The sequence below is a fragment of the Schistocerca americana genome, chromosome 7 (assembly GCF_021461395.2).
Source record: "Schistocerca americana isolate TAMUIC-IGC-003095 chromosome 7, iqSchAmer2.1, whole genome shotgun sequence".
NCBI lineage: Eukaryota > Metazoa > Arthropoda > Insecta > Orthoptera > Acrididae > Schistocerca > Schistocerca americana.
Window position 1 is genome coordinate 51,834,700 of NC_060125.1, and position 144,179 is coordinate 51,978,878.

The window sequence follows — 144,179 nt, forward strand, 5'->3', positions numbered from 1 at the left end:
CGAGCGAGAAAGATTGGATTAACTTTTTAGTGCATTCCAGGTACATAGGATGGATTATCTTCATCCTCTGCAAACTCCTCCTCCAGCTTCCTCTTGATCCTCCTCCTGTTTACTCTTGCTTGTATTTCTAGACTCTTTACAGCCCTGTCTGCAGCCCGAAGGCGTTCCTTGTCTAAAGCAAGCATCGCTCGTTGTTGTGTTTGTAGATTTTGCTACCATTTTCTTCAGTTGCAGTTACTGCAACACTGTTCCAAAAGGTGGTCATGTATGAACACTTATCACATTTCAGTTGTATTTCACTAGCAAGTCCTACGTGCTTTATTATGGAGAGTTCCAGACCAACTTCACTACAATGAATACATCTTACACAGTTTGAAAAAATTCCTTTGAGAACCGACATATCAAATATTTCATTCACATCCGATTCGCCCATAAAACATTCATAGTTTTCACTCATTGAACCAAGATTCTTCTGTGAAGTATTTTCTTTCCCACTTTGACTGCTATGGGCAGGTGTACTTGAGAGGTTAGGTTCACTCACTTGGTTATCGTCTTTATTGTTTACAGTAATAACACATACCTTTGGCTTTCCAACATTTCTCCTTTTCTTAAAAGCCTTCAGAGGATTTCTAATAACTTTACTTTTACTCATTATTACACTTCAACAAAACAGAGACTCAAGAAACAGAATTAATTACGAATATTTTCGAGATAACGACAGAGTAAATAAACATGAAACAATCGACAATCACACCAGCGATATATATTGAACCATCACAGGTTAGCCACAACACATACTTTATCTCACATCACTAAAATGTACCTGATGAACACGGACGTTAATAATAACACCATTTGACAGCAGTTTAACAGCGCCACAGTGGGTCACGCCGATGTAGAACACATTTCAAAAAAAAAATTTAAAAATAGTTGTAGTCTTGGGAATTGAATAAATTATATATCTATTAAAAGGCAATAGTCTGCAGGTTCAGAAAACGCAAAAAAGTAAAAATTGAACTTTTCATGATTTTGAGCCTTTCCGGAGCCCCTTAAGATTAGAAGCACAAGATCGAAAGTGATAAAATTAGTGATTTCGTTTGTTAATAAACAGTTGGAAAACGTACGAGGGTTGCAAATTAAATAGTGGCAACTATTTATTCACAATTGATACAAAAGAGTTACAAGTTAGCTCCTGTTACTCTCCTTCAAAATAGTCACCAGCGTTGTGTAGAACCCGTTGCCAGCGATTTGGAAGGCATAGTATACCGTTAGCAAAGCCTGTTCTGTTGATGGTGCGAATGGTGAGGTCTGCTGCCTTCGAATCTCTGGAACAGTTCTGAAGCGAATGCCACCGTCAATGCGCAGTATCAGTATTCGTTCTTGGAGCATCACCTGCGACCAGCTTTGCGAGAGAAGCGGCGACACTTTCCGCACAACCCACTCATCACGTTGCACGACAATGCGCGGGAGCAAGCTGTGGCTGCTCTGTTCGGTCGATGGGACTGAGATGTATGTACCATCCACCATACTCCCCTGACGTAAATCCTTGTGACTTTGATTTGAGTCCGAAGATGAAGGAAGGCACTAGACTGGCTCTGCTAACGGTGTACGACGCCTTCCACATCGGTGGCAACGGGTTCTACAAAACGCTGGTGACTACTTTGAAGGACGGTAACAGGCGCAAACATGTAACTCTTTTGTATCGGTCGTGAATAAATAGTTGCCACTATTTAAGTTCCAACCCTAGTATTAGTCACAGCAGTCACCATTACGACATTAGTTCCTAATTTGTAGAAAGTCTGAGTACTTACCACGTGCCCATATCACGCAGTATAGAGCAAGCGCAAGGACAGTATATCTTCTCGGCAAATTTACAAGGACGAACAGTGTGGTGCAGTGTAACACAACGCAATTGCGTAAGGTGATTTATTTCTTATTTTAATACAGTGAAAAGCTGTCATTGCAAAAATCATTTTAGAACACAAATGGAAAGAAGAAATTAGTGAAGGAATGGGGTTGACATAAAAGTTTCTGCTGATCAAGAAGTAACTCACTAATTTAAAAAGGAACAATAAAGAAAATAGTTTTCAATTACTTGTATTAACTTTCAGAGGGTCATGGTAACTTTTATGTAATGAATAACTGTACGTCTGATAACCTTAGGGCAGCGTCTGTATTTTGTAGTTTCTGAACAGTTCGATGCAATGTTCCCTGGGACATGAATACATAGCCCAATGAACAGACACTACTGGCAATTGACAGCCATATGGGTACTGGGACAATGGAAGTTTGGGGTGGTCCCGGAGGCGGGGTTGGATTGCCAATGGACGTTGTGCGTCTCGGACTTCTGATTTTTGTTCCTGCCGCGGAGCTTCGCGTGCATGCAGTTGTTTGTTTCCTGTAAGTGAGTGCTTACACTTTCGATCTACAGTGAGACAATTTACTAAACTATGCGAAAAAACGTAAGTTAGTTACAAACTATAACGTGCACACACTTTATTCAACATTTAAACGTCTCTGCAGATATTCAGATCTAGGTTACGACATGTTAGATTTGCCTGCCATCATTAGCGATGACTCGGAAGTCGAAAAGTGGCGTCAAATGAAAAGGTTTTGCAATACGTCGGCCGGATTCCCCCCGATTTGGGCCTCCCGGTCATCAACGCCATACGATCATTTCATTTTATTTAATTAGCGATGAACTGGCGCAGACAAATAGCGAAATTTTACATGACCCGCTGAAGTGTTGCAACACTGATGCTGTCGATATCCTGAATGGCTGTATTCAGCTCAGCAATGGTTTTGGTGTTATTGCTGTACACCTTGTCTTTAATATAGACCCACAAAAAGGGGTGGCATGTGTTCAGATCCCGACAATATGGCGCCAATCGGGACCCATGCCAGTGGCCTCTAGGTACCCCAGAGCCGGAATGCGGTCCCCAAAGTGCACCTCCAGGTCATCACTCTCCTGCTTTGATGGGCACGAGCTCTGTCTTGCGTGAACCTCATCTTGTTGAAATCAGGGTCACTTTGGATAATGGGGATGAAATCACCTTCCAAAACCTTCGCGTGCCGTTCGATAGTCACCGTGCCATAAAGGAAAATGGCACCGATTACTCCGTGGCTGGACACTGCACACCACACAGTCACCCGTTGAGGGTGAAGAGATTTGTCGATCGTGAAGTGCGGATTCTCAGTCCTCCAAGTACGCCAGGTTTGCTTATTGATGAACCCATTAAAATAAAAGTGGGCTTCGTCGCCAACTCAAACTATGTTCATATCAAAGTCCTGTTCATCAATACTGTTGGCGAAACACAACCGCTGTTCCATGGCTCTGTGGCTTAATGGCTGATGTGTTGTATGGGAAGAACAGCAGATCTTCAACAACAATATGTCGCAGTATCTCCCGGCTGATCCCCACATATTGTGCAGCTCGCCTCATCGATATCCTGGGACTGGTTTGAAACACAGTGCATTTTCTCTCGACGTTTTCAGGCGTTTTCACCTTTTTTGGAAGACCGATGTTGCCAAAACTGTCATTACGAATACTAACAGTTCTTTCAAACTTGTGAATCAAATACTTGATTGTTAGGACACTTGGACCGGTTGTCTTCACCTTGAACTCGCTCGCAAACTTCCTTTGAGCCGCAGAGGGGCTCTCACTGCTCGCACAGGGTTGGTCTTCACCAGCGCTATACGCTCAGGCACGCTGTACCGCGACATTTTCACGTGAAAATGGCCGACTACTACAAGGCGCGTGTTCACGCTCATACTAATTCCAATCATGCTCTGCGGCCAGCCGTGCAGTGTGAACGTCCTAGCGCTAACTGTTCAGAAGTTGTGACGATTTTAGTTCATGTAGTTCCACAACTGTCATCCTGTAGAAGGGCTTATCTGTAGCCACAGTCTACCATCAAGATCAGCTTTAATAATGAACCTGCTTGACCGAAGGCATATGAAGTAGAAAGAATTATAAGAGAAAACATTAAGATTGGACCACAAGATATGACTGTAAATCGGACGGAGTGGCCGAGTGGTTCTAGGCACTTCAGTCTGGAAACGCGCGACCGCTACGGCTGCAGGTTAGAATCCTGCCTCGGGCATGGATGTGTGCGATGTCCTTAGGTTAGTTAGGTTTAAATAGTTCTAAGTTCTAGGGGACTGATGACCTCAGATGTTAGGTCCCATAGTGCTCAGAGCCATTTTATGACTGTAATCCACTTCCCTATAACAATCAGTGTGATCTACGTCAAACGTATCAGTGACACGGTGTGTGACAAGTTTATCCACGATAACAGCAGGCCAGGCAGAGTAAACATGGCGCTGAGCTGCAGCGGCATATTGCTTGTACGATTTGTTTGGAGTGGGGCAACAGTGATGCAAGGAGCTGCAGCATTGCTTTAAGTTATTGCGATGTATGAGGCAAGGCAGTAGGCCAGAGCCGGGAGTGGCGATGTGTAAGTGGTTGACGTATGGGAATTTCCGCTGCCAATGTTTCAGTCTCCCTCTGACACAATGTCAGGAGCGAGAAGAAAAAGCAGTATAAAGAGTCAGGCACTTTTAGCTTGAGGGGCGTGTGCCCCGTCAGTCGAGAGTCGGTTCAGGTCTGTGCTGGTCTACACTTATAGGGGTCAGTGTGGCAGTTATGTAAATATTCTGTGTAAGCCTTTACTGTACTTTGTTTCTATGTACTTGTTCGGGCTGTATTCCACCACTGGGCGACAACACCGAAGCGGGACGGATCAGCAGCCGGGTACTTGAGACTGCACGGTCTGCTTGAAGGAGGGCAGTGACAGTGGTCTGCAGGGGGTCCACGATGGGTTACGTTCGCTTCCCACCTGGCGTGCTGGGGTTGAGGCGAGGTGTACGCTGCGGGAGGCGTGGCAGCCTCGCACCAGCGCCAGGGACGGCGGCGGGTGTTGCCATCTGGCAAGCACCACTAGCGGTCTTGTCCTGGGAGCAGCAGTGGCCAAGGGCCACGGGAGACCAGTACAACCACCTTCGTCTCACGGTCAGACAGAGCAGGCGAAACAGGGACTGTAGCAGTCTCCGGAATCGCGGTCAGTTATGCGACGCAAGACGCGACGCATTGGCGGGCGGCGACCAGATAGAGCACGGCCGGCTTCCAGCTGAGCGGCCTTGATGACGGCAGCAGCGGTGTCGGCATAACAGGGAGATGCTGAGACGGTCCGACTTGCGGAACAGCGCGTGGGCGGCACGCCGCCATTACGCTTCTGTAAACTAGCTGAATAAAGGAATACTTCTGAATACGTCTGTATAACTCTGCACTGCCCCTGGGCGCTATTGAACTTGCTTGGCCTCCTGACGAGAAACGGTGGGGTAGGCCCAGGCTTCAGCTCTGCCAACTGGAGTCCCAGGTTTGATCATCGACTGGCCGAAAAAAAAACAAAAAACAAACAACATTCTGACGGCCATATCAAAGCGGTAGCCACCGATCAGTGTGGCTTCGATTAAGAACTATTCAGTTTGCCATATGAGGTTCTAGCTGACATCTTGGTTACCACACTACAACCTTGTGGTACGATTCTCAGTCACATAGCATAAAAATGGAAGAACTTAATGATGTAGCCGGTACTTAATGGGGTGCAACAAATACAGATCGAGCTATCAAAACATGTGGCATCTTATCTCACAATTGGAGGCTGCAGAGCGATATTTATGATGGTCAGACGAAAATTTGCTCATCTTGTGGTCAGGGAGGTCTTGTCGAGTCAACATGTCTCCAGTGGAGAATTACACAAGCACCGACAGGTGAAGCTGGAGCAACACTTATGGCAACGTCTCTCCCTCTCAAATTTGCAAATGCGTTCCGGAAAGATGCTCCACTGAACCACTGAACAGTCCCGTCAAAGAGCCAATGACGGCGGATGATGACATGGCCATGGTGACAGCGGCGACACTCCCCCGCTGAGCAGAAGTGACCGATACCAACACTACAGACACCGGAAGAGAAAATTTGTCATCGACAGTCGAATGGTGCCAGTAGCTGTCTTCGTCTCAAACTGCATTGGCGACAGAGACACACGACCACTTTCGGATGCAGAAATGGACACGCATAAGCAACTATACGCGAAAAGGCACAACAAACGACGCCTCACTCCGTCGAACGACTGTTAAATACGTACACAGGACGACGACTTACACAGGGTACGCAGACTTCACGTCCAGAACACCACCGTCTCGACAGAAGCATACGTAAAGCGCGAGCTGAAAATCTCGACAACGCAAAGCTACCAGCAGTCCGTTGCCAATCTGAAGCAGCAGAAGAGACGACACAGAGAAATGGGGCTGGAAAAACTCGGCCGACGGATTGGGCTAATGATTGTGAACGGGATCCCATGATCGTAACAACAGACAGCACGACGGGGAAGGCACCCTTCTGAAGTCACACTTACAACCAACGACGGCGCACAGGACGCAGACACGTAACGTGCCAGCACATCAGTCGGCGTAAGCTCTCATGGCCGGTACACATGTGACGGAACCATGACAAGCATATCCATGAGCGTTAAAGGTGGTACACATTCTTCCGATAGATCAAAACCAATATTCATCGCTGCCAGGTGCACCTAATCTGAAGGCACAAGCATATCGTTCTCATTTCGCACTATCGGTGCCATGTCATCTGCACATGATTTGCACTTAACTGTCCATCCTCGCGAAGTCAGTCCTGTGAAGTGGTGACGAAGGCCGTAGAGTAACGGATCGAGGGTCAGTGCATTTAATATTGTAGATAAGGGACATCGTTGTCTGACCTACTTCGCTGCGGTAACAGATTCCTCCGTCCGTCCGTTGACGAGCACTTTGGAGAAAGCGTTGCGCTAGGACTTGTGCAAGATAGGTATGGCTCATTCTATCAGAGTCTTGATCAAAAGCTATCGACGCTAGTGCGGCACGTGTTTTCTAGATCGATCAGATCACGGTCTTTTACTAAGCGCCGTCTGAATTTTGTTATCTCGCCGAGTGACATGTGACATAGCGAGATCACTTGGCGCAATGACTTTCGAAGGTGCTGCTAATAATGTGGTGAATATTTGAATATTTTAAAATCGCAGTTAAGAAGCGTCAGTGGCCGCTAGTCCCGTATCTGTGTGCCACCAGAGGGTTTGTATATTGCGATAATCAGCCATTCAGAAAAACCGGCGGTAAGAGCCTCCAGGAAACATTAATTCGCAGCAGATAGCAGTCAATCGGGGTATCATTATACAGCTAAAGCTACTACAACATTCCAAATGGAGCTCATCTGGTCCCAGAGATTTATTCACTTTCCCCTACCAATGGCCTCAGTCACTTCCTATCCTGTGACCTCCATCAGTTGTGCATCCGCCTCTGGATCAATGGCGTAACCTCGGTAATGGCCGCCATATCGATATCAATATCAATACCATACGGTCGCAAATTAAGATGTCTTCACTCAAAGTTATGGTGCGAACGGAGGACACCGACATCGTTCTGCTACAAGAAATATATGTCGAGGAATTTCCCGTCATCCACGGCTACGAATCCTATGTATCACCAGTCTCCGAAACTGGCGGCAGCAATGTAATATTTCTCAGACAAGGCATCACGGCTGAGGATGTACCGTACGTATCGTCGGCGCGGGGATTAGCAATGACAGTGCCTGGTGTACGATTCACCATCTACGCTGCGTTCGGTACAGATAGGAGACGAGTGCGTTCCCGCTTCTTCACAGAGGAAATTGGCCCGCTCCGCTCTTCCAACGTCGACACGACCGTTTCAGCCAAGACTGCAGTTTCAGATGTGTACTTGCAACGGAAGATCAATTTCCTCTTCATACCCCGAGGCCAGAATATGCATTTGGTGGATACCTGGGAGCATGTACATGGCCTACGTTCTGGATACACGCCTGCTAGTCGTCTCGACCGAATGTATGTTACACGCATTCTTGATACTGTCGTCCTCGAAGGAAAACTGTGGCCTACACCGACCATACGGGATTAAAATTTACGGTCTCCCTCCGGCGGCAGCAGGTGTGGCGTAGCTGTGGTCCGTGGAAAATGAATGCTGCCCACCTGAGCTTGTCGAAAAGCCACTGAAGATGTTTTCAGATATTTCTAACGACTCCTTCGGCCGCATCTCACATCCCTATGTTGGTGGATGTATTGTGCCAAGCCGGCGCCACGGCGTACAATGATAACGTATGATCGTGAGCAGGCTCTGTGGCGACGTCAGACTATGAAATTATATTTCGCGGTGCTACAGCAATGCATCGTTCAAGTGCCTTCTCCGGACCGCAAACGACGGTACGTTCAGCTAAGGCCAAAATTATATCCATCATGCGACGCCGCCTCGAAGTTACAGTAGTCAGGATACACGCACTACACCGCGTTGCAGCACCACCCATCCATCGACGTAGCACATCATCAACGAAAGCAAAAGACGACCAATAGCTCCGGTACATTCCATAAACACGGGTAATGGCAGACACCTAACAGTGCCGCAGTGGTTAGCACATTGGACTCGCATTCGGGAGGACGACGGTTCAATCCCGCGTCCGGCCATCCTGATTTAGGTATTCCGTGATTTCCCTAAATCGCTCCAGGTAAATGCCGGGATGGTTCCTTTGAAAGGGGACGGCCGACTTCCTTTCACGTCCTTCCCTAATCCGATGAGACCGATGACCTCGCTGTTTGGTCTCTTCCCCCAGACAACCAAACCTAACAGTGCAACAGAAATAGGCAATGCCTTTGTAGATCATTACGCTGAACGTGACGCCGCAATGGATACCGATATGGCGGCCATTACCGAGGTTACACACACGAATTTCAACGCCATTGAACCAGAGGCGGATGCACAACTGATGGAGGTCACAGGATAGGAAGTGACTGAGGCCATTGGTAGGGGAGAGGTGAATAAATCTCTGGGACCAGAGCTCCATTTGGAATGTTATAGTAGCTTTAGCTGTATAATGATATCCCGATTGACTGCTATCTGCTGCGAATTAATGTCTCCTGGAGGCTCTTGCCGCCGGTTTTTCTGGATGGCTGATTATCACAATATACAAACCCTCTGGTGGCACACAGATACGGGACTACCGGCCACTGACGCTTCTTGACTGCGATTTTAAAATACACTCCTGGAAATTGAAATAAGAACACCGTGAATTCATTGTCCCAGGAAGGGGAAATTTTATTGACACATTCCTGGGGTCAGATACATCACATGATCACACTGACAGAACCACAGGCACATAGACACAGGCAACAGAGCATGCACAATGTCGGCACTAGTACAGTGTATATCCACCTTTCGCAGCAATGCAGGCTGCTATTCTCCCACGGAGACGATCGTAGAGATGCTGGATGTAGTCCTGTGGAACGGCTTGCCATGCCATTTCCACCTGGCGCCTCAGTTGGACCAGCGTTCGTGCTGGACGTGCAGACCGCGTGAGACGACGCTTCATCCAGTCCCAAACATGCTCAATGGGGGACAGATCCGGAGATCTTGCTGGCCAGGGTAGTTGACTTACACCTTCTAGAGCACGTTGGGTGGCACGGGATACATGCGGACGTGCATTGTCCTGTTGGAACAGCAAGTTCCCTTGCCGGTCTAGGAATGGTAGAACGATGGGTTCGATGACGGTTTGGATGTACCGTGCACTATTCAGTGTCCCCTCGACGATCACCAGTGGTGTACGGCCAGTGTAGGAGATCGCTCCCCACACCATGATGCCGGGTGTTGGCCCTGTGTGCCTCGGTCGTATGCAGTCCTGATTGTGGCGCTCACCTGCACGGCGCCAAACACGCATACGACCATCATTGGCACCAAGGCAGAAGCGACTCTCATCGCTGAAGACGACACGTCTCCATTCGTCCCTCCATTCACGCCTGTCGCGACACCACTGGAGGCGGGCTGCACGATGTTGGGGCGTGAGCGGAAGACGGCCTAACGGTGTGCGGGACCGTAGCCCAGCTTCATGGAGACGGTTGCGAATGGTCCTCGCCGATACCCCAGGAGCAACAGTGTCCCTAATTTGCTGGGAAGTGGCGGTGCGGTCCCCTACGGCACTGCGTAGGATCCTACGGTCTTGGCGTGCATCCGTGCGTCGCTGCGGTCCGGTCCCAGGTCGACGGGCACGTGCACCTTCCGCCGACCACTGGCGACAACATCGATGTACTGTGGAGACCTCAGGCGCCACGTGTTGAGCAATTCGGCGGTACGTCCACCCGGCCTCCCGCATGCCCACTATACGCCCTCGCTCAAAGTCCGTCAACTGCACATACTGTTCACGTCCACGCTGTCGCGGCATGCTACCAGTGTTAAAGACTGCGATGGAGCTCCGTATGCCACGGCAAACTGGCTGACACTGACGGCGGCGGTGCACAAATGCTGCGTAGCTAGCGCCATTCGACGGCCAACACCGCGGTTCCTGGTGTGTCCGCTGTGCCGTGCGTGTGATCATTGCTTGTACAGCCCTCTCGCAGTGTCCGGAGCAAGTATGGTGGGTCTGACACACCGGTGTCAATGTGTTCTTTTTTCCATTTCCAGGAGTGTATTCTCCACATTATTAGCAGCACCTTCGAAAGTCATTGCGCCAAGTGATCTCGCTATGTCACATGTCACTCGGCGAGATAACAAAATTCAGACGGCGCTTAGTAAAAGACCGTGATCTGATCGATCCAGAAAACACGTGCCGCACTAGCGTCGATAGCTTTTGATCAAGACTCTGATAGAGTGAGCCATACCTATCTTGCACAAGTCCTAGCGGCACGCCTTCTCCAAAGTGCTCGTCAACAGACGGACGGCGGAATCTGTTACCGCAGCGAAGTAGGTCAGACAACGATGTCCCATATCTACAATATTAAATGCACTGACCCTCGATCCGTTACTCTGCGGCCTTCGTCACCACTTCACAGGACTGACTTCGCGAGGATGGACAGTATAGTGCAAATCATGTGCAGATGACATGGTACCGATAGTGCGAAGTGAAAACGACATGCTCGTGCCTTCATATTAGGTGCACGTGGCAGCGATGAATATTGGTTTTGTTTTATCAGAGGAATGTGTAGCACCTTTAACGCTCATGGATACCTTGAAATGTCTAGGGATTGTTTTAACCGACGACATATCACACAGCAGCGTATAGCTGTAAGAGACTATTACAATCAGCCCGGATAGACGTCAAAGGGCATGCCACATGGGCATTAGACATGATTCAGAGAGGCACATACTTAAACACCTACCTAACGTCACGAGTTCTTCACTCTGCCCAAATACTCCAAATGACGGTGGTAATAACACGACCCATACAGGCGGCTTTCGGTTCCTTCGTGAATCAAGTCTACTGTTTAAAGTAAGATACGACTCCCTTATCCTCCTTCTCGGTGAGGGTGGGTTGGGTCTTGCCGGTGTACACGATCGAGCGGCGGCGCTGTGTATCAGCACTCTGTTAAAACTGTGGAGACGACGTCATGCGTATCTGACAGGAATCTTAATACAAGGACTAGCACCAGCTTATTATGGCGTACAGCCACGTTCGGATGGCTCCGCCGGAAATCAGACCTGAAACGGTACGTGACATCTATCGGATACTAACGACTGGGCGACTTAGCAATCCGACTAAATGGTGGCATGTAGTATGGCTGTCGATACCACATATACAGAGGTACGTGCAATGTGGCAGCTAACAGTTAACGGTACATTTGCCACCCTATCCAGACTCCATGTGGTTCATACGACAGATTCACCATTATGCCCCCAGTGTCAAACTCTTGAATAAAGATTGATAGTCGTCTCATATACGGCCTTCACCAGAAGCGTGGCGTTTGGTGACAAAGTAATCACATACTTACTTCGAATGGGACAAGGCAGTATTGGACCGGGGTGTATTCCTCCCGAACGGGACTCGGACGTGCTATTCATCAGCTAAAACGAATGTGGTAACTTGACTTCGAGGCCAGACTGTGCACTGTTTCTTCAGGGATGGCCCGCAGAATGTGACAGACTTTGGGCGTTATTACAGTGACGACATCTGAAGATAGTGAGCAATCCGAAATACCAGCAGCATTTCTCTAACTTCCTATGGAGCGCGTTTCATGACCCCCGCATAGCTGTAACGTGCGGGATAGAACGGTACGATGGGAGAATGAATGGAAGATAAAAATACCACACACATACGACAAGACGTATCTGGATGAAACAGCAGCGCGGATATTGGAAATCAAATTCTCCAGTACACTGCGTGTTTCCTTCTTTATGTTATGCGAGAATTGTGTTACGTTTATGTAGCTTTCAAAGGACACGGAGATGTTGTTGTATGACAATGGAGTAATTGTTACTGAAATTCAACTTTACTTAACTGTTATATGTGTAACAGTATTTGATTTAATATGTAAGAAATTTTCATTAAAGTTCCAAGCATAAATGGAGAAGCATTTTTTAATATAATTTTATTGTGTTTAACTTTTCAAAGTATAATAATTTATTACAATGTTATTTTTATGTTAGTCTGGTTTATTATTATCACTGTTAAGCTTCACATAAAATATTTTTAATCTCATTCTGTAAACTGCAACACGAAGACAGTTTTGTTGTTCTCTTTAGCTCCTGTTTAAATGTTGCTGGAATTCTCTGTAGAAGGAAAACGAATTTTCCTGCAAATGAATAGAAGCTCTGTGTCTTGCTGAAGTAAAAGCATTTGAAATATGTTTTCCCTTGAAATGACATGTGAACACGTAAAGAAAATGAGGTTCTACGTCAATTAAATGAATAAAGTGGATACTTCGATTCACCCCCTACCCTCCCCAAGAAAAAAAGCAGGGGAAAATCGGTGGGTCATTGGCCTGTCTCCTGGTCATCTTTCCTTTCTTTTTCAGTTTATATTTTTTCTGCGTTGAAAATATATAAAAAAGGCGGTTAAGTCTACTACTGAAAATCCGGTTTCGACTCCTAGTGCGGCATAATTTTTCAAATGTTAGTAGTAAATCGTGTAGCCGTTGTACAACCGTATTCGCAGGTTGCAAATGAATTTCACATTACCTCCAGATTAGTTACGTTGTCATGGCCAAACGCAAATGTAGTGACGACACAGCCTGCACGGCCCTTGTCGTATACGCAGCTTTGCGCAGTGTCACCGTTCTTGCTCAGCTTGCCTCAATACTTTACGCAGTTAGATTTGGCTGCAAGGGATCATCATTTTTCTGTCGTGAGTAACAGTAACCTAATCAACTCCTTACTCCGTCGCCACTAACACTCTCGCGAATAGCCGGCCGGGTTGGCCGAGCGGTTCTAGGTGCTACATTGTGGAGCCGCGCGACCGCTACGATCGCAGGTTCGAATCCGGCCTCGGGCATGGATGTGTGTGATGTCCTTAGGTTAGTTAGGTTTAAGTAGTTCTAAGTTCTAGGGGCCTGATGACGTCATAAGTTAAATCCAATAGTGCTCAGGGCCATTTGAACCATTTTTTGTTGCGAATACCTTCCAAGCTATCCACCTCTTTGAACTGATTTGTACACTGTAACCGATCAGTGTGACTGCACACCACATAACTGACTGTAACTGCCAGAACCTCACTTATTTCACATTCTCGAACCTATATCATCTTGCATAATATCACCGTAGCTTGCTCAGCATATACAATCCTGCTGCGCCCAGCACCTATCATAATAAGAGCTAGATCATGTTCCATGAAACCAAAAATGGCAGTGCTAACCTAGTAGTTCCATCATCTGCTAGCCACTTATACCCCAACTCCGCACCCCTTCGCACTTTATCGCTGCGTCCATTTACTGAAATATGAACACCGAGCGCCAGACAATCACCTCAAGTAGACCACAGAAGCTTCAACATCGCAACCCTCAATAGTATAACATCCCTTCCACAAGCCCGCTCTGCCCAACTGCTTACACAAAACTGAACATCGGGCCCCTGACAGACCACTTAACAGCGAACGTCGCCTGCTAGAAACTCTACTTCTTCAGGTGCTGATATCAGAAATGTCAGCTTTAATGAATGATTTGTATACATTAGTACTCTTGAATTTTTTTCATGTTATTACAATTTCAAATCTGTGTAGCCCACGATTGTCCGCTTCGGAGGAAGAAAGAGATGTTAGGAGTAAAATCTTTGTCGAGTATTTAAATATTCTCTGAATTTAGAAGTCATCAACGAAGTTAAACTATTCTGTTACGAGAGAGAAACAATTCGCTGTATGCTGTGAAATTGAAAGAGAACGTGTACTTTCATAATTGCAATTGTTAACTCATAACACTCAATACGGTTAACCAGAAGTGGAAGAGCCAAATATCATCGCGGAATTGCGGATTTAGTCTGCATTAATTATGGTAAAACTAATATGTTGCTAAACTTACTTGGTGAAAAAATTTTATAGCAAATTTTGGTAATAGTTGCTGGTAGAATACTAGCCTATTGGTAATTCTTTAGTTTTACAATAACACATAATTTTCGAGATGCGGCAAGAAATCAGGTTCCTCGTAACGTTGACATTTGTAGATAGCAATATTTCAGTCAGAGAATTTGTATTTTTTCACTTCCTCATAACACTATTACTCCAGACACAATTTCAGTAAGTGAATATCATCCATCTGCAAAACTGAGAATCCTGTTGGGTTCGGTTAAGGATGACCTTGGAGTGAGGAAATGTGTGTACCAAATTGCTTGTCAGTGTGGGGCAGCGCAGCGTATACAGGTCAGACATGCCGGACAGTACAAGAACACTGCGATGAGCACCAGCGTCATACACGCCTTCGTCAACCGGAAAAGTCGGCAACTGCGGAACACTGCCTGAATAGAAGACATCGTATGATTTATGAAAAGACGCAAGTTTTATCCCCGGCACCATCTTTCTGGGACTGCGCCATTTTACGAAGCAAAACATATCCGTACAGCCGATAATCTCATCAACAAGGATACGGGATTTCAACGGAGCACAGCCTGGAACCCTGCATTGGCTGCTATTAAGTCACGACGCGAAAATCCAGAATCTTCGATAACAGGCTCGTCATAACACTGGCCTAGTGCGGCCGTTGGTGAGTAACGCAGCGTACAGCGCTCACGAGCGGCAGAGCAGCTCTGCGATTTTCGGCAGAGGGAGTTTGAATATGGCAAATCACTGCGCATGCGCGATTTCCGCGGCTGCGCATTCTTCGCGCGTGTGTTCTAAAAACGGGGCGTCGGTGTGCGGATACCGTCAGTCGTGCCTAGCCACGAGCAAGGCTGAACCACATGAAGATGTCGGACGGTTGTTTCGCGGAAATATTGTGGAATTGGCACAACGTGATCCGGTGGCAAAACCGTGAAGACTATTTACAAGTGAATATCCATTTAGGTGCCCTTGAAGTTAGTAATTTAACGAATATGTGCACAAAAAACTAAAGCTCTCACTACAGAGTTCATAATATTTGATAATTACAAAGGGCTTCTAGCACAAAAGGTAAACAGCCAATATCTACCGCAGATAGTTTCTTTTAATGAAATTACTGAAATTTTCGTTGTTCGTACTACAGCAAATTACAGTTGTTTCCCTGTTGCTAACAACGACAAGAAAAACGACCAAAATTACATAACAGACCACTGCACAATGCCTAGCACCGGCCAGCCATACTGCGTTTCACGTTGCCTCTCAGTGACAGTAGATATTACACGCAGTATGTCCGAGGAGTGGCAGACTAAAACACCTTTTCAAGTAATGAATGATGTCGAATACGCGACCACTGCTAAACCTCCAGCTTCTCCTGCTTATTAGCTTGTTTGTCCGTCTCTGGAACGAAATACATCACTGATTCTGCATATCAGAGGTCCGACAGTTTGTTGGTAGGTTTGCGGAGATATATGGTATCAGATGTCTACGCACAGGTCAAGTAATTCGCGTAAATGACGAGCCACTGATTTGTGTACGTAGTGATGGCACCCGATGGCGACCCAGATGGGTTTCATAGTGCTGTGGCGTTCTCCACCAGACATCACGGCGCCTAGAGTATCGGCAACCAAACTGACAGCGTGCAGCCGCGGGTTGCCCACTTCGCGGGCACACCGAAGGACTACGCAACCGACAGGCAATATTCATGAACGGCCACAACAACAACAACACAGCAAAGACACCAGCGGCCCACATAAACATAATGTAGAGGTCGCTGCAGATCCCGGAACTATTTTCACACGTCAAACCACGTGATGGAAAATAGTTCCGAGGTACTCAGCCGCCGGTGCGCTATAAAGGCCGGCGCTCGGCCGCATATCGGCTTCTATCTCACCGTCTATGGCCGTCCTATCGCCCTCACTCCCACCCTTAAGTACCTTGGCGTCACCCTCGACCGTCGCCTCTCCTGGACTCCCCATCTCCAGACGATCCAAGCCAAGGCACGTTCCCGACTCCGTCTCCTCAAGCTCCTTTCCGGCCGCACGTGGGGTCTGGACCCCTCCACAATCCTCCACACCTATAAATCCCTCATCCGCCCTATCCTTTGTTACGCCCATCCAGCCTGGATCTCCGCCCCCCCTACCTTCTATAAATCCCTCCAAATCCTTGAACGCCATGCTCTCCGCCTCGCCTATCGCATCCGTCTCCCCTCCCCCACGCGGATCCTGTATGATCTCATCCCCTTCCCCCGCCTCCTCCTTTTCCTTGAAAGGATACAGATCCTGTACACCTCCCGTAAACTCGATCCTCCTCACCCGCTCGTCTCCCCAATCCTCTCCCATCCCCGCCCGCTGCCGCGCCTGTATTCCCACGTCCCGCCCGGTCTCCATCTCTCCACCCTCCTTACTCTCTCCCAAGGTGGCTTCCGCCAGCTCCCCCTCCCTGATGATGTCCTCTTCCCCTCCATCTACCCCTCCTATCAACTTTGACCCTGCCCCACCACCCACTTCCGGTGTCCTTTCCTTTAGGCACCCTCCCTCCCTCCCTTCTCTTCCCTTCCCTCCCCTTCTCTTTCCTTTTCCCCCGTCCCCTCCCTCCACCACTCTTCCCCCCGGGCTTCCCCTCCCCCTTCCTCCCTCCCCCCCTTTCTCCCCTGCCCGTGGCATCTCTGCTCTCCCCTCTCCCTCTCCCACTCCCCTTCCTCCTCCTCCTCTCTTGGCAGGTCCCCGGACTCGCACACGCATAGTGAACATTCGCGCGCCGGAGATCATCGCCATCAGTGTCTAGTGTGTGCCGTCGTGTTTAGTGTTCAGTGTTCACCGTCACACTCCCTCGTTCACCAGTGCCATCGTCATCTTCAGTGTTTGTGCGTCGTCTCATCAGTTAGCAGTGTGGATTATCGACGAGTGTGAACGGCTCCGTGTTTGTCTCTATGTGTCTCCTGTTTTATTGCCCACATTCTGTAACTTATGTGTCTTCTCCTGTTTTTTCTGCTTGTATATTCTATGGCTGAAGAACAGCGTAGTGTGCTGCTGACAGCCTGCCTGTTGTCCAGGCTTTAAAATAGCAATAAAGTAAAAAAAAAAAAAAAAAAAAAGGATATCGGCAGTTAATCCACCGCCAGCAGATGTGGATAGCTGCCGCCCCGGCAACTGGGCTTGGATCTTCTCGCTGATCTCTGGATTAGGTTTGGTATGTTGGAGAAGTCTCTGGCGGAGACCAGTAGGAAATCATATCAGTTGTGTTCTATATTACTATCGTATGTAGTTGTGATTCGAAGACAGATCACTGTTTTGTCTTGGTGTTATACTTGGAGAATTTGTTTTGGTTAATGGAACATTTCAATAAATTGTTTTCGGACTTTGATAGTTAGTTTCTTCTGCTTACGCAGACATATCACATAAGATTTTAATCTGGCGAATTTAGTGTCTGAGACATCAACCTGAGTCCACTATAACGCTCCTCCAACCACTGTTACGCGGTTCTGGCTCCGAGACGTGGATAACTACACTACTGAAAAGTGACATCAGGTGTCAGGATGTCTTCGATTACTACCACAGCTCACATGCAAGCGAAAGGGGATATCTCGCATGGAATAATACTGCTCCCACGATCCTGAATCATTGGCGCTCCACGTTTTGAGCGGCCGTTCATCTCGATGGCGGCATTTGAGGAAACGACCAGCGACCTGGTGTAGCAAAAATGCCTTTCAGCCGACGAGCCGACGCATTTCCGTTGATCGACGGTCGAATCCCGATGGCCCCATGCCCACTGCAGTCGTAATTGACGATGTCGTTGGACCAATATATGAAAACGTAGGGGTAGCCTCCTGCGGAGCTCCATGTTCAACACTGTACGATGGACGTAGTGCTCTGAAACACTTGTGCGTACACTATCATTGTCCTCTTTTAGCGTAGAGCTGCCACAGATCGCCATCTGTCCTACTTTACAGAGCGCATGAGCTTCAGAACCGCACATTCTCTGAAGAGTCGTGCACGTCCAACCATTTAGCGCCTAGGGTAGTTTCAATCCTCCTACCTCTTCTACAATAGCTCGTGAACATTCGACCAGCTTCGTCGTTTTCGATATACTCGTTCGCAGGCTCTGCCTATTAATAATCTGCCCTAAGTTGCTTATCTCAATGGAGTTATCCATATCCAGACCATATCTTCCCTGGGGTGATCGCTCATTAGTGTCTGTTCCGCTTACATGCTTTTGTTACCGCGTCAAACAACGTCGCGGTGGGCAGTGATCATAATGTTTTGGCTGTTCAGTGTATATCGGAGAATGAAGTTAATGAGTATCTCCAAAATCCGGGAGAGGCTCGTAGATCGAGACATTAGTCATTTCTAATAATATCGAAGGAGTATTAAACTCTAAAGAAGAGCTGCTACAAAGCTCTGCCACACCAATAAATGTGACCTACTGCACGCACAAGAAACTCATAGGTACTGTAAACAGCACAGTCGAAAGGTCACAGGAATGAAACTAATCGCAGAAAGACCTCATGCCCACTATAGTAGCGCCACTTTTGCCAAACGGTACCTGTGAATCTCTCACTTTCAATTACAAAGCACAATGACATTGAAATCATCACGGTCGAAACTGGTGACCAGGTAGTTTCATCCATCATCAAACCTCCAGTCGAGGACTGCTTTAAATCATCCTCCTCCTTGAAAATCTTCTGGGTTATTAGGCCGCGTCATGTTTCTTCTAAAATGATCGACGTTTCGACCCCTCTACTGGGAGCTTCCTCAGGATCTTCTGGTGTCTACTGCTATTAGTGACAACGGCCACGAAAGCCTGCAGACTTACATCCTCCTCCATACCGTGTTTACAACAGCCGCAGCACTGCCAAGCGATACCCTGAAGACGACGTACGCGGACAGACCGCTCTAGAATGGGCAGAACATCATCAGCCGCCACAGCGAACTATCCCCATCTTTCTAGTGTGACAGATGGCAAAGTGATTACAATCCTGACCTTATTTTTGTTAGTGAGAACCTATCCCAACAAACCGTCAGTTCAATATGCTTACCAAATCCACATTCACAACACCAGCCAATAAGGGTCAGTTCAAATGGTTCAAATGGCTCTGAGCACTATGGGACTCAACTGCTGAGGTCATTAGTCCCCTAGAACTTAGAACTAGTTAAACCTAACTAACCTAAGGACATCACAAACATCCATGCCCGAGGCAGGATTCGAACCTGCGACCGTAGCGGTCTTGCGGTTCCAGGCTGCAGCGCCTTTAACCGCACGGCCACTTCGGCCGGCCTAAGGGTCAGTTAATATCAGCTGTCCGACCACAGGTTCTGTTCCCGTGAGGCTATTCCTAGAGGCTGCAGAATGTGTCCTTATAGGGACTTACTCCAGCAACATCAATTCTCTTGAACTAACAGAAGAACTGTTTCGAAAATCATTTAGTGCAGAAACCAGCGCTAGTGGTCAACGTCTCATTTCCTCTGTTTCCGAGTCAAAACGTACCCAGTATATTAGGTTAAGAGAGGAGGTAAATTTGGGAAGAAACATCTACAAGCCATGGGGGTTACTAAAACCCCTCACTAATTATGCAATCCCCAGCAACATACCTGCAAACCAAAGGGCAAATAAGTTTATGGCAAGCGGCAAACAAAGCGAAACTTTAGACAAATCAAAGGGAAAAACAGAAACATTTTATGAGCATACCAAAAACACTCTGCAAGATCATTCATGATGATTGATCTTAATAGAGCACCAACGAATGCAAAAATTGCAAAGCATCTGTATTGAACAACTCAAAGGTTTTGGCGCCAAAGGCAAACAATGGCTCTTAGATTTACTAAACAACTGCATGAAGAACTATGACATTCCCAACTGTGGAGAAATGCCAGAGTATTTGTAGTTTTAAAGCCTGGTAAAACTTCAAAAGATATAAAAAGCTATAGACCAATCTCCTTGTTATCTTATCTATAAAAAATACTCGAATGAACGACACTGAACAGACTGCCAAAAATTATAGAACCAGTACTCATACCGGAACGAGCAGATTTCCGACTACGGAAAGGTTGCACCTTCAAGTGTTACACCTAACGCAGTGGCCATAACAATAAAATTAATTACCGGTGTAGTTTGCGTCGGTCTGACAGAAACATAGGAACAGCTTACCATTCCATATTGCTAATGAAGCTCTATGAAATAACAATGATCATAAACTAGCTTGGATATTAGAATGCCTACTACAGAAGCAAATTTTTTTTTTGTTGAGATAGAAGGCCACAGAGGTAGATGAAAGAAGCAGGAAAATGGCCTCCCATAAGGAAGCATCCTAGCTCCCGTCCTCTTTAACATTTACAACAACGACCAACCGTGCCTAGCAGGAACAAACAGTGTCATCTATGCGGACGACCGTAAAATAACAGCACAAGGGACAAGTTTCCAACATGTTGAAAGGAAGACCTCAATAACTACTACCATTATACCAGTTGAAACGGAGTTGATAAACACTTTAGCATGCGGCTTCAACTTAAAAGAACAGCTAAGTATGAAGAAATTCCAGGTCACCTGAGAAAATACTCAACGCAGCATAGCAGTCAAATATTTAGAAGTCACCCTTAATGGAACACTAACTTACAGAACACACTGCTTGAAAGACGAAAGAAAGGCACCAGCAAGAAATATCATCCTCTCTAAACTAACTGGTACAACTCGCGGGACACATCCTTGTGTTCGGAGAACATCAGCCGTTGCCCTCTGTTGTTCTGCAGCAGAATTTGCCTGTTCTTTCTGATGCAGCCCCATTCATGCCAGACAGGCTGAGATTGCCCGAGACGAGACTTCCAGTATCACCAGAGGCTTCCTGAGACAAACTCGATTCCGAAAGGTCTTCCGTCTAGCGGGTATCCCAACCCCAGACATACGCCATGAATATATCACCTGACTAAAAATTAAAAAAAAGCAATAAATGTGGAGACCCATTCTCTATATGCGTACTCCACTGCAACTACCCGACTCAAATCAAGACGACGTTTCCTCCCTGCCACAGAAACCTTCACTGAACAACCTCCAGCTTCAGACTACATTCCTGGCACTATCGAGATCATAACGTCATAGAATGGTGTGACAACATACTTTCAGAAAGCTTGCCGACATGGAAAATGTCATACGGGCTACAATATGAAGCCGGCATTTGTAAGAACAACCTGAAGAAGTGGGGATTTTCTTGTGACTCCACCCTGCGCAAATGCAGAGAAGAGCAAACCACCGGTCATCTCCTCAGCTGCAAGCTGTGTCGAGCTACATGCTTCCTAAAAGAACTGATGGAAGCTGCCGTGAATGGCTAAATATAGGCCACATAGCAATCAAAATGGGTGTCATTATGTAACATGTGTTTGTAGAAAGCTGGTAATGCTTATGGTACCAGACTTGTTTTGATTATATGATGTTTGTTCTCTGACACGATTAAATAAAATAAAATCCAAAGAGGCATTGACGAGGCACTGCCAAGAGGAGTTCTTTGGGTTGGGTAAAAGCATGACATTCCTTGGATTGCAACAGCTGATAGGACGACTTGCGCAAGGATTCGTTCTGTTGCGCTGTGGTGAGGCTCCAGTTAGTCGTTGTCGCGCGAGGGTGAGATAGCTAAATGCCACTGGCTTAACTACCGTATTGCGAATGTAATTGCTTTAGTTTAGAATGAATGTTCTCCAAAGTCGCGTTTAGGTACGGCAAATGCCTCGACATTAGTTGGCTTTCCGATATGAAACAGAGAGTAGTTACTTTTTGATACCGGATGACTTGTGTGTCTATTGGAACAGAATATCCGTATATACTGTAACACCACGAGGTAAAACTTCCACCAAGACCGCTAAATGGCGCGACCTTTCATGTGCAGCGACACAGGTGTGAAAACAAAGTATGAGTCGAGTGAAAAACAATATGTAATAAATCAGGTGACAGATTTGGCATCCTTAGATGACGAACAACCCCCTGGTGTGTTAGTACTTTACGTATCTGTTATATTAAATATATCGAAGTAGTTAAGAATTCATTCGCGAATTAAGCCATTAAAGAAATTTGAGAGGAAAGAAGCTTTAGTATAGTAATTTCTGATGTATGGAGAAATAGAAATCTGGAATCAAATTTCAGCTGCAGTCATTTTGAGGGAACTTGATTTTTTACTGGGGAGGTGGTGACAGTTAAAAACTATTTAAGTCTAGAAGGAGAGTCTTCTTGATTGTGAGATGCGTAGCAATTCAGAAAAGCGTGACATTCTGATGTCTGAGCCTGCTTCAGGCTAGGGAGCCTATGGAGCCGAAAGGAAGTGCCCAACTTCTGTTTCCCAACAGGCAAGTACTAGCCGCTTATCTGCCCATCAGGTTGGCATCAGCGCTAGTCTGTGAAGTCATGGCTCTGGTAAACTTTTAACAGCCGTTGCCCGCGCCCCATTCTCTGAGATCTCACTGGAAAGACCAGCAGTGCATTCTCGCCTGCCACCGTATATTGCTACAAGCATTCCCTGTCGCGCTTTAGTTCAGCTGAGAGTTCATTACTTTGTACAGAGCTTAGTAACATCATCCGACCTCGATCGCCATTTCGTTCGCTTGGTGATCGCAAATATTTCGTGATACTACTGCAGAGCAGCGACGCTAACCGACCGGAGAGATCCGTCCTAGTCCTCCTCCCTTTTTGTGGCCTACATTTGAGTCTCGTGGTTCAGCTTTCTCTCTCCGAAGTGTCGGTCTGAGTGAGTATCAGTGTGTGTGTGTGTGTGTGTGTGTGTGTGTAGCTGTAGACCAATACTTGCTTTCTATACTGTTTTATGTTTGTTCAAAATCACCGAAGGCTTTCCGTCCTCAGCTAAACAGCAATCTGTCCTATTCCAGTTTCAGAATAAATATGTATTTTTAGTACTTCTTCATCGTTTTCTTCTTAGTATTGCGAATCACTGACACCTTTCCCCGGTATCCAAACAAATCACTGGCTCCCTGCAAGTAGGGATTTAGTCGAAGTCGTCCACGATCTGATACTGGGTTGGAAATAAACCTGAAATTCCGGTGTCCTGTTAATGCTTACCTGGACAAGGTCTTTTCACTTACATCGCCTGGGTTTACAAGGACTGTAGCAGACAGGTTATGCATTGCAGTGCAACATTATAGTCATCGATGATTGTGTTAGATTGCAAAATACTTTCTCTTTCAGTAGCATGTCAGTTCGATTCGTTCATATCATAACATTTTACATACTATAATGTAATTTACCACATTTGTAGTCAGCGTAAATTTCGATTTTGGTTGAAGAGGTAATCAGTGCGTCGGCACGTGCTAATATACTATAAAAAGAGTTATTTTCTACGACAGTACGTTATTATGAAATATGGCGCCCATGATTCCGTTTCTGTTGAGATCATTGTCATTCCTTTTGCAATTATACTCAATGTCTGCAACACAACACACGATTGTTGCATTCCCTATTCGGTTGCACTGACACTTCTAAATACCCGATAGAGCTGAAAAAATCACGAGTATGATTCTATATTACGTGATTTTTTAACATTTCTCGGTAAGTAATTGAGTACAATTACTACATTAGCCAAGGAAAGCTCTCTGGTGTTCAGAGGTCAGGATTTTTGCATTTAAGTGAGATTCAGTGTAGTTTCAGAGTATGAAAGTGCCACAAACAAGTGCATTGCAGGTAAGATTGTATATAAAGCGAGTTCCGTTACGCTGAACTACACAATCTTTGCACTCACATAGTTCCACTTATTTGTTTTGAAAAACTAAACAGCTATTTCTTTCTGAGACAAATCTCTCTGTGTTCCCACAAATAACTTATGGTCATACAGGTTTTTAGCCAGCGTTCACTGGATAAACGTATGTATTAATAGCAATTGGTTAACTCTCTTTTTGACTGAATAGTTTATAAAAGAAAGAACACAGTTAGCTTTCAGAATAAGCGACCCTCGTGTTTGTAATAATAAATATATGTGTTTAGTGTCTCTTAAGATCATGTGTTCATATCATGCACTTTTACACAACAGGAGACAAGCGTCTCTTGGATATGAGCCATGAAGAACCCACTTACAACTTGCAGGAATTTTCTGCCTCCCTCATTAAGAAACCCAGTGTCTTCTGAGAAATCAAAATTGTGACACTAGGAATGCCTAATATTGCAGGTGAACGTCGTGTTATAATATTCCTTCTTCGAAAATAAGTCAACAGTTACGCAGTGAAAATGAATTCAGGATAGAACGTCCCTTCGCATCATATATTCTGTAGATAAAGTGTCACCAGTGAAAATTTGGAGATCAGTGTCTAAGGTCACTATTCTACCGCGTATGGCAACAATGAATCTTACACATTAGTAATCCTCATCTCGCCCCCCGCCCCCCAAACGATTCTTTAATGAATCGAAGTTCCGTATACGAAAAACCTTCAAATATCTCATAACTTTACAGATGATTTAATTTAAAGATGTAAAACCTTTGAAACGTCCCCTTAGAAAAATTATAAATGAGTGTGCTTAAACTGACACACAGTATTTTTAGCGCAACGCAATCTGACTTTCAATAATCCCTACAAAAGAATGGCCCTGACTAACAACTACCTATACCTTTCATGAATCACTTACCTCACAAAAATCTTCATTACTCGAACTACTGCAATACAGCGAGCGCCACTGCTGCCAGCTAAATAAAAGATTCTAACTACTGAAGGCACTAACTACTGATAGACATATTAAGCAAATGAAAGATTTTGATAGGGAACAAGCAATGTATCTACCTTAATAGTGTTCAAAAGTCATAATATATATATCAGTTCATGACATCCAGTCTTACAAATTTATTGTCTCTGATGGACACACGTCTAGATCATCCGCTCTCAAAACTCCATCTCACTCCCCACATTCACCACTGCTGGCGGCTCACCTCCAACTGCGCAACGCTATGCGCTGTTAACAGCCAACTGGCCAACACTACAATAGCAAATTCCAACAATGCAAACCAGCCACAGACTGCACACAGCAAAGTCGGTGATTTTCATACAGAGCGCTACGTGACGTTACCAACATAAAAACCTAAACAGCCTACTCACACCTTCAAAAATGACGTACAGAGTTCCTTGGGGGACTTTAAATGCGCTCATTATCAAACTTACTATAGGTAATTTGCGAACGATTTTAAGAAAAGCTAGTTTATCACTCATCTTGATATATACGCTGTCATATAGCCTGAACTGTGTCCCGTTGAATAACACGATCTCGTGGTGTACGTGAATATTGGCTCCAAAATGTGTTGCGAGTAGAGTTAGTAGGAACCAAGTAATAAATTCGAACACCATGTCTGAATCTGATATTTTACTGCAAGAAAAGCAAACATATAATAACTGATAAGCTTTTCTCATGTCCTTAGCATCGGGGAATGACAGCGAGAATGAGTTTCAAAAAGGTTGGAAAGTACGTGTTAAGTTTGTTGGAAGTCTCTAAGTACTCCCATTCTCAAATAATGGATGACTATAGGCTTGAAACTGTATCATTTGTCATTTTAGATCTTTAACGTAAGTTTATAATCCTTAATGATTAGGTTATGATAACATTTTAAATTTTTAAATTATGTCATTAATTAAATGAAGCACTGAAAATCAAATTTTTGTTGACCGCTGGAGAGGCTGTCAGAGATTGATAATGAGTGACCCTTTTCTGTGTTTACTGATATATGGGAGGCGTTGAAAAGAAAATGTACGAAACAAAAATGTGGGTATAACTGAAGCCTTTACTCAAAAGTAATTTGTCAGACGTGTGAGCACAGCTATCGCAATGTTTCACGAGACTAAGGATTCCCGGTTCCCAAAATTCCTGTGGCTGTGAAACGAGCCAGTTCTCCACAGTGCCATCCAGTTCGTCGTCCGAGTTGAAGCGCTTCCCTTTGTTGTTCTATCGGACCACCACGAGGAACTTCCAGCGTGACATGTTCGGTCAGTGTAGCGGATGCTCCAGCGTCTCCCGCTTGGACTTGGTCACTACCCTTTGTGTGACCCACGAGACGTTATCGTGGAGCATAATCACCCCTTCCGTCGGCATCCCAGGCCGTTTGCTCTTGATGGACTTGTGTAGGCTACAGAGAAGCACAGAGTACGCATTATTGTTAGTGGTCTTTCCGTGCTCGAGGAATTAGATGAATATAGGACTTCGGACGTTGAGAACGAGGGTGAGCATCCCATGCCTGCTGAGGGCACAGTTTCAAATGTAGAGGGATATGACGACACATGCTTGCGTTGCACACTGTCCACTTTGTATCTAACTCCAAGTGATGGTACCGGCTCTCGTCACCGCGGCGATCCGCTACTGGAAAGAGGGCTCAAAAATGGCTCTGAGCACTATGGGACTTAACATCTATGGTCATCAGTCCCCTAGAACTTAGAACTACTTAAACCTAACTAACCTAAGGACAGCACACAACACCCAGCCATCACGAGGCAGAGAAAATCCCTGACCCCGCCGGGAATCGAACCCGGGAACCCGGGCGTGGGAAGCGAGAACGCTACCGCACGACCACGAGATGCGGGCTGGAAAGAGGGGTCTTGATGATACCAGAACAGAAGTTGGAATCTTAGCCCCAGTCTTAGTTCCTTTTGCGGTCGCTGAGCTTCTTTGAAACCCAACCTGCTGTGGACAACTATCCATCCTGCTCCAACACTAGCCCCCACTATCACCACCAAGTGGTTCAAATGGCTCTGAGAACTATGGGACTTAATATCTGAGGTCATTAGTCCCCTAAAGCTTAGAACTACTTAAACCTACCTAACCTAAGGACATCACACACATCCATGCCCGAGGCAGGATTCGAACCTGCGAACGTAGCAGAAGCGCGGTTCCGGACTGAAGCGGCTAGAACAGCTCGGCCACTGTGGCCGGCTATCACCGCCAACATTTACCTTTGTGACACAACGATTACTTCTTACCAAGCTGTTCATCTTGTCGGTAAGTTGGACACTGATTACAGTGTTTCCCTGGCCTGTTTCGGATCACCACTCAAACACTCCCTTCAGGAAAGTGGGCACTCCACTTTCTCACTGATTCGCTGGACACATGACATGGTTCGCCCATTTACGCTGCTTCTCACTTGCGTCAAGTGCCCACGCATCTACACTACCATGCGTCCTAGACGTCTCATTACATCCTCAAGCCGTATATGCGAATTTCATCCAGCATGGTTGTTACGTCATTTCGTACCTTTCGATTTCAACATTCCTTATAAATAGCGACGTGTAGTTACAGAACTACTTTGATAAGCTGATGTCATAGGCAACGTTGAAAACAACAGTAAAAAGTGCAGTGTACAGAGCTGTAGCTAGTCCGACAGATATTATTTCAATTTTTCACGTTTTTGGCGAAGTAGTCTACATCTACATCCATACTTCGCAAGCCATCTGACGGTGTGTGGCGGAGGGAACTTTGAGTACCTCTGTCGGTTCTCCCTTCTATTCCAGTCTCGTATTGTTCGTGCAAAGAAAGATTGTCGGTATGCCTCTGTGTAGGCTCTAATCTCTCTGATTTTATTCTCATGGTCTCTTCGCGAGATATACGTAGGAGGGAGCAATATACTGCTTGACTCCTCGGTGAAGGTACGTTCTCGAAACTTCAACAAAAGCCCGTACCGAGCTACTGAGCGTCTCTCTTGCAGAGTCTTTTACTGGAGTTTATCTACCATCACCGTAACGCTTTCGTGATTATTAAATGATCCTGTAACGAAGCGAGCTGCTCTCCGTTGGATCTTCTCTATCTCTTCTGTTAACCATATCTGGTACGGATGCCACACCGCTGAGCAGTATTCAAGCAGTGGGCGAACAAGTGTACTGTAACCTACTTCCTTTGTTTTCGGATTGCATTTCGTTAGGATTCTTCCAACGAGTCTCAGTCTGGTATCTGCTTTACCGACGATTAATTTTATATGGTCATTCCGTTTTAAATCATTCCTGATGCCTACGCCCAGATAATTTATGGAATTAACTGCTTCCAGTTGCTGAGCTGCTATATTGTAGCTAAATGATAAAGGATCTTTCTTTCTATGTATTCGCAGCACAAATCACTTGCCTACATTGAGATTCAATTGCCATTCCCTGCACCATGCCTCAATTCGTTGCAGCTCCTCATGCATTTCAGTACAATTTTCCATTGTTACAACCTCTCGATATACTACAGCATCATCCACAAAAAGGCTCAGTGAACTTCCGATGTTATCCACAAGGTCATTTATGTATATTTTGAATAGCAACGGTCCTACGACACTGCTCTGCGGCACACCTGAAAGCATTCTTACTTCGGAAGACTTCCGTCCATTGAGAATGACATGCTGCATTCAGTTATCTAGGAACTCTTCAGTCCAATCACACAGTTGGTCTGATAGTCCATATGCTCTTACTTTGCTCAATAAACGACTGAGGGGAACTGTATAGAACGCCTTGCGGAAGTTAAGAAACACGGCATCTACCTGGGAACCTGTGTCTATGGCCCTCTGATTCTCGTGGACGAGTAGCGCGAGATGGGTTTCACACGATCGTCTTTTTCGAAAACCATGCTGATTCCTACAGAGTAGATTTCTAGTCTCCAGAAAAGTCATTACACTCGAACGTACAGGGTTATTACAAATGATTGAGTTTTTGTATGTGTGTGCAAAGAATTGTGAAAATATCTCAAACAATAAAGTTCTTGTAGAGCTGTGAAATCGCTTCAAAGTTTTTTTAGGCATTCACAAATGTTCGATGTGTGCCCCTTTAGTGATTCGGCAGACATCAAGCCGATAATCAAGTTCCTCCCACACTCGGCGCAGCATGTCCCCATCAATGAGTTCGAAAGCATCGTTGATGCGAGCTCGCAGTTCTGGCACGTTTATTGGTAGAGGAGGTTTAAACACTGAATCTTTCACATAACCCCACAGAAAGAAATCGCATGGGGTTAAGTCAGGAGAGCGTGGAGGCCATGACATGAATTGCTGATCATGATCTCCACCACGACCGATCTATCGGTTTTCCAATCTCCTGTTTAAGAAATGCCGAACATTATGATGGAAGTGCGGTGGAGCACCATTCTGTTGAAAGATGAAGTCGGCGCTGTCAGTCTCCAGTTGTGGCATGAGTCAATTTTCCAGCATGTCCAGATACACGTGTCCTGTAACGTTTTTTTTCGCAGAAGAAAAAGGGGCCGTAAACTTTAAACCGTGAGATTGCACAAAACACGTTAACTTTTGGTGAATTGCGAATTTGCTGCACGAATGCGTGAGGATTCTCTACCGCCCAGATTCGCACATTGTGTCTGTTCACTTCACCATTAAGAAAAAATGTTGCTTCATCACTGAAAAAAGTTTTGCACTGAACGCATCCTCTTCCATGAGCTGTTGCAACCGCGCCGAAGATTCAAAGCGTTTGACTTTGTCATCGGGTGTCAGGGCTTGTAGCAACTGTAAACGGTAAGGCTTCTGCTTTAGCTTTTTCCGTAAGATTTTCCAAACCGTCGGCTGTGGTACGTTTAGCTCCCTGCCTGCTTTATTCGTCGACTTCCGCGGGCTACGCGTGAAACTTGCCCGCACGCGTTCAACCGTTTCTTAGCTGACTGCAGGCCGACCCGTTGATTTCCCCTTACAGAGGGATCTAGAAGCTTTATACTGCGCATACCATCGCCGAATGGAGTTTTTCTACGTATCTGTAGTGTGTCGTGACCATATGTCAATGAATGGAGCTACAGTGAATTTATGAAATCGCTTCAATCATTTGTAATAGCCCTGTATACGTGTTCCAAAATTCTACAACTGATCGACGTTAGAGATATACGTCTATAGTTCTGCACATCCCATGTTTCCTGTGCATTTCTCCGGGCACGAATGGGGCTAGTATTTTTTTCTGTAGTTTTAGATCGTGTGGTAGGTTTATAGGAAAACGCAATGCGAATTCTCCGATTAGGAGTTACACGAGATTACACCAGGTGTGGCATTTGGCCCTAAATTTTTGATGAGCATCGCTTTGTCACCGACGTTGGTGTGTGGAGAGGGCATGTGGGGTCGACTGGAGAGAGAACGGAACAATACTGGCTTGTGAAGGTGCAGTAGGCGAGGGGGAGTGTGAAGCAGAAGTTGTGCGTTAGGCTGGGAAGGGTGGGGGTGACCACTGCGGCCGGTCGCTCGCATTGTCGCCGAAACTCTTGCGCGCGCCGCCGGACGCGGCATGAATGACGAGTAGCTGGTGGCCGGAGGCGCAGAGGCCATCCCGGGCGACTCGGCGTGGCGTGGTGTGGTCTGCGCGCAGCCTGCTTTGTGTCGGGGATTTAATGTGTAGCGCGGGGGCCGCCACCGGGCGCTGGCGAAAGCTTTCTGCCACCCTTCTGCTGTACGTGCTTTTTGTGACCTGCTTAGCATGAATCACTCAGATGTTTCGGGAATATAAAATCTCCAAAAGAAGCTTATTTCAATAGCGAAACGCTGCACAGTCAGAGAACTAACACTACGCGAGAGAAAAAAAAGAATTCGACGGCTGGTGATATTATTTATACTTGAGTTGGATAAAAATGTGTGGCAATGTAGTTATTATTCATGCAAGACTTTATCCGCAGAAGCTCACCGTATTATATATCCTTAATACAATACCCTCCGTCTCGATCACCTTCCCCCACAACCGCAACGGATCCATCTTTACCCACATCTCTCAATGACCGCCCTATGGCACGGATGGTGTCTTTCGTTGGTTGTGTAGCGCATGCCACGAAGAGATTCCTTCATTTTGACCCACAGGTATCGGGTAATACGGTGGATGTTCCAATACAGCCCACGCCCACGTATGCAGGATCTGCTGCATGGGGTTCGCCGTGTAGCATCGCGCGTTGTTATGAAGGATGATGGGATGCAATGCCAGAAAAAAAAAAAAAAAATGTTGTGAGCTCCGACCACGTGGCACTTCAGTCTTAACAATGAACGTCGTTCGTGTTTCCTAAACATGTTTCTGAGGTGCTTCAGCTGACCTCCTGCACTTTCAGACATTTCGCACTGAAACGGACTTCAATACAGCCTTTGCCGCTGTCTCCACTACTTCGGCTGACCTTTTGCTAGCACCCACAGAAAGCAGACATGCCACGTGACAGACATCATTCACTTTACGTCAGTATTGCCACTATTTTTTATCCAGCCCACACACTGATCAGCAAGAACATTATAACCATCGACCTGCTATCGATATAAACCCGTCCAGGCGATAGTAGCAGCGTCACCTGGCGAGGAATGACTGTTAGACTCACGCACAGTGCATGTAGTACCAGTGAGCATGCTGTCCGTATAGAATGGGGAAAGCGCCCAATCTATGTGAGTTCGGTCGAGTGCAGATTGTGGTGGCCCGGAGGCTCGGCACGAGCATTTCGGGAACTGCACGACTTGTCGGGTGTTCGAGGAGTGTTGTGGCGAGTTTCTTCAACACGTGGCGAAACCACGTCCAGACGTCATGGGATTCGGCGGTCACCCCTCATTAAGGGTGACGGACGTCGTAGTCTGAGCAGAGTGGTCAAACAGGACAGGCGGCGAACAGTGACATACCTGACGTGAGACTTTAATGCTGAGCAGAGTACAAGTGTGTCTGAACACACAGAGCATCAAACACTCCTAACAATAGTCCTCCGCAGCCGACGACCCATGCACGTGCCAATGTTAACACCACGTCAACGGCATCTGAGACTGAAATGGGCAAGTGATCATCGGCACTGGACGTTTGTGCAGTGGCAGAGCGTTGCATGGTGTGATGAATCCCGATAACTTCTTCATCACACCCATGGGAGGGTGCGAATTCTTCTTCTTCTTCCAGGGGAACATCTCCTTGTGCTCTGGGAAGGATTCATGTGGGCATCAGTGGGTGCAGTGGAGCTCGTGCGAGGCACCACGACGGCAAACGAGTGTCGTACACTGGTTGCAGACCACGTACATTCCCTCATGACGGTCATGTTTCCCGACGGCAGTGCCATTTTTCAACCACATAACGCACCATATCGCAAAGCCAGGACTGTAACTGAGTGGCTCGAGGAACACAGTAACGAGTTCCAATTGTTGTGCTGGCCTCCAAACTAGCCAGACCTGAACCCGACCAAACAGATACGGGATGTGACTGAACTCTGCGTCAGAGCTCATCGCCACCCTCCCTGGAATCTACGGGAATTAGGCTAATTGTGTGTGCGGATGTGGCGTCAGCTCCCTCCACAGACCTACCAAGGATTCATTGCTTCCATTCCACGACGCGTCGCCTCTGTTATCGGCCCCAAAGGTGGACGTACCGGCTATTAGGTAGGTATTCATAATGTACTCCCTGATCAGTATGCTTTGCAGAATGAGTAACAAAAAGTCACTGAATGAATCAGGCTCTCGCGGCCACTTTTTGAAGTTTGGAAATTGCTACGTTTTCTTCACTTGGCAGTAATATTTGTTTAGTATATCCACTATCGCACTTTCGGTTTTAGGGCCATTACCAAGTACACGTGAAACATATTACGCATAAATACATATACGGGATTTTTCACGGTTCCTAGAGAGACTTAGCAGAGAGAATTTTGCTAAGGAACCCATGTACGGAAATGTACAGTTTGATGATCTGGTCACTTTGAGATCTCACGCTTCTCCTTACGTATACAAACTGAGAAGAGTGCGCCGTAGTAAGTCCCTGTGTAATTGTAATTGCGTGATTGCGACAAGACACGCTATTTTCGTCCAACTGCCACTGTTACTAGGTACTGGTACGGTGCGTCCGCAGCTAGGGGTGCTCGACGGACCTAGCGACGTCCGACGTCACGTGGAAGGCGATCCGACGATGAGTGTTCGAAACACTGCTGTACCACAACTCCTGTAGAGCTCTTTGTCCCGCTGTCTATGTACCGTATAACGGGATATTTCAAAGTGAGCCGAACGGTCCAAGGCGCTGCAGTCATGGACAGTGCGGCTGGTCCCGGCGGAAGTTCGAGTTCTCCCTCGGGCTTGGGTGTGTGTGTGTTTGTCAAAAAAATGGCTCTGAGCACTATGCGACTTAACTTCTAAGGTCATCAGTCGCCTAGAACTTAGATCTAATTAAACCTAACTAACCTAAGGACATCACACACATCCATGCCCGAGGCAGGATTCGAACCTGCGACCGTTGCGGCCGCTCGGCTCCAGACTGTAGCGCCCAGAACCGCACGGCCACTCCGGCCGGCTGTGTTTGTCCTTAGGATAATTTAGGTTAAGTAGTGTGTAAGCTTAGGGACTGATGACCTTAGCAATTAAGTCCCACAAGTTTTCACACACATATGAACATTTTTTTTTGTAAAGGGATCAAATGTATAAATTAATTTTACATCCAAACGGCTCATTTCCGGACATGGGTTCCTTATCAAAACATTATCTGCTAAGACACCTCTACAAACCCAAACAGCCTTTAACAGGAATTCTGAAACATGCTGTGTACTTGTCGTCGAAATTTAAGTATGTACATCATAAGCATAATTATAATCAAGTACCGAAAATGTTGTGTTTAGAAACTTTCGGGTGACTGGGCTAAACAAAAATTTAAGAAAACTATTCGTGTTGTCTGTTAGCTTTCGTCCTAAGACCTACAAATACAGCATTATACTGTGCTAATGTAGGAGGACATACTCTGTTATGTTGTTTTTAAGATTAACACGGCAACGGTGGCATGGGATTGACAAAAGCGGGTAAAATATGGGACAAACCTTTATCCATGTGTGTGATAGTAATTTGATTTATGTCTGTGACTTAGGTCTGATTTATCCACACAGTGAAGTTCTTAACCAACGACGCAGAGGGGTGTTATTAAGATTAACGTGTGTATCTGTGTGTGACATCGTAGCTCTCAAACGACAGGTCTGATTTTAATGCAATTTTTTTGTTTAAAAGCTGGTTCAATCGCGATGGTTCCTAGCTATGTGCCATGAAAGTCAACTGTTTAAGTTTCATCAGTTAAATTAAGTAAAAATTTTCTTCCGACAGCTGTGATTCCTGAGAAACTCTAAGCAATACATAAGAGCTACATCAAGTTACGTAGCACCAGATTAGAGCTTATGGTAAGACTAGTTCTAAAGTAGTTAACGAATACTTCGATACCACCAAAAATTTAACAGATTGTATATTACCCGACCCAGAATGTGTAATGGACAAAAACAACAAAGTATGATTTTACTTAATTTCTATCACCAATATCAACTGTACGGTTGACTTATATACAGAATCGACATCATTAACATTATTTCAGAACGTTTAACTGTAGTTACCAGAAATTTATAGTTAGTTACAAAACCTGATGTCGTGAAATAACACAGTGCCGTAAATTTCAATCAAATTTATAACTTAATTCTCGTGAATGTCTTATTACATTGCTATAGAGGTGTTAGGAGCAATATCTACGTTGCAATTAAAACAGTAATTAACTAGGAAAATTCCTAAATTTCAGCTTACCTAAAAACAGACTTTTGGAACATTTATCAGTCATCTGATATATTAAACGTGACTTGTGCAATTAATGTTTCATGTCAATAACGAAACAATAATTAGATCAGTTGTAACTAACTTTTTCATTACGGTTCTCGACCATTCTGAATTAAACATGATTGATTTTCAGTCATTTTGATACTACGAACTTACCATGCAGAACTTTAACCTCAAATCCCGTTTTGGCAATTTTTGCTGTCCCACAATTAACGTCAGGAATAAAACCCAGTGTGAAATAATGATGCAGTTTATGATTTTACGATAGGTATCGTTATTATAACTTCATAAACAAATTTCCACACAAAAAACAAAAGAGCAATATTTATAAATCTGTTCGGACTGAATCATCATTTAGTGTTTTCAAAACCTTATTAACAATTTGTTGTAAATCATTAACTCTTCATTATCAATCAGCGAATTTAATTGTACTTGACAATACGCCAAAGAACATACGTGGTTAAGATAGTGTTTATATTGAGCTGTGCAAAGCACTTAAAGTCAGTTGCAGTTTGGGCAATGTAATTACCCAAAGAGTGTAGCAGTTGCCGTTTTCTCAGTCATGTTGGTAGAAAACAGTTTATGTGCGAACATCTTAGTAAACACTTACGGAAAATACGTCTGCTGTGAAAAGGATTCGTCAGTGTTTTGGAAAACTTATTTTAACATCCATGTTTTCATCATGCCCGAAATCCAGTCAGATCTACAATATACATCCCGTAATGGTCTTCATCGGTGGAAGAGATTCGACAGTTGAAAGCTATCTATTCCACTGCAAAAACTACATGATTCTCATACTACGATGAATCTGTCATTATGAGGCGTATTTTAGTCAGAACTGCAGTTGGAGTAATATTAGAAGGCCAAAAAGATATAAATAAAAGAACGAGAGAGCATAGGTACATCTAAGTAAATAACACCAATAGATTTAAAAGTGATAAGAGTATGAGATTAGAATACAAACAATCTTCCTAGGCAACGTACGTAAATATCAGAATAACAATATCAAATTGTTGAGTCTAAGTCTCAATTAATTTACTGCGAAATCTTCGTAATATAGGCGCAACCATCAAAGACGCCTGCCTCCACGCGACTGCTTGTTCGGGTCGCAGCACTCGGTTCAGCTCACGCCCCGCTCCACATTCCGCCCACCTCGCGACTCGCGTACGCGGTTTAATGAAGCGTTAAGTCAGTACGCTATCATTTGACCACATCACGACATGGGCCACCTAATTATGTAAAATTATGATAAAATAAATGATGATGATTAGGTCCCATATTCCGAGGAGCGTATGGAACGATGCGGGAGACCCGCAATGCCGACTAGGCAAGGTCGTAGCGGAGGTGGTTTGCCATTGCCTTCCTCCGACCGTAATGGGGATGAATGATGAAGACAACACGACAACACCCAGTTATCTCGAGGCAGGGAAAATCCCTGACCCCGTCGGCAATCGAAACCGGGACCCCGTGCACTGGAAGTGAGAACGCTACCGCAAGACCACGAGCTGCAGACTATTAAATAAATAGAGAACTCTAGTCTTTAACAATGTTAAGGTAATTAAAGACGTATTGGTTTTCACATCATATACACTGAAGAGCCAAAGAAACTGATACACCAGCCTATTATCGTGTAGAGCCCACGCGAGCACGCAGAAGTGCCGGAACTCGACGTGACATGGACTCGACTAATGTGTGAAGTACTGCTGGAGGGAACTCACACCATGAATGCTGCAGGGCTGTGCATAAATCCGTACCAGCACGAGGAGGTGGAGATCTCTTCTGAACAGAACGTTGCAAGGCATGCCAGATATGCTCAATAATGTTCATGTCTGAGGAGTCTGGTGGCCACTGCAAGAGTTTACACTCAGAAGGGTGACCCTGAAGCCACTCTGCAGCAATTCTGCACTTGTGGGGTGTCGCATTGTCCTGCTGGAATTCACAGTGGACATGAATGGATGCAGATCATCAGACAGGATGTTTATGTGTGCGTCACCTGTCAGAGTCGTATCTAGACGGATCAGGGGTCCGATATTACTCCCACACGATTACAGAGCCTCGACCAGCTTGAGCAGTCCCCTGCCGACATACAGGGTACATGGATTCATGAGGTTGTCTCCATACCCGTACACGTCCATCCGCTCGATACAATTTGAAATGAGACTCGTCTGACCAGGCAACATGTTTCCTGTCATCAACAGTCCAATGACGGTGTTGACGGGCCCGAGAGAGGTGTAATGCTTTGTGTCGTGGAATCATCAACGGTCACGAGTGGGACTCCGGCTTCGAAAGCCCGTATCGATGATGTTTATTTGAATGGTTCGCACGCTGACACTTGTTAACGGCCCAGCATTCAAATCTGCAGCAATTTGCGGAAGGGTTACACGTCTTTCACGTTGAAAAAATGGTTCAAATGGCTCTGAGCGCAATGGGACAACAGCTCAGGTCATCAGTTCCCTAGAACGTAGAACTACTTAAACCTAACTAACCTAAGGACATCACACATATGCATGCCCGAGGCAGGATTCGAACCTGCGAGCGTAGCGGTCGCGCAGTTCCAGACTAGAACCGCTGGGCCACTCCGGCGTGATTTCATGTTGAACGACTCTCTTCAGTCGTCGTTGGCCCCGTTCTTGCAGGATCTTTTCCCAGCAGCAGCGATGTTGGAAATGTGATATTCACAGTCCACTCGTGAAATGATCGCAGGGGAAAATCCCCAATCCATCGCTACATCTGGGATGCTGCGTCCCATCGCTCGCGCGCTGATTATAACATCACGTTCAAGCTCTCCTAAATCTTGATAACCTGCTATTGTAGCGGCAATAACCTATCTAACAACTACGCCAGACACTCGTTGTATATAAGCGTCGCCGACCGCAGCGCCGTATTCTGCCTGGTTACATATCTCTGTATTTGAATACTCATGCTCATACCAGTTTCTTTGGTGCTACAGTGTATAATAACTAATAATAAATTCACTAGCTACCGAGAGATGTGGATGCGGGACGCGAGTGACTGCAAGAGATGATTCCGAACAGAAGAGGTTGACAGCCAGCAATAAAGAAAGTATGATGTTCTAAAAAGGAAACGTGCTGTTAACGCCTTTTTTTTTAAATTTCGTAGCGGTCCTCCGATGCATTGACGATTAGTTCAGAATATTAGTACTTACATTAAACTTAAAGGGCAATACATACTAATTTTTTGTTTCGTTTTTTGGATTTTTTTGTGTAGGTGTTTCTTTACACTTTAAATTTAAGTTTTACGTGCTGTAGATCCGTCCATTTCCTGACGTTCTAGACTTGTTAAAATCTTAGTAGTATATATGCTTCATCGTTCCAACCTTCGTTAAGCTTGGTTGAGGAACTACTGTGTAGGGCGCCCACGGCATACGGCATTAGAGAAGTGCGGTACAAGACAGGCAGCCGCCTCGCTGGAGTGTGCAGTCTTAGGAAGGTATTTCTGGGGACTCAGCCATTCAGCACGGTCCTCGCTCCCCTCCTGTCGCTTCCCATTCGCTCCGAGACAGGCCAACTTGACTGAGGCAAGGCTCACAGATCTTCCCTCATCTCCCTCGGGGCTGTGCTAGTGACGTCAGCTGGCGCAGATGTGGTATCTGCGCGATAAGAGATGCGCAATAGGTTAGTTGAGAGTCGTATACGCTCTGCTGTCAGTGAAACCGAGACCAGAAATTCAACCGATCCCTCTAGCAGCAAAGGCAGCTGCATGTTAGACGGAGGAAGAGATTCAGTGTTTAACGTCCAGTCAACATCGAGGCCATTAGAGAGCGAGCACTAGCTCGGTTTAGGGAAAGGGAGAAGTAAAGGGGCCGAGCCCTTTCGAAGGAACCACCCCGGCATTTGCCTTAAGTGATTTAGGGACATCTCGGAAAATCTAAATCAGGTTGGCCGGACGCGGGTTTGAACCGTCGTCCACAAAAATGCGAGTCCAGTGTGCTAACAGCTGCGCCACCTTGCTCGGTTATGTTAGGTATGGGGATCCTTCTCATAATACTTACCGTTTCGTTTTCGCGTTATTTCCGCGAAATGACGCTTTCCCACGCGCTGTAGATATGTGGTAATTTTCTTAGTGAGCGAACGCAATTTGACTTCAGTTAACGATTTCACCGCCTCCCGCCTTGCTCTTGCGTTTCATTTTTGTCTCTACAACGTAAACATGTTACGAAATTTCTTCTTAATTAACTAAACGAATTTTTTCTTTCTTTTTAATTAGGCAGTGCTTGATTTGTGACAGTACGCAACGGTAACACTGAAGCAAAAAAATGATGATAGCTGCAGATTTTGAGATGTGATACGACAGAACTTTTTCTGCAGTTGAAGTGATGTTAAACTAATGTTGTATTCACACTTCTGAAATGCTCATAAAATCGTTAACGTTTTACGAAGTCTAAATTTCTAAAACTTCCTTCGGAAGGTCAAAGCACCGGAATCTTTTTTTTATAAATCAAGCACTGGTTTTAAGTATATGATTATATAATTTATTAAACCAGCGTTTATACCATTACAATATGTGAAAGTGAGAATAATATTTCAATACGCGCTGTATTTGCTACACCATATAATACGTTTACCAAAAGTGTATATCAGCAGGCCGTTTTAGAAGTACGAATCAATTATTTCACACCGAGTAGCTGCAGGAGGACAATTTGTATTCGGCTTCTGTTCCTGTTTAGACAGGGCCATATGTACACCAGAGTCAAAAGACTAGCGAACAATAATGTTGATGTCCAGAACAGAGCTCATTAGAATCTGCCCACTAGCTGAATTCTCGTTTGAAGAAGCTTCTAGGTATGTGACTGAAAGTTTTTTTTGGAAATCCTAACGCAGCAGCGACGGACAGCGATTTTCACCTTATTCTTCTCAAAATATGCTCACCAGGAGATTTCAGCGTATACTGCAATGGGGAAGAGGAAGGCAGTCAAAGAAAAGTGTCCTCATACTACTTACGTGGGGCTACGTCAGCCTTGAAGAGTCAAGACCATAGTTGGCTTTAGTGGCCACTAAAGCCGATGGTGCTGCAGTTTGGTTGACCGACAACGCGGTGTGTAGGATGTCACACCGTAATGGACAGCCGCATTAAAGGAAGTAAACTTAATTTATTTGTCTTTTGCGCTTACAATGCTTACAGATAAGATTATAGAAACTGTAAAAGTTAAGAATGTTGTACATTTGACTAGAAGAAACGACCTTTATTTAATAAAAACGCTGCATTTGATCTTTTACGCAGGTCTCGAAACAGGATTTAGAGTTTTGGAAATAATATACACGACGGCCGCTTTCTGTAAATGCTACGAGAACTTTTATCTGTGAGTCTTACACTTTCATCGTAATCTGATAATGTGGTGTTAATTTCAAGAAAATAGGCGAGGCGAAGTCTTTTAGTAACATGGTCAGGTTTAAGTCTCATAAGCATTTAAAATTTATTTTTTAAGAATGTTGTTCGTGAAATTAGTGTGAAACCATTACTGAATATTTTTTACCTATGGTAAGCTTTAAATATCGCAATAGTTCTAACTTTGTACTCGATGACTTGTCTTTGTTTCCTTAAGAGTTAATTAGTCAGAAAAGATGTTCATTTTGTAAATGTGAAAGACTTCTCCAGACATATTACAATGATTATCCACATCGGCAGAGAAGACTGAGAAAAATGTTACTTGACAAATGTTTTTTGAGTACTGAAGAGTTCATTGCTTTCAGTGAAAATTAAAAGATGATCAGGTTGAGCAAAACTTTTCTAGACACGTATGTCCTTTGAAATACTTCATTATGTATATTGTAGAGGACGCTCTTAATTCACGACCAGTGCGTTCTACTCTGTCATTAATAATCAGCCATAGTTCCCCATCAATGCTCATATGCACCGATGACAAGATCGCTGATGTTATTACATCGCCTTATAACACAGTTCGGTGCAGTACGCAAATCCACTGCAGGAGGAGCTCTAGGATCACAGGAACTGTATTTGAGTGCTGTGTCGTCGCCGCCGTGGATGGGTGTTCGGCGATTTTCACGAAAAACCACTCCAGTGAGCACATTCACTGCTCGCTGTCTTCGCCCAGAAGCTACTTGCCACGACGTTCCCGAAGACACAGGCGGCGCTCGCCGAATTCAACGGCGGTAGTACCAGCGTGCGCGAGCAAATGGACTGATCGAACGTCTGGCGCGGCTTACCTGAGTGGCCGACTGAAACTATCGATGACCTTAGAGGCACCAGCCAGATAACCTACGAGGAGTCAAATGAAGCTATCGAGTTGAAAAACGTTTGTCAGCAGCGGAAAATATTCTGAGGAAGGAGAAATTGCAACAGTTTGGTAACAAAATGCCTGATTAGTAGAGCGACATGATATATTCTATTGTACTCTTTTTCCCCTGTTTCAGGCCATCGTTGCCTAATGCTCCCTCTGCAAACTTTTAAAAAGTCTAGTACTTTCTGTTTAATCGAATCCGTCCCCTCTTTGCAGTTTCTTCAGTGACGTATCGCAACTAATAGCGAAATATGAAGGGTTAAAGGATACGAAAGGAGAAAGGATCCTTACACATGGACCCCTAAACAGACAATTTAGACAGAATTATGAAACTTGTTTAGGAGCCGCCATTGGCTTCAACATGAAATATTGATCTAGTTACTGCAAATATGTTTGAAATGCAAACTTTTTTTGGTTCAATCCCCATGTACCTGGACTCAAGTTTGATTGACGGTCTACCTTAACAAGAAGTACAGTGGCAATTCAGAATGTTACGTGTTGCAATTTAATGCACACTCATACCTGTGGTTTTCCATGATGCGTCGTCGCATCCACATGCAATACGGTTCTTGTCTCTGCGGTGAGCTTCGAATTCCTCCAAGTAACATCGGATCATCTCGCAAGTGTTCAGTAGTCATTACTGCCTGTTGCTCCAATTTTTCACCTACATGAGGACAAGTGGTGTACATCTGTCCTATAATGGCGCAAACACTGACGTCTTACATGAGCAAAAGAAAAAGGGTGTCTAAGACGTTCCCTAACCAAATTCCACTCGTGTAACATAAGCCGAATTAGAATGTAGCTTGATCGAAATGTTTATATTTTAAATTCATTTGTAGTAACTTGGTCAACATTCCATGCTAAAGTCTGTGGCGGATCGTTGCGACACATTCGCAGTTGTCTCGCAGACGTGAAGTTGGCGGACCAATGTTCACCGGAAGTATTTTGCTCCTATACTGCGTGACAAAAGAGAGAAGGAATTAGAAAGGAAGGAGTAAACAAAATAAAATGTCGCGGGCTAAGTGCGTATGTGAAGTTGCTTCAGCAGCCACAAGATGTAACTGTATTTACAAATAACTTTGGAGTATGAGCCCAGCTACGAATGCGGTGATATACTCAGTCTGGTCGGGATGCGAGCACTGAAGTCTGGGAAGGGTGTCACACAGCTGTTGTAGCCTCTCCTGTCTCAAGCTGGCCCACAGCTGTTGTAACTCCTCCTTGACGTCCTGGGACGATGTAGGAGGTGGATCCACGGATGTTCTATTGGTGACAGATCTGCGGGTTTTGCTGGCAGCGGAAGCAGCCTACCTCATCATCGCACAAACAGTTCATGGAAAATCGTTCCACGAGTGAACGAGATCTGTCCTCCAGAAAAATGGCACCAGAGCAGTGTCGCACGAGAGGTAACGCATGAGGACTGAGATGTCCGTGACGTACCACTAGGCACTGCCAGCCTCCACCTGGAGTCATACACGATGACGCCCCACACTGCAAGAACACGACGTCTCAAGTCGCCGTCGCGCTCGCAGACCATGGTCATTCGGGGTAGCTCAGAAACGTGATTCTTTGCTGAACACAATGCGAACAGCCCTGCACAAGGCCGCACGTACGGAGACAGAGCTCTCGTGAAAGATAAGTTATTTAGGTTGTAATTAATTGTAGTTGAACACTTTTAACTAATTAAATAAGTTCTTTAGTGTACTCCTCAAGCTCACCATTAAAAGTTTTTCTCTTATTTGCGTAGTGTTCTAGTAATCGCGAAAAGTTCGTTTGTTTACTTACTGTTGCTTAGGCCTAATTTTTCGAGTGTGCATTTTTAGCATTATAACGCAATTGGAAGTGCATTTGCTGTACTTTACGTTCAGCCGGCCGGTGTGGCTGAGCGGTTCTAGACGCTTCAGTCTGGAACCGCGCGACGGCTACGGTCGCAGGTTCGAATCCTGCCTGGGGCGTGGGTGTGTGTGATGTCCCTAGGTTAGTTAGGTTTAAGTAGTTCTAAGTTCTAGAAGAAAGTAAATAATAATGTGGCCATATTTAACCAAAATATTGGTGGATTAAAGAAAAAAGTAGATTCGCAGAAAAGTAAAGCAGAAAATAATGATACCATTTTTCACCAAAATATTCTGGGATTAAGCAATAAAGTAGATGAGCTCCTGGTCTGTTTAGATGACATTGAATCTGATAATGTAATAGATAAACCATGCCTTTCTGAGCCTCACATTGTGTCTGATATGCAAAAGGTAAATATCAGTGGTTATGAACTAGCTGCACACATGAGTAGAGAGAATAAGGTGGGAGGAGGAGTTGCCACATATGTCAAAAGTTATCACTGTGTAGAAAGCTTAGATACAAAAACGTTTTGTCTAGAGCAACATATAGAAGCATGTGCCTGTCAACTTAAGCTGAAGGAGGGCTCTTTTATAATTGTAACAGTATATAGGTCCCCTTCAGAAAACTTTCATTTATTCCTGGAAAACTTGGATGCCTTGTTGTGCTATCTGTCAGATAGGGGAAAGCAAATTATTATTTGTGGGGACTTCAATGTTGATTCACTGAAAGAGTGTAATAGGAAGAATGACCTGGAAGTCTTGCTCGGTTCTTTCAATTTGACATCTGTCATTAATTTTCCTACTCGGGTAGTAAAGGACAGCAGCACATTGATAGATAACACTTTTATAGATCAGGATAGGTTTAAAAACATAAATTCTTGTCCTGTTGAGCATGGGCTTTCTGATCATAATGATCAGCTAGTTACAGTATATGACATAGCTCCATTCAGTAATTCAATCTACCCTCAAAAGTTGTGCATTCAATTAATGACTCAACAATTAGAAATTTCAGAGAAAATCTTCAGCAGTTAGACTGGGATGAGGTGTACAAGGAACCCAATGCTAATTTAAAATATAACTTATTTCATGATACACTTGTAAGAGAATTTGAAAACTGTTTCCCCAAGAAAGTAGTTAAATCTAATTATATGAAACTATGCAAAAAACCTTGGCTTACTAAAGGAATAAAAGTATCTTGTAACCACCAAAGGGAACTATATCTAACAACAAGAAAGAGTAATGACCCAGAAACAGCCAAATATTATAAAAACTACTGTGCTACATTGAGAAAGTTTATTAAAAAGTCCAGAAGCATGTGCATCATGTCTGAGATTAATACCTCTGATAACAAAATCAAAACAATTTGGAATATTATTACAAGGGAGAAAGGGCAACCAAGAGTACAGGATGATGGCATCACCATCAAAGTGAATGGAAACTTGATAAACAACAAGCCGGAAGTTGAAAAAATTTTGAATAATCATTTTTTAAATGTTATAGATAAAACAGGATCTAAATGTTCATTAGAAGAAGCAAGGCAGTTAATGGAAGAGGCCTTACCCACACCATTTGATACAATTGAATTTCCACCCCCCCTCTCCATCTGAAATTAGGAAGATAATAAACTCTCTCAAGAATAAAAGATCACATGGGATTGATGGCATTTCCAGCAGGATAATAAAAGCTTGTTCCCAAGAAATAAGTGGGATTCCTAGCCACATATGTAATAGCTCTCTGAAGCAGCGTATTTTCCCAGATAGACTGAAGTATGCCATTGTTATACCACTGCATAAGAAAGGGGATACGTTTGATGTCAACAACTACCGCCCAATCTCTCTTCTGACTGCCTTATCCAAAATTCTTGAAAAAGTAATGTATTGTAGAGTAGCTTCACACCTCTGTGAAGATAAAGTTTTAACAAAATGTCAGTTTGGTTTCCAGAAGGGTTTTTCAACGGAAAATGCTATATATACTTTCACTAATGAAATATTAAATGCTCTGAGTAACTGGAAGTCACCCATTGGGATTTTTTGTGATCTATCAAAGGCTTTTGATTGTGTAGATCATGGAATACTTCTAGATAAGCTCAAGTACTGTAGTATGAATGGGAAAGTGCTCAAATGGTTTAAATCATACCTAATGGGAAGAGTGCAGAAAGTTGAAATAAATTCACATAAAATGCAAAAAACTGGTGATATCTCAAACTGGGGAACAATCAAGAATGGGGTGCCGCAAGGCTCGGTCTTGGGTCCTCTACTGTTCTTAATATATATTAATGACTTGCTATTCTATATTCACGAAGATGCAAAGATGGTACTTTTTGCTGATGATACAAGTATAACTATCACACCCGACAGACAAGAATTAACTAGTGAAATTGTCAATGATGTTTTTCAGCAAATCATTAAGTGGTTCTCTGCAAATGGGCTCTCATTAAACTTTGACAAAACACAGTATATACAGTTCCACACAGTAAATGGAATGACCCCATTAATAAATATAGACTTCAATCAGAAATCGGTAGCTAAGGTAGAATATTCAAAATTTCTAGGTTTAAGCATTGATGAGGGATTGAGCTGGAAAAACACACCGAGGATCTGCTGAAATGTCTGAGTTCAGCTACTTATGCTATTAGGGTCATTGCAAATTTTGGTGATAAACATCTGAGTAAATTAGCTTTCCACGCCTATTTTCATTCTCTGCTTTCGTATGGCATCATATTCTAGGGTAACTCATCATTGAGTAAAAGAGTGTTCATTGCACAAAAGCGTGTAATCAGAATAATTGCTGGAGCTCATCCAAGATCATCCTGCAGACACTTATTTAAAGAGCTAGAAATCTTCACTGTAGCCTCACAATGTATATATTCACTTATGAAATTTGTTATTAACAATCCGAACGAATTCAAAAGTAATAGCAGTGTACATGGCTACAACACTAGGAGAAAGGATGATCTTCACTACTCAAGGTTAAATCTAACTTTGGCTCAGAAGGGGGTAAAATATGCTGCCACAAAAGTCTTTCGTCACTTACCTAATAGCATCAAAAGTCTGACAGATTGCCATATAGCATTTAAAAGGAAATTAAAAGAATTTCTTAATGGCAACTCCTTGTACTCATTAGATGAATTTTTGGATATAGTAAGTGGGTAATTCCCCAACCTCCAGCAAATAATAATAATAATAATAATAATAATAATAATATTAATATTGAGTGTCATGTAATGTTTTATCTAATGTACTATTTTGTATAGACGCCTTTTATTAACCTGACACGTTCCACATCATTACAAAGTGTCGTATTCATGATCTATGGAACAAGTACTAATCTAATCTAATCTATTCTAAAAGTCACCAGTAATTTACAACTCAGGCGCTTGTGTTGCGGTGTTAACGGCAGCATTCCCATAAGAATGTAACTTCCTAGTGCGGCTGCTGCTAGTCCCCGAAGTGTGGAATGACATAGAACGTTGCAGAGAGCACGTGACATTTTAACGGATGGCAGGTGTACACGTAAGGAGTTACGATATGCTTGCTTGGTGCGCACTACACCGATCCTCGCTTGTGGTGGCAAGACGTGGTCGACACGAACTTTGAGAACGATTGTACGTGGCCTCATGTTCCCATGTAATCCAACACTAGAAGAGTTCCACATTCGAATACCTCCACAAGTCTGGGTGATGCACTATTCGTCCACCTAACAAAATGGAGGCGGAGGTGCTGATAACTCTATCTCATACGAGTACGCGGCATCTCCGTATCCGGCACAGCAATCACTCAAAATCTGACGCTCTTCAGCCCCTTATTACACCCCACCAGTACTCGCAACAACACTAATTAACTCTAGTGGCGGTTCAAAATGTCACTGAGAATTTCAGCTATAATTATGTACATACCCGTCGGTGGAGTGTAAGTGCGCAAAACTACATCGACGTCCGACCATGTTATCTGGGTGCTTCACTTTTTTGTTTTTTCTCAGGCGGTGTGTTATCGTATATCCCTTCATCCGTATCAGTTTTCGATATTGATTATGGTGCAGCCTCTAAAGGCACTTGTACTTCCCACCTATACCAATCCTGTAGCACTCTGTCATCAAAGAGTCATATCTGCAATCAGTATTTTTTTAGGTTGTCTTTCCATACACATTATGAAAATATAACTCCTCTTCTAAAGTTTAGTTAATATCCTTGTGATGCAAGGGTCAAGATGGAGATCCATCATAAGTGTATTAAATTGCTCAACTTTCTTTATCGGGTATGGGACGGGAGACTGAGTGAACAAAGAATCAGAACTTCGTTTTAATGGCAAATTAAGACTTTAAGGACCCCTGAAAAACGGGATACGAGCTGGAGAGAAAGATATTGAAGACTTCATCTACTAGGTTACCTCCCCTACAAGCGGCACACACAATATCATATTCTTTTAGGAAGTTAACTTCAAAATCCTAAGTCTAGGTTACTGTGTATCAGAGCCTCGTGGCTGCTTTTCACTAGAAAACATACATTAAGGATAGTTGCCATGGTGATTAGCAGTGAGGTTCAATTATTCTGTTAGAAACAAATAGTGAGTTAAAACTGCAAAATCTACTAGAACCAAGAGAACTGCTTAATAATGAGGTCATTGGCAGTTCAGATTTGGGTAATCGTAAATGACTTAGCCCTATGGTACCTTCCGTTGTATGAAGCAGCATACTTCCATTAAAACATTTACAGGAGAAAGTAGTTTACAAATCTCCTCTCTCTTATTGTTGTCTACCGTATACTCCAACGTTGAGTACAACGGAACGTAAAAAAGCAACACGAACCTGGATTTCACCGTCGCCTGATCGTCTACTCTACTTTGAACTTTATAAGGGATCCAGGTGGAACTGTTCAAAATACGGTTTTGAGCTTAGAATAACAAGAAAACTATTCGGAGTTAATTTCGAGGCCAATATCTAGCCTATTTAATCGTGATAATGTTTACATGTGTTTTCCCGTAGCGTTTGAATATTACTGCCACTCACACAGATTCTAATGGTCAGCTCCTATAATCGCAGTTCATGAACATTGATTTTTACTGTCCGATTAGCTGAAAACCAGTTTTACTCACCATATACATTGTATAGGTTCCTCTGTTATCGTAAGCGGCAGGAAAAGGCATTTTACTCGGACTATGGAATCGTCCAATAACGTCAAATGGCAGGCAACCACGCAAAGAGTGTAACATGGGCGGCCAAGTATGAGAGAGTTTCAGATTTACGCTTCTAGCCAGCCCTGTAGTAAAAGTTTAACGTATTTTCTTACTACATTTTGTAGTGGTAGTATTCATTTAATGTGCGCTGCAGTCTTTTCCTCAGTTAGACAAAGTACTCAGAAAAACTAAGGCTTTTCAAAACGTGAAAAATGTTCCAAGATACAGCATGGTCATGTACTTAGGAACAAATAATCTATTCAGATTTAAAAGTTTTGTTGTTGATACAATTTTCTGAATTCTTCATTTGAAAATCTACGTGATACATTATTACTCAACTACAGTGAATCAGAAAGTGAAATAAAATTCACATAAAATGGTATTGACATTTACAACAAATGCAAACGTACTTATGTATAAATATTTTGAAATAGAAATTGTTTTCAAATAACGCAACTCTTCAGTTTCAAGACAAAGAAATACTGTTAACACATTAAAGAGACGTTACTAAAGAACTTTATTTGCATATATCACGTGTTCCCTGGCAGCAGACCTTCAATTTGAGGCCACAAGATGATGGACGACAGACGAAGTATGGCTTAACAATCCACATATTGTGTAACTAGTTTTTAAAATATACAGAATTTCACTCACTTCAAAACTCTGTAACTGAAGAATCGACAATATAATACAAATACCATTGCAGTGATATTGAGCACATAAATATGTACAACACACAATATTATGGTTCAAATGGCTCTGAGCGGTATGGGACTTAACAGCTGATGTCATCAGTCCCCTAGAACGAACTACTTAAACCTAACTAACCTAAGGACATCACACACATCCATGTCCGAGGCAGGATTCGAACCTGCGACAGTAGCGGTCGCAGACTGAAGCGCCTAGAACCGCTCGGCCACCACGGCCGGCCACATAATGTTATCAAACGCCGCACGGAATGCAACCTCAAGTCTCACAACAACAACAAAAACAGTAGAAAACGCAGGAAGCTGCTCACTGCAGCCTCAGTGAGTTTTCCTCCATGTGAGTCTAAAATTGGTCGTTAGTGCAAAACACTGTTCAGAATGCATTGTGTGTTCCTGATTACTCTATATGCTCCAAGTACAACGCTCTCCACTTCTCAGTTAACAAAAGTCTCTCAGACATGATTTACGTGAAAATACTGATCGGTTGAACGCCAACGCTCAGTATTTTTACATGGACCTAAAGGGCAGATACACGATATGCATCGATTGACGTGGTTGACATACTTTTGTTGTTATGTAAATTAAGAATCACAGCCACATGCTATGAATAAACATGGAGAAGGGCCGACGCCACGTTAGCTGCGGAGTCACCACGAGAGGGCACCTGCGCCTTCCTTTCTGTATATACCTACCGTTTCTCTAGAGTAAATAAAATCAAGTGTGTCGTATTGTCCACACTGGAGATTTACATCACTGAGTATGTGTTTGCATCTAAAGAGTCCCTGCGGTTACATTCCGTGCTACGTAGGCGTATTGTTTCCTGTGCTTTGTTCAAGTTGATATACACATGACCGTCTGCTCAATTATCGAGCATTGCACATAGAGCAAATATTCTCAGACAAATCTAATTTTTCAGTATATAAATCATGAGAGATGTAGAACAGTGTATCTAAAGTGTAATATGAGAAGAAATAAGAGCACTAGACATTCAGTTCTCTATGTTTGTGTGCTGAGATCAGGCGTTCGTTACATTCTACACAGTACATGTTTCTCATCGTATCTACTGAATGTTGAATTTCCACAGAAATGTATAGGACATGTATTACCATTCCATTGCAATGTCATCGGCGTCAGTAGTGGCATCCCGCACCTGCGACATGAGACATTAGGCGAAAGATGCCACAAGGAAAATGTGTTTCAGAAACTTTACTTCCGGATGTTCGGCACACCTCTGAATGGAAAAATGTGATGTAACTGTGTCCTAGAGAGAAGAGTTATCCTCCTCCACTTTTGTTATCAAACTGATAAGTAGATTAATTAGATTTATCACGTAATTTCATAATCTATTGTTGAGATTTTACAGAACGTATACACAGCCACTACGGTTGCACAAAATTTTGTCAGTTGACCGCGGTTTCGATTGCACAAGGTCAAACTTCATCAGAATAAAAAATGACATGGAATACCTAAAAATATAATGACATAAAAATCACTCCGTCTATAGGCCACAAGTAGCCCATCAGGATCCTCCGACCGCCGTGTCATCCTCAGTGGAGGATGCGGATAGGAGGGACGTGTGGTCAGCACACCGCTCTCCCGGTCGTTATGATGGTATTCTTGACCGGAGCCGCTACTATTCGGTAGAGTAGCTCCTCAGTTGGCATGACGAGGATGAGTGCACCCCAAAAAATGGCAACAGTTAATGGAGGCCTGGACGGTCACCCATCCAAGTGTAGATCACGCCCGGCGCCACTTAACTTCGGTGATCTTACGGGAACCGGTGTAGCCACTGCGGCAAGGCCGTTGCCTAAAAATATAATGACATGGATTGAAATAATATATACTTAATAGCATTACTTCCATAAATTACGTACAAACAGAAGGTACTTAACATGTAATCACACCATAGTTTAAAACGTCTGAGCAAAAGCGCTCTTGTCAAACAGAAATGTCACAGGAATAAAAACTAAAATGTGAAAGTATAGCATAACTGTCAACCAGATAAAATACACTGTGGAATATAATGACAACCGCAAGGTCGCTTACGGCCAAGAAGGGCATAATACAGCAGCTACTGTTGGACTAAACGGCTAACAAGCCTAGGAAACCACGAGATCGACACGAAAACAAATTCGCCCCATCTGGCAGGAGGTAATGGACATACAGATAACTTAAGAGCAAACGAGACATTTCAAGCGCAATTTTAAACATTACCGGTACCAAATAGGACCCAGTGTAACAGTCTGTTTACAAAAGAAAATACAGTTCAGCTAATGTACAAAGAAAACATAAGATTGGAAGGATAAAAGATGTTTAGGAGACTACACTGAGGAAAGTATCGCCATTCAGACAATTTTAATTAGCGGATGTGTACTTTGAAAAACAATTTTAATGCGTAATTGCAACTGTTCGTTAAGAATGAGACCACCCTTCAGAGATAGGTGTTTAAAAATTTCTAGCTCTTCTAAGATGATAAGCCTAAAGCCTTTTTTCTCTGAATGCAAGACCTGAACGTCTTTTAGATCTTTAGGATTATGCCCTGTGATTAATAAATGGTAGGTGAAACTTAAATTATGAACATTGGTGCCTTTTCTCCCTAGAAGGCGTTCCATGAATCTTATCGAAATAGCTCGGCCAGTTTGACCTACGTAATAGGCGGGACAGTTGTCTCAAATAATTTTATAAACGCCAGAATTTTGCAATGGGAAAGCATAGGTTTCAAATTATGTATGATAATATTTTTAAAAGAATTATTAGTCAAAAAGGCTACTCTACAGTTATACTTATTTTGAAGCAGAGGCTGTATTTTGTAAGAAACTGGACCATGAAATGGTATAGAGAAAATTTTTTTTCTTTTCGTTAGGTTCATTATCTGATATGCCCAGGGGTGGTGATTGTCTTATTAATGTATGAAGTTCATATTATCTACTATGGAAGCGTCATAGCCATTATTGACAGCCGGCCGGGGTGGCCGAGCGGTTCTAGGCGCTACAGTCTGGAACCGCGCGACCGCTACGGTCGCAGGTTCGAATCCTGCCACGGACATGGATGTGTGTGATGTCCTTAGGTTAGTTAGGTTTAAGTAGTTCTAAGTCTAGGGGACTGATGACCTCAGAAGTTAAGTCCCATAGTGCTCAGAGCCATTTGAACCATTATTGACAGCAATAGTTTTGATCAGACTGATTTCAGATTTGAGATTTTCACTAGAAAGGGGGGTGGACGCGGCTTTATGGATACCTGAATGAAAAAAACATTTCTTATGAGAATGAGGTGTACTGAGGTGAAAGGTATAATTTGATCACAACTGGTTTCTTTACGGAAGGTATTGAAGTTAATTTTTCGTCTACTATGGTATGAATGATCTAGATAGTTTAACTGCAGTAACTCATTTTCAAGTACACAAGTGAAAGAAATATTTTCATCAAAGTCGTCAAAAATTTTAAAAGTCGATCAATAATGTCGTTAGGTCCTTTGTAAATGATCAAGATATCGTCGTCGTATCTAGCGTATGAACGAATGCCTACAGCTGATGCTGAGAAATTACTGAATAATTTTACTTCTAAGGAATTAATCAATACATCTGCAAGGATTTCTGCTAAGGGGTTCCACATTACTAGGCCATCTGGTTGTTGATATAGCTTTCCATTGAACTCAAAATAATTGTATTTCACTATGATACGAAATAAATTCATAAAATCGATGATTTTCCCACCGGAGAAGTTTTTCTCAATGAACATAATTTTTTTTTTCTACAATTTCTAAGGCAAATACTGACACGTTTGTGTAGAGATTTTGAACGTGAAATGAAAGTAATTTCGTATCTCTGTCACAGTGAACGTGTTGAATTTTGTTAACTAAATCCTGACTGTTGGAACCAGTTTAATTATTGTGAAAAACGAACGTATTTTCAATACGTCTTGCAGAAATTTGACTAAGTCGTGATAGGCACTGTTCATACTGTTGAAAGTTGGGCGGATGGGATGATTTTTTTTATGGGCTTTAAACTGAGTTCGTAACTTAGGCGGTTGAGGATTCGTGTTAATTAGCTGCTTTTTTGGGAAAGGCTTAAGCCTTTCGGTTCTCATATAAGGACATACTAAATAAATGCTTAGTAAATTAAAATTCATTAAATTTTACCATTTGTGATTATTGTACTCATATTGTCACAAGCAGAGAGTTTATTTGAGAACAGTGTCGACATCTCTTGTGAATCTGTGGTACCACAAAACAAAACTGAATGTGCACAGTTACATGGGCGCTTCCCAGTAATCTTTGTACCTCCCATCACCCGGTTAATATCCTTTGAGTTTAGTTAAAAAAAAAAAATTATTTGTGCGTAGAAAGGTGCATTCTTGAAGGTGAAAGCTAGAGGTGCCTTTCAGAACGAAAGATAACTGGCATATTTATAACTTTACACATCTCTCCAAATGAGGACATTGTGATTGAAAGGTTGTAATAGCATAGAAAGTTAGGACATTATTTCGCTGTCTTTTTAGTCATCTTCCGGTGATTTCGCAATGCCCCGAGTTCAAGATAGACGAAGTCCACTTAAAGGAGAAGAAGTTATACAGCTCCTTAATTCATCTGAAACTGACGACCTATACGATGATCCTGGCGATAATTTTGAAAACGAGCACAATGATGGAGGTAATGTTAGACGTTTTATATCATACTGTATACTGTAAGCTGAGTAGCATAGACAAAAAGCCCGCTAACTGCATAAGTGACACTGAGATAATCACGAAACACTCGTCCTATGAAAACGACAATGCATTGGCAGGGAGAATGTTACTGTTGCATCCGAATTTGTTACAGCGCAGCCAACATAAGCCTGAATAAGAAAAATATCCATTCTAATCGTAACAGACTGAAAGGTAGCTTTGAATGTCCAGATTGGTAAGTCTGATTGTTCACATGCTTTGCATCCGGACATGGCAGGGCGACAGCTACGCCTATAGCGGGATTTGCACCCGAAGAAAACATGCCGTTAGCTACTTTTGAAACAGAACACGATTTCCAACAGCCATTCCGACGGTTTTTAGCCGGTTTTGCAGCCTGAAACGTATCAGTTAGGCGCTGAAAAAATCTATACTGCTGTGGCCCCCCTCAAAATCGAAATAAAATGAATTTAGCGCCTTTTTTCATCTGGGTTACTCGGATGCACGTTTTTTACAGTTTTTCTTTTCGTAATAGCATTTTTTGTTATAGTGCCTGGGGAAATATGTTGAAATCGACCGGCCAGAAGTTATTCAAGTTTACAATCAGTACATGGGATGGGTCGTCAAGATGGATTTTCTGATCACAATTTATCATAAACTTTCATCAGATCGCGAAAGTGGACGCTTGCTCATGCAATTGATACTGCATGTGTAAATGCATGGATTGAGTACAAAAAAAATGTATCAGAATTAGGCGTTCCTAATTCCTTCACCATAGGGCATGTGTGGCCAAAGTACTGACAAAAATAGATAAGCCAACTTACAGGAAAAGGGAACGTTCCACTCGCGAGAGTCCAATACCATTTCCAAGAACTTCAAAACGAGCCCATACAGAACTTTGTCCAGAAGCTGATGTTCGTTTGGACAACGTTAGGTATCTTCCAGTGGTCAGAGACAAAAAAAATGATTTGACATGTGCAAGAAACCGGATTGCAAAGGTAAAACCACATTTTACTGTGTAAAATGTAACATTCACTTACGCCTGGATAGCAAAAAATATTGTTTCTTTGATTATCATTCTTCACAAGTGTAAAATCAAAGTTTATGTATCTAATCATTAAGTAAGCATTGTAGTTTACAATTTGTATGTCTCCTAATGGTCGTCGTAGAAGGAAGATTGTGGAGTTGGTGAAGTATCAATGCACGCGACATGCATGTAGTGCCCTGGGTGTAGCGGGGATGTCGGTCAGTCGTGTAACTGATTGGTAATAGGTACCGGTGTCAGAAGCTTCTCATCGCTATCGAGGATAGTTTCAAATCTGTGTAGGCCTGGAACAGTATCCTCCAACCTATTCTCCCTACAGTCAGCATTCCCGCAAAAGAAAAGGACCTGTCTCCAAGCTTAAGGAATGGCCCAGGAAATGTACAGGTAAGCACCCGACTGAGCATCCTGGAACCAGACCTGACTTGCACTGCGTCGTTGCAGAAACCCTCGTAACACAATGGGTTTTCTAATGGCGGCCGCTGACGGGTGAGGGCAGACATGTGCAGCAACGTCTCGGCTACCTTTTGAAAGTAGACTAAGGTGAATCCAATGCGCGGGGATGGACCAGTACCGTATAGATTTCTATCCAGGAATAAATTTTAATTTCCAAATAGATGCAAAGGTGAGTACCTCGGAACAGAATGCTTCTACTTGATTATTGTTCCGATTTTATTTGAAAGTTATATCACGAAGAACGCGTCACAGCCTTCGTCTCCAGAGATCCGGTGAAGTGGCGGTATGGTCCTGTAGGTTCCGACATCTAGCATCCCATGTGGACGGTGTGACACGCTCAGCCTAGATGGGACAGGAGTCGTATATGAACGGCGGACCTCTGTGCATCGAAGCGACAACCCGCGAAGCCATACTGTTACCGTAGTATTGTTACCTCTGTTGTGCGAGCCATAACACAGTGCTCTACTACGTCTGCATAGGGGAATCAGCAGTACAGCTGGTATTCGATTAGTTGAGGCTGCTTGTCGTGGGAAGCCGGCCCTGGAACCGCGCGACCGCTACGTTGCAAGTTCGAATCCTGCCTCGGGCATGGATGTGTGTGATGTCCTTAGGTTAGTTAGGTTTAAGTAGTTCTAAGTTCTAGGTGACTGATGACCTCAGAAGTTTAGTCCCATAGTGCTCAGAGCCATTTCGTTGTGGAAATGTACCGCGTTCTTTAATCGGTCTCAAAACAAATGCGCAGGCATGTGTTGGTCCATCAGTATATACGTCATCTCCTGATGCTCACCGAGCTGATTGTTAGTTCCGCGTCTTCTAGGACTTGTGACAAGTGAGAACACCAATCGAACTCATTACAGGTACATTGCTGTGTTCAATGTAGAGGCTTTCGTAGCAAAGATTTATATTGTGTCTTATTAAATTTTGCAGTATTTATTTGATATATTTCTTACGCTGCAAGCAAATGGGCAGCTGTTCGCTTTTGGGAAGAGTAAAAGGAACTGGATTTCGTTAAGTTGTACTGACAGATTTATTCAATTCAAAGGCAATTTAGTTTCTCTTCAAGTGAAAGCTGTAGTTCCTGGCTTGGCTTCTCATAATGTTTGCACTATTAATTAATGTGCCTGCAGTACTGGGTACTGCATATTTAATCTCCAAAAGAATCTACATAGTACTCGATCTCTGTCTTATGGCAGACGTGGTTGGTTGGTTGGTTTGGGGAAGACCAGACAGCGTGGTCATCGGTCTCATCGGATTAGGGAAGGATGGGGAAGGAAGTCAGCCGTGCCCTTTCAGAGGAACCATCCAGGCATTTGCCTGGAGTGATTTAGGGAAATCACGGAAAACCTAAATCAGGATGGCCGGACGCGGGATTGAACCGTCGTCCTTCCGAATGCGAGTCCAGTGTCTAACCACTGCGCCACCTCGCTCGGTATGGCAGACTCTCCGTGCTTCATCCTGCAACCAAGTGATGATAAGCTTCCCCCTTCCAGTAGCACCGGACTATTTGTGAGCAATATATACGATATGACCAGGGACAGACATGTGCAGACTTCACTCCTATGTAAGATACTCATAAGTGTGTGTGAGGAGCGCCACAGAATATGACAAATTCGAAAATGTTAGAGCTGCATGAACGCACACATCGACAAAACAGAAAATTGCCGACTGTCGTCCTGAGACGATAAATAAAAACCAAAGGAAGCACTCCGTGGAACACAGACACGAGGGATTACTCAGGTCTTCACCAGAAATGATACTCCCAATTCAGCAGAATGTTGCCGCAACTACATTTGAGAGATTTGGCACAATTTACTCCGCAAACGAAGTATGTACACAGTAAATTAGAAAACAAAATACAACTGGAATGTAAAACGTATTATAATAATTTAATACGTACAACAAACTTAACTGAAATAAATAATTAGAATAGTGTTGAATGTCTCTAATTAGTCATGCTGAAAATACTTCGACACCACACTGTGTACATCTTATTTTCTACAAATGGTATTCAGGAACTAGCTCTATGAGACAGGGATGTATGTGGCTTGAAAGCTTCTTTAATTTACATTGTAACGAAAGTTTTAATTTTCCGCAATAATTGATGGTGGTGGGGTATTCTGCAACATTACAAATTATTATTAAAGTGTATTTTACATTTTTATACATCACCGTTTCGAATATATTCCCTCTAAATTATTATTCGGTGTGTTTTTTACCCCTTAAAAGTGTAATTGGCGGGAAACAAAAAACAAATTTTCCATTATTTTGCCCTCTCTGTCCAACATTTACATCGAGATCGTTCACTGACACTTAGAAATGTTTCTAGCAGAAATGTATGTACGTTGAAATTTTTCAAGTAGGTGCCCATACACTCATAATTAGGCCTAAATTTTACGAAGATTCTGCAGGAAATACAATATTGCTTGACAAGTAACATGGTACAGTTTACTACTGCCAGATTCGTGCATGTTATTCTGCACCTCTCTTTGGAATGAGTACGATTTCTTTGAAACAATCACACGTCACCTCTTAAATCCTGACAAGGTTGTCCAATTGACTGGTGCAGCTCTTCAATCGTATCAGTGGGACAACTGCACGCTTCACTTTTGAGATGACCCCAAGTTAAAACGCTGAGAGGATTGAGATTACCCCAGATAAAAAATTCGGAGGACTGAAGTCAGGTGACCTCGGAGACAAAGGTAGGGGCGCTTCCCGACTTATCCATCTTGGACGTTATAGGTGTGTTACATGTTGTCTTATATCAGCAAGAAAATATAACATTGCCTGACCATACATCTATGACATTTCCCAACCACTGGCCACGAGCACAATTTGAGTCTTATTAAATGTTTGCTTAATCGAAAAGGTTACGCGTGAAATACATTTGTAATGTGTATGAGAAGTCAATGGCAGCTCGAAAAGACCATTCGTAATTATCCTGTAAACAGCTCACTTACTGAAACGTTTTTGTTTCTCTTATCGTCTCCTTTCAACAGTATCAGGTTTTCCTACTAATTTTTGACATCCTGGAATTTGTCGAATCCTTATAAACCAGAAAGGGCGTACTTTAATAAGAGAGGCCCGTCAAAGTTTTACAATGGTACCACTAAATACTTACAACCGAAAGACTTGTTCGTAATGCTTAGTAATACAAACAAACGTTTCTCGTGAGTCTGTCTACACATTAATGAAAACCGTATATAAATCCCTGAAGTAATTTCTGGGATTAGCGACAGCATACAGACTGAAGAACGCGAGAGAAGACTTTAAATTTTAATGTATGCCGTTGTACAGGGTGACAATTATTGAACTAAATGAAAAAAACGTTAATTAGTTGCAAACTACGGCGCGCACAGACTTTATTCAACATGTAAACGTCGCTAAATATATTCGGATTTGGTTATGACATGACCGATATGCCTGCCATCAGTGGCGACGATGTGGCGCAGACGAATACCGAAATTCTGCGTGACCCACTGAAGTGTCGGAACATGGATGCTGCCGATGACCTCCTGAATGGCTGCTTTCAGCTCAGCTGAAGGCAGGCAGAAATTGCGGACTAATCGCCGAGATAAGCCGGCCGCTGTGGCCAAGAGGTTCTAGGTGCTTCAGTCCGGAACCGCGTTGCTGCTACGGTTGCAGGTTCGAATCCTGCCTCGGGCATGGATGTGTGTGATGTCCTTAGGTTAGTTAGGGACTGATGATGACCTCATATGTTAAGTCCCATAGTGCTTAGAGCCATTTTCGAGGCCTATAAACATAAAAAGACAATTCCAGAATGAGATTTTCACTCTGCAGCGGAGTGTGCGCTGATATGAAACTTCCTGGCAGATTAAAACTGTGTGCCCGACCGAGACTCGAACTCGGGACCTTTGCCTTTCGCGGGCAAGTGCTCTACCATCTGAGGTACCGAAGCACGACTCACGCCCGGTACTCACAGCTTTACTTCTGCCAGTATCTCGTCTTCTACCTTCCAAACTTTACAGAAGCTCTCCTGCGAACCTTGCAGAACTAGCACTCCTGAAAGAAAGGATATTGCGGAGACATGGCTTAGCCACAGCCTGGGGGATGTTTCCAGAATGAGATTTTCACTCTGCAGCGGAGTGTGCGCTGATATGAAACTTCCTGGCACATTAAAACTGTGTGCCCGACCGAGACTCTAACTCGGGACCTTTGCCTTTCGCGGGCAAGTGCTCTACCATCTGAGTTACCGAAGCACGACTCACGCCCGGTACTCACAGCTTTACTTCTGCCAGTATCTCGTCTCCTACCTTCCAAACTTTACAGAAGCTCTCCTGGTAGAGCACTTGCCCGCGAAAGGCAAAGGTCCCGAGTTCGAGTCTCGGTCGAACACACAGTTTTAATCTGCCAGGAAGTTTCATAAAAAGACAATTGATTTTCAGATAATGCGAGCAGTACTTTTCGGAAACATAGATAATTTTAAAAAGTATAAAAATAAAAATAGTTTATAGTAAAAAGCGTACCATGCATACTAAAGAACCAGTACCTAAGCAAAATACTGGCCGTAACACCGCCGTTACTGTGTGTGACACTGATCTGTTGAAATAAACGGAAAATTGCCTTTCGGTTAATATGAAAACTCAACACTCTTCATAAATATAAATGACGTGTAAAAGTAGAGAAACATAAGAAATACATTCATATTCAGAAAAACATACTGCAATGGTCGATTAGAGATAGGGTGTTCATATTCACAGACATGTACTTTAGTATGTTCTGCAGATATGAATAACATTTCAGCCACCTCGGTCAGCGTGTTTCCTGTTGCTTAGCAGGCATAGGGACCACCATCGGGCCTGATAACTTGTTTCACGCGTGATGGCATCGAGGCGCCCTGTGGTATAGCTATCCATGGTGCGTTTACCTGGTTCCAGAGTTCATCTGTGGTGGTTGCCAGTGCTGCAGCCGTCGTTTTGCCACATTCCACACATTTTCGATTGGCCACAAGACTAATGATCTGTTGGACAAGGGCAAGGGGTTGATATCCTGTCACACCAAGAAGGCTCGTGTTCGTGCAGCAACATGTGGTCGTGCATTGGCTTGATGAAAAGTGGCGTATGGGGCGTTGTGCAGAGACGATGTGGCTACAGGTGGCAGCACGTAGGACACTGGTCACAGTGCCCTGGAGATGCACCAGCTGTAATTTGTGGTTCTACCCAGTAGCACCCAACAGCATAAGGCTCTGAGTCGACGCCGTGTGTCTTGTGCGAATACTGTCACCGTGATGGCGCTCCCTCTGTCAGTGGCGAACCGAAATGCGGTCGTCATCTTCAAACAGACAGAACCTGGATTCGTCCGAAAACACTGTTTGATGCCGTTCCCGTCCCCAGTGGCGTAGATCCATACGCCACTGCCTCCTAGTATGCTTCTGCATGTTTCTGTTACAGAGTCGAAGAGGACACAGATCTGTCCTCCGAAACCATTCGGATGAGGTATCGTTCTTCTCAGGGAATAAGTGGTCTGTGTGGTGCGACCTGACCAATCTCATCACGTTCCACTGCCTTCCGTGAACCAGTCTGCTCACACGCGTTGCACAGCCGAAACACTTCGTCTCACGCGAGCAGCAGTTCCTTGGATGGATGCATCACATCCCCTTATGCCAATAATGAGCCCTCTTACAAACCCACTGATTTGACACTACGGTTCGCGCATATGTCTGTCAGGCATCGTGCGTGTCTGCTCAAGTCACAATGATCCATTGGTTTATAGCGTTACTGAGAGCAAAGGCGGATTTTACCGGTAGGTGGTGCTGCGCCGAGATATCCATGATGACCTCGTACCCACGGGCCGATGTTGTTCAAATACTAACCATTTCTGAGCCACGTTGCTGCTCGCGTTGGTGCCGTTGGTAGGGTGGCATCGTGTAATAGGGGTAGTCGCGTCTCGTTTTCTTCTCGTGTTTACTGGTGCCACTACGTTTGTTCGCGTTGTCTGTCTGTGAGTGGCAGCAGCAGCAGTTATCAATATCTAGTACCCTAGTACTATCTTTGGAAGGGCGTCAAGTGTTTTGCGGGTCGGAGTGTGTCGGGTAGTTCAGTTGGGACGGAGCTGCAGTGAGGTCCGACAGCACGAGAACATGCCGGGACCGCTGGCGGGACACAGGCACTGCTAGATCGAGGGTCTGTTGTGATGGTGACAACCTCGTTCTCCACCGGACCGAGGACGTTTTAGTTGAGTGAGCATTAACCAGTAGTCAAACATCCACTATTCTGAGATCAAGCTGTTTATCACGTGTTGCTGCTCGCAGGGTCGCTGAGACGAAGAGCAACGAGTGGAGTGTTTGGAGTTGGCGAAATTAATAAGCCATGCTCCACCTTTTAATATTAATCATTGATTTCCTTGTGTTTGTTGATGAAGTTCAACCAGCGGTATTTTTCTGCCTAGTGGCCGCTAACGCGCCAGTTACCTGCCCTGGAGGTTAGCGCATTTTCGCGGCAGTGTACCTTTCCTCACCTTGCCGCTGCTGGCTAGTGAGGCGTGTAGTTCGACGCCCTCCTTGATTGTGGTTCGGATATTTTGTTCTTTTTGACTAACTTGGTCGTAGTGGTTCCTTCTGCTTCTGGATGTTCTCAACAACGGATTCTGAAGACGCAGTGCTGTCCGCCAGTTCCGCCTGGCCTGTGTTATTGCATTGTTGTGTTGGTTACCAGACGCTACGGGGATTTTCCAAGGGTGTTGGTCTGCGTTTAAGCTGTCACTAGTTTGAGTAGCCATCCGGTTAAGTGAATACAACTCTTGGCTGCATGTCTCAGGCCGATCCTTGGAGCATTGTCTGACGTCCACTTCTCTCTTGGTTTGATCAGATTGTGATGATTGTTTTTTTTTTTTTTTTACAAATAAAAATTAATTTTGAGTTATTACTATTGGGACCATCAGCCAACAAATAATTGGACAGTTAGGCCTTAAGCCGTGAGTGCAATTTGTCTTAAGAATATTTAATTAGATATTCTCTCTTAATAGTGAAATTTTGATGATTGTGTTTTTTTTTAATATTATAGTATCTGTTGGAGAAGTTTAACGGTTCTTAAGAATCGGCTATCCAGGCCTTCTGCCGTTAAATTATTTTTTGTCTTATTACAATTGGGACCTTCAGCCGACAAATAAGGCCTTCAGCCATAAATGCGATCTGTCTTAAGAATTTGTAGTTAGACATTGTCTCTTCAAAGTGAATTTTTTTTTCTTTAAATTTTGGTAATCGTTGGAGAAGTTTAACTGTTTTTAACAATTTGTTATCCAGGCCTTCAGCTGTCAAATTGTTTTCCAGTTATCACTATTGGGGCCTTCAGCCGACAAATAATTTGAGTTTCTGGTCAATAAGGCCTTCAGCCGTGAGTGCAATTTGCTGAAGAACTTTTATTAGATATTGTGTCTTAGCAGTCAAATTTGATATTGTTCCTTATTGTCAATCACACTTGCAATTGGTTCCAAACAAAGTATACGTGATTTTAAAAAATACTGAGCAACCAACGGTAACTGAGTAAGGCGCCGTGCAAACCAAATCCTGCCTTTCCCTAAATCCCATGTGCATACTGATGTACATGTCCTGTGAATATGAACGTCCTGTCTCTACTCGTCCAAGGTGTCCTGCTTTCTCTGAAGATGAGTGTAGTAAGAGACGTACCATGCTTACTAAGGAATCTGTACCTAAGGAGACTTTTAGGGCACATCATCGTTACAAAGTGAATCTCGCCAAAAGAAAAAAGCACATCAGAACAAGGCTGTTAACGTATAAAGCCATCAGAAGACTACTCTTTGTGCGTTCCTGCCTGCAGCCACCGTGGTTTGCCAGTACTGATGTCGTAGTTTGACTTTTTACAGACTACGTCTACCGCACAACCGTCATCTTTTGCGCCATGCAGCGCCCCGATCACCTGTAGGCTGCTTGCTGATGTTACATTTTATATCAGTTTGTTGAGTCTTCGTAACATGCTTGCTGCTATTCCGCTTCCGCTGATGTTGCGGGTGGTTATTGCTCGCTGAAGGGCTGCCTTCACTGCTGATATCGGACCAGCTCTGCAAACGGTCGGTCGCTTTTATGTTGGCAGACCCGGGTTCCGGTCGTAACTCGCAGCATTACGGTCGGCGGCCGCGACAGTTACGTCGCGTAGGAGGGCGCTGTGACGTATCAGCGCCATTCACTTCCACTGGCAGGGCGACGCCCACCACGTGGAGGGAGACACGCCTGCTATCGAGTCGATCCACTATGTTCTTTTCCTTGCACGAGGTTAAGGGAGAAACAGACGCTATTCAAGACAGCGATGAGGGCTCTTTCCTCAAGTATGTAAACATAACTTCAACTGTCAAGCTTCCCTGATAGACGATTATCGTCCAAATGTGGCCATTTCTGGTTGAAGTCCCAACTTGCGCATATGCGCGGATTTTAACCGTTTGTGCGTCACATTTCGAAAAAAATTGGGGAAATTTTTTTGTGGTGAATATTTACTGTATATGTTGCACATATGCCATATCCATTGCAAAAGTTCTTTTGAAGCTATTGCTTAATAAATAAAATAATGATTCCAAATGGCATCATTAGAAATTACGTAATAATTACTCAAAAAAATGCATTCATAACTGTATTGTAAACTTACCGCATTTCTTTCCCTTGCCCTAGAAGAACTACGAGAAGTTGGTTCCATAACCAAGAAATTCAGTATACACAGAATAAAATTAAACACAGCAGTTATTGCAAATACGTTTCTCGGATTTGCCGCCGGATCGTATTGTGTAAATCGCACAATATTTCTGTAGTGGGCTGACCCGACAGCCAATCCACTATGACTTGTAGCCGAATAGCACGCGTTTAAACTCACGCAGGCTGGCGTGAGGTCTGAAACAGGATACGTAATGAATGCTATAAAGAAAAGTACGTAGCTGCTGGAATACTTAACTTTAATCCATAATTGGTGTACATCGCTCTTGTACCGATATAATCTCCATTTTTATATACTGGTAATGGCGCCTTGCTCGGTCGTAGCCAATGTAGCTGAAGGCTATGCTAACTATCGTCTCGGCAAATGAGAGCGTAATTGTCAGTGATCCATGGCTATCAACGTCGGCTGTACAACTGGGACGAGTGCCAGGACGTCTCTCTAGACCTGCCGTGTGGTGGCGCTCTGTCTACTATCACTGACAGTGGCAACACGCGGGTCCGACGTATACTAGCGGACCGCGGCCGATTTAAAGGCTACCACCTAGCAAGTGTGGTGTCTGGCGGTGACACCACAATTTCTTCGATGCAACTGCTCGACATCATCAGGTGGTGGTAGCTGCTGCTGTCACTGCTGAAAGGCGCGGCTGATGATGATCGCGCGGCGGCGTCGGAATTTATCACGACGGGAGAAGGCACTACGCGTGCGCGGGAAGACGCTCATACACTCCTGGAAATGGAAAAAAGAACACATTGACACCGGTGTGTCAGACCCACCATACTTGCTCCGGACAATGCGAGAGGGCTGTACAAGCAATGATCACACGCACGGCACAGCGGACACACCAGGAACCGCGGTGTTGGCCGTCGAATGGCGCTAGCTGCGCAGCATTTGTGCACCGCCGCCGTCAGTGTCAGCCAGTTTGCCGTGGCATACGGAGCTCCATCGCAGCCTTTAACACTGGTAGCATGCCGCGACAGCGTGGACGTGAACCGTATGTGCAGTTGACGGACTTTGAGCGAGGGCGTATAGTGGGCATGCGGGAGGCCGGGTGGACGTACCGCCGAATTGCTCAACACGTGGGGCGTGAGGTCTCCACAGTACATCGATGTTGTCGCCAGTGGTCGGCGGAAGGTGCACGTGCCCGTCGACCTGGGACCGGACCGCAGCGACACACGGATGCACGCCAAGACCGTAGGATCCTACGCAGTGCCGTAGGGGACCGTACCGCCACTTCCCAGCAAATTAGGGACACTGTTGCTCCTGGGGTATCGGCGAGGACCATTCGCAACCGTCTCCATGAAGCTGGGCTACGGTCCCGCACACCGTTAGGCCGTCTTCCGCTCACGCCCCAACATCGTGCAGCCCGTCTCCAGTGGTGTCGCGACAGGCGTGAATGGAGGGACGAATGGAGACGTGTCGTCTTCAGCGATGAGAGTCGCTTCTGCCTTGGTGCCAATGATGGTCGTATGCGTGTTTGGCGCCGTGCAGGTGAGCGCCACAATCAGGACTGCATACGACCGAGGCACACAGGGCCAACACCCGGCATCATGGTGTGGGGAGCGATCTCCTACACTGGCCGTACACCACTGGTGATCGTCGAGGGGACACTGAATAGTGCACGGTACATCCAAACCGTCATCGAACCCATCGTTCTACCATTCCTAGACCGGCAAGGGAACTTGCTGTTCCAACAGGACAATGCACGTCCGCATGTATCCCGTGCCACCCAACGTGCTCTAGAAGGTGTAAGTCAACTACCCTGGCCAGCAAGATCTCCGGATCTGTCCCCCATTGAGCATGTTTGGGACTGGATGAAGCGTCGTCTCACGCGGTCTGCACGTTCAGCACGAACGCTGGTCCAACTGAGGCGCCAGGTGGAAATGGCATGGCAAGCCGTTCCACAGGACTACATCCAGCATCTCTACGATCGTCTCCATGGGAGAATAGCAGCCTGCATTGCTGCGAAAGGTGGATATGCACTGTACTAGTGCCGACATTGTGCATGCTCTGTTGCCTGTGTCTATGTGCCTGTGGTTCTGTCAGTGTGATCATGTGATGTATCTGACCCCAGGAATGTGTCAATAAAGTTTCCCCTTCCTGGGACAATGAATTCACGGTGTTCTTATTTCAATTTCCAGGAGTGTAGTTGGAGGAAGCGGCGCTCCTGGTGCCCCATACTGGGAGCCGCAGAAAGGCCATCCGCGCGTGCGCTATGGGCAATAACTGTGCTGCCGGGCGCTCCTGCGCTTATAGTCTGAACTACATCTCAGCTCCGCGTTGCGTCACTTGAGGAAACGGAAGAGCTTGTTTTCCCTGTTTTTGATTTAATGGCAGCCAGTGCTGGATTCCAGGCGGCGCTCAGTTGAAAACCTGCATCCCTGTTGATAAGATTGTCCGCCGTGCGAATATGTATGGCCTCCTTAATAACACAGTCCCAGAAAGATGACGCTGGGGATAAAATTTCCGTCTGTTCGTAAAGCATACGATGTCCCTTGTCCAGGCAATGTTCCGCTACCACTGATTTATCACGTTGCCCCAGGCGTGTATGACGATGATGTTCGACGCAACGTTCTTGCACGGTTCGGCATGTCTGTCCAATATAAGATTTTCCACATCGGCATGGGATTTTATACACGCCACGTTTTCTGAGGCCAAGGTCGCCTTTGACCGAGAACAATAAATTTCTCAGTTTTGCTGGTGGCCACACTTGACGTCGTGCTTTTTGAGGATTCTTTCTATTCTCGAAGACACGCCGCCAAAATAGGGCAAGGACGCTGTTGCAGTGGGCGCCTCCGCATCTTCTTTTGCATCCCTACTTCGAGTTTGCTGAGAACGGAATGCATGGCGTATCTGCTTTTCGGAATAGCCATTCAGTTTGAATACCGTTCTCAGGTGTTTTAGCTCACCAGGTAGACTGCCGGCATCTGAGACTCCATGTGCTCCCGTCGCGATAAATCCCGACGCCGCCGCGCGATTATCATCAGTCGCGCCTTGCAGCAGTGACAGCAGCAGCTACCTCCACCTGATGATATCGAGGAGTTGCATCGAAGAAATACTGTGCGATTTACAGAATACGATCCGGCGGCAAACCCGAGAAGCCTATTTGCAACAGATCCGTCGGGAAAGCATGAAAAGTCACAACAGTTATTGTTCACTCACAAATGCAGTAGCACAACTCACGACATTTCTCTGTTCTGCACTTCAAACAAACGGTGTGTCATGAAAGCAAACGCCACTGTGATCTGTTGATCAAACCTGGAAGTACGTGAAGTGATGCCAAACGGTATCAGTGAAGCACTGGGAAGCTCAAAAAAAAAACCAGGAACACTAAATGATGCCATTTGGTATAGCAGACGCACAAAGGGTTAAGCGCGTCGTGCTACAGACATCTCCTGTGCATCTCTAGATACACCGAAACTTTTAACTGGTATCTGTACAGTTTATGCCCCGAGTGCATTGCATCCTTGCAAAATATAATTTTCACTTTCATCAGCTAAACTAATGGCCAACTAAGAAATTCCTATTTAAAAATTTATTTAAGAAAAGCAGTTACTGCGGCTGTACGGGATGAGATTAGAGCAAATACATTCATCCAGGTAACTACGCCGATGGAAAAAGAAATCGGAATCCCAAGAAGTATTCTATGACATTAACGAGTATTTCTACATCTGAAAGATGACGTCAACTCATATTTTGTTCCAGTCACACAAGAGTGGCGTTGGTAGCGCTACAATGAGGATGCGATGCTGGTTTCCTTTAAATACATCTCTGAGATTGCACATGATGAGTTGATGAGTCAAGAACGCCTTTAAGGCGACGAAGACGCCATTCTCAACACCTCACAGAGTTTCAACGAGGTCGTCTAATAGAAACTAGATGTTCGTGCTGCGAATCTGCAGAAAGACTTGTGCGCCGTGCAGCTCAGCTTCCTTCGAATTCCCGGGTTTGTTTATTCGCTTCTGGGGTGTGCTTGGTCTGGCGGAGGCGCTCGCTGCGCAGCGACAGCCCGATTTTAGCGACGGTGGCCGCAGAGGAGCCGATAGACACAACGATCGACGCAGGGTGCCCGAGTGGAACACCTCTGGCAGGACGGAGGTGGCAAGAGGAGTTATGACACGACCGTCAGTACAAACAGGAGACGGCCCGATCGTTTTCTAGAACGAGGACCACAGGTATTGGCGTCTGGCAGAAGGGGATCATCGCCCGCCCTGGTCCTGCTTCCATTACTTGCAAGGGAACCTCCCAATCGCAACCCCATCAGATTTAGTTATACGTTGGCACAGTGGACAGGCCCTGAAAAACTGAACACAGATCAATCGAGAAAACAGGAAGAAGTCGTGTGGAACTATGAAAAAAATAAGCAAAATATACAAACTGAGTAGTCCAAGATAGGCAACATCAAGGATAGCATGAGCTCAGGAGCGTCGTGGTCCCGTGGTTAGCGATTGGGAGGTTCCCTTGTTAGTGACCTCCTGTAATTTCGTTATTCAGTGGAGTGGCCATATGATGTGATCCAGAATACGATTTTTGATCATAGTGACCAACTTGACTTGTGGTTAAGCCTTTTGCTTTTGTGTATTCCTGGAACAATACGCCTGGATAATGTCGCCTTGCCTGTGGTTATTATACACTGAAGCGCCAAAGAAAGCGGTACAGGCACGCGTATTCAAATACAGGGACACCTAAAGAGGCAGAATGCGACGCAGCGATCGTCAACGCCTATATAACATAAAGAATGTCTGGCACAGTTGTTAGATCGGTAACTGCTGCTACAATGGCAGGTTATGCAGATTTAATTGAGTTTGAACGCGGTGTTATAATCGCCGGACGAGAGATGGGACACAGTATCTCCGAGGTAGCGATAAAGTGGGGATTTCTCGTGACGACTCTTTCACAAGTCTAGCGTGAATATCAGGATTCCGGTAAAACATCATACCTCCGACATCGCTGAGGCCGGAAAAAGATCCTGCGAGAACGGGACCAACGACAACTGAAGATAATCGTTTAACGTGACAGAAGTGGAACTCTTCCGCAAATTGCTGCAGATTTCAATGATGGACCATCAACAAGTGTCATTGTGCAGTCCATTCAACGAAACATAATCGAAATGGGCTTTCGGAACCAGAGGCCCACTCGTGTACCCATGATGACTGCACGACACAAAGCTTTACGCCTCGCCTGGGCCTGTCAACACCGACATTGGACTGTTCAAGCCCCATAGGACGATTCTCGTTTTAGTTCTATCGAGCGGATGGACGTGCACGGGTGTGGAGACAATGTCATGAATGCATGGACCGTGCATATCAGCAAAGAACTGTTCAAGTTGGTGGAGGCTCTGTAATGGTATCGGATGTGTGCAGCTGGAGTGATATGGGACACCTGATATGTCTAGATACTACTCTGACAGGTGACTCGTAGGTAAGCATCCTGTCTGATCACCTGCATCCTTTGTGCATTCCGACGGTCTTATCCAATCCCAGCAGGATAATGCGACAACCCACACGTCCAGAATTGCTACAGAATGGCTCCAGGAACACTCTTCTGAGTTGAAACACTTCTGCTGGCCACCAGACTCCCCAGGCATTAACATTATTGAGCATATCTTGGATAACTCGCAACGTGCAGTTCACAGGAGATCTCCACCCCCTCGTACTCTTTCGGACTTATGAACAGCTCTGCAGGGTTCATGGTGTCAATTGCCTCCAATACTTCAGACATTAGTCGAGTCTATGCCACGTCGTGTTGCGGCACTTCTGCATGTTCACAGGGGCTCTACACGATGGTAGCCATGTGTAGCAGTTTTTGTGGCTCTTCCGTGTGTTGATCCAAATAATCTGGAGGCCCACCTGGTGTTCTACTGTGGATACTTTCCGACATATTCGGGGTAATGGGTGTGTATCATTAACTCCAGCCGTGGACTGCATAACTTGCTGCCTCCTCCGAGTTGACCTAAGTTGGAGGACTGTTTAGTTTAAACTTTACATATGTCGGTCACCTCTTTAGTCGTTCTGGGTTTCGGTAACATTTTATGGTGTTTTAGTCAAGTTGCGGGCCTTAGTTTCTGACCATTGCCTTTCAGCCACTAGTACCCTGGCATTTCCATATTGACTGTGGTGTTACAGAGGTACTGTACTGTTTTGCACCAGACCAAAGGTCTGTTGGAATGCAGGAATGTAGCTGAGTTCACTGTGTCATCCTCTGGATGGCATAATAGTGAAGTAATACTTAGTACTTGTTTGGCAGCTTTCGTGATCGCTGTAATGGTGTGGGTCGCATGCACTTCGAGTGATTTGGGACCTTGATCCGTCTAGATACGACTCTGGCGGGTGACACATACCTAAACATCGTGTCTGATCACCTGCATCCATTCATGTCCATTGTGCATTCCGGCGGACTTCGGCGATTCCACCAGGACAATGCGACACGCCACACGTCCAGAATTGCTACAGTGTGGCTCCAGGAACACTCTTATGAGTTTAAACGCTTCCGTTGGCCACCAGACTTCCCAGACATGGACATTATTGAGCATATCTGGTATGGACTGCAACGTGGTGTTCGTAAGACAGCTCCACCCCCTCTTACTCTTACTGACTTTTGGAGAGCCTTGCAAGATCCATGGTGTCAGTTCCCTGCAGGACTACTTCAGACATCAGTCGAGTCCAAGCCACGTTGTGTTGCTGCACTTCTGCGTGCTCGTGGGGCCCCACACGACATTAGGCAGGTGCACCAAATTCTTTGGCACTTCACTGTATAAGGCGGAACTATCATCATTGCGAAGGTTGATCTGAATACAGCAGGGCTTTACTGTACACGCTACCAAGTCAGATGGTTCGCCCTTGTCAGCCTGCGACGTTCGAAGAAGCTGACCCAAACGTGTGGACATACAGATCATCGCGGTCTTCGGAGTATGGGGCAGCTAGATATTTCTCACTGATATAAAACAGCACCAGAGCTGAAAAAAGCGATATTTGAGAATAAAACGGCTAGGTGTTGTCGAGATTCAAACTCTTAACATTTGGATTTTTAATCCGCTGCCAATCTACTTAGCCATGAAGACATGCATTTTGTTCTGTCTGCCATGGAGACTAACTTAGAATTTCTACACTCAAGGAAAAGATCTGTAATTAGTAAGTGGCAGAAGCTTTTGTCACGATTTTGGACCATGTTACCAGCATGACTGAGGCTGAATGCAGGAACAGGTAACTCGATAGAACCTTTGACACAGAAACTAAGAACAGAAACTAACATTCGCAGAGAAATTTAGAAGGAAGCGAGACATTAAGGGATAGGAGCTGGTAATACTTACAGATTGGCAAAAGGAGGAGCGCAACAAGACATGATCACATGTGTCGTTACATTCGTTAGAAGTGCAACTGGACGTTAATATTCGAAAAAGTTGCGTTGTGTTTGTAAGCTACTTCGCTAAGTGGGGCCTGGAACTAACCATACAAAGGAAGTTTTATTGTGTGTTGTCAAGAAACCCGGTTGGACCTGAAGGTATCTCAGATTCGAAATCGAACTGGTGATATGGGTTCCGGCTGCGGTAAGACCCAGCTGGTTGCTGTAGCTCACCTACCTAGCCGGAAGGGAGAATCGCCCACACTTTTACTACGGCTTCATTATAGAGGTGTGGCCTGTGGTAAATTAGCAATAAAGCATGAAGAGTCAATAAAATGTTCAGACGAACTGTGATTGCAAATAATGAGGATGATAGCATTTAAATGAATGCACTCAATGGTGATTGCTTAGAAGAAAAAGAACTATAGCGATTTATTCGCTCATTTTGTTCCATCTCGAGTAATGATGAACATTATCAAACAAAATCGGTCGTTTGCGTATTATACGACCGTGTACATTAAATTACTTAAAATGTTTTTGTCAGTACTGACAATCACACTGACAATCCTGCAATAAACTGATGCCGTCCGTCAACATTTCTGGGCGTCTGAACGTCAGGCGCGCTTCAGTTCTTGCTAAGTGTCCACTGCAACGCTGTGCGCCAATTAATGAGCCGTGTTCCAGGAAGTAAGTGAGGAGGGGCTCTCGCAGTCAGAGATACAGACCATCGTTACTTTCCCGGAGCTGGCGTGGCTGTTGTTTCCACGGAGCCAGTGTTTCACAGAAAACGCACTCCGCGAGCAGACACTGAGGCCTGGCCTGCGGGCAGTGAGTACTGGTGTTTTATATTCCCTATCGCACTGCAGATCAGTTACTTCTAGCTGCAGACGTGAGAGAGTTTGGTATTGGAAGCTTTTTCTCTTTCTCATTTAGTTTCGGTACGGTTCCTGATTTATTTTAAGATGACTGGTCCCTGCTGTGGACACACGAACTAATAAATTCCACGGCAAACCTACATTTCCCGCACTTTCTTCAACACCAATAAGACTATCACATCCAGCTATGTGTCTGTGATGTCTACACGTCCATAGAGTGCTAAAAATGTTCAGCTAAGTTACAATAAATGAAAAGCGCTACGTTTCTTTTTGTTCTGCGGTATTACCTTTATTGTTTTAACCGGTTTTCGGCTTACAAGGCCATCATCAGTCTTTTACTACTGTCGCCAAAGAAGTTACAATATTTGTAAACGACGTTGGGAAAGAAGTTACGCATGTAGACTGAAGCAGAAACGTACAGTAAATGACCTTCTTTGAGTTTACGGTGATACTGCAATACGAAAAGTAAAAAGTTGAACAGTAAATAAATATAAACGGAGTAAACAGGACAAAAATGAAACGGAAAGCCTACATATCAGTTTATATTAATAAACAAAGCCAATACAATAAAATAAAATTAGTACTTATAAGGCTACTTCAGCAACTATAAAACACCAGTTAAAAGTAGAAAGAATTATCAGTATAACTACAGAATATCTAAAGAACTTAAGAAATATCAGTGAGATAAACAGAATGAATAAATGCAGGAAAAAGGAGGAGTGTGAGTGAACTTACGGTAAATGCCATGTTTGGGGGTGTGGTGGTACTGCATTTTAAAAATTAAAAGGTTGAACTGTATAAAAAGAGCAAACAGGAAAACCATTAACGCTGTAACCAAAACTGTGCCTATTTAACAGTTTGCATTAAGTAAATGAACCAAGTATAATGAAAACAGCATTTGAAGAGGCAGCTGCAAGAAACATTAAACATGGAAAAATTATATCAATTAAAGTACCAATTAAAAAAAAGACTTAACAACTCTAACTAAAGTCTATATGGATTACGTAAACAAGTTCAATGAAATAAAGTAACTCAATGAATTCAGGAAAATGGGGGAATATGCAGGAACAGAGAGTGTGGGATTAATGAAGAACAGAAGGGATCATGTGAAGTTTTGAAGAGGGGCAGTGTTAAGCTTTTATGTGGTCATTTAAGATGCTATCTGGACTGTGAGCCAGATGTTTGTTAATTTCCAGGTCCTCCAGCAGGTTGAGTTTTTGGCCTTGGTTTGCTAAAATGGAGTCTGGCTGATAGTTGTGACCCTCACTCAGTACATGCTCAGCAAATGTGGAGTCAGAAGTCAGCAACCTCCATGTTCAGCCAGGCTAGGTGGTACGTCTCCGCCAGACTTTTATCTGTGCTGTTAATAATACGCTGGGCTGTGCTGTTCTTAACATAGTAGGAAATCTTATACTCGCAAGATTTCAGTGTTTTTATACAATCTGTAATACCTCTTCTAGATACGCTAAATGTGGTAATGTACACCGTTTCTGGCAGACAATTGAAGGGGTAGCAGATGGGACGTCGAGGAGGAGTATACTTCTCACTTTTTGATCCTATATAAGATGTGATTAATTAGGACTGGACTGTAGCCAGTGTCTGTAGTTCTAGCTTCTCTATAAATTTTGAAATAATTTGTTTGGGTACTGGTGTCAATGGTCTAAGAAGTTTGTGGATTTGTTGTTATTCTCCATTGCGAAATGAATATTTTTATGTTGATTGTTTAGGGTTTGCAAATATGTGTTGAGCTGTCTCGGAGTGCCACTCCACATACACAGCGTATCATCTACCTACCTAAACTAGAATTTAATATTTGCACTCAAAGGTTCCTTTGTCAGGAAATGTTGTCCAAAATGGTCCATGAATATTTCAGCCGACAGTGGACTAATAGGGGAACCCATAGCTAAGCCATCTAGACCTCACCATTGACATAACTACCCAAACACTTTGTTTCAAAATTTATAGAAAAACTACGACTACAGAGACAATAATACCTTCTTGCTCACAACACCGCTTACCTGACAAACATGCAGCTTTCCACGCGTTGGTACACTGTCGCATATCTGTCCCCATGTCCTCAGATGATTTTAAAGCACAGTTCGATACTATTAAATTTATTGCTTCATCCAATGGCAACAATCCAGCCCTGACTGGCCACGTCTTACATAGGAAACAAAAACTGAAAATTATACTTCTCCTCTATGCCCCATCTACTGCCCCTTCCACTATGCAAAATGTGATGTACATGACCATTTCTAGAGGAGGTATCACAGATTGTAGGAAAAACACTGAAATCTTGCAAGTATACGCTTTTCTCCTATGTTAGGGGCAACACAGCCCAGCGTATGTTCAATAGCAAAGATAAGATTCAGTTATTAGCCAACAGTGTGATATACAAAATTACCTATTCTGATTGTGACAAGTTTTACATCGGTTAGTCAGGCAGAGACATTGTAAGTAGCCTAGCTGAACATGGAGTTACAGAATTCTGACTCCACAAATTGCGAAATTTGTGGTAAGGTCTTATGGGACCAAGCTGCTGAGGTCATATGTCCTTAAGCTTACACACTATTTAATCTAACTTAAACTAACTAACGCTAAGGAAGACACACACACCCATCCCCGAAGGAGGACTCGAACCTCCTACGGGGGTCTGACTCCATATTTCCTGAGCATATACTGAGCGGGGGTCACAACTACCAGACAGAGTCCCATGACCATGAGTTAGCAAACAAAGGCCAAAAACTCAACCTGCTGGAAGACCTGGAAATTAACAAACGTCTGGCTCACAGTCCAGATCGAATCTTAAATGACTACATAAAAGTTTAACACTGCCACTCTCCTAAACTTCACACGATCCCCTCTGTTTTTCATTATTCCCACATTCTCTATTCCTACATATTTCCCCATTTTCCTGTATTCATTGAGTTACATTATTTTGTTGAAATTGTCTATGTAATCCATATAGAGTTTAGTTACAGCTGTTAAGTCTTTCCCTGAACTAGTACTTGTAAAACTTTCCATGTTTAATACTTCTTGCATCTGCCTCATCAAGTACAGTTTTTATTATTTTACTTGGTTCATTTATTTATTGCAAACTGTTACATAGGCACAGTTTTGAGTACAATGTTAACGTTTTTTCTGTTTGCTCCTTTTATGCGGTTCAACGTTTTACTTTTTGAAATGCAGTAGCACCACACTCTCACAGATGGCATTTGCCATAAGTTCACTCACACTCCTCCATTTTCCTGCATTTATTCACTTCTGTTTATCCTACTGATATCGGTTATGTTCCATATATATTCTGTAGTTACACTAATAATTCTTTCCACTTTTAACTGGTGTTTTATATCTGCTGAAGTAGGCTTATCAAGTGCTAATTTTGTTTAATTTTATTGGATTCGTTTATTAATGTAAAGTGTTATGCAGGCTTTCCGTTCCAGTTCTCTCCTGTTTACTCCGTTTATATTTCTTTACTGTTCATCTTTTTCTTTTTACATTGCATTATCACCACACTGTCAGAGAGATGGTTATTTACTGTATGTTCCTGATTCAGTCTAGCCGTGTACCTTGTCTCTGAATGTCGCTTACAAACCTTGTAACTTCTTTGGCGACAACTGTCAGTAAATGTTTGGAGATGGCGCTGTAAACCGAAAATCGGTTAACACAATAAAAGTAATACTCTAGAACAGAAGCACTTTTCATTTGTAAGAGTATTCTGTTATTAAATCACCAATCGTAACACGGCGCTAGGACTTTGCTAAAAGTCGTTCAGTTTTATCGCCTATCTGAACGGCACATTCACTTGATTTTTCTCCCTCTTCCTCAAAGAGTTGCCTTTTACATTTTACAATATGTTGTAGACGCTAGATCTTTCACAATTGCGTTTCCGAATACATTGACTTGACAATCCATGCAGTGCCTTTGTAAATTGAACTACTCGAAAGTATTCAATGTCTTCCGTTGCACTAAACATTTTGGGATGCCACGTTTTTGTATAAAATGATAACATTTCTTGCATTGCCGATTGAAGTGCAGTCGAATTTACACAATGCGGTCCCATCTTTGCTGCTGTCAGATGGCACCGCCTCTCGTAAATCACAGCTGGAGCTTCACCAGTGTTGTCGCGGCCACGTGTGGCGTGCGTAATTTCCCTCGCTCCCTAGCATGCCTCAACTGCTGCTCTCGCGAGCAACTGCAGGAGCAAGCCACAGTGCTCACTCTCAAAATAAGCGAGGCGTGCAGCCTGGCACTAAACTAATATTGAAAAATCCGGTCTCCAGCAAATGTGGTGCGAAGGGTACACGAGAAGTACCGTGAATAAACGGCACCTGGTAACAAAATATAAACTACTATACAGAAGTGAAGTGGGCAGAAATATGTCGATCGACTGGTAATTTCTGCTGTCAACCAGACTAGTGTCAACTAATACCCGGTCTGAGCTTTATAGAAAGGGAGGTGGGTAGAATAGGCGGCCGAATAACAGAAGTAAGCCGCTGGGTTTAAAATAAAACCAACCGTAAATGCAATAAAATACGCGAATCTCGTTTGGAAACCCCCTAAATCCTCCGTCGGAGAGAAGAAGACCCACACTATTTTGTCGCTTTCAGATTCGGTGGAGAGGAGCAGGAAGAGGGAAATTCCTCTCCGCACAGCAGGGAATGTGGGAGTTTCTATGTGTGTGTGTGTGTGTGTGTGTGTGTGTGTGTGTGTGAGAGAGAGAGAGAGAGAGAGAGAGAGAGAGAGAAGAGAGGAGCTAGGCTGCTTCCCGACCGTGTAGAGCCGCTGCAAGAGGAACGGCCCACAGCCACAGCAGCTGAGCCTGACAGACGGGGCGCAGTTCGTAGTGCACGCGTGAGGGGAGACCCACACCAGAGACGAACGGCTAAACGTCACCAACGAGCGAGCTACGTGAACGACACATGTAACTTCTTGGAATAGTCATGATCCTTTGGGCTAATAATTGTGAGGCCCCTTCATAGCTGGTAGTGTGCTTGTACACAGTCTAATCTCTTTCATGGTTTTCACAAACGTACATGACATTGTATTTCCAGCCCTTCTGGATACCAGATCTCAAATCAAGACATTCCGCGTATCTTCATCCACAACTGTCTTTCGTATTGAACGAGAGGGTAAGACTAATGACAGAGTTACTTCAAGCAGAACAAGCAAAGAGTTTTTCGACGAGGTTCTGTTCTGTCTCCTTTACTGTACATGCCGCTTTGCACCCATGTTTTACACCATAATTTTGTAATGTAGTTTAACGAATTGGTTACTTAAAACCTGCTTTGACATTTTACTCTGCATATCGTGTATGTTCTCCGTCGGCACTTTGGGTGAACGAAAACATTGACAATGTAAGTGATATCGGACAGTCTTTCCAGCACTTGATATGGTATTCGTGTCCTGTGGTCAGTCTCCAAAGCTGGTGTGGCGTCAAATCACGTGCTGGAACATGAAACGTGCAAAGAATATATTTCTGCCAGCAGACTGTTGAGATCTCCAATGCGATCACTGGAGCAGGGCGACCAATGTTGGTGGTAAAATTTTTGAACCCGGCGCTCACGGCCGTCTACGACGAAGAGACTGCTATCCAAGCAAACTGGGTGAGGAAACTTCCTGTTCCAGGCATCATTTGCGGCAAATGATCTACAACGGTGATGCTGTACACGGAAGTTTCTAATCAAATGCTGCAGTAAATACGGCAAACTGAGAAACAGGGTAAAATGCGTTCGTAAAGCTGAAAACTCGGGAGAGCGTGTACCTCTGCGTACAGCGATGTAAGCCCCGAGATTCTGTGTGAGAATCTCTGCAGCTTGGGTATCGGAAAGAAAATCAAAAAGCGGTTTTCAAGCCTCACTTGGCGAACTATATGGATCGTTGTTCGGCGGCAGTCGCCCCCTTGCTGCAAAAAACGCCGCAAGAATCCTCAGAACACAAATAAAAGTCATCAGAGCCCTTGAAAAAGTGAATAGTGCCGCTGCCTCTAGATGCACGTCCCGGGTTCGATTCGCGGGCAAGTCAGGAATTTTCTTCGCTCGAGCAATGTGTTGTCGTCCTATTCTCATCATTTAATCTCATCACCATCGACAGGCAAGTCACCGAAGTGTGTCAAATAGAAAGAGTAGCACCAAGCAACCGAATTACTACAGATGAGGTCTGCCACCCAATAATAATTCCACACGATCATTTCATGGCACTTTTCGTCTAATTTATGTTACTAAGGAGCTAAAAAGTCATACATTTCCAATTTCAGGTTCCAATGAAACAGCTTCTATGGACAATAAAAATTTAATTTTAGGTATTTATGTAACTATTGCCCAAATTCAGAAATTTAAAATGCTCTCATAATGTACTCATTAAGAGATATAAAGTTAAATGGTTAACATAGGCCGGCCGGGGTGGCCGAGCGGTTCTAGGCGCTACAGTCTAGAGCCGCGTAACCGCTACGGTCGCAGGTTCAAATCCGGTCTCGGGCATGGATGTGTGTGATGTCCTTACGTTAGTTAGGTTTAAGTAGTTCTAAGTTCTAGGTGACTGATGCCCTCAGAATTAAGTCCCATAGTGCTCAGAGTCATTTAGCCATATTTTAGCTTAACATGCTAAGTCAAATACTGAAATTAGAAACTGTGTACATCTCTTGAGTTAGTATGACATAGAGTGCGTAAATTACCAAGACTATATTCAACCAGTATTTAAGAATGGGAGCACTTAGCGAATTCCAGCAAACTTCGTGTATAATTTCAAACCATGTGGAAACATTTTATTTCTGTGAGGCCTCACAAAAAATGAAAGGAAAAAGGTTTATGGTTTGCTACATTTCCCTTGTACATATAGTAAACTTCAGAATCAGACATGATATTTTAATTTATTACTCTTTACTACTAACTTTATTCGTAACAGCCGGCCGAAGTGGGCCGGCCGAAGTGGCCGTGCGGTTAAAGGCGCTGCAGTCTGGAACCGCAAGACCGCTACGGTCGCAGGTTCGAATCCTGCCTCGGGCATGGATGTTTGTGATGTCCTTAGGTTAGTTCGGTTTAAGTAGTTCTAAGTTCTAGGGGACTAATGGCCTCACCAGTTGAGTCCCATAGTGCTCAGAGCCATTTGAACCATATTCGTAACATTTACTGCATTTTGCACGCAGTATCCATTAATACCGCTGATTGTACCTACAAAATTATATCACTGTAGAACACTGCGTTTTTTCAGGTATACGCGGTAAGCTATTGAGGATGTGTCAAAATGATTAGGGCTGAAAGCGTATAGTATTTTAAGTTGTTCCGCGTTACAGTCTATTATGTGTTGGAATGGGCACACTTACTGTTTGCCAGTGGAGGTAATTTGCAAAGGGGAATAAATTAAAATTAAACTATCTTCAATGTTCAAATGTGTGTCAGTTCCTAAAAGACCAAACTACAGAGGTCATCGGTCCCTACACTGACACACTACTTTAAATTATGCTAGGAACAACACACACACCCATGCCAGAGGGAGGACTCGAACCGCCGGCGGGAGGGGCCGCACAGTCCGTGACATGGCGCCTCTAAACGCGCGACCACTCAGCGACGCTAAATTGTCTTACTAATTAGCACGTGAGCTGTGTACCGGTGAAGTAAAAAGTAACAGCAGAACGATAGCAAATTACCAGGCTCAGAGCATTATGAAAAGTTAAGAAGCAAGAACATTAATAATGAGTTACAATCCAACTACCTCGCGGGCGGCTGGATCCCACCAGCAGTCTGAACGCGTATCCTAACGGTTAGATTGTGTCGGCTGCTCTAAATGTGCTCCATAGTTCTCTTTCTGGCTCTGTCCTGATTCCCGTCGTGAATTTTTCGATATAAAAACAACACGAGTTTCTTCAGAACTAAAACGATCATATACCTTCACGAAAATCCAATGCAAACGTCGTTGTTTTCTTGGTACAGTGAGATGTACCAACCCCACTGATCATGATGTATGTGTGGTAAAAGAATAATTCAGGAAATCTCCAGTTTAGGATCTCCATAAATTGAGATTATAATTTACTGTCTTTTACCCTCTGCATCAAATTCATAACTTAAAAGGTCACAAACAGTATTTTTGTGCTTTTTTTTATTGTGATATGGTGCGCCCTTAAAGCAAAACGGTGTTTCTCCTCTATCTGGAATCAACTGGAAATATTTTGTGTACGCCAAAGGACGTATCGCATTTAAAAAATGGTTCAAATGGCTCTAGGCACTATGGAACTTAACATCTGAGGTCATCAGTCCCCTAGATTTAGAACTACTTAAACACACGCATCCATGCCCGAGGCAGGATTCGAACCTGCAACCGTAGCAGCAGTGCGGTTCCGAACTGAAGCGCCTAGAACCGGTCGGCCACAGCGGCAGGCGTATCGCATCTCTTCGGCAGAAGTTTCGTATTTTGGTACCAAAATACTATCAGATTACTACGCTGCTGCAGATTACACGATAATAATGCGTATTGAGTTACTACATTCTTGAGCAGCTAAATGGCACCAGATTCCGCCCACGAAAGCTGACAACGGCTGGGAGAGCCGTGTGCTGGCCACATGCCCCTCCATATCCACATCCAGTGACGCCTGTATACTGAGGCTGAAACATCCGTCGATAGATACTGTAGAGGATTCCGGGACCTCTTCGGACGGAGGTTAAGATCGAGTTTTTGTTAAATGAGAGCAAGTAATTACAAAAATCGCACCACAATAAACCAGTCGTCACGTCATCTTTGCATTGGTGTTCATTCATCCATGCATGCGGAAGTCACAACAAAAGTGCATAAAATACCACTGATTAGGTAGTAAATTTTTCCGGTGTTTGACGAGAAGAACAGTTCATGCTACCAGTGGAGCAGACGGGAGGCAGTTAATGGAAACCACGTTTTCTCAGATTTCTTCTGAGCTTACATCTCATTTATTCTCCCTCACATTAGAGATGCGAAAATAATCAGGGCGAGGTGAAAAGGATGTATACTCATCGTAGCATGGGGACTGAGTCCGTATGCACTGGCTATTGTCTGGGTACTCTTTACACGCACATGTTCTTGTCGAGATGGATCGCACACATCAGGTGCGTGTGTAATGGTACTGCGTCACGCTGGTAAAGAAATAACATCGCTAAATTTGTAAACCAAGAGAAAACTGTTTCTGTTGCGTCGTTGTTAATACCTGAACAAAATTCAGCACCCTCCAAATTTCGGTGTCATTCATGAATGCCTGTTTCAGTTACACCACGAACGTTTCGATGTATACATTGTTCCTGGCGGCGGAAAATGGGAGAAAGCGGAATATCGTCTGGCAGTTGCAAGTAAGCCGCAGCAGCAGATATACTTATATGCGAATATCAAACGACGGTGCAATAGAAGACGCCGGTTTGAGTATTCTCAGGATGTAGCATCCAGCAAGATCAGAAAAAGAGCATATCATGCGCAAACTACTGTCATGTTCAGTTACACGTTCAACACTACTGTTCTGTTGGGTCACACGTCCAACAACCTTACTCGAAATAAAATATCAGAATGAAAAGAGGGTAAAACCATGGGTAGAGGATCAGGAGAATACGATAATGGATTTTAGGGACCTCACCGAAGATTGCAGACAGTGACTTTTCTTTCGTCTCATGCGCGAATATTTCAGTCTCCGAGTGACATCAATGGGGAATTTCGTGCCATGCCGGAAACACATGCTCTGCTGCATGAAGGCTTTAATGAAGGTATATGTCTTTGTGCTGCATCCTAGACACGTTCTGTGGTTGACAAGTCACTCAAGGATTCTCAGGCCATCTGCAGTATGAAGTGCAGTGAGGGGCCTTATCTTGTTGGACTATGCCATCTGTATCCAAATCCTTCTTATATCTAATATCTCTCCACACGATGATTCCATAAGTTGTAGATGTAATTAGTTTCGAGCTTAGCTGCTTCCTGTGAGCTTCCACAGAGTCGACTACCCTGGTAGTCCATTTAAAACACGTACCAAACATATCTTAACCCTGAAAACGAGTAAAACACGATGGGCAACCAGTGCAAGCAGTTAACTCAAAATTTGCTTCAGTGGACATGGTATACTTTAGTTCTGAGGCTTCACAAACCATATGGCTCAATTTATGCTTACCAATGTAAGTCTACGTTTTACCTTGCTTTGTTGTCGAGATCAGCAACCTATGTCCGTGCACCGGTGCTGGACCCCGTGGTATTCTGTTCGGAGCCAAGCGGTGGAAGTAAGTTTCGGTGGCCAGTGGTAGCGCAAAGATCGTCGTCTGTAAACGCGCCAGCGTCATGGAGTCAATTTATTCATATGCACGACGTGAACTAAAATAACGTAGTTATACACGTAAGCTTTCAGTTTATACACTCCCAGTCTGGTATGAAAACGGAGAAGTCGACAGCAGAAGGGAGGAAGACATAATCTTTTACGTTTTCATGATGGAAGAAAATCTCTTTCAGAGTTCGGAAAAGCCGTAGGCAGGGTTGGCCATCGGCGCGAAGCGCCGTCCATTGGCAGCGGTGTCAAAGTTGCGCTGAAAGTGGAAGGAGGCGAGGTCTGGCTACGCCACCTCCTGGAAACGATAGTACGTACAGACTTAAAAGGAGCCCGCTTCGTCGTTTTAAACTTCTAGTGGGACTGAAAGAGCTCTTAAATTCCGAGTCATCGGCAAAGACAATCTGAAGGGCATCCAAAGACCATCAAACTGACAGACTATTGCTTACAAAGGGGTGAACAAACAAGAATACTGTCTTCCAGAACAATATTTGGTTTACTGACAAGAAGTTACTGTGATGTGCCCGTTTTTCCCGCGCACAGTTCGAGAGGGGAACGGTTGGGTGATAGCTTGAAGATGGCGCATTGAACCCTCTGCCGGGCACTTTATTGTGAATAACAGAGTAATCACGTAGATCTAGATGAAGTACAGACGTAGATGCATGTCTGAGGGTGTGCCTTAGAGCCTTATGTGGGACAATTAGAGAAAACAAAACATATATTCTCTCTGTGAAGCAGCTGCAAAGTACCTTGCAAAAAGTATCGATCACTTATGAATTATGAAAGCTCTTTCCAGCAGCTACTTTTAGCTCAGGACGGAGAACAGGCCCGTACCCTATGCAGAATACAAATACGTCAACCATTTTCAGAAGAGAAATGTGCCTAAAATAAGCAAGAAGAAAATATCACATGCTCACGGAAGTATTTCTTCAGGACTGGAGGTATGCCAACGTAGAATCAAACTGATACGTTTGAAGTATAGTGTGACTTTTCAGACATAAAGAGTGATTGAATTACCGTGTTGATGTATGGGAAGTAGTACCAGAATGTTGTCGCAAATTGATCAATCCGCGTAGTAGAATTCATGTTTCTGAATACGTGTCTCTGAGGTTAGAGAATGTTGTTGTGGTCTTCAGTGCTGAGACTGGTTTGATGCAGCTCTCCATGCTACTCTATCCTGTGCAATCTTCTTCATCTCCCAGTACCTACTGCAACCTACATCCTTCTAAATCTGCTTGCTGTATTCATCTCTTGGTCTCCCTCTACGATTTTTACCCTCCACGCTGCCCTCCAATACTAAATTGGTGATCCCTTGATGCCTCAACACATGTCGTACCAACCGATCCCTTCTTCTGGTCAAGTTGTGCCACAAACTTCTCTTCTCCCCAATCCTATTCAATACTTGCTCATTAGTTATGTGATCTACCCATCTAATCTTCAGCATTCTTCTGTAGCACCACATTTCAAAAGCTTCTATTCTCTTCTTGTCCAAACTATTTATCGTCCATGTTTCACTTCCATACATGGCTACACTCCATACAAATACTTTCAGAAATGACTTCCTGACACTTAAATCTATACCCGATGTTAACAAATTTCTCTTCTTCAGAAACGCTTTCCTTCCCATTGCCAGTCTACATTTTATATCCTCTCTACTTCGACCATCATCAGTTATTTTGCTCCCCAAACAGCAAAATTCCTTTACTACTTTAAGTGTCTCATTTCCTAATCTAATTCCCTCAGCATCACCCGATTTAATTCGACTACATTCCATTATCCTCGTTTTGCTTTTGTTGATGTTCATCTTATACCCTCGTTTCAAGACACTATCCATTCCGTTCAACTGCTCTTCCAAGTCCTTTGCTGTCTCTGACAGAATTACAATGTCATCGGCGAACCTCAAAGTTTTTATTTCTTCTCCATGGATTTTAATACCTACTCCGAATTTTTCGTTTGTTTCCTTCACTGGTTGCTCAATATACAGATTAGAGAATACAGATTAGAGAATATACAAATTAGAGAATACAGATTAGAGAATAAGCACCATTAACTACGAGAAAAGATACTGAAAACTGAGAAACATCACCGGAGCTAGATCACATTTCAAACAACTTATAGATATTAAATCTGATTGTCATTTATGCTTCGAAAACGTCATGTTATGCGGTAGTCGTCATCTGTGAAAGTACTTGGCACCCTTTTCCACAACTTTTACACACCTGATGGCGTAGCATTGCAAGCACATACACATGATTATTATCGAAACACACTTTAGGTGATTATGGAGACTAGAGGTGATGTGTGTATTCGTGATAGAAGTTCTTGTAGACAAGAAATCTTCCGGCAGATTATAACTGTGTGCCGGGCCAGGACTCGAACGGGGGAACTTTGCCTTTCATGGGCAAATGCTCTACCGACTGAGCTACCCAAGCACACCTCGCGATCCTTCCTGACAGCTTTACTTTCTCAGTACCTGGTCACCTACCTTCTAAGCTTCACAGAGAGTCTTCTGTGAAACTTGCAATACTAGTAATGCTGGAGGAAAGGATATTGCGACGACATGGGTTAGCAGCAGTCTGGGGGACATTTCCAGAAAGAAAATTCCAGAGTGAAAATTTCAATCTGGAAACATCACTCTGGCTGTCCTTTCTACCATGACTGCTAGACTTACAGATTCGCAGGAGAGCTTCTATGAAGTGTGAAAGATGGGAAATGAGATAGAGAAGGAAGTAAAGCTGTGAGGACGTGTAGTGAGTCTTGTTTCCGTAGCACAGTCGGCAGAGCACTTGGCCGCGAAAGCCAGACGTCTCGCGCCGGTCCGGTACACAGTTTTAATGCACCAGGTAGTTTCATACAAGCAAACACTTCCCTACAGAATGAAAATTTCATTCTCGCCCACACAAGCTACGCAGGTCCAGTATTAAGGCGATCAAGTTTGTTTCAAGTGTGTGACACTGAGCACCATCAGGCTGCTGGGAGAGGGGGAGGAGGATCACTATCATCCTGAGATTAATGTGAAAGTAATGTCAGTGATGTTTACTACTAATAATTCACTCTGCCAAAGACTCACAGGTAGACAGTATCGCTGAATGTGTTACATTCAACCCATTGATTTGGATGTGTGCTGGAGCTTTAATTTGTACCTTTGCCTGGTACAAAGTCTGAAACGAACGTTTACACCTAAAGTAAACCTTTTCAGTCACTATTCTTTCCTGCCATGGAGAAACACTGTATTTGAATTTCCCTTAATGAAACAATAACATGTGTACAGAATCCATAAGCCGGCCGCTGTGACCGAGCGGTTCTAGGCACTTCAGTCCGGAACCGCGCTGCTGTTACAGTCGCAGGTTCGAATCCTGCCTCGGGCATGGATGTGTGTGATGTCCTTAGGTTAGTTAGGTTTAAGTAGTTCCAACTCTAGGGTTCAAAATGGTTCAAATGGCTCTGAGCACTATGCGACTTAACGTCTGAGGTCATCAGTCGCCTAGAACTTAGAACTAATTAAACCCAACTAACCTAAGGACAGAACACACATCCATGCCCGAGGCAGGATTCGAACCTGCGACTGCAACAGCAGCGCGGTTCCGGACTGAAGTGCCTAGAACCGCTCGGTCACAGTGGCCGGCTTATGGATTCTGTACACATGTTATTGTTTCATTAAGGGAAATGCAAATACAGTGTTTCAAAGTCCGAACAGGACGGCATTACTCAAGCACACAGACGTATCAACATGAGCAAGCTTCTAGGTGTAAACATTGGAACACGATTAGTTGGTCACCAAGACATGGCGTGTGTGAGTGCGAGCGAGCTGAGCAGAAAACGGTTCGACGAGTGCAGACCAATCTGGCTCCGTACTCTCATAGCTTCATGTAATAAACCGTAAGGAGGACGCAACAGCACCCATCACGGATTTGACAAAGTAGGTAAGACACCGAAACAATTAGGTTAAGGAAATGTAGTAGAACGTGAGATTGCTGGCATTTTGTAAAGAGCAGAACCGATTTCGTTTTGACGAATAACGTCAGAAGGCAGTACGTCTCCTCGACTCCGCCTCGCTAGAGTCAGTCAGTCAGTCAGATCGATACTCAGTTGATTGATCTAATGCATGAGATTGCTTCAGTACCGTTCATACTCTTGCTGCCATAAGAGAAGACCATAGATAAATAACCACGGATGACAAAAATGGAAATGAGGGTATGGCATCGTTGGCTGGGAGGCCCCATTCGGGGAAGTTCGGCCACCGAGTGCAAGTCTTTCTTCAGTCGACGCCACAGTGGGCGACTTGCGCGTCCGTGATGAGGATGAAATGATGATGAGGACAACACAACACCCAGTTCCCGAGCGGAGAAAATCTCCAGCCCGGTCAGGAATCGAACCCGGGACCGCTTGCATGGGAGGCGTGCACATTACCACCCAGCTAAGCAGGTGGACTACGGATGACAGATATACCAGCGGCCACTCATGGGTATTCCAGGGGCCTACCAATACTGTTCCAGCCTGGGGCATAAATTGGTCTAAACTTCATCATTGCTTGGGTCAGACGGTTAAACGAACTGGCAGACTAGGATCACCGTACTACACGACTCATAGTTTCCAACATCATGATCCATATGAAGGGAAAACAGGGAATGTGATGTGGGACAGGATACTCCCAGAACGGCGCGTGAGAGACAAGCGCACCGTAGTAACCTCTGTGGCACGCCTTCCACACCAGTCACCAGCGTGAGAACAGTGCTGATGTAGCGAGATACGCCAGTCCAAACTAGCCACTGAGGTCAAAAGATTCCTCGCCATTTTGTTAAGCCACCAGAGAAATAAATAAAGTAATATTTAATCCTGTTTTTTTTTCAGTCTGTGAATACACGACCGCTAGAGTGCACAAACTAAGATTATGCAACAGGTTTTTTTCATTCAGAAATCGCATTTCAAATTTTGTTGCTCGTGAAAAGATCCTTATGTGACGTGTAAGAAGAAGAAACGGCAACCATCGCGTGTCGTAAATCGACAGTGACACCATTATGACTTACCGAAGTGCGCTTTATTGTTCCCTGATATTGCTGCTAGTATGGGCTAGGCTTCGACGACTGAAGTACGAATATGTAATTAATGATGCCAGGAGAGTCTCAAAGGACCTGCGTGACCAGCACTCGAGTGGGCGGACATGTTGTTTGGTCGGTGGTACAAGATCGTGCTAGGGATGGGAAAAAGCAACCGGTAAAACCGATACCAGTATTTTAGTTCTTAATAACCGGTATTTCTTGATATTTGTTAGGGTTGCACTGTCTGCTCTGGCGAAAACACTGATTCAGCATCTGTGAACACCTTTGTCACAGGTGTCATATGACAGGTGAGGCGATTGTGGGATGTCATATTTCTCTGGCAGCATCATCAGCGCTTCCTTATCTCCATGACATACTGCCATATGCCAGGGCCGGGGAACAGCCCTCCCCCCTCCCCACGTGTGCGTGTGCGTGTGTGTATGTGTGTGTGTGTGTGTGTGTGTGTGTGCGTAGGAGGTACACCTGCACGCGATGGATATACGTCCAAATACCTTTCCAGAGTACTTCCAGAGTCCTTTCTACATCCAAATTCCTTTCCCAAATCAACACGTCAATTCAGTTTAGCTGAAATTGTGCCAGGACCATTGTGGCCTAAATACGCCACACAGGAGGGTAGATTAGCATTTTTCGATGAGCGCCTTCTTGTAACTGAGCACTGACCAGATGAGCTAAATGAAGCGGTGTATTTTTACAGCGGTACTGATGATGAAACATTAGCATGATGAGGGTGATCCATGGACTTCACACACTCTGTGGTACTGCATATGTATGTGTCTCGTTTATGTAAATGGTGTTGACTTTGTGGGTACTATCTGTGGAACGGAAAGTTTACAGCAAATGTTATCTCGAATATTAAACCGGAGGCAGATATTCCGAACAAAGCAGTTTCATCCGAACAGCAGGTAATTGAGGGTACCCCTCTGCGTAAAATTTTCTTTGATGTTTCATCCATGTGGACACATCGTCGCTGTCTGTGTTCAGTTTACGCTCTCCATTTTCTCACGTGTTGCATGTTGGAGATCTGCAGCATCTACAGTCAGAGTATTCACTTAACATAATTAAGACAGTATCACCAAGCAGCAGATAGTGCACTTTCTTAGTTAGTCAACATGCAAAACTCCATAGTTCACAGATTACTATATATATTGTAATGCAAAATTTTCCCCACGTAGCAAAAGCTTTCTAAAATAACCAAAGCATGCTGGTTTAGTTAAAGTAGATTTAAAGTCCTAAGCATGCACTGTGAAAATTAATGGGGTCATAGCATATTCTACAAACAAACAAACAAAATAGCGGTGAATGGGAACTCAGTGAGGTAACTGAATGGTAAGTAACGCGATTTGTGTGCGAGAGAGAGTATCAACTAGCCGCTGACAGACTACCACTAAACCACTGATGCTATTTTCGATAGCAACGCTTCTATTTCAGTACAGTGCATCTACATCTACATATACATTTATACTCCGCAAGCCACCCAACGGTGTGTGGCGGAGGGCACTTTACGTGCCACTGTCATTACCTCCCTTTCCTGTTCCAGTCGGAGTCAGAGCAGTTTATGTTCAGACTACGAGATAAGCGGCTCTGACTCCGACAAAAGCACTGTATTTAAAGAGGAGAAGCATTGCTCCCCAAAATACCGCCAGTGTCTGTCGCTATTTGATACTCTCACAAACACAAATCGCTGTACTTACCATTCAATTATCCCACTGCGTGATTATTCGCTGCTATTTTTTGCGGCGTATACTACGACGTCATTAATCTTTGCACAGCACACGTAGGATTCACATATGATTCTATTTCACGAAACTACACTTTGAATCTACATTAACGCAACCAGCATGCTTTCGTAGTTCTATATAAAGTTTTTGCTAGGTGCCGTGTAAGGTTCGCTTGGAGGCGACATCTCGCATATACAGCGACAACGGTGCTGGTAACCATCTTATAGACTACAGGAAAACGTCTATGGCCCCCTTGGCTAAGGAACGTGGTATTACGTGGCTGGAACACACAACAAATGGATCGGGTGTTTGTTCTCCTAGCAAAACTGTTAAGAAATGTACATGGTGACTTGTACTTTCCTTTTCAATATTCTCTTATAGAACATAATTACGTCACTTCGGCACTAATTCGCAATGCCTCACCGCTACTGCTTCTATAATCACATTATGTCATCTCCGTTTTACGTTTGTTACGACGTGGATATCTTCGTCTCTGCAAACCGGCACTGTCATATGCCACGCTGCAATATTGAGGTACCATATCTCATAATATTTAGAGCCATTTTGTTTAAGCTTTTTTTTATTGAGGACCGAACATGAACGATTTGGTTGAGGGCATGATATTAAGCGTAATGGGTTGCTGAAATCTCTAACGTAATTTCCGGTTTTGACCCACTAAATCTTAGAACACAACTAGTTCCGCGTCTACAGCTACATTTCTGTATTCCATTTCTGTTTTTCCGTGTAATACGACGTCGATATATTCGTCTCAGCAAACCGGCAGTGTCGTACATTCCGTTGATTGCAGCGAGTTAGAGCTAATGTGTTAGTCATACGAAATATTCCCAGGCACAATAGAAATTTTGTATCTGAAGGAGCCATCATACATGTACGCTGAGTAAGCCGTCTGCCAGTGTTTCCACAAACAACAGTAATTCGCCAAAATGATGAAGTCTGCTTTTGTGCACGCATACTTAGAACGCAAATAGTGGACGTAAGACAGTCCGAAGACAAGTTGTAGACCGTCTGCGTCATTGTCACGCGCTAATTACATCAATGTCCCTTCTCCCCATCCTCCTCCCAATTCCCATCCTCCCTTTATACAAGACGATGATAAAGCCGCCTTATAGTAGGAAATGGAGACGGAAAGTTATGAGTTCGAGTCCTATCATAGCTAATTTCCTTAAATCTGATGAGTGTTCCACGAGCTTCGACATACTTAACGTGCATAAGACTCTTTGCACAATTCTAGTAGCTCAATTGCTCTATATAGTCCGGTAACTACCGGAGGTGCCCACGAATCACCATAACCACAACGACGACTTCCATTTAAACAAACCACCACAACGACTGTCACTTAAACAATTGTGCGTCCATCATTTTGTTTAAACAACTGGAGAAATAGCGCACGGTAGGTACACGTATTACAGTCGTCCACTTGGGCTGAGACTCTGACACACATTAAATGTTTAGAAATTTGTGCCAAAAAGATGAAATTAAAGGAAACTGAGCATGAGGGGATTTGAACCCACGACCTTCTGGCTCCATTGCCTAGGAAAAGTTAGCTATATCGGCCATTTTGCGGTGGAGGGAGGCGTTGTGGAGGGGCCATCGTGTAATTAGGGTGTGACAGTGAAAGCCTCGTGACACTGAAGTAGACGATCTCTTTGGACAGATTCATTCCTGCTAATAATGTATACTGCAGAGCGCTGAATCTGTATCTGTTGGTAATATGAAGACCACCGTTACAATTTCACTTCATTAAACAGCTATAACTGTCCCGTCTTTAATCATACTTAGCCCAGAAATGTCGTGAAATCTCATAGTGGTGCTAATTTGCTGCTACTCGGGCACTTGTCTTTCTGCGGCTAAATCTCTTATAAACTAAGCTCTCCAGGTGCAACCTCCGAGTCCTATTCATATCCTCAGTTAGCGACGACCTTTCTACAACGGTTCGAACGCAGCGAAAGCGGATCGTGTGTCCGTGACTAATTTCATCAATTCCTGCATTGCACAAGAAAGTCAAGTGTCCATGTTCGACACACGATTATCCTGTCAGTAAGATCCATAACTGTTTACACCCACCTGCTGGATGAAAGAGAGAAAAAGTTACTAGTTTTACGGTGTAGTACGTACCACAACGGAAATAGGAAGAAGGTAATCAGCGATATCTGCAACCGTTACTCTAGAATGGCAGATTTGAAAAGAACAGACACAGCCAGAGCTGAAACTTAGGAAATGTAGAGTGGGACTCGTGTTCATGGTTTCGAAGTGGCGTGCGAGGGTTAAACTTGGATCACTGTCGTCAGTTACACACAACAGTTTTCACGAACGAAGGTTTCGCTAAGGAGTGAAGAGTACACTATTATGAAACTTCACGTCAGATCGAAACTGTGTGTTGCACTGTGACTCGAACCCGGGTCCTTGGGACGGAGCTGTAAACGCAGGAGACATGACTCACCGTCACAGCTTCTCTTCTGTCTGTAATTCTCTCTTGCTTTTCTAGTGAAAGGTAAGTCCTGGGTTCAGTTCCCTGTCCAGCACAGAATAACAGTCTACCAGGAGCATTCGAGGCAGACACATTTTGCAGCTTATTGAAAGATTAATTCTGAGAACAAAGCTCTATACTTCGGTTAAGCAATTTCTCGGCGATACTATTTGTTCCCGGAGTGCTAGTCAAGCATGATTTGTAAGACAGGGTCTAAGAAGTTTGGAAATTACTAGGGAAAGCACAGGAAATTTGGATGACTGCAGAGGAGGAGGGAGATTGGGGGGGGGGGGGGGGGGGAGGAGCAGGCCCATTCAGCTATGGTATTCTGAGAGCGTGCATCCGTCCCTACCCCTTCCGCTAATGCTTTTCCCCGAATTGCCCAGTCCGCTGGTACCTTACCCAGCCAGCTTTTTGAGGTGAATTATAGTGTCCTACGTGCAGAGATTGGGCGCGACTGCGGAAATCCTATCTTCTTCTATTATAATGGAATATGCGAAAGGTACTGTTTGCTCACTAGAGGTAGTGTTACTGGTTCTGAATTTTTATCAGTTTCATGTTCCTTAGTTTACTCACTGATTTAATTTTTAATAACGTTTCTTCTTGTTTTATTAACGTTAAGCGGTACAGGGTGTCCCATTTATCTTGTCCACCCTAAATAACTGTTTGTCCAGATGCAAATTACAAAAATGATTGACTTTGTTGTAGCTTTGTTTTTTTACAAAGATATGAACAGCGATATGACTTTATTAAATCGCCCCTATATTTTTTATTCAGTACTTCATTTCCTTTTCTAAGGACCTATTCAAAAATGTATGACAGTGTACCATTCACTGAAAGACAACGTTATTAATTACGTAACACAACACTGACGTTGACGCTCCCAGCGCTTACTGCAGGCACTCAGAGTACATGCTGACGTTGACGGAGGACAAATGTAAACATAAGTAGAATGCACACCCGTCATTCCATCAACCATTGTCAGTAGAATGTACACCAACGAAGAGAAGGCAGAAAGGCTACTCGTCTATGGAGAATGTAAGTTAGCAGAACAGTAATTGCAATACTGTTTTCTTATACACGGGTACATTTAGTACAGTAGTTAAGTCCTTTTAAATAGTGTTATGTAGAGTATGCATACACTAAAGGCTGTCCTTCCTACAAACTCCATCGACATAACGTTTCTTTTATTGTCATTGTTGTCGAAGTTAGGCGAAATGCTACGCAGGTAGCCGAGCTGTACAGAGAGCGATATCCTGACAAGGATCCACCTTCCCGATGGATGTTTTCTCGTCTTGCTGCGACGCTTCAGCAAACGGGAAGTTATTGGTCCAGCGACAACCCACGATGGCTTAGACAGATGGAATATCAGTGTGAATGGAGAGTTAACGTCTCGTGTGGGATGCTTGGTATTACAATCATTGACCCGTTTTTCATCAATGGTAGTCACAGCGTATTCCAACTTTCTCAGATGAATTCTTCCTTCTCTTCTGGATGAAGTGCTGCTAAGAACCAGAATACTTGTGTCGTGTCAACACGGTGGATGCCCAGCACATAATGCTTTCCGTGCACGTCGTGTACTGACCCGAAGATATCCTTCCAGATGGACTGGGTCGAGGAGCAACAGTTACTTGGCCTACTAGGTCTCCTGATTTAAACCCTCTGGACTTTTTTCTTTGGGTACGCATTAAGGACGTTGTCTATCGCGATATTCCAACAACTGCAGAGGACATGCAGGAACCTATCGTGCTTGCACTTCTCTTCAGCAGATAACACTGGAAGCAGTAAATAATTCTTTCACTCAACGCGTGCAACACTGTATCGGTGTACAGGGTCAATGGACTGTGCGGCTGGTCTCGGCGGAGGTTCGAGTCCTCCTTCGGACATGGGTGTGTGTGTTTGTCCTTAGGATAATTTCGGTTAAGTAGTGTGTAAGCTTAGGGACTGATGACCTTAGCAGTTAAGTCGCATAAGATTTCACACACATTTGAACATTTGTACAGGGTCACCGCTTTGAGCACCTTTGAATGTTCTACTCCTGGGCAGTGGTACATTGGAGTCAAAGTGAATTTTATGTTATGTTTTTACTTGGTTTTCATTTGTTTTCTGAAAACTCCAGCAAGTGGACGAGTTTGTGAACCCAGACTGAAAGTCAATGTGGGGTTACGTAATCAATAAAGTTGTGTTTCAGTGAATGGTACACTGTGATACACTTTTGAATAGGTATTTAGGAGAGGAAATGAATTACTGAATAAAAAATACAGGGTTCCATTTAAAAAAGTCATACCGCTGTTCATATCTTTGTAAAAAGCAGAGCTACAACGAAGGCAATCATGGTAATTGATGTCCCTCTGACGGTTAAAGAACATTTGGTTGAAACATTTTGTAATTTTCAGCTGGACAAACAGTTACGAAGGGTGGTGAAGGTAAATGGGACACCCTGTGTATAAAATACCAGCGATGTCAGACATATTGAAAACAGACTGATATTCTCTGGACACAGGACCGTTCATTCCTGAGAACCAGAAGGTAAGAGGTGTGCATAATACAAATATTGCTTGTATTAAGTTGAGGTGACTTACTATCTCTAAAACATACATTGAACAAAAAAAAGTTCTAGGTGAAAAGTTAATATCAGTGAAGCAGAAATCTGGGCACCTGCTAACCACCTCTCTTCCGTTCAGTGAACGTCAGTGTCTAGCCGTATTATTTGTATTGTGCAATTACATTTGCAGCAAACTAATAACGTTTGAACGTGAGTGTCAAACGTTAGAACAAAGGTTAACACTTGAAATTCGATTGCAGCAACATGTACCACGAACCGTTTGAGTGAACTGTACGTATTTGTTGGCGTAGAATTCGACTATGCAATAAAAATGCGGGTTCTCATTGGGAAATACAAAGTACACCCCGCCCACACATGACGGGTGGTGAGGAAGTGGCCAGTTGTAGCAGAGACGGATGTCCACTTTATTAACGTTGACTTTATGCCAGGACTTTCTTTTTCAGCCGATGCGTCGTTTTTTGAGTTGAAACAAACGCATTACTTATCAGGGAACGTGCAGAAATTTTACATAAAATGCCAGTAACATTTGGACTCGAGCTGACGTTTTGTTCAAAATACTACAGTTGCGGAAACTGCATCACCATCCTAGATATGATAGAAAAGAAATTAACGTATGGGAAGTAGCTTTTCATTGCAAAATTCAAGTACGTAATTAAAAAAAACAAAGTCCATAATAGAATCCGGGCTGCAGACTAATTTTGTATTGGACACCAAAAGATGTTCATTTGATTTCATGTAATGTTAATCTGTAACTTAAACGTACATAACAGCACCTTTTGGTTGTTCCATAAAGCCATTATTGAAGGTGCTTTCAAAATTAAGGCCAAAATTGGCAACATTTTTCTACGAACAAAATTATAGCTGTTCTTCCTGGCTGATTTAACTATGTACAAGACCGAGACTCGAAAAATGAATTATAAAACATGCAGGAGATCTCCATGAGATCATGTGCAGTTTTGAGGGGGCGTACTAGTATTAGTACTGAGGAAATCATCGCCTGCTGTTGATACCCTCAACGCCGTCGAATCCATATAATGAAAGCATCGAGCAGGCAAATATGACTGGAACATCCAGAAAGACCTTCTCCCTGTAAGAAAGGCTGGATAAGCTGTCACGGAACATAGAATCCAGGCGAAGCAATTAGTACATACACCCGAATGTGCACTCCCCCAGAACAGCACGGAGGTGATTGCTGCGCCCCGCGCATAACTGACCTTCAAAGTGATGGTGATGAGGTCCCATAATCCGAGGAGCGTAGGTGACGATGCGAGAGAAACACACCGCCGACTAAGCAAGGTCCTAGAGGAGGTGGTCTGCCATTGCCTTCCTACAACCGTAGTGAATGATGATGACGAAGACGACACAACACCCAGTAATCTCGAGGCAGGGAAAATCCCCGGCCGGGAATCGAAGCTGGGACCCCGTACGCGGGAAGCGAGAACGCTACCGCAAGACCACGAGCTGCGGACCGACCCTAAAAGTACGTCTCTACAATTCTGCCTACAAATATTTTTAAAAAATAAAAATTAAGCACAAGAGAACTGTCTCTCCAGTGATTCCCATACTTTACAGGTTATTCGTTTATCACAGTGATTAGCGAAGAAACATAAGACTTCTGTTGTTTTAACCCATTTCAGAGTTTCATTCACGCTAGAATAACAACAAATACAAGGAGTGAAAGACTATTTACAGCTTGTACAGAAACCAGTAGGCAATGATGAGAATTAGAGGGCATGAAACGGAGGCAGTGGTTGAAAAGAGAGTGGGACAAGTTTTTAGCCTATCCCTGATGTTATTCCGTCTGTACGTTGGCCAAGTAATAAAGAAAAGCAAAGAAAAGTTTGGAGTAGGAATTAAAGTAGGGTCAGGAGAAATAAAAATTCTGAAGTTTGGCGAAGACATCATAATCCTGTCAGAGGCAGCAAGAGACTTGGAAGAGCAGCTGAACGGAATGTACAGTGTCTTGAAAGGAGGATATAAAATAAACATCAACAAAATCAAGACGAGGGTGATGGAATGTAGTCGAATTCAATTAGGTGATACTGAGGGAATTACCTTAGGAAACGAGACATTTAAAGCAGTAGATGAGTTTGGTTATTTGGGCAGCAGTCTAACTGAGGATGGTTGGAGTAGAGAAAATATATAATTTAGAATAGCAATGGCAAGAAAAGCGTTTCTAAAGAAGAGAAATTTGTTAATATCGAATATACAGGGTGAGTCACTAACTATTGCCACCTAGATAATAACTCTGAAAGTATGATAGTAGATGAAAAGTTTGAGGCACAAATATTACATGGGACAACGGGGACCATAATATAACGGGTGTTTTTTGTTTCTATATGGGGTCGCATCAGAGATTTGAAGGTCAACTTTGTTTTTTTTTAAATGGGATGCTACAGTTTGGTACTTATTTTCTGATAGTGGCTCTCGAGACGAATCCAATGATGTGTAACAGTAAGGTCGTTGAAGGTCAACGAAGGTCACAAAGGTGGCATGCACGTCCATTTACAGAAGGTCTTCGAAGTTATGACCAATGGTATCAATGCAAAGCTGCTATCTTTTCATCATGGATTGAGTGCTATTCCTTTCCACTTTGACACTTATCGAAGCACGTGCTCTGCCAGTTCACTCTCGTATATCGCGCAAATAGTAAATATTCGTCGAATACGGCGTATCCACCTAACGTGCCATTGACATCTAGACACCATTCAACGGTTTCGCAATACAACAGTAATAGGAAAGGTAAGACTAGTGCCGTCGAATCAAGCGAATGTGAAACATTTATTCCTTCGAAGAACAAGTCGATATGCTTCTCATTTACCGTGAATGGCAACGAAATTCAGTAAGATCTAGAGACTTAAACGCTGAAAGATGTCCACAACGTACTCACCCTACACGTCGTTCATTTAAATATGTGTGTGATAAATTGAGAACAACTGGCTCTTTAACGCATCGCAAACACATCCGGCAAATGAAAGTTACTAACGAGGGAACGGAAATTGGTACTTTTGCCACTGTGGTTCGAGATCCTTATGTTAGTTCGCGTCAAATCGCAAGGGAATCTGGCATGAGCCAGAGTAGTGTTGTACGTGTTCTGCATCGCCATGAATATCATCCTTACTATACCAGTCTCCAGCAAGAATTAACTGGTACGGATTGTATGCGTCGCACTGAATTCTGCCGCTGGGCTCAACTTCAGATTCAGAGGCATGAAACATTTATTAATTTGATTTGATTTACTTACGAGGCTACATTCACGAACCATAGAAATGTTAATTTGCATAATATGCATTATTGGGCAACTGAAAATTCATGTTGGCTGCGGCAAGTTGCACACCAAAAACCGCGGTCGTGAATATATGGTGTAGGATTATGGAGGAAAGAATTATAAGCCCCCATTTCATCGAAGGAAATCTTAATGGTAGGAAGTACACCACATACCTGCAAGAAACATTAGGGCTGTCATTGGAAGGATCACCTTTAGGAACAAGGAACAGAATATGGTATTAACACCATGGGTGTCCGGCACATTTTTCGCTGATGGCTAGAAATGAGTTGCAGAGACAGTTCCCAAATCGTTGGACTGGATGCGGAGCAGATGTGTCGTGGCTGGCTCGTTCGCCAGACTTAACGCCTCTGGATTTATTCTTGTAGAGATTAGTAAACGACATTGTTTATTAAGACGTTCCAACACACCAGAAGATATGTGAGAGGCAATTGTCAGAGCATGTGCTTCGATAAGTGCCTCGTACACCTTCTGTAAATGGACGTTCGTGTCACCTTTTTGACCGTCGTTGTCCTTCAAAGACCTTACTGCTACACATCATTGGATTCGTCTCGCTAGCCGCTGTCTGAAAATAAGTACCGAAGTAAAGCACACTATTTAAAAAAACGAAGTTGACCTTCATATCTCTGATGCGATCCCACCTAGCAACAAAAAACCAACGTCATATAGTGGCCCCTGTTGCTCCATGCAACTTTCGTCCCACAAAGGTTTCAGCTCCGATCATACTGTCGGAATTATTCTTCGTGGCCATAGTTAGTGACTCACCCTGTAGATTCAAGTGTTAGAAATTGTTTTCTGAATATATTTGTCCATAGTACCTCCATGTATGAAAGGGAAATATGGGCAATAAACTAAGAACAGAATAGATCAATTAGAAATTTTGTGCTACAGAAAAATGTCTAAGGTTAGATGGGTAGATCTCGCAGCTAATTAAGAGATACTGAATAGAACCGGGGAGACAAGAAATTTGTCGCACAACTTGACTAAACGAAGGGGTCGATTCATAGGACACATTGTGATACGTCAAAGTATCACCAATCTAGTATTGGGGGGAAGTGTGCGCATGCGTGCGTGTGTGTGTGTGTGTGTGTGTGTGTGTGGTGTGTGTGTGTGTGTGTGAGTGAGTGAGTGAGTGAGTGAGTGAGAGAGAGAGAGAGAGAGAGAGGGGGGGGGGGGTTGGGGGGGGGACGGGTAAAATTTGTAGAGGGAGACCAAGATACGAAAACGTAAAGCAGATTGAGAAGGATGAAGGTTGCAGTTGTTGTTCAGAGATGAAGAGGCTTGTTCAGGATAGAGTACCGTAGGAATCTGCATTAAACCAGTCTTCAGACTCAAGAGGGCAACAACGACAGACCTACTTTCGGTGTTCTTAACACACGAAATGCTTGAGAATTGAAACCGATGACACAGCTTACGTCTGTTTAAACGAGTATTCAGCTTCGATGTATAGATTGCAGTTGTCTATAGGCATATACGCTAGCTACTCTAGTAAAATTATTAATCAACAACCGAAGGCTTAGTATTGTTTTTTTTTTGTGTGTATTTCGTACCAACTAAAAGCTGGTAGAATCGTAAGAATTGTAAGTACTGGCTGGTGAGGCAAGTACACTATATATGCTGTCCCCCTGTTTTCAGCTTATGTGCTTCACCGGCGCGTCTCTTTCCGATCAAGAGTCGGCAGTAAACGGTAGGCTTGGGTCAAGTAGCACATTTGCTTCAGCAGCCGCTCGCCGGCCTACGAGCCAATACCGTAGCGAAGCATCAGCAGAAACTCCGTTGTTTGAAGAGCTCTATAAGCGACAGCGGGGTGAACCGAGTGCAGTGTAACTACATAAACCACATTACCATAGACGTCTCTTCAGAAGTAGCCGTTCCTTTACGACGTTACGTGAACGAAATGACTCTGTGGAAACAACATGCATTTACGGTCGCAGTGCGAGGGAATAGCCTTTTTCATAAGCAAATAGTTGAAACAAAGGTTAAAGAACTGACATACATATCCTGGTTAACTCTAAAACTATCTTTCTTTCTTGGTTTGTCTTTCTTTTTAGGTTATTTACTGCAGTCCTCTGCGCCTGAGCTCTTTGAGATGTGGTCTTTCTCGCCTTCCTTCGATATGACGATGTCCTTCCCCACTCCGGCCACCACTTCCCTGTATAGTGTGTTCAGAATCTATATGTTTAAATTAATACAGGAGTTTGAAAACATCAAAACAAATATATTTCATTGAGGAACATATGATCTCTGAAGTCAGGTTGTAATGTTAGGGATTATTTTGTTAGTGGTGCTGAAGTAAGCTATTGTGTTGGTGTCACTGACGGGGAATGTGTGCTGACATTCAAGTATCAACAATTCACATGTTAGGGGACACGTGACTCAGCGAGGTATTCGATCTTGTGCTCATAAACAGCGGTTCGATATTAATGTATGGGCCGGCATTCACGATGGGGCTCTAGACAAATTCAGTAGTGCTGTGAGGAATCATCTGAGAACCACCTTAGGTTATCAGTGGATGCCCCGAGGTGGCCCTGTGGCATGGCCACCCAGGTCACCTGACCTCACATGTCTGGATTTCTTTCTTAGGAGTCGTATGAAACAGCTGGGGCATGAAACTGTTGTAGAAACACAAGAGCATCTCGTCCCTAGGACTGCCGCCGCTTCTGGTACTACTGTGCTCATGCCTGAAATATTCGCACGAATATGGTCCGACATTGTACTGGGTGAATAGAGGCCATTCGAAGCGCAATCGAGCAGTTCCTGTGGATGCCGCGGCTGTAATTAGCTTGCTAAAGTACCGTCAGCTTGGTTTTAGAAAAGGTAAAGGCACCAGAGAGGCAATTCTGACGTTGCAGTTGATAAAGGAAGCAAGACTAAAGACAAATCAAGTTCATAGGATTTGTCCACCTAGAAAAATCGACAGTCAGTTTAAAACAGTGCAAGATGTTCGAAATTCTGAGCAAAATATGGGTAAGCTATAGGGAAGGGTGATAATCGTCAGTATATGAACCAAGAGAGAATATTAAGAGTGGACAGACAGGGATGTATTCTTTCGCCCCTACTGTTCAATCTGTACATCGAAGAAGCAATGATGGAAATAAAAGAAAGGTTCAGGACTAGAATTAAAATTCAAGATGAAAGGGTATCAATGATACGATTCGCTGATGACGTTCCTATCCTGAATGAAAGTGAAGAAGAATCACATGATCTGCTGAACGGAATGAAGAGTCTAATGAAAACAGAGTGCAGATTAAGAGTAAATAGAAGAAGGACGAAATTAGTGAGAAGTAGCAGAAATAAGATCAGCGAAAAACTTAACATCAGGATTAATGGTCAAGAAATAGATGAAATTAAGAAATTCTGTTACCTAGGCAGCAAAATAAACAATGACGGACGGAGCAAGGGGGACATCAAAAGCAGGTTAGCACTGGCAACAAGAGCATTACTGGCCAAGAGAAGTCTACTAATATCAAACGTAGGCCTTAATTTGAGGAAGAAATTTGTCAGAATATACGTTTGGAGCACGGCATTGTGCGGTAGTGAAACATGGACTGTGGGAGAACCAGAACTGAAGTCAATAGAAGCATTTGAGATGTGGTGCTACGGACGAATGTTAAAAATTAAGTGGACTGATAAGGTAAGGAATGACGAGGTTCTGCGCAGAATCGGAGAAGAAATGAATACGTGCAAAACACTGACAAGGAGAAGGGACAGGATGATAGGACATTTGTTGAGACGTGGACTGACTTCCATGGTACTAGAGGGAATGGCAAAAACTGTAGGGGAAGACAGAGAGCCGCGCGGGATTAGCCGAGCGGTCTATGGCGCTGCAGTCATGGACTGTGCGGCTGGTACCGGCGGAAGTTCGAGTCCTCCCTCGGGCGTGGGTGTGTGTGTTTGGCCTTGGGATAATTTAGGTTAAGTAGTGTGTAAGCTTAGGGACTGATGACCTTAGCAGTTAAGTCCCATAAGATTTCACACACATTTGAACATTTTTGAAGACAGGGATTGGAATACATCCAACAGATGATTGAGGACGTCTGAGATGAAGAGGTTGGTGTAGAAGAAGAAGAAGAAGAAGAAGAAGAAGATGATGATGATGATGATGATGATGATGATGGTTTTGGTTGGTTTGTGGGGCGCTCAGTTGCGTGGTCATCAGCACCCGCACAAACTCCAAATTTTTACACAGTCCAATACAGCCACTGTCACGAATGTTGATGATGATGCTGAAATGACGAGGAGAACACACTCAGTCCCCTGGCAGAGAAAATCCCTAACTCGGCCGGAAATCGAACCTGGGACCCCATGATCCAGAGGCAGCAACGCTAGCCACTAGACCATGAGCTGCGGTCTGCACAGGACAGAAATTCGTGGCGGGCCGCATCAAACCAGTCAGAAGACTGAAAACTCAAAAAATAAAAGAAAAATCTACCGTATGTGTTAATCGTCCCTAGCATCAGAAATTACCGTCGAGGACCATATGTGCCATAACTAAATATATTTATTCTGATGTTCTCTACCTGCTGTAGTAACCCAAGCGAATAGTTCCGGAATAGCCTGGATGCCATATCCTATCTGCGATTCTACAGTGGTAGGAACTGGACTAGTGCAGGAGTCTGCAGATAATGTGGTGGGACTTACCTGGGGGAGACTGAGGAGCGCGCTGAGACCCCAGGCGGCCGCGACGAGCCGGCCCAGCCGGTTGGCGGCGCCGAGCGCGCGCATGGGGTAGCGCACGGCGACGAAGCGGTCGATGCCGATGAGCACCAGGATGAAGGTGGACAGGTAGAGGCTGAACACCTGCGCGAACTTGAACAGCTTGCAGGCGGCGTTGCCGGCCAGCCACTGCACGGCGTAGCTCCAGGCGGCCTCGCCCGCGATGCAGAAGACCGTCACTAGCAGGTCGGCGGCCGACAGGTGCAGGATGAGCGCGTACACCGCCGAGGGATGGTGGCGGCTGCTGCCGGGCGCGGCCGCCCAGTGCCGCCGGCGGATGCTGGCGATGGTCGCCGCGTTGCCCAGCAGCGACAGCGCCGCCATCGCCGACAGCACCCACGCGCGCACCCACGACGCCTGCGTCAGCGTCGGCGCCGGCTCGCAGCTCCAGTTCCCGCCTCCGCCGCCCACTGACGACACGTTCCACACCTCGGGCCGAAACGTCGTCACTTCCATGTCTGGTGAGATGCGTTTTCTATCTCCTGATGACGGAGCGAAATCGTTCGAAACACTGCGCACCCGCTAGAGCAGCAGGCTATCGTGTCCTGTTCCTATTACCGCAGTTTGATGACAGGTTCCATGTATGAGGCCGAAACGTGGTCGTTTCCATGTCTGATAAGGCCTATTTTCTTCCTCTCGCCTGTAGACCAGAATTATTTCCAGCACTGCACTCGCCTGACCCGCTCCTATAGTGTAACGCACTGCGCCCAAGCTTGCGAGACCAGGAGGTAAGCCAGATCCGTGTCCGATATGCGAGGCGGTTTAACGACCATGTCTCGTAAACCAACTAGCCTGAGTGTGGTTTTTAGGCCATCTCCGATGCTCGTTTAGGAAAAGGCTGGACTGCGCTGCAAATTCCACCTCAGAGAATACGACGCACAAATACTTAAATGCTATAACACAGGAGACAAAGTTCACACGATTTAAGTAGATGCTCCACACGATTTCCCTCTCTTAGGCTACATTGACGATCATGCCATCAGGTATGCCAGCCGGCTAGAAAGTTAAGTAATAAAACTAAATCTCTGCCACATAGTGGAAAGGTGAACCACGCACTAGAAGGGATGAATGCTAGGAAAAGAAAGAAGAGTGTTCATTAGGTTGGCAACTCGCTTTCCGCAGCCTACCGTGCCACATTCCAGCCACCGCTTTCTGAGGAGAGGTACCTCATCGGAACCCGAAATTTGGGCACATCTAGTCCAGCGAAACATGTTTCCTTTGTCCTGATGACCAACTGAAACGGTTTCAAACACTCTTGACGAGTCCGTTGCCACAGGATATCGTGCTGAAGTTTTCTCATGCACCAAATATATCACTCGGGCTTGTACTCTCTCAGTAACCACAATGACATCACAGATGACTCTACAGGATACAAATGAAAGGTAACCCACAATGGTATCTATAAAATACTCCTAGAGCATGAAATTCCACAGTTACTCTGGGTCAGAAAGATGTGCATCATGTTTGTGTACACAGTACAGATAGTATCCCTCTCCACAAACTATCTTGCCGCCTTGATCTTACGCACCATAAGTATGACTCGTACTTGTGCACCTAACAGAAACCAAACGTGAATCAGAGCATGTTACTCACATGACAAGAAGGTAACCCACACTACCTCCTACAGTATGATGACAGAGTACAAAAATCACGCGTGCGACGTATGTTTCACATCTGCGAAGCGTATCCAATTAGAACAAAACTGATTCATTGTTTGATCTCAGTGAAAGAACAGAGGTATTTGTGTTTTATCAACATAACGTAAATGCACTGCATGCCATTCTGCAGAAAAGCATTACCATGAACAAGTGCAACAGTCGAAAAAATCTTCCCTAAATTGTTAAACAGGAAGTTGCTGCTAAACATGGGACAAATTTTACAAGACCTCCACTAACGCCAGAGTCCTTAAGCAGGAAGATAGCATATGATTTCTTGAAACTGATGCGGGAGTGAAAAGTTGCTAATCTTCTTCTCTGTAGAGGCATGCGTCAATGTATTTTGCAGTGTAATGACTATAAGAAATGAGATAATACTAGCGATACCCTCTTACACACCTTGGTCTGTAGTGCCATAATGAGTATAAAAGCGAGCGTGAGAAGTTTTTAGATGTCAGGGACGTGATTACACAGTGCTATACGTTTCTATTCTACTTTCATGATATTATTACACTACTTTCATTACAAAAGCGGATATACAAGTGGCAGCGCAGTCTGATGTGTCGAACGTACCAGATATGAATAGCTGTCTACCGCACAATCATAACTTAGACGAGTTTTTATAAAACTCCGGATTCACCTGACGTTTATGGATGACGTAAACTGTGATATTGGCTGTTCGTATTACAATGGCTCTTAAGCTTTCAGTTCGATAGCTTGAAATCAGCTGTGTGTGTGTGTGTGTGTGTGTGTGTGTGTGTGTGTGTGTGTGTGTGTGTGAGAGAGAGAGAGAGAGAGAGAGAGAGAGAGAGAGAGAGAGAGAGATGGGATGGGAGAGTTAATTGGGAGGTTGGATTAGTCGGTAAAGTGAGGAGGAAATGTAGCACAAGCAACTGGAATTTACTACGCACCTACATTAATTAGTACGAAGTGAAAGCTAATACAGTATAATGTTGAGTCATTTCCCCAAAGACTACACTCTGTGGTAGACATTACAATCGATTTCAAGCTATTTGAGAAATTTTAAAACAGCTCTGCATTTTCTAATTCGTACATAGAACTTGCGGAAATGAGTTGGTCTCCATTTTCAATGCCACAGGGATGTGACAACGTAGTCTGTAGCCGTAGCAATGAACGAGAGAACTACTAAAGTGGTCTAGTCCATCATTTTGGTCATTAGGAATACAAGGACCACTTCCGTTGCATCTATGTTCTCGTCATCGATGAGCAACATTTATGGTTCATCAGTGGTTCACAAATTACTTAAGCTGAAGTCGTAAAGGTGTACCAAAAGTGAATGTGAAACATTAATAGCAAAATCGGTAACGAAAGCTACGTGGAAGTGGTGTAGTATTTATTAACTGACCCGGGGTATTTATTTTACAGGCTAACAGTCGGGAGAAATATTCACTTACTAGCAGAGTTGTCACGGTGACAAGAGTTTTATAACTGGCAACAGTTGCCGCTATCTTTTAGCTTACGCAAGGAGAGCTGCGGAACTCAAATGCAGTTCACACTAAGTGTGTTTGCTGGTCTCGCAACATCGTTCTTACACTTTCACCCACGCGTAGTGCTGCTTGAACTGTGCACTCAGCACTCCAGACAGATGGTGGCAGCTGAGTGTGGACGAGACGCCGTCGACAGCGTCCGCGGCGCGGCGCGGCAAGTAGTCACACGCGGGCTGCTGAAGGCGGACGGAGACAGGCTTCGCGTCGCGTCGCGTCGCGGCCGTGCGTCGGTGCGCGGGTGCGTCGCGGTGTGCGGGCGTCGCGACGGGCGGCCGGCGCGCACTGCCCGCTGACGCCGCCGCCGACGCTGCCACCGGCGCCCCCGACGCTTCGCCCGACGGTGCTGCCCTCGCACCAGGCGGAGGCTCGGAGCATTCTGCTGACGTTACGAACACCACCTGCTCGAACAAATTAGGAGCCGCGAAGTAAATTATCACTCAAAATACGACCAGTGAAATTACAATGCTATAAATACAGCAACTGACGAACGCTAAACGAAGTCTACCACATGCTTGTGCATCCAAATCATCAATATTTCACCGCATCTCCACAGTATGTAAGGGTTAAGCAGTATATACAGGGTGACCGGGCCAAATACCTCACGAAATAAGCGTCAAACGAAAAAAACTACAAAGAACGAAACTTGTGTAGCTTGAAGGGGGAAACCAGATGGCGCTATGGTTGGGCCGCTAGATGGCGCTGTCATAGGTCAAACGATAAATCAACTGAGTTTTTTAAAAATAGGAACCCCCATTTTTTATTACATATTCGTGTAGTATGTAAAGAAATATGAATGCTTTAGTTAGACCACTTTTTCGCTTTGTGATAGATGGCACTGTAATATTCATAAACATATGGCTCACAATTTTAGACGAACAGTTGCTAAAAGGTAGGTTTTTTAAATTAAAATACAGAATGTACGTACGTTTGAACATTTTATTTCTGTTGTTCCAATATGATACATGTACCTTTGTGAACTTATCTTTCCTGTGAACGCATGCTGTTACAGCTTGATTACCTGTAAATACCACATTAATGCAATAAATGCTCAAAATGAAGTCCGTCAGCATTTGGCAATACGTGTAACGACATTCCTCTCAACAGCGATTAGTTTGCCTTCCGTAACGTTCGCACATGCATTGACAATGCGCTGACGCATGTTGTCAGGCGCTGTCGGTGGATCACGGTAGCAAATACCCTTCAACTTTCCCCACAGAAAGAAATCCGGGGACGTCAGATCTGGTGAACGTGCGGGCCATGGTATGGTGCTTCGACGACCAATCCACCTGTCATGAAATATGCTATTCAATTACCGCTTCATCCTCACGCAACCTATGTGCCGGACATCCATCACGTTGGAAGTAAATCGCCATTCTGTCATGCAGTGAAACACCTTGTACTAACATAGGTAGAACATTAAGTAGGAAATTAGCATACATTGCACTATTTAGATTGCCATCGATAAAATGGGGGCCAATTATCCTTCCTCCTACAACGCCGCACCATACATTAACCCGCCAAGGTCGCTGTTGTTCCACCTGTCGCAGCCATCGTGGATTTTCCGTTGCCCAGTAGTTTATATTATACCAATTTACGTTACCGCTGTTGGTGAATGGCGCTTCGTCGCTAAATAGAACGCGTGCAAAAAAATCTGTCATCGTCCCATAATTTCTCTTGTGCCCAGTGGCAGAACTGTACACGACGTTCAAAATCGTCCCCGTGCAATTGCTGGTGTATAGGAATATGGTACTGGTGCAGTCGATGTAGATGTAGCATTCTCAGCACCGACGTTTTTGAGATTCCCGATTCTCGTGCAATTGGTCTGCTACTTATGTAGCGGATTAGCCGCGACAGCAGCTAAAACACCTACTTGGGCATCATCATTCGTTGCAGGTCGTGGTTGACGTTTCACACGTGTTTGAACACTTACTGTTTCCTTAAATAACGTAACTATCCGGCGAACGGTCCGGACACTTGGATGATGTCGTCCAGGATACCGAGCAGCATACATAGCACACGCCCGTTGGGCATTTTGATCACAATAGCCATATATCAACACGATAACGACCTTTTCCGCAATTGGTAAACGGTCCATTTTAACACGGGTAATGTATCACGAAACAAATACTGTCCGCACTGGCGGAATGTTACCTGATACCACGTACTGATACGTTTGTGACTATTACAGCGCCATAGATCACAATGCGAAAAAAGTGGTCCACCTAAAACATTCATATTTCTTTACGTACTACACGAATATGTAATAAAATTTGGGGGTTTCTATTCACGCGTGCGTGTTCTACACCTTCTCCTAAACCACTTGACCGATGTCAACTAAACTTGGTGCACATATCACTTTCTGTCTGGAGAGAATTATTAAGGGGTGGCAACCACCTTTCTCACCATAAAATGATCAAACGAAACAAATTTGTTGCTTACTACACTTTCGCTGTTTATGCAGTACAGCAGTGGCATCAGGCAAGACGTTTCAATTTGTAACTGATTTACTACTAACTGTATTCACGACACATTTCGCAGACAGTATTCATACACATGGTGTTGGGAAATTCGCAGTACAAACTTCTAAGACTTGTGGAGGGGTGTGAGTACGGCATATATTGAAGAGCAACCCCTTGTTCGGAAAAGTACAGTTTCCGTTCTGTGACGGTTCCTATTCAGATGTTTAACTCATTCCACTTCTGCTAGACGAGTTGAATTATCCGTGACGCAGTACAATTATTAGGGCACAATTCGAAAGGAAACACAACGAAACATCCATTTATCACTGAAGTACATTTTTTTGCCTCGACATTTAAACATTGCGTGTTGACATTACTGGACAACAAAAAAGGAATCCACCTACAGAAGAGTACTGACCTTTCACAACAGCGTCTCGCATGTGGCAACCACCAACGTTGTTACAGACATTGTACCTATGAAACATGTTCTCGTACATACTCTCCATTCCACCTGTTGTCCCTTTAGTTTCTAGTGCAGCTGACATAACTCGGGCCAGTTCGACTTTTTCTGTCTCTACAGGAATCTCGTAAATTTAACTTTCTAAGGCGGACGTAAAGTGACATTAAGTGACCGTCTGACATAGTACGTGTCATCCTGTCTACCGTATATCATGTAAGTACAAGCAACTCTGATATACACTCCTGGAAATTGAAATAAGAACACCGTGAATTCATTGTCCCAGGAAGGGGAAACTTTGACACATTCCTGGGGTCAGATACATCACATGATCACACTGACAGAACCACAGGCACATAGACACAGGCAACAGAGCATGCACAATGTCGGCACTAGTACACTGTATATCCACCTTTCGCAGCAATGCAGGCTGCTATTCTCCCATGGAGACGATCGTAGAGATGCTGGATGTAGTCCTGTGGAACGGCTTGCCATGCCATTTCCACCTGGCGCCTCAGTTGGACCAGCGTTCGTGCTGGACGTGCAGACCGCGTGAGACGACGCTTCATCCAGTCCCAAACATGCTCAATGGGGGACAGATCCGGAGATCTTGCTGGCCAGGGTAGTTGACTTACACCTTCTAGAGCACGTTGGGTGGCACGGGATACATGCGGACGTGCATTGTCCTGTTGGAACAGCAAGTTCCCTTGCCGGTCTAGGAATGGTAGAACGATGGGTTCGATGACGGTTTGGATGTAACGCGCACTATTCAGTGTCCCCTCGACGATCACCAGTGGTGTACGGCCAGTGTAGGAGATCGCTCCCCACACCATGATGCCGGGTGTTGGCCCTGTGTGCCTCGTTCGTATGCAGTCCTGATTGTGGCGCTCACCTGCACGGCGCCAAACACGCATACGACCATCATTGGCACCAAGGCAGAAGCGACTCTCATCGCTGAAGACGAGACGTCTCCATTCGTCCCTCCATTCACGCCTGTCGCGACACCACTGGAGGCGGGCTGCACGATGTTGGGGCGTGAGCGGAAGACGGCCTAACGGTGTGCGGGACCGTAGCCCAGCTTCATGGAGACGGTTGCGAATGGCCCTCGCCGATACCCCAGGAGCAACAGTGTCCCTAATTTGCTGGGAAGTGGCGGTGCGGTCCCCTACGGCACTGCGTAGGATGCTACGGTCTTGGCGTGCATCCGTGCGTCGCTGCGGTCCGGTCCCAGGTCGACGGGCACGTGCACCTTCCGCCGACCACTGGCGACAACATCGATGTACTGTGGAGACCTCACGCCCCACGTGTTGAGCAATTCGGCGGTACGTCCACCCGGCCTCCCGCATGCCCACTATACGCCCTCGCTCAAAGTCCGTCAACTGCACATACGGTTCACGTCCACGCTGTCGCGGCATGCTACCAGTGTTAAAGACTGCGATGGAGCTCCGTATGCCACGGCAAACTGGCTGACACTGACGGCGGCGGTGCACAACTGCTGCACAGCTAGCGCCATTCGACGGCCAACACCGCGGTTCCTGGTGTGTCCGCTGTGCCGTGCGTGTGATCATTGCTTGTACAGCCCTCTCGCAGTGTCCGGAGCAAGTATGGTGGGTCTGACACACCGGTGTCAATGTGTTCTTTTTTCCATTTCCAGGAGTGTATTTACCTTTGCCTCAGCAAATCAAATGGTCCAAATGGCTCTAAGCACTATGGGACTTAACATCTGTGGTCATCAGTCCCCTAGAACTTAGAACTACTTGAACGTAACTAACCTAAGGACATAACACACATCCATGCCCGAGGCAGGATTCAAACCTGCGACCGTAGCAGTCGCGCGGTTCCGGACTGAGCGCCTAGAACCGCTAGACCACCGCGGCCGGCTTGCCTCAGCAGACATGGAGGCGTTACACACGTGAATTTCAACCGGCTTATGACGGAAACACTACGTTTCTGTACATGGTTTTCTATTCAAAATATTGTGTTCTCCCTCCCCTGTACACCTCTGATGGTGTCGGCAAAATTATATCGTTGTACGACACATAGTTCAAGAGATATGACGTCATAAAGTTTGAGATGCGTGGAAACGAAACTGCAGTGAGAAATTCAGTAGAGAAACGGGTGAATTACGTGTATAAGTATGTGTGAAATATGTTAAATGTGTGTGAAATATACAGGGGTGATTATAATTAAATTTAATCTTTTAAACCGCTGTAGAAATAACACCACTGCTCAAAATGACGTCAAATTGTAACGGAATGTTATCGGAGAAGGGAGAAAACGTATGGCAGAAGAAAAATAAATAGTTACAAAATGATGCAATAGATGGCACTGTAAGCATCATAATTTAATAGAGGTCGACCACAAATGACAAATGAATCATACAACAATGCATAAGTTGTACGTTTGACGTTAAACAAACTGTTCTGCTCAGTATGCGTGGGTATATACTGTTAGTTACGTAAGCCCATCCAACACGGCAAGGTCATATCACATCGGGTGGGATTAATCGGTTTTTAATTGTCCTGAAGCCAAAAACCGCATACAAAGCATCACCCACATCGATTTTTAATTGTCCTGAGGCCAAAAACCCCATAAAAAGGAAAATCAAATCGGATTCAATATGCTGTCCACCGTTTCCGCAGAAATTTGAAATCGAGAAATAATATGTTCCACGACTGATCGAAATGTCTCCGGGGTCACGATCAGAACGTGTTGCGCCATGCGTGCCTTCAATGCAGCTAAGTTTTCAGTCGGAAAACTGAACACAACATCTTCCAGATAGCCACGCAACCATAAGTGTCACAGATTAAGATCAGGTGATCGGGACGGCATGGTTGTAAGGAAATGGCGGCTGATAATTATAGCATTTCCGAAATGACGCTTCAGCAGCTGCTTAACTGGATTTGCAATGTGCGGAGGTGCGCCAGCTTGCATAAAAATGATCGCATTCACACATCCACGCTGTTGGAGAGTTGGAATGACGTGGTTGCGCAAAAGACGCTCATGGCGGTTACCAGCGAGGGTAAAGGTAACAGGACCTGAATCACATGTCTCTTCGAAAAAGTATGGCCTTACGATAAATGATGCCACAAACCTGCAGCTTTTCAGAATGAAGTGGTAGTAACCGATTTGCGTGTGGACTTTCCGTTGCCCATATTCGACAATTCTGTGTATTGACAAGTGCTGTCAGATGGAAGTGGGTTTCGTTATCCTGACAATCTTGCACGGCCAATCATTGTCCACTTCCATGCGAGCAAGAAATTCTAAAGCAAATGTCTCTTGCTGTTAGGTCAACAGGAAGCAACTCGTGCACATGGGTAATTTTCAATGGATAGCAAAGAAGAATATTTCGTAGGATTTTACGCACCGTGCTCGCTGGTTTGTCCAATGTTCGGACAATTCTCTGTGCACTACACGTTTGCACACCACCGCTCGTCTCCTCCTGCATTGCCGGGACACTGCTTCCAGTGATGGCGAATCAATTCGTTTCCTCCCTCTACCAGGTTGCATACCAAAAGAACCCGTCTTTAGCTGGCCGAAGTGGCCGTGCGGTTAAAGGCGCTGCAGTCTGGAACCGCAAGACCGCTACGGTCGCAGGTTCGAATCCTGCCTCGGGCATGGATGTTTGTGATGTCCTTAGGTTAGTTAGGTTTAACTAGTTCTAAGTTCTAGGGGACTAATGACCTCAGCAGTTGAGTCCCATAGTGCTCAGAGCCATTTGAACCCGTCTTTTCGATTTTCCGAATCATTTTCTCCAGACCCACGGCAGTCATTGGACCAACGCCTTTTTTCAGACCCTTCAGTGTCCGGAACTTCTGCAGAGCGACGCGTGCACAGTCATCATTCTTGTAATACAGCTTGGGGTCGTGCGCATGACAGGTGTTTTCACTTACGTATTCTCACACAAACAGCGCCATCTATTGATCAATTTTCGCAATATCTTTTTCTTCTGCCATATGTTTTCACTCTTTTCCGATGATATTCTGTTGCAATTTGACGTCATTCTGACCAATGGTGTTATGTCTACAGCGGTTTGAAATTTTAACTTTAATTATAATCACCCTGAATGTAAACATGTGCGTACACAGGCAAAGCCGCGGGTAAAAGGTTCTTCCTAAATATCTGGATCTATTTCAGTCAGACTTGGTACACATACTAGTTACTATCTGGTCAGAAATTATGTGGAGTTAACAATGTTAGCCTTCCACTAGGGTAGAGTTGATATCGTGGGGAGATAATAAGTTGGAAGATTCGGCAGGCACAGACCGAGAAGGAGGTGATACATACAAATAGGAGTGGAGAAAGAAATGGGCACAGAGTGGGGAAAGGGGGAAATTTGACAGAGCGAAGGGGGAGATGTGCAGAGAGGAAAGAGGAGGATAGAAGGAGGAGGAGGAGGTTTGCGAGAGGCGGGAAAGTGTAGACAGGGTGGGTGAGGGTGAGGGGACTGATGAAGGAGAACTAGATGGATGAGGACGAGATGGGGTTAGAGAGGGAGGAGGAAGTGGACGGAGGGGAAAGGAACAGATGTGCAGAAAAAGAAAGGTGGATGACTATATGTAAATTGAAGGTCGAGGGGGAAGAAATGAAAGGAAAGAGAAGGGATTACTAATGTCGGCTGTTTCAGGACATCACGCGGTATCAGCAGTGACGAGTGAAAAAAATCCAGGCTATACTGCTTGCTAGGCAGGTTGGCTAATCACTATGCCACCCTGGCAACTGCTACCGCAACTGAGCCGATTCTCGCTGCACGCCTCACGGCCGACCCACACTACCACCGAGCGCCACCTATCTGCAGTCCGTGTCCAATTCCTCCATCCTCACTACTCTGAGATTCCGACATGAGGTCGGACGTAATTTTGCCTCCTCACTGAAGAAGGTGAATTCATTGCCCATCTAAGCGAATCAATTATATTAATGTGTGGTGACTGCTCTTTCGGACATGTCTGAATGCACAGCGGTGATACGTTATATGAAAACTGTAGGCGCAGTTAGGGGGGGGGCAGGGGAGGGGGGATACAGACGAAATGAAAGGGAAGGGGTTATTGATGTCAGCTACGTGGGGTCATTATGTGGAATCAGCGGCGAAAGAACAGACACCACGTATTAATATAACTGATTGGCCAAGATGGCAATGGATCCACCTTCTTCAATGTGGTTGCACTAGTACGTCCCACCTCCTGTGGGAATCTCAGAGTAGCGAGCATGGAGGAAATGGACAGGGACTGCAGATAGGTGACGCTTGGTGGGAGCGTGGGTCGGCAGTGAGAAGTGTCGAGATAGTCCGCGCAGTTGCGATCAAAACTGTGTTTCGAATGGCGCAGTGGTTAAGGCACCTGCCTAGTGAGCGGGAGATCTTGGGTTAGGATCCCAGTCGGGTACACATTCTCACTCGTCACAGCTGATACCGCCGACATTAATAATCCCTTCCCTTTCCTTCCATTTATCCCCCTCCCCCTTCCACCTTAAATTAACATACAATGTATCACAGCTTCTGCTTTCAAGTGTGGGCTGTACTTACGGATATGTTAGCACGCATTAATATGTATGAAGGTGGAAGAGGTGGACAGGATAGAAGAAAATGGACGGAAATAGGAGGAGGTGCACACAGAGAGGAGAAGTTGGAGGTGCACAGAGAGAGGAGGAGGAGGAGATAGACCAGTAGAGATTGCAATAAATACGTACTCTGGTGGCGTTGGGTGCTCAGCTAGTTATGTATATGAGGAAAAATAACGGAGATAAGGTTTCTCATCTAGAAATTGCGTACAAATGTTGATCGTATGCCAGAATATTGTGTTATTCCTCATGTGAGAGATAGATTCATGTATCAGCACCTTCAACTATCATCGTCGTGTCGTCCTAATTTCCATGTAGTACACTGCCTGACAAAATTAGTGATGCACCCAGAACACAAGGAGGAAACGAAATGAAACTTGGCGGATTGAGAGAGTAAGTGACGTCATTTCAGTGACTCCAGTATCGAGTCATATTTTGAAAGAACTTGAAAGTATTAGCCCATTTATAAGTTCCAAGTTGCGTCGCCTCCGGTGTGAATGTATGCACCGTTTCGCTTGGGGAACTTCTCACAAAGCCTATGGATGACACAAGCTGGGCTGTTTTAACTCGTGCTTGATGTCTTGGATTCTGCCAATGGGACGAAGCTGATATCCGAGCTGGCCCCACGAATTTTCTATCGGAGGCGGATCTGGGGATCTTGCTGGCCAAGGGAGAACTTCAGTGTCACGCAGCCACTTCGTGTAGGCACGTGTCGTATTTGAACGAACATTATCCTGTTGAAACATGCCACCTCGATACTATCAGTTGAGAGGTAACACATGTGGACATAGGAAGTCCGTGACGTTCCTCTGTGTCGGCAAAGTTCCCTGAATTACCCTTAGTCGTGACCTCAGTTCATAACAGACGGCTTCCAACGCCAAGACCCTAGGAGTGACACGGCGGTGACTCTGGAAAACCTTGGAAGAATGAAATCTCTCCCCAGGCCGTGCTATTGTCGCCACCAGTGATCATTCGGGGTGCAGCTGAACCGCGATTCGTCGCTGAACACAGTGCGACTTCATTCATCAGCAGTCCACGATTCCCAGTCTCGGCACCACGCCAGACGCAGCCGTTCATGTTATCGTGTTAACAGTTGGATATGCATTCCCTACTCCGGCTGTTGCTAAATGCTGCCGAGTGACACACAACGTTTCATAGTGACCATTGCCTGTCCCCGGATGGCAGGCACAGATCAGAAGAGACTACCACGTGCTTACTGCGCGATACGGCCATTCTGTCCTGTGGTCATCAGACTTTGACGACTGGTGTCTTCACAGTGGGTATGCTTGCCCTCATACACTTGTGCCGTCCAGTAACGGGTCACTGTCACATCCGAATGCCTCATATACTGAGTGATCTAGCCATACATCCAATTGGTCGCTCACAGTGAGAGCCCTTACAAAATGGGTTATGCACTGGTAACGCTGCCCCCATATAAGCAATAGGCACCTCAGTGTCGTTCACCGTGATCACACCTCTTACATATCCTATCACATCAGGTAACAACATTAAATATGAACAACACTGACGTACTGATAGATGTGCTACCTGTATCAAAGAATAGCAACTCTAAACAATTACTTATCTACGATACCGCAGTTCCTCTGTAATTCTGATTACGATAAGATGCACGCATGCACGTCCATATGAACTTTGCTTCGTAATCAGAATAACACAGGCACGTATCGTCTTTATCTGCCGAAACTGGGCATGCGACTTTCAAGCACAGCGTCTGATTGGTACGGGTGTATACATAATGGATGTACGAGTGCAGGATGACGACACATGGAGGTTTGGCGCTGGCTGTGGGCCGTGCACCGATAGCCAAGTAGTAAGGCGATCGCTCGCGATAAGTAGGAAATCCGGGTTCGTGTGCCGGTCAGGCACAAATTTTAGTTCTCGTCATTCCATTCACAGCTGATGGTTGTCCTTATTCGCAGTTCCGATGACATTCAAGGAATTTCGTATCAGTTGACACGACGCTATAGTGACTTCTACATGCTTCAGTAGTGTATGGCATAACAATGCTCATTCTAAAGCCGGAACAAGAACAAGAACACACGTAGAGACACAGCTACAAACCTTGTCGCTGATGATGCCTTTCAAAACATAATTTCTAAACCCGTGTGGCGTGATAAATATAGTGTTTTTCAGTTTGTATGCAGACGGGTCTAACGGGAGAATTACTATGTAATCTACCAGCAAGAATCAAAATTCAACACCTGTAGAATCTTGGCCTATGGTTTATTTGTGATTTATACTGTGATCTGTCACTTCAATATGACCACCTGTCGGATTCCTCACTAATCACCTTTGGTAGGTCCGACCCCCGCGAGACGTGCAGGTTCAAATGGCTCTAAGAACTATGGAACTAAGAGCTGAGGTCATCAATCCCCTAGAATTAGAACTACTTAAACCTAACTAACCTAAGGACGTCACACACATCCATGCCCGAGGCAGGATTCGAACCTGCGACCGTAGCAGCAGCGCGGTTACGGACTGAAACGCCTAGACGTGGAGGAAAAGAGTCAGTGAGGTTCTGGAAGACACCGACAGGTACGTGTAGCTATACAGATTGCGGTACCGTGGCAGGTTGTGCTAGGTTTTTCGGTTGAGGCTTCCGCGGCGCGAATAGCCTAATCGAGGTGGTTCCACCAATCCTCGATACAGTTTAAATTCGGAGAGTTTGGTGGCCAGGTGCTAGTGCTCTTTGGACCACGCACGTACACGCCGAGCGGTATGACATGGTGCATTGCCCTGCTGGTAGATGCCGTCGTGCCAAGGAAAAACAAACTGCATGTAGGAGTGGACATGGTCCATATGGATAGATACATACGTGACGTGAGCCGATGCATTCTGATGCCTTCGAGAATGACGATATCTCCCAGTGAATGCTACGAAATTATTCCCAGACCATAACGCTCCGTCACCAAGCCTGGACCGTTCTGACGATTTTTGTATGGCGTTTGCTTTCAAGCGTTTCACCGCTTTACGCCATAAACACCAACGGTCATCTGTCCTGCTGAGCACAAAGCGTGAGTCATCTGAAAGTGCCACTCACTTGACGTCCAGTTCCGGTATTGTCATGAACGTGCAAATCTCAGCAGTCGTCACTGATGAGCAGCTGTCAGCTGGTAGCCCCTTGGTTCATCTGGGCGGTCAGTTGCTCGACACATGCAAATCTATTCGTCCACACACGCTCCACAGTCATCGTTGACGCCCGCCATCTATTGCCAGTGATGCACGATGGTTGCCTCGACGCCAGTTTCGTGTGACGTCCTTTTGCCATGCGTGATGTACTTTAACCACGGCGGCACTCGAAGCCGTTTCGGCAGTGCTTCCAACCTTGACCTAAAAGTCAATAATCGTGATGATCATATCCTGTTTGACGTCAGATAAATCACTCCCTTTCGGCTTTACGGCAACAGCAACGACAATGGTTCTGGATGGTCGTGCTAGACGCCATACAGGACCTCAACAGCCCCGTGCAACCAGAGCTCCTGAAGGGAGACATTGCACCGCAATTGGCTGGAACATGCAGGATCGTACAGTGACATTACAAACAGTGATGAAGGAACTGGGTTTCTTTGCAGTAAGAGAAGTGCCCACGTGGAGATTGCAATAACATGTGGAGCACCGCTCACTGTCAGCGAGAACCAGACGACTGACCATTGTTCTGCCTCCGTCGGTGCGGCAGCGAAGAGAATCACAGTGGCAGTGGATCGGCCAAAAACACGCTGAACCCAGGAATGGCGCAACGTCGTCGTCTTTCATACAGAGCCCGTTCCTGTATACAGCATCAAAGCTCCGAGAACCTTGCTAGATTACATTTATAATCGTCACACTGGCTCAGACACAGATTGATAGAAAGGGCCCAATTCGGTGCACAATACATTAATTCGGATAGAAGCCTCTACATTTCCGACACATTTACGCTGCTAGATGCATCCTCTGATCGATATCTCCGTGACAATACCGTTCACCAAGGTATCACACGGCCCCATCTTGCCCATTGCGTCCTGAAGTTGTTTGGTACGAGTGTTTCTCTGGCCATTATGTCTTCCATACCTCTAAGCCATTTAAAACGTGTGGTGAAAGTTAGGCAAGAGACTGGCACACCAGCAGGCCCCAAACCTCAAAACTGGCTCATTCAGTGCTAGAGCTGAAGCAAGAGCGTGCAATTACGTCACTGTACCTATCATCCAGTCTGAGCTCGAAGTCTATGTTATGCCATATTTGAAACTCTTGTTACCAATACTATGTTTCACATCGTGTATATCTGATTTTCACCTGCAAATTCATTTTATTTCACACGTGTAGTTCCGCTGGACCGAACTGAGGAGCTACTGTCCATGCTCATGAACGAGTCAATACATAACATAAAACAGATAAAAGTTAATGATACATAAATTTAATAGTAGATAAAATTAAATTTATACGAATCCTATGGAGATTACAAGCTGCTGAGTATGACTACCGTAATCAACAACGTACAACTGTAAATTGCTTAATTTATTTTAAGGAAATCCCCAGTAATGCAGCAGGCGTGAGCCATCAGGAACGTCTTCAGCCTGGGTTTAAAATTGCGTGAATTACAACTAAGATTTTTAATTTCTTGGGGTGGCTTACTGAAAATAAGTTGAACGGAATATTGCATGCCTTTTTGCACAAGACAGAGGGAGGTGCGAGCCGATTGCAGGTTGGATAATTTCCTACTGTAAGTAGGTGCTGGCTGCTAATTCTCCATAAAAATTTCATATTGTTAACAACAACGGATTTTAAGGTTGGTTGGTTGTTTTGGGGGAGACCAGACAGCGAGGTCATCGGTCTCATCGGATTAGGGAAGGACAGGGAAGGAAGTCGGCCGTGCCCTTTGAAAGGAACCATCCCGGCATTTGCCTGGAGCGATTTAGGGAAATCACGGAAAACGTAAATCAGGATGGCCGGACGCGGGATTGAACCGTCGTCCTCCCGAATGCGAGTCCAGTGGGATTTTAAGGATAATATATGTTGAGAGACCAACGGCAGAATTCCCAGATTAGCCGGCCTCTGTGGCAGAGTGGTTCTAGGCGCTGCAGTCCACAACCGCGCTGCTGCTAAGGTCGCATGTTCGAATCCTGCCTCGACCATGGATGTGTGTGATGTCCTTAGGTTAGTTAGGTTTAAGTAGTTCTAAGTCTAGGGGACTGATGACCTCAGATGTTAAGTCTTAGAGCCATTTGAATTCCCATATTCCTGAACAGTGAGGTTTGTGAACTTACACCTCGTATTGCTCGAATTGCCAGTTTCTGGACAAACAATGCCCTTTGTAATTATGAGGAGTTACCACATAAAAAAATAGTGACGTAAGCCACAAGAGAATAAAAATTAGCAAAGTAAAATAATGCTCGTGTGCAGTATCACTTATTGCAGATAACGTTCTAGTGGTAAATATAGTGACATTCAATTTCTGAACAAGGTTCTGAATACAACAATTTACCAACTTCCTGAACACATAGGAATTTGGATTGTCAGACTGACTAGTCGTATGTCCATTCTTCGTAATTCGAACGTTAGTTTTAGTTTAATTGTGTGTTAGAAACTAAGTCTTACTGTGATTTAGGACAATTTTATTTTCTAAAAACAATGAATTTTTGTCATGAAGTGTGCTATTTCATACAGTGCCTACGTTAAACTCTACATCCTTCACTGTCACGCTAGTGTCATATCAAATCAGAAATGTTTTGAAATCACCTTTCATGTTATAACATACTACTAGTGGTACCACCGCTTACCCTTCAACTTCTACAGTAATATTTTGTGATAAAAACGATGAAAAGGCTACTTAAACCAAAGAAGAAGCCTAGTGTTCTCATCATTTTGCTTAACCCGCCCAGCGCCTCACATAAACAGGAGAATGTATCATTTTAAGTTGTTAAACCACTTCTGAAACCAAACTCTATGTTTGACAGAAAATTACTTGAAGTGAAATGATAAATTACCTTATGGATCCATTATTTTCAATAACTTTAGCAAACACCAGGAGTATAGATAAAACTCTACAGTTGTCTAAATTGTCAAATCCAACGTTTTATAAAACGGTTTCGCCATTTACAACCTTAACCGTTCAAAAAACAGACCAATCCTAAAGGAAAAATAGCAAACGACGGCCATTAATGTGTTAACAGATACAGCACAGTGCTTTAGTTTTCTGCTACAAACCCCATCAAACCATGACAGTACTTAGTGTTTAGCGATTTAATCACTGAAAATAGCCCCCTAATCACTACGACTAATGTTTATTTGAGATAGCAATATTGGAAAGATATTTTCTAAGAATGAAAAATGATTCCTTGCAGAAAACAAGTTTTTATTCAGTTCACCAGCTCTATTAAGAAATTATTTGTTAAATACTGTGCATGTATTTCGCTTATCATCAATAAAAATATGTTTACTACGTACTGAGTTTATATATTCTACATTTTCTTGTTGGTCAGACACTTGCTTCATGACTGACCACATGGCTTTAATTTTATCCTGAGAACTTGCTATTCTATTTGCATGTTATATCTTTTTTGCTTTCCTAATAACATTTTTAAGCACCGTACAGCACTATTTTTAATGGGCTATTGCGGCTGTCACAGTATTCAATTGCTCTTCCAAGATCTGTGCTTTTTCTGACACGATTAAAATGTCATTGGGTAACTGGAAAGTTTTTATTTCTCCTTCCTGAACTTTATTTCCATTCCCAGTTTATCCTTGCTTTCTTTCACAGCTTGCTCAGTGAACAGACTGAATAATAATGACGTATGTACACTACTGGGCATTAAAATTGCTACACCAAGAAGGAACTGACATGTGATTACACTTTCACGCAGTTTGGGTGCATAGATCCTGAGAAATCAGTACCCAGAACAACCACCTCTGGCCGTAATAACGGCATTGATACGCCTGGGCATTGAGTGAAACAGAGCTTGGATGGCGTGTACAGGTACAGCTGCCCATGCAGCTTCAACACGATACCACAATTCATCAAGAGTTGTGACTGGCGTATTGTGACGAGCCAGTTGCTCGGCCACCATTGACCAGACGTTTTCAATTGGTGAGAGATCTGGAGAATGTGCTGGCCAACATTTTATGTATCCAGAAAGGCCTGTACAGGACCTGCAACATGCGGTCGTGCATTATCCTACTGAAATGTAGGGTTTCGCAGGGATCGAATGAAGTGTAGAGCCACGGGTCGTAACACATCTGACATGTAACGTCCACTCTTCAAAGTGCCGTCAATGTGAACAAGCGGTGACCGAGACGTGTAACCAATGGCACCCCATATCATCACGCCGAGTTATATGCCAGTATGGCGATGACGAATACACGCTTCCAAGGTGCGCTCACCGCGATGTCGCCAAACACGGATGCGATCATCATGATGCTGTAAACAGAACCTGGATTAATCCGAAAAAATGACGTTTTGCCATTCGTGCACCTAAGTTCGTCGTTGAGTACACCATCGCAGGCGCTCCTGTCTATGATGCAGCGTCAGGGGTAACCGCAGCCGTGGTCTCCGAGTTGATAGTCCAGGCTGCTGCAAACGTCGTCGAACTGTTTGTGCAGATGATTGTTGTCTTGCAAACGTCCACATCTGTTGACTCAGGGATCGAGATGTGGCTGCACCATCCGTTACAGCCATGTGGATAAGATGCCTGTTGCAGTGTCGGCAGACTTGCCAACACTACGCACACTAATTGAAAGAGGCGGCCAAGATGCACGCGCTAACTCACGAAGGATGGAGTGAGGTCTGAAACAGGATACGTAATGAATGCTATAAAGAAAAGTACGTAGCCTCTGGAATACTTAACTTTAATCCATCCGTGTGGTACATCGCTCTTGATGAGACATGCTTCACACGATACAAGTGAGACTCTTTAGTTACAAGCTATGTAAGGCTAATGGCGCCTTGCTAGGTCGTAGCCATTGACTTAGCTGAAGGCTATTCAAACTATCTGCTCTGCAAATGAGCGAGGCTTCGTCAGTGTGCATCGCTAGCTACGTCGTCCGTACAACTGGGGCGAGTGCTAGTACGTCTCTCTAGACCTGCCTTGTGGTGGCGCTCGGTCTGCTATCACTGAAAGTGGCGACACGCGGTTCCGATATGTACTAATGGACCGCGGCCGATTTAAAGCTACCACCTAGCAAGTGTGGTGTCTGGCGGTGACACCACACCTGTCATCTCGACTACTAGTGATACGAGGCCATTGGGATCCAGCACGGCGTTCCGCATTACCCTCCTGAATCCACTGATTCATATTCTGATAACAGTCATTGGATCTGGATCAACACGAGCAGAAATGTCGCAATACGAGAGACTGCATTCGCGATAGGCTACAATCAAAGTCGGAAACGTGATGGTACGCATTTCTGCTCCTTACATGAGGCATCACAGCAACGTTTCTCCAGGCAACGCCGGTCAACTGCTGTTTGTGTATGAGATCATTTGCATATCACAGCATCTTCTTCCTGTCGGTTAAATTTCGTGTCTGTAGCACGTCATCTTCGTGGTGTAGCAATTTTAATGACCAGTAGTGTATTTCCTTTCTCCGGCTTCATTATATGCATTTTTATAATTTCTGCTTCAGTCAATAAACTTCAATCTCTCTAATATTATGGAAGGATTTCTACGGGGTAATGTCCTTTTACCTATTTGATCCTCAGCTGCCGTCACTATTTCATGTCTCAAAACTAACCATTCGTCTTCTGCTGCAATCGTTTCTCCTGTTAGTCAATTGTAGCCAAATACTCCCTTGAAACTCTCATCAACATCGCTGTTTTTAAAATTTATCCATGTATCTCCTTAAATTCCTCCCTTTTTGTGAATCATTTACTTTTAAAAGTTTTAATCTACACTTTCTAACCAAGAATTAGCGCTGGGAGTTCTCATTTCTACCTAGAAATATCATACAGTTTAGAATCTGATTATTAAATCTCTGTCTTACGGTAATATAATGGTTATGGTCTGGGATGAGATTTCGTATGACAGCAGAAGCAGTCTTGTGGTTACCTCACGCACCCTGACTATAAATTTGTACATCAGTCTGGTGGTTCGACTTGTCGTGCAGCCATTCATGAACAGTATTCCAGGTGGTGTTTTTGGAAAGGTTAACGCTCGCCCACATACCATAGCTGTAACCCAACAAGCTGTACAGGGAATGGATCTGTTGCCTTGACCTGCTCCAGCGCTCCAACCAAGCACATACGAGACATCATCGGACAACCCCAGCATCATCCAGAGGCAGCCTTAAGCGTCCATGTTTTGACAGACCAAGTGCAACAGGCACGCAATGCATCCCACAAACCGACACCCGGCACCTGCACAGAGCAATGCACGCTCGTTTGCAGGGTCGCATTCAGGTTTGGTGTTGCGATTTCTCCCCGTCAGTGTATTTAAGTCTGTGTTACCAGCGATATAAATATTCAGCTACTCTTGTTGTTTAATGAACTTTAAAAAATCTCTGTTGCCCCTGCATTATCATTTCTAAATAATTTGTAATTGTATTTAACATGTTGCTGCTTAAACTCCTTTTAGCGCTAAAATTTGTACGTAATCGTATGAAGGGCCATTTACGCTTTTACTAACGGAATGCTCCTCTAGTAATAAAGAATGAATAAAAACATTGCCTGTATAGCTGGAAATTATACATTCTGCATCACATGATATGAATTTAGTTCTTACAACATAATTTTTCTTTCATAGTCACTTAAGTCACCAAATACATCTGATTTTCGGTATTTCGATTCTTTAATTTTCGTTCTTTACTGCACAGAAATAGTAAGTAAAATTGCGATATTTCTTATCTTTTCTGGGCAGTGCAGTAGATTCGTGGAACTGAAATTATTGGATCAGTGGGAGAAATCATTAGAAGATTGAGGAGGTGAATTTGTAAATACTTCAGTATCAATGAATGTCAGTGTAAGTTGTGGAACCGAGCTTAGAAAACGTTATGGTTAAGGCGGCTGCTCACGGTAAATCGCAGATCCGTGTTTGATACTCAATTTGGCCATAATTCCTGTTTGGTACGATATCTCGGAATATTAGGTACCGCAGGTGAACAAATTGTGCACAAGCACGGATCATGTGAGACAGTAATGTATTCGAGTTTGATATCTACGAATTGGATGAGCCTGTTTCCCACAGAAAAGTGGCGATAATACACGCGGAGAATACCCAGTGCAAGTACACGTACAGAGTGACATAAAACGCCGTTATATTTGGACTTTGTCGTAATGTATGATTATCATTCTTCTCACAAAGTTTCCATCAGAGTGGAAGTATTCGGGGCAACTGGAATGGCGCCTGTACGTTCAAAAACATGCAGCAGAAGAGTGTCTTATCGTGAATATTTTGTGTTGTAGAACTAACGAGTAATTCAGGTGATACGAAAACTTGTACAGAAATGTGCAAAGGAGCAGCTTGTGGACATTACTTTAAGGTATTGTGCACGTACTTGCAGTAAACGGAAATCCAAACTGAAGTACAGATAACAGTTACCCAACACTTATCTTTCGAACTGAAAGAAATTAGTAATTCAGATGACAGTATCCAAATAACATTGGTCTGGAAGTTTAGGTTCTGTCCCATGGCCACCGCTACAGCTGGATCTCGTACGAAACTTCACTCATGAAATACGTTTAATCACTGTCGTCCGAAAATCTGTAGGATGTGAAGAAGAAGAGTTTGCTAGCTGCCTAACTGTCTATCTGTCTCACTGTACAACGGACAACGGGGAAATTTAAGTCAGAGTGGAATGAAGCAGTGCGCATCTGTTTTAATGCATTTATAGTGGCTGTCGTCTATTGAACAGCTGCTATGCGCGTAACTGTCTGTTTCAGGAGGTAAGTTATTTAAATAAAATATAAATATTTATGTCCGACAGTTAGTTTGTCTCTCAACGTTTGTGATCCTCTAACGACTTTTTACGCTTGACCTCAAAGTCAAGATTCGTGATATCCAATATGCTGTAAAGGCAACATGAGCTCTTTCTGGATATATTGAAGGATATGAGCTTTTCTAAAAGTTGTAAGTCATTGTCCAGATGGAAAAGTGTATAGCAACAGGTCAGTTTAATGTATTTAAAAATTTTGTGTTATGTGCCAAATCAGGAAGCTGTAAGCGATGTAAAGTCAGTAAAAGCAGACACCAGAGAGAAATATTATACCGTGAAACGTCATCGAGATGTAATTGCCCGATTACACTGCCTGCGTATTCTCGTTCTCTGGTAACCACGTGAACGTTTTATGTGAGTCGAAAACCACAACACTTCGTCGCCAGTGTGAAAGGGGCATTGCCCTACAACACAATAAGGATCCGTGCCTACTAAAGTACCGTGTCCAGCACGTGTCTACCAACGGCGACGTCCGAAACACCCTACTGCCATTATCAGCACAGATTTCAGTATCAAAGCAAGAAAATTTCATTACAGTTCCACTAATTAGTAGTGCACACGGGCCAGGTTATTGAAACCTGCAATTATGGATAAAGGGATCTAAGGCGAAAGGTAAGGGCCGATGTACTATCATGTGTAATTTCCTGTTGCTACCTTGCTGTCCGCGAATCGTGGTCTTGCGGTAGCGCTCTCGCTTTGCGCGCGTGGGGTCCCGGGTTCGTTTTCTGGCGGGGTCAGGGATTTTCTCTGCCTCGAGATGACTGGGTGTTGTGTGTCTTTCGTCATCATTTCATCCTCATTCACTCGCAAGTCGCCGTAGTGGCGTTAAAGAACTCGTGGAGCGGCGGCCGAACCGCCCCGCGAGGGGTCTCCCGGCCACCAATGCCATACGCTCATTATTACGAGGGCAGTTCAATAAGTAATGCAACACTTTTTTTTTCTCGGCCAATTTTGGTTGAAAAAAACCGGAAATTTCTTGTGGAATATATTCAAACATTCCCGCTTCGTCTCGTATAGTTTCATTGACTTCCGACAGGTGGCAGCGCTGTACGGAGCTGTTAAAATGGCGTCTGTAACGGATGTGTGTTGCAAACAACGGGCAGTGATCGAGTTTCTTTTGGCGGAAAACCAGGGCATCTCAGATATTCATAGGCGCTTGCAGAATGTCTACGGTGATCTGGCAGTGGACAAAAGCACGGTGAGTCGTTGGGCAAAGAGTGTGTCATCATCGCCGCAAGGTCAAGCAAGACTGTCTGATCTCCAGCGTGCGGGCCGGCCGTGCACAGCTGTGACTCCTGCAATGGCGGAGCGTGCGAACACACTCGCTCGAGATGATCGACGGATCACCATCAAACAACTCAGTGCTCAACTTGACATCTCTGTTGGTAGTGCTGTCACAATTGTTCACCAGTTGGGATATTCAAAGGTTTGTTCCCGCTGTGTCCCTCGTTGTCTAACCGAACACCATAAAGAGAAAAGGAGAACCATCTGTGCGGAATTGCTTGCTCGTCATGTGGCTGAGAGTGACAATTTCTTGTCAAAGACTGTTACAGGCGATGAAACATGGGTTCATCACTTCGAACCTGAAACAAAACGGCAATCAATGGAGTGGCGCCACACCCACTCCCCTACCAAGAAAAAGTTTAAAGCCATACCCTCAGCCGGTAAAGTCATGGTTACAGTCTTCTGGGACGCTGAAGGGGTTATTCTGTTCGATGTCCTTCCCCATGGTCAAACGATCAACTCTGAAGTGTATTGTGCTACTCTTCAGAAATTGAAGAAACGACTTCAGCGTGTTCGTAGGCACAAAAATCTGAACGAACTTCTCCTCCTTCATGACAACGCAAGACCTCACACAAGTCTTCGCACCCGAGAGGAGCTCACAAAACTTCAGTGGACTGTTCTTCCTCATGCACCCTACAGCCCCGATCTCGCACCGTCGGATTTCCATATGTTTGGCCCAATGAAGGACGCAATCCGTGGGAGGCACTACGCGGCTGATGAAGAAGTTATTGATGCAGTACGACGTTGGCTCCGACATCGACCAGTGGAATGGTACCGTGCAGGCATACAGGCCCTCATTTCAAGGTGGCGTAAGGCCGTAGCATTGAATGGAGATTACGTTGAAAAATAGTGTTGTGTAGCTAAAAGATTGGGGAATAACCTGGTGTATTTCAATGCTGAATAAAACAACCCCTGTTTCAGAAAAATAATGTGTTGCATTACTTATTGAACTGCCCTCGTATTATTAACTTGCTGACATAATATCTCTGATACGGGTAGTAGGCCTTTGACAACCACAATTTCAGTAAATTACAACACAGCTTGAGTAAGATATCAGATTTCAATAATAGGGCAATAACCTCTTGACTAATAAGAATTTCAAGTAACAAAAATTATGAAACAGCCTTTAATTTAATTAAAGAGGGAACAGGCAGTATTTAATAACAACAGCTTCAGTTCAATACAGCTGCCACGCAAAAATCAGGCAGGCCTTCCATAAAAACAACTTCAGTTAAATAAAATTACCAGGCAGGTCTTCTATAATAACAGCTTCAGTTAAGTCAGGCCTTCGGTGATGAGAGCTTCAGTTAAGCATAGTTAACAAATACAAAACAAGCATCCCTTCAATAACAATAGCTCGAGTTAAGTAAAATTACTAGATAGAAAACAGGCAGGCCTTCTCTAATAACAGCTTCAGTTACGTAAAATTACCACGTAGAAAACAGGCAGGTCTTCAATAATAACAGCTAAGACCTCAAAATCCAAAACTTCACTGGAGTTCACGAATCGAAACTGAAGCTTGCGGGTTCCAAAGGCAGTCCCGAATTCAGGACAGCGAAGCTGTCTTCAACTCTTTCATCAGTGTGCCACGTCCCAGGGCTGGCTGGCCAGGTTACACATGAAGACGACACTCGAAGTCAGTAACAGATTCAAATTGGCCCACAAATATGCCCAGCAACTTCCAGAGCTTGGCACCACCCCTCACCCGACTCGCACAATTATTCCCGAAAACCTCATCTTATGCCCTGGAAGGAGCGCCTATTCGTATTGTATCGCCGTAATTAACTTCGGCAAAACTGGGTGAAAATTAAGCCTGCTTAAGCCCATTAATTAACCTTACCCTTCTTATTCCACTGAATTTGTGACCTCGGACGTAGGAAATTCCAGCAGAACAATGCGATACCCCACACGTCCCGAATTGCTACACAGTAGCTCCAGGAAGACTCTTCTGAGTTTAAACACCACCGTTGGCTACCAAAATCTCCAGACATGAATATTATTTAATATATCTGGGATGCCTTGCTGCGTGCTGATGCCGCCATTTGAGGAGGGAGAGTACGGTCATTCTGTTGCAATCCTGGGTCCTTTAGGAGGGTTCAACGAGGCAGGGACGAGGAAAATAAATTGTGACATAACGAACACGAACTTTAATGTTCGAGATTATGAAACAGCTGAGAGTTACAAGTTGCTTGAAAATAAAAGGCTGCAATTAAGTAACGGTTTTGTCGTGGCTCCATAATCTAAAGGACAACTTACAAGTTCATACTATCTTTCACCCTCTCCTCTTCCGTCGCTGTCTCCTACGAAAACTGAATAGCGCGTCCAGCATGGAGAATATTCCGCATGTGACTGTGTCACGGGAAACAGCAGAGGAAGTAATAACAATAATTTACAAAAGGAAAATTAAAGGTGATATTTGGTAACTTTCTATCGCGGCCGTCTTGTTTACACTGTATATTATGTATAGAATGGAGGTCACAAACTATTCCTTTATTGGGTATTACTGTGACTTGTGCTACTTTTCAGTCTTTAGTTACGGATCATGCCTCCAATTGGTCTTGATGCCAGTTCTGGAATATATACCTCATATTCTTCGCTGAAGGGCGACTATGTGTAGTTACTCTGCTTTAGTGGCACTGTCATCAGTAACATCACCATCGTTATCGCGCAGTGATGGTACTGATTACGTCTTGCAGAATATATAAAATTTCGCCAATCTTGGGGATTTGCGTTGTTTTAAATTTGGCATGATTTTACTTTATATATCGATTGAAGAGCCAAAGAAACTGGTACACCTCCCTAATATCGTGTAGGGCCCTTGCGAGCACGCAGAAGTGCCGCAGCACGACGTGCCATGGACTTGACTTAAGTCTGAAGGAGTGCAGCAGGGAATTGACACTATGAATCCTGCAGGGCTGTCAGTAAATCCGTAAGACTACGAGGTGGTGGAGATCTCTTCTGAACAGCACGAATCGTCCAAGGCAGTTCCTGCCGCTCTCTTGTTTGCGTACCCCATCAATTCCCTTCTGTCCAACTTATGGGATATCAGTGACCTCCTACCTCCGTCTCTTACTCCTGAAGATCTTAGGGAAAATTGGGAATGGTGCTGGAGTAACAATAGGTGAGTCCACCACTAGCACCGGGCGGACCTTTCACAATCATCCTTCTCTCTCCGTTACCACTCGCTACGCCACCCTGTAAGGGTGCCGTGAATGGCAACCAAAGGCCTGCTGCTATGAAACGAAAGTGCTCACCAGACCATCGCTCCTGGTTGTCGGACCGTAAGGAGAACTGGAATCCCACCACTCTCTGGAGCGTCTCCAGACAGGTTTTCGCTGGTCATTGCGGGCTCAGTTCGAAGCGGGACTCAACAATGAAGACAAATTCTACTCCAATCAATGTGACTCCAGGCTGAATATGCGAGACACCACTCCAAACGGGCTTGTTGGTGTACAGAAATCAATGGTAGTCAGCGCAGACGGCACCATCAGCTGAACCTCCTTTCTGTGGCCCGCCTGTTGATGGACCTTGTGGTCACTGAAGCACCACCTGCACGTCGGATTCACAATAATGATGACTCCGCGGCTCTGAGTGCCTCTCTGAAGGATTCTCGGTCGTCACGTTTTGTCTTGTATTTAGGTCGACCGCTTCCTTCTTCACGCTGTGTTCGGCCACGGTTCATCCATTCCTGCCAGTGTCGTCGAAAAGTGCCACCGCTCCTATTAAAAAGTCCAGTGATTCGCCGATTGTTACAACCGGCTTCTTTGAGACCAACCGTATGTTCTCTCTCAAATGCTGACATTTGCGTATATTGTTCACGCATCTGTCTGCGAGGCGTAATTACTATCCATCCGAGTACACTCAATGAAATTCGTGAAGTCTATTGTGTCTTGGTGTCGATATGTCCCCTCTTTATCCTATTTGCGGGGGGTGAAACTGTGCTGCAACGTCACGCGATGGCCACAGCTTCGCTGTCAGCAAATGTTCACAGTAAATGCTGAGGCACTCACTCAGGAGCAAGCCGAACCAGCCACTTCTGCATCACGGAATTCTTCCGCTGCAATACGCAGTCAGACGAACAAACTGTTGTTCGTTTAAAAGTGGAATATAATTAAGTAGCATTTCGACACTAGTGCTTCTGTTTTCATAATAAATAAAGAAACTTCTGACAGAAACGGTAGCCCACCACTGCAGCAGCTTACTTCTATTTCATCGCCTTCAATGGGCATGAAATTCTAGTCCTTGGTGAATGTAGTTTGCCAGCAACTTTTCAGGGAGTGGCAGATTTTCTTTTCAAGTACTCAATTCTAGAAACTGTAAAAACATATCTCGATTAGATATTATTCGACTGGTGCTTTCAGAACAAAGTGTTACAAATCTGTCTTTCTATGCGCCACACTAACGTTTTGGACTTATACAGTAAGTACAAGGAACTATTTGAACTAGCTATAGGACGGGCAAAAGACTCTGAAGAGAAGAACAATGCACAGCAGCGAGTTTCTCCCTCAAGACCTGTCCCGCATGCAATACGGGCGCGAGTTGCTCAGGAATTGCACGGATGGCAGACAATGAGGTATCAAACATGTTTCTGCAACCCAATGCGCATCGCTCAGGGTCAATCTGAAGAAATCTTGAGGTGGTTTACGTTTGTGTGCCGACTTTAAGGCAACCGTAAACCCATAACCTCTAGCGGATTATATTCTATGTTTATTTAGCTGACGATGTTTCAACTAACGAGTAAAGAACAGAATAATGGGAGCTGTGGTTGAGCCAGTACCGGAAATGTACTACATATCACTATCCAAGACAATGAGTCACGAAACTCCCACCGATTCTCTGTAACTTCGCTACGGCAATGCCACCAAGTGACAGCCACGGATAAACGCGCTTCGAAACGATTTTGTATCGTGTATATGAAGAGGAGAAGCTCATTCAAAATGTAAATGGGATCCAATCTCGGAGCTTACTGTGGCGCTACTAGTATCGAGAGTCGTCTTATAATATGGGATCAAATAGAATTGTTTTCCGTTTCAGTCAATGTGGTATAGATGTATAAGGAGCAGAGAGAAAAAGGAAATCCAATCTCTTTCTTCAAAGCGAATTAGCGTAGTCTTTACCGACAGATTTGTATAAGAAGTCAAAACTAGGAAAGATGTGAGGCAGATTCATTGCCAACACTGATGTTTACTTGTTCATTGCAAATGGAACGAAAGAGTTAAATAACTGGTGTTTGTTATGAAGGACAAAAATAATGAGCACAATAAGATTCATTGCTGGTAGCCGAAAGTCAACACGAATTGGTTTTTGTGCTAAATGTATTGGAACATGTGATAGGCGGAGTTCAAGATGCGCACTAAAATAAAAATAAAGCGTCAAAGATGGATGTGCTGGTTCTTGGGAGGCAGGATAGATAAATGTGATATTCACATGCAAGGCACTAAAGTAAGGTCGAGGCATAAAGGTGGTTTTTTGAGAACAAATAGCGGTTACCATCCCAGAATATACGAGGGCGGTTCAGAAAGTAACCTCCGATTGGTCACAGTGCGGGTTGTGGGGGGAGTAGCGACGCCATCGGTGCGTTCACGCACTCAACAGGTCAGTCGGCATCAAGCCGTGGTCGAGTGAACGTCGTACCTGCGCTAGTTTAGTTTTTGTGGCAGTTTGAAATGTGTGCTGCAATGGAAAACCCCGCCAAATGCGAAGTGCGTGCTGTCATAAGGTTTTTTACAGCCAAAGGATATTCTGCAGCAGCTATTCATCGTGAGCTTTGTGCCGTGTACGGACCAAGAGTTATGAGTGAAGGAGTTGTCCGTGAATGGGTACGTTTATTTAAAAGTGGACGAGAAAACGTTCATGATGAAGAGAGGAGTGGTAGACCATCATTGGTGACTGACGAACTCGTTCAGACAGTTGATGCTAAAAGTTCGTGAAAATCGACGTTTCTCAATGTCGGAGTTGTCTACTGGTTTTCCACAGATTTCTAAGACTCTCTTGTACGAGATAGTGACAGCAAGATCGGGTTACCGTAAGTTCTGTGCACGATGGGTGCCCAAAATTCTTACCGACCACCACAAAACTCAAAGAATGGCCTCTGCATTAGACTTTCTGTCACGTTATGAGGACGAAGGAGAACCATTGTTAAACAGAATCGTGACCGATGACGAAACCTGGATTAAGTACGTGAACCCTGAGACAAAAGAACAATCAAAGATGTGGGCACATTCAAATTCGCCTACCAAACCAAGAAAAGCCTCGCAAGATTTTTCTGCCAGAAAACTGATGGCAACGGTGTTTTGGGATGCCAAAGGGGTGTTGTTGGTTAAATTCATGGAACGTGGTACGACCATTAATCAAGACGTGTACTGTGAAACAATAAAAAAGTTACGACGGGCTATACAGAACAAACGCCGTGGTATGCTGACTTCCGGTATCGTTTTTTTGCACGATAACGCCCGTCCTCACTCTGCTCACAGAACAACGGCCCTTCTTGAGTCCTTCAAGTGGGACGCTATCAACCATCCACCTTACAGCCCAGACCTGGCGCCAAGTGATTATCACCTCTTTATGCATTTGAAGAAATCGCTCGGGTCACAGCGGTTTGATGACGACGAAGGGCTCAAAGATGCAGTCACAGGCTGGCTCCAGGCACAAGCGGGTGATTTTTATGCAGAAGGAATTTCAAAGCTTGTGAAGAGATACGATAAGTGCCTCAATCGCTAAGGAGACTATGTAGAAAAATAGTGCAAAGATGTAGTTGTAAGATGTATATATTAAAATATTTTTATTTAACTTGGTGTATTTTTTTAAATCAACCGGAGGTTACTTTCTGAACGGCCCTCGTACATAAAATTCGTGCCTAGGTTCGAATGTATTAAAATGTGTCTGAAACGTTTACGGAATCTCGCGGGGCACACCATCACGCACGCGTGCCGACTCATGATCAGTTCCTTTTGAACTTAAAACACGTCACGTCAGAATTCATTTTTCGCTATTTTAGATTACGATTTGGCCTACGATGAACCGAATATATTTCATTGTACTCATATTTTATTATTATATGTTAACATTAGCAGAAAGTAGGGCATTGGTTTAATTACATTTTTCTATTGGTATTGGAAGAATCGCGGCTTCGTTCAGTGACTAGAAAATTTGGAAGTAGCGACATCGAAAATGGCAGTTTCTCAGTTCACATCATGCAGTTCTTCTGTTACTACATGCCAACCGCTTGGAGGGCTAGCACTGCTGCAGATGTCGAAAGACTGTATTTTTCTGCTCTACAGAGATTCGCGACTGTATGTCGTAGACACTGAATATATTCTGAAGTTACTATCTTACGTTATCCAAATGCAAAAACCAAATGGATACTATGGAACATACCCGAAAATAACTTGCATACACAGTAATAATATTGATATACATCTCAATAAACACATATACAGAAGAATTATTGTGTTCGTGGTGCGCCAGCTCGCGGTCATATCAACTATACCGTATGACGACCGTCTCTCAGTGTATGAGGAGAGCGGGTGCAGATGCTTTCGTCTGCCAAAATAATCGTAAATCTCTATTTTAAAAACATTTTTTCGTTGATGAAGTCTCTTCATACGCCCAAATTACTTATGACGACACTTAGATAATACTTGCAGGATATACTGCTTGTGTCTTTTCTTTTATTCTTTGTTTTTGTTTTTAGTGTTTTATTTCAGTCCTTCATTAGCTCGACGCTCTCCCTCACCCCGATAAACTTTCAGTTTGATAACTAGGCGTAGAGTGCAAGAGAAATCTTAATATTCATACCTCTCCGAACCACAAGACTTCATGAATTTGGAACTCAGATAAAACCCGGGAAAAACAGATCATTTTACAAAGAAAGAACCTTTGACTCAAAGTATTCACAGTTCATAGTAAGTAATGGATGATTACTTAAAACTTTTTAATGTTTCCGAATGATTTAATGCTTCAACCTATAATTCAGAAGAATAAATAAGATGAAAGTTGCAAAGGCTACAGCAAAAGAAAATAGTGCGAAACATTTTTCAGTTCTTGGTAAGCCACATTCGGAATATCATGATCGAGTAGCTGACATAAAAAATTACGTTCTCTTCTCAGTGGCATAATCCACATTCATAGCGTAACATAAACGTTTTCTAGCAACAAGCAGCTTCCACCATCTATCTTACGTGACAGACAGCCTCTGGTAGAACACGAATAAATACGATTCAGTCGCATCCACTTTTAAAGTTTCTGCAACAAAACTGAGTATTGTTGGCATAACCGCTTAACCCATCTATGCTTCACTTTGTCGAGATGAATTCCAGTTAATATTTTATTGACAGTGATTACGAACCAAAGAACTTTAAAATTTTGAAGATTTACGTAGTCAGACCTGTCGTTCTGTATCATCGTTTCCTCAAACACGATTCTGAGAATGTTTTAATACAGCTGACGACTGCAAGGTAAATACCAGGGGCCTTTTCCAAAATGTTTCCAATCTGCACATACCTCTAAAAGTTCTTTTATTTTAAACCCTCGCCTCAAAAGTTAATGCGTTACGTTAGAGTGATTGTCGGATTTACAGACAGTTTCATGGTCAAACATCTGTGCGTCTCTTTTCATAGATGTCACATAACCGAAACATGCATAAAATTACTAACGTTCAATGAATAATGGATGTTTCTGTTTTTTAGTTTTTAATACATTTATGCACTAAATTTATACGTACATAAATAGATAACATAGTTAAACTTCGAATTTAATATTTCCTTCTCTCACTTTCCCACACTTGCTTTTTCTAGCTCACAAAAGCTTTCTCAAATAACTAGCAATCGATTTCATGTAACAACCATGGTCCTTTTTCCAGTAGCTCACTGATCAAAAACTGATTATCCTATTCAATAGGAAATACCCTTAAATTATTAGTTTATGCTATGCATTCAAATTTTAGAAAATAAAATCAATTTATTGTCGCTTATAAGCCTTCTCGGGCAGTCTTCCAGCATAATTTTCTACTTCTCGCTATTAATAAGGTTCTAATTTTCGTATTGTGTTCCGCAGTTCATGGGCTGGGTTTCGTTCTATTTTCCATCAAGTCATAAATTCACGCATAGCTAGTATTACCCACCGAGGAAAATCACCTGGCAGCAACAGCAACGGAATCTGTGTCTGTAGTCAGACGCGCAGACTACTCAGCTATGTAGGCACACGACACAGGTATACAGCATACTGAAAGACATTTGGTTCATCTTCTTATAGGTGATGGTGCTGGGAAAAGCTAGAAATAAATTATAAATATACGTGCGGAAGCTAATACTTTGTTTAAAAATGTATATCATTTTTTTAAGTAAATGGTTGAACGGGAGCAAAGTCCCACTTACAGCTGCCTATTTAGCAGCTTCCAAGGGTAACAGAAATTTCATTTTAACTGTTTGATAAAACCGAATTTAAATACGGCATTTAAAATGCTGTTATAATCCGCTCTGCAAAAGACATAATTTTACGTTCACGGTTTAACACAATAAGTCGAGTATTAAAGTTACGAACTGTGTACATGTCTTGACTCAGCAAAACTCACGGCGTACAGACTGCCCAGACTATATTCATCCATTATCTGAGAATTAGGGCACTTACCTACTTCCAACTTACTTTACACGTAATTTCAAACCTTTTCTGAATTTTTATCTTTAACACCACACAGAACACTGTGAAATGAAAACAGCTCTGTTCGCGCAGCAAACGTCCAGCATCAGGCGCGATTTTAAATTCATTCCTTCTTTACTACTAACTCTGTCCATAACATATTTTGCAGGCAACGCCTATATATACTACTGGATGGACTTGCGAAATTGCATCATTGTATAATAGACGGATCAGAAGATGTGAGGTTATATACATAAGAGCTCGATTTTTAAACTATCATTGGTGCAGTTACTGCTTCTCCCCTAAAATACTCATTCGAATGTTCTTCCGTTGCTGACGGCAGCAATTCATGGAAGGGTCAAGCCCCAGGTTCAACATCACTTGCGGATAACATCTAGATTTATTTTGTAAAAGTTTCTTTACAATGCAGTGAAACGAAAAGCCAGTTAACAACAACTAAGAGCTTAAAAATTTCTTTTGATATTTATGCCGCAAAAAATTACAACAAGATCAACATCAGTAATCACAGGGCACCAGAAAGCTTAGAATTTATATTAAAATTCTCTCTAAAAGCTTTTCAAGAAGACCAAAATCAATAATCACCAAACGTCAGAGAGCTTAGAAATTGCCTTGAAATTTTTTAACCTACAAGGTTATTACCACTACAGAGCCTCAGAAGGCTTAGAAATATTCGTTTTAAAAGAAATTCAAAAAGAAACAGCTTAACAGAAACAGATGAAGATGTTTACAGTTGCCGGCTGGAGTGGCCGAGCGGTTCTAGGTGCTACAGTCTGAAACCGCGCGATAGCTACGGTCGCAGGTTCGAATCCTGCCTCGGGCATGGATGTGTGTGCTGTCTTTAGGTTAGTTAGGTTTAAGTAGTTCTAAGTTCTAGGGGACTAATGACCTCAGAAGTTAAGTCCCATAGTGCTTAGAGCCATTTGAACCAGTTGAACCATGTTTACAGTTCTTCCCAATCACAGCAAGGAGGCCTGTACGAGCTTAAACGATGGTAAATTGGCAATAATACCAAATATTTGCGGGTCGTCGGACGCTTCTCATGCTTATTCCGATGCTCTGCCCAAGGGAACTTCTTAATTTTCCATTCCACGTTACATTCGCCCTTGCCTGCCTTCCCCTGCCGGAATCAAGCCTCAAAATTGTGCAAATAGGAAGGTTTCAAGTCATCAGATAGTTACTAAATTTCACCAACTTAAACTCTGTTCTAAATAATTTAACTTGGTAAAAATTGAAATGAGAGTACAGCACTGTGGGTTTGGAGTCCCACATTCGTGGAAGTTCGGCCACAGAGGGCAAGTACTTATTACATTCGACGTCACACTGGGCGACTTGCGCGTCGGAGATGGGAATGAAATGATAATGAGGACAACACAACGCGCAATCCATGATCGGAGAAAATCTCCAGCCCCAGTCGGGAATCGAACCCGGGCCCCTTGGCGTGGCATTCAACCGCGATAACCACTCACCTAACGGGGACGGAGTTTAACTTGGTGAAATTTGGTAACTGTCTGGTGGCTTGAAACCTTCCTGTTTGTACAAATTTGAGGCTTGAGTCCTGGAGGGGAAGGCAGGCAAGGGCGAATTTAACAAGGAACGGAAAATTAATAAGACCCACGGAACAGAGGGTCGCAGTAAGCATAAGAACACAAGTGACCGATGACCGGCAACCGCAGCTCGGCACGGACACGAGGTCCGTATGAAGTCCCAGCACCCGCCTCCGCGCAGAACCGCATCCGCTTCCTCTCCTGTCTTCAAGTCGCCCGGCTAATGAGACGCACTGGAACCCACTGTTAGCCACTCAGACAACCAGGAGTTGGATGAGCATACATTGTGGCTAACTAGGCCAGCTTGCAGAACAGACAACCTGACATTAGTGTCAGATCAGCCTAGACAGTGACCATATAAAACACACCACTTGAACCATCCACAAATTTGTCCCTTTCTTTTCTTAAAACATGAGATTTATCCAAGGTAATTACAACAAGTTGCCTCCACAAATCCAGTACTCTGACAGCGCTACGACTGACTGCTCAATTAAAATTTTCGCTAGTTGTAAGTACTGCACCTCATCAATGTAGGGCATTCATCAACAGACATGACATGTTTTGCTGTGCAATTAGGGCTAACTGACATCCCACTGGATGGCCAATTTAATTCATAAACACAATTAAAAGAAAAGAGTTTAACAAGCTGGCGAAATAGTTGCCCTATCTATGCCACTACGTCTCCTATTAGTTGAAACCCTTCTCATATTCACCAAAACACAAAACCACAAGCAACTAAAACAATTTTAAAACCAGTCACAGTGCAACGGCAGGGACGAATTTCAAGCACTCTGGGACACAGAACCCACAAGCTGCCAAAAGGCCCAACACACGTAGTCTGCTGAGACAACGACCAACGTTCCCGATGAAATCAGAGGCAAGAGAAAACGTTGCAAGGAGATCACCAACTGGCTGCTTATTACGAAGAGCTCACATTGATGGACAGCAACAGAATGTCGGAAACACACTTTCAATGGAAACCCATAAGCCGTCAGTCTCTCGTGGAATGGAGCCTTTGCTCACTTCCCGCACAATCGGCAAACCATCGTCCTGACTGCTTCAGCTTGGAGCCCCATCTTCCACCCGGTACTGTCGAAACGACTGTGTAGTTTCAGCCCACAGGCCGCAGCACGGTGGCACCGCCATCAGACGACCAGAGGAGGAACCAAGCAGAGGAAGTTGCCCTGGACAGATACGAGCCAACACGGCTCAACCTCCGCCACTGTAACAATACCCCCACCCCCCACCCCCAGCTTTTTCCTAGCAGGGGTAATGGATAATGGAGGGGCCATAACCGACTTGTTTAACCTGACTGATGTGTACTCAGGCGGTCCTACCAGTAGCTAGACTATTGATAGGATCCAGCACCCAGATGTCCTGAGGAGGTCCTACAAAGTACTACGCAGGCTTCCGAGAAATACCATCATCTCTACCAACCCCATAGCCGAAATTGCGAACAAAAAGTCAATTCCAAACTTTCACACGGGTGGGCTGTCTCTCCTGCTTATAACACTTGGCCTGTCAGCAGTGAGCCAATTGGATATTTCGCCTAGACCTGTCCGGGGTAAAATGGAAATGAGCGTTTGGCGTCATTGGCTGGGAGGCCCCTTGCGGGGTAGGTCCGGCCGCCTTGGTGCAGGTCTTGTTACATTCGACGCCACATTGGGTGACCTGCGAGCCGGATGGGGATGAAATGATGATGAAGACAGCGCCCAGTCCCTGAGCGGAGAAAATCTCCGACCCAGCCGGGAATCGAGCCCGGGCCTGTAGGACAGCAATCCGTCACATTGACCACTCACCTAGCGGGGCGGAACCTGTCCAGGGTGATCTTTTGTGATAGAAGGCCGTTACTGTTCCCCAAACTGGACAAGGGAGTACTGAGCCGGTAAGCAAACATTAGCAGAGTGGCTTTCGTAACCTCATGATGGACGGAATTGAAAACAAGGTGATACACGGTCCTTAGTATGATAGATCATGCGAACGGCCTTAAGATTCCTATTTACTCTCTCGGTAAATGCGGTCTAATGATAGTAGTACATTGCCTTAATATGTCTTACGATATTCTGAAATCGAAAGCGCTTAAACTCTTTGGAAAGAAACGCGGGAGCATTGTCATTGAATATGGCCTCGAGCAGACCAAATGTAGAAAACATCCCAGAAAGATGGTAAATAGTAACTGTAGCTGTAACTCGCATACTAGGAATAAGCCAGCTGAACAGGGGCAAGCTATCCACAACCAAGATGTAACGATTCATTGTCTCAGTACGGAGAAGGGGGACCACGTAATCAATGAATAACTTGTCCACAGGATGTTGTTGTCTCTCTGACTCGAGGAGGCCATTGGGTGAATTGTGATTGGGCGTTCCTATTTGACTTAGCTTACACTGCCCTGCTAATCGTCGGAGATCTTTTCTGTACGACTGCCAAGTTAAGTGTGGTTTCACGTTAGCGATAGTCTTCTGGAACAGCAAATGGCCCCCAAGCAAGGAGTCTTGAAAATAGCGAAAAATGGGTGGGACTAGGTCCACAGGCAAACAAACCCTTCGCTTAAGTGGTCTCCTACCCTCATGACCAGGCACTTCCTGATAGTGCTCAGCTCGGGGTACCAGTCCTGCTTAAGGCTGAGATCAGCAAAGAGATCAGGCACCTCAGTTAAGATGGTACCAGCCAATTTCTTGCATGGTTTGTCACACTGTTATCTCCAGCTCCTCTTATATCCCAAAAGCGGAATGCAGATATGAGCACCACCCACCTACTAAATCTTCCAGTTTTCCTGGGATGTGCCAGGACCCAGCTTAAGGCCTGATTGTCACTCTGGACTTAAAACTCTGTATGCTCCAGGTGGAAGTTAAATTTTTCGAGCCGGCTGCGGTAGCCGAGCGGTTCTAGGCGCTTCAGTCCGGAACCGAGCTGCTGCTACGGTCGCAAGTTCAAATCCTGCCTCGGGCATGGATGTGTGTGATGCCTTTAGGTTAGTGTTGTGTCTAGGCAAGACAGCCTAGACACAATGAGAGGAAGCCGAAAGGCACACGCTCAAACTCACTCAGGCTGGCGTGAGGTCTGAGACAGGATACGTAATGAATGCTATGAAGAAAAGTACGTAGCTTCTGGAATACTTAACTTTAATCCACATTTGTAGAACATCGCTCTTGATGATACAGGCTTCACAATATTACTTATCAAAGCTATGGCGCCTTGCTAGGTCGTAGCAAATGTAGCTGAAGGCTATGCTAACTATCGCCTCGGCAAATGAGAGCGTAGTTGTCAGTGAACCGTTCCTTGCAAAGTCGGCTGTACAACTGGGGCGAGTGGCAGTACGTCTCTCTAGACCTGCCGTGTGGTGGCGCTCGGTCTGCTATCACTGACAGTGGCGACACGCGGGTCCGGCGTATACTAATGGACCGCGGCCGATTTAAAGGCTACCACCTAGAAAGTGTGGTGTCTGGCGGTGACACCACATTCCTCCCCCGCAAATCGGCGTACGGTTATGTTATAAGGCTTCCGTCCGCCGTGGGGAGTACCCCATGTTGACGTATGCGACGAGGTGGGGAGCCTAACAACAGGCGAGGCTGTGCCACCCGCACCTGGCCATTCGGTCCGAGGGGAGCTAGGAAACGCCTGAAAACCTAGTCCCAGGTGCACGCCAACATGCGGTGTATGCGCCCGTAAAGAGACAGGAGGGGCCGAAGGGTCGACCTACATTGCGTCGGGGCACCCGACGGGCGAAGAAGACATCTGGTCCAGAGTGGGCAAGAGTTCCATGTCGGAGGACTGCTGGTCACGGGAAGCGATCCACGGCACGTGACCCAGGGAGGCGCTTGGCGGCTGCAGCGAAGCGACCACTGCGGGCGTCGCCGGCGGCGGTGGCGGCGGCGGCGGCGGCGGCGCGTCGCCATAGGGGAAAATGGAAGGCAGCGCCGGTAACACCTGGGGATGAGGCGAGCCAGTAGATGGGTCCCCAGAGCGCTGACCGGACGGTACCGTCGCTGAAAGCAGACGGGGAGCAGCAGAACCCGTGCGATGACAGAGGCGCAACTGATTGAGATGCCGACACACCTCACCAGAGGCCCCCAAAACCAAATGCATAGCGCGGCCGAGGCAGCGCAGAATGCGCCCTGCGAGCCAACGCCGTGAACCTCGAGAGTTGGGATAATATGCAACGTCGCCTGGAGCAAAAGCAGGTGGCTGCCGCTGCACAGGAACCTGATGCGGCAGATGCAGCAAAGACATCAAGGTTCGATGAGGACGACCGTGGAGCAACTAAGCCGGCGAGAACCATCTCGGGGCTGAGAGCGATACGAGGACAAAAAGAGCAACAACGCGTCCTCCCGAGAATGCGACTCTTTCAACTTCAACATCTGTGACTTGAAAGTCCGGACCAATCGTTCAGCGGCACCTTTTTGACTGAGGCGAAAACGGCGCAGACGTCAGATGTTCAATACCATTGGCCTTGCAGAATGACTGACATTCTGCGGACATGAATTGTGGGCCATTGTCGGAAACAATAGTCTGTGGAAGACAGCACACCGCGGGCATGACTTTAGCACTGCATTTGCCTGCTTACGCGGCACACGTGGCTGCACGGACGGGCGCGAGGGCTGTTTACAGTTCCGTGCAGCTCGCCTGGCGGGCCGGTTAATGTTACACACAGCTGGCGAAGTTGCAAATGATTCCTGAGCAAAGTAAAGTGTGTCTTGCCTATCCGATATGTCTATCACTTGTTGAAGGGAGGGATTGACTAGTTTCAAAATTTGCTCCCGTATACGAACATCAGTAACGTTTCGTGCAATTGCATCACGCACCATAGTATCTGAATAAGGGAGTCCACATTCACACACAGAAGCACAATCCCTTGTAAGGCCTTGCAAAGTTGCAACCAACTCCAGATTAGTTTGACTGGCTGTACGTTTTGTATGAAAGAACGTATACCTTTTTGCAACTACATTGACTGATTCCTTGAAATATGCATCTAATGCAGACAAAATTACTTCGTAGGACAGAGTTGCTACATCGCATCGGGGAAACAATTTCACTATCACACGGTACGTCTGGACGCCGACACATGATAGTAAGTGAGGCTGCCGCTCATTACCTTGAATTCTGTAGGCGGCGAGATGGAATCCAAATTGGCGTGACCACTCCGTTCAGCTTTCCATCGCCGCATCGAATTGACGAAAAGGTGGTGCAACTGCGTTTTGTGGCTGTGGTAGCGGTGGAGCGGCGGCGGCCGCATCGTTTTGCAGTGCACGTTGACCCTGGACGAGCTGTCCAAGGGCATCCAATAACGCCTGCGTCTGCTGATTCTGCAAGCGATAAAATTCGGACAGTACATCTGAAGATTGTGGCGAAGCCATGACACAAGTAAATTTGAGCAAACGCAAGACAAACCCTAAATACTCGTCGCCAAATATGTTGTGTCTAGGCAAGACAGCCTAGACACAATGAGAGGAAGCCGAAAGGCACGCGCTCAAACTCACGCAGGCTGGCGTTGAAACGTCCCCTTTTTAGAACAATTATACCAGACTGTGCTTAAACTGATACACAATATTTTTTAGCGCATCGCAATCTGACTTTCAAAAAATCCCTACAAAAGAATGGCCCTGACTAACATTAACCTATACCTTTCACAAATCACTTACCTCACAAAAACCTTCGTGTCTCGAACTACTGCAGTACAGCGAGCGCCACTACTGCCAGCTAAATAAAAGATTCAAACTACGGAGGGCACAAACTACTGATAGGCATAGTTAGCAAATGAAAGATTTTAGTAGAGAACAAACAATGTATTTACCTTAATAGTCATAATATATATAGCAGTTCATGACAAATTTCAAAACTCCGCCATCTCTCTCCCCACATCCACCACTGCTGGCGGCTCACCTCCAACTGCCCAACGCTACGTGCTGTTCACATCCAGCTGCCGCTGCCCAACACTACAATGGCAGACAACAATGCAAACTAGCCACAGACTGCACACAGCACAGCCAGTGATTCTCATACAGAGCGCTACGTAACATTGCCAATAAGAAAACATAAACAGCCTACATACAGCGTGAGGTCTGAAACAGGGTACGTAATGAATGCTATAAAGAAAAGTACGTAGCGTCTGGAATACTTAACTTTAATCCACATTTGTAGAACATCGCTCTTGATGATACAGGTTTCACAATATTAATTATCAAAGCTTTGGCGCCTTGCTAGGTCGTAGCCAATGTAGCTGAAGGCTATGCTAACTATCGTCTCGGCAAATGAGAGCGTAGTTGTCAGTGAACCGTTCCTTGCAAAGTCGGCTGTACAACTGGGGCGAGTGGCAGTACATCTCTCTAGACCTGCCGTGTGGTGGCGCTCGGTCTGCTATCACTGACAGTGGCGACACGCGGGTCCGGCGTATACTAATGGACCGCGGCCGATTTAAAGGCTACCACCTAGCAAGTGTGGTGTCTGGCGGTGACACCACAGTTAGGTTTAAATAATTCTAAGTTCTAGGGGACTGATGACCTCCGATGTTAAGTCTCATAGTGCTCAGAGCCGTTTGAACCATTTCTTTCTAAATTTTTCGAGTGCAAAGGGTATGGCGAGAAACCCTCACACTCGTAAACAGAGTATTTTCATTGAGCTGGTGTCAAGCTCCTTGGAGCTCAGGCGACAGGGCACCTCTCCCCAGAACATTCCTGCAGTAGATCAGCGGCAGCAGCGGCATTGGAGGCATATGTCTGGACGATAGAGGCCTTTTGAAAGTCCGGGACGGTCAAGAGTAGAGGGTTACTCAAAGCAGTTTTAATGACATCAGAGACACTCTCCCCAAACGAAGGCCTCTCACTTTTACATAAACTATTAAAAGGGGAGGCAAGCTGGGCGAAATATGGAAAAAATTACGCAAATAATTGGCAATAACAATAAACTGATCTATTCCCTTTTTATTTCTTGGGGTGGGGGGGGGGAGAACAAAGGGCTATTTTTTTCCACGGGTAAAGGAAAGGATCTTAATGGTGAAATCAAGCACCTTCCCGATTTGCTGAATGAAGGCACAACCGAGGAGTAAGGGAACGGACAAATTCTTAACGATGACCAATTTAATTGGCCATGAAAAATCACAAATGGATAGTTTCCCCCGCCCTCACCTGTCAGAGGCTGCACTTGGCCATAAGCTGCCCGACATCTCTGAAGAGTGGTACACAAATGGAGCGTTGCACATATTCCAAATAC

General features: G+C 44.5%; 1 protein-coding gene across 1 annotated transcript; it reads right to left on the reverse strand.

Annotated features, from left to right (window-relative positions):
* Positions 1 to 30,468: 30,468 nt before the first annotated feature.
* On the reverse strand, positions 30,469 to 102,390 carry LOC124622692 (gonadotropin-releasing hormone II receptor-like). The gene is made up of 2 exons (XM_047148482.1): positions 101,860 to 102,390; positions 30,469 to 30,732 (listed from the first exon to the last, which is right to left on the reverse strand). Exons 1-2 carry the CDS (start codon positions 102,388 to 102,390, stop codon positions 30,469 to 30,471), a joined length of 795 nt encoding a protein of 264 aa, XP_047004438.1.
* Positions 102,391 to 144,179: the final 41,789 nt, after the last annotated feature.

What these genes read in the sequence shown, in the direction of transcription:
- LOC124622692 (XM_047148482.1), bottom strand. Translation starts at nt 102,390, where the DNA reads ATGGAAGTGACGACGTTTCGGCCCGAGGTGTGGAACGTGTCGTCAGTG. An exon ending in CGCTCCTCAGTCTCCCCCAG is followed by an intron (nt 30,733 to 101,859) that starts GTAAGTCCCACC and finishes CATGCTAAGCAG; the next exon opens with GTCACAAAAAGCACGTACAG.